This window comes from Capra hircus, chromosome 1, assembly GCF_001704415.2.
Source record: "Capra hircus breed San Clemente chromosome 1, ASM170441v1, whole genome shotgun sequence".
Lineage (NCBI taxonomy): Eukaryota > Metazoa > Chordata > Mammalia > Artiodactyla > Bovidae > Capra > Capra hircus.
This window is the reverse complement of record NC_030808.1, coordinates 117,203,725-117,347,903: the sequence shown is the minus strand read 5'-3', so window position 1 is coordinate 117,347,903 and position 144,179 is coordinate 117,203,725. Positions and strand designations below refer to the sequence as shown.

At 38.7% G+C, this 144,179-nt stretch overlaps 1 protein-coding gene across 5 annotated transcripts; it reads left to right on the top strand.

Moving 5' to 3' along the window:
* TSC22D2 (TSC22 domain family member 2) lies at positions 47,577-98,436 on the top strand. Of its 5 annotated transcripts, none has more exons than XR_001918144.1 (5): positions 47,577-50,534; positions 61,190-61,261; positions 72,882-73,040; positions 90,036-90,087; positions 91,038-98,436. XR_001918144.1 is itself a non-coding variant. In XM_018049048.1 (4 exons), exons 1-4 carry the CDS (start codon positions 48,592-48,594, stop codon positions 91,296-91,298), a joined length of 2,328 nt encoding a protein of 775 aa, XP_017904537.1. In that variant the 5' UTR covers positions 47,584-48,591; the 3' UTR covers positions 91,299-98,436. The 5 variants fall into 5 exon arrangements, 3 of the variants coding, with proteins under 3 accessions (XP_017904543.1, XP_017904537.1, XP_017904540.1); XR_001918143.1 differs by lacking the exon at positions 72,882-73,040 and adding an exon at positions 86,106-86,184 and having other exon boundaries at positions 47,578-50,534; positions 91,038-91,098; XM_018049048.1 differs by lacking the exon at positions 72,882-73,040 and having other exon boundaries at positions 47,584-50,534.

Here is a 144,179-nt window from a genome sequence, read left to right as displayed (position 1 = left end):
CTGTGATTAACTGCCATTTCAAACAGCACCATTGTCTAATGAGGGAAGTCAGGGGCCCATCACTCATAGTTTCAGTGATTACATCCATTTATTCCAGCGACTGAACAATGCAAATGAGGTGGTTATTGAACTCCACAAATTCAGAGGCCACTTAAAAAAGGAACATGTAAAAGGAAAACACTTTCTATCCTCTATTTTTAGGGGAAAATTTGTGCAATATTTCCTCGACTGTATTCTAAAATTAGTCATTTCAATCTCTTGATTTCCCCAATCCAAATAGGATGAGAATAGGATCTCGTTCTTCGATGAAGACAGGAATTATTTACTGTTGTTCTCTGTTCTAACATAAGTTGGCTTCTGTCCTACAATTCAGCTACACTATGAAAGCGGACTTTTTTACCGACCACAAGCCACAAGGTAGGCATCAGTTATTCCACAATATTAGTTGTTAAAATAATTTTAACAACTTTAAATTGTTAAATTTAATTCAATTTTCTCATTCAAAAAGTAGTAGATTGTGTTAGAAAAAGTTTAGGAAATACTGAAAAGTATAAAAAAAAGGAGACCCCACAATCTCACCCTCCCCCTAAAAAACCATAACTAAAAGTCTGTAAATTTCTTCCAGTCTCAATAAAGAATGAATACAACAACCTAATGAACTCCTTGCCTGGCAGTGCGATAGATGCTGAGTGTAGAATGATACGTAAGATTCAATCCTTCTCCTTTAAGGGGCGCACAACTTAATGTAATGAGGTATCTGAACACAAAAGAGGCATTGAGTGCAAGCTGGAGAGAATAGAATGTGGAGTGGAGGAGATGGAAGGGACTATCAGAATAGATTAGAAAAATTCTAGAGCAGAGCTACTCAGAGCGTCATCTACAAGGTAACACCAGATCTTACAAGCTACTTAAAGAAAATGAGAAAGCATGTGAAACTTTTAGAGCAATTTGACAGAGTGATTGCCTGTTTTTTAATCCAATAATAGTTTTTTAAATTGGACCTGTATTTTGTAGGTATTTTTTATTTCACTTTTGTTGTATTTATTTTTGTTATATTTTTAGAAAATCAGTCCCTACAATAGATAAGAAATTTAAAATGTATATCTCCTCTGGCACTATAAATAGTTTGAAAACCACTGTTCCCAGGGACACAATAGCTTAGCTAAGTATAGCGTAACCAACTGTCCTGGTTTGCACTAAACTTGGCAAAGCCCCAGGCATACCAGGATGAGTTCACCACCTTACAACAGTTTAATTCCAAAAGTTAGCTCATGAGAGAATAGATGGAGAGGAAGCAATCATCAGCGAAACAAAAGAAGAAAATTTCTCTGGGTTGAGAGAGATTTTAGTCTTCAGGTTCAGAGGGTTTACTAATAGCCAGGTAAGATTATTGAAAACAGAATCACACTTAGCTACATCCTGTCACACTTTCTAAATTCCAAGGATCACGAGAAAAATCCTACAAGATTACATACACACAGCAAACTGAAATGAACAAAATAAATTAGTAACGTGGCAAAACACAATATTTATATTACATTCCTTTAACAAAAAGATAGTTGCTTTAACTCCCTGGGCTAAAGAGAGAAAAGAAAGAATTGTCCTTTAAATACAAATATAACCCAAGGGTCACAAAATGGAAATAGAAAACAATACAGCAAAAGAGGAAAATGCAAACATGTTGACATTATTAACATAATTTATTTGATTTGGTGTCAAATTTGACTCTAAACTTCCCTGGTGGTGATGAGAAGGTCAGGAATTACAATCATTCAAATTGTTGTTATGATGACAAACGAAGAAGCATATGAGTTTCTCAGCAAGTTTCTTAGTTTCTCAGCTGAAGCCTAAAACAAATTCTCTCAAATAGTTTAATATTGGAAGTATGAAGTAGGGTGGTAGACTGTACTTGACACTCAAGGATATTACTACAGTGAAAATAGGAGTGAATTCCACATACATGCTTCTTATAGGAATTCTCATTAAAGTCAATGGAAGACTTCAAGATATATAAATAGGGAATTTCCCTAGTGGTCCACTGGTTAAGACTCCACACTCTTGATGCAGGAGGCACGTGTTCAATCTGTAGTTGGAGAACTAAGATCCCACAAGCTGCACACTGCGGAAAAAAAAAAAAAGAAGAAGAAGAGATACACAAATACATTATAGCCTAAAGATATTATTTGATCCAAAGATAGAACTTTGAGTACTCTAGAGGAGAAGATGAATAGTATATTACTTAGTGTTCTCTGAATATTATTTTTCTCAGCCAGACTAATAACATAATTTGAGGTCTCATAATGCCTGAAAAGAACCTAACTCTTGTGCTCTTCATTGCTGATTGAAGGTGTATAAAAATTGTAGTTTCAAAGGAAACATAGTTAGCTTTGTACACCCAATCCTTTCAGCACTGGTATTAGCACTGGACATCAAATTTGTGTGAGATTAGGCTATTGTGCTTCACATAATGAATGTTATTTCAGTGGATATAAATAGCATTAACATTTATTCATTTTACTCCTCCTCTGTCAGTCTTAATAAACTGAATTAATATTGTAACACTTTCATTAATGCAAATAGAGTTGTTGATCAAAATATTGTTGTAATAACCAGTCCTGATAATTTTAAGGTAAAGAAACGTCTTTCACATGCCATTTATTGAGAAAGCAAAAATCAGTTTGCAAATCAACTATGTACATTATGATCACTTTTAACAAAAGGTACATTTGTACAAATATAATATTTATAAATGCAGCTGCCCCTAGAACAACACAGGTTTGAATTGTGTGGGCCCACTTATATGCAGATTTTTTCAATAGTAAATACTACAGTACTACACAATCTCAGGTTGTTTGAATCCATAGATGCAGAAGCTTCCATTGGGAGGGTGGACTGTCAAGTTACACATGGATATTCAACTGCTCTGAGGGACAGGCCTCTAACCCCCAAGTTGTTCAAGGGTTAGCTGTACATAAGCACACAGAAAAGCATTAGAGAGATAAAAATATTAATTCTGTTAATCTCTGGGTGGCAGGATTTGGGTAACTTGTCTTTTGGCCACGCCACTTAGCATGTGGGATCCTAGTTCTCCAAACAGGGATGGAACCTGAGCTCCCTGCACTGGAAGCTCAGAGTCTTAACTCCTGCACTGCCAGGAAAGTTCCTGGGTGACTTTTGTTTTCTTCTTTTTACTTTTCCATAGGTGTGAATAACTTGTATTATCTTTGCAAGTAGAACAACAACAACAGCAAAACATTGTTGCTGTACTTAAGGCCATGTAGAGGAGGAGAAAGTGATATCTCTACTCACCCTTAAAGCACAGCAGCCAGGTGACCTTCCTATACCACCATCTACATCTTGCATCATTAAAGTTGCCCTTTAAGGACTTACATGATGATTTTAAGGGTTGGCTAGTTTAAGAAGGGCTTCTCCAGTGGCTCAATGGTAAAGAATCTGCCTGTAATGCACGAGATACAGGTTCAATCCCTGGGTGGGAAAGACACCTGGAGGAGGTAACGGTAACCCACTCCAATATTCTTGCCCAGAAAAACCCATGGACAGAGAAGCCTGGTGGGCTACAGTCCATGGGGTTGCAAAGAGTCGGACGGGGCTGAAGTGACTGAGTGCACACACAGTTTAAGAAAGAGTGCAATTTGTATTGGAAACAATCTCCAACTTTACATCATAAGCAGCTATGTTATTTGGGGCAAATTTTCACACTTTTGATCTCTGGTTCCTCACCTTCAAAAGGGTGACTGGACTGTTGTGAGCACAAAATAAAATCACTGGGACGTAGTAAAGTGCCTGGAACAAAATAGGCGCTCAATAAATATTATATGCTAATTTGCTTGCCTCTGCCCTCAGAGAATTTATCCTGTTTCTACAGACACTATTTCTCTTCTCTGCAGTAATTTCACATGAACCTGGTTTCAGTTCAATAAAAGTGTTGGAAGAGTGAGGACGTCTCTTTTCTCATGTTCACTAGTTGCTCAGATGCTCAGTTGTGTCTGACTCTTTTACAACCCCGCGGATTGTAGTTTGCCAGGCTCCTCTGCCCATTGGGTTTTCCAGGCCAGCATCCTGGAGTGGGTTGCCATTTCCTACTCCAGTTCACTAGTTAGGGGTAGAGAAAATGAGAAAAATGAAGACTTACTGAGGATCTACTGAGAATCAGGCACTATGTTGTCTGTTCCTTTGCTAAAGGAAACCTCCATATTTTCCTAAATACTTGAACATCTGTGAAGTCTCAAGTTTCTCCCTTATTATTAATGCATTTGCCTCTTGAGAACTACTTATGTTATATCATCATTTACCGTAAAACAGCCTTTGTATTTCTATTTTAATCTTTCAGACTTCTAGTTGTGACACAGAACTTTGGTTGGTCACATTGTTATGACAAGTCGTATTTTCAGAACATTTCATAGCATTTAAGATTCTGAAATTGTAAGTGATAATTTTCTATCACTTCACCTATGTGTCAAAATATCTCCAATTTTTATTTTTTACATTCATCAGTTTGTAAGCAGCTTCTCTACCACATGTGTAGCATACCTTACTTAAATGAGCCCTATTCTATATGGCAGAGGTACCCAACCTCCGGGTCATGGATTAGTACTGGTCAGTGGCATTTTAGGAACCAGGCCACCCGGCAGGTAAGTGGCAGGTGAATGAGCAAAGCTTCATCTAATACTTACCACCTCTCCCCACTGCTTGCATTCCCCTCCATGGAAAAACTGTCTTCTGCAAAGCTGGTCCTTGGTGCTAAAAAGGTTGGGGACCACTGCTACATGGAGAAAACAAGACCAAAAGATAACAGAATGCATGTGCAGTTGCTTCAATCATGTCCGACTCTTTGTGACCCTACAGATTGTAGTCCACAATGCTCCTCTGTCCATGGGATTCTCCAGGCAAGAATCCTAGAGCGGATTGCCATTTCCTCCTCCAGGGGATCTTCCCCACCCAGGGGAAGAGTATCTCTAATCATCAGGCCCCAGTACTGAAAGTTTGATTAGCTTTATTCTTTTGAAAAGAACTGAATCTCATCACATTTTCAATGTAGAAGATTCCAAAACAAGAATATTTCTGGGTCTATGACAACTTGTTTTCTTCAACAAGAGAAGTTTTCTTCAATATTTCAGACAGAGGCAGTTAAGCAATTGTAGAGAGGCCTGCAAGACTTGGGAATGGAGCCTCCTTCCTAATGATCTATTGCAGTTGTATTACCCAGGGATTGCACAATAAAGATTTCTATTTTCCTACTTTTTTTCTTTGTCACATGCCAATTAAGCCTTCCCCCACCCCTTCACTCCCTTAAAGCCTCACCCTTTCTCATCTTTTACACTTCTGTTTTTCCTGATGTAAATACTCTGAAAAAGCAAATTGCTAATTGCATTCCTTCAAAAACCCCAAATATGTGTAACGAGCCAGGCAAACATGACCTGCATCTTTTCTCCTGAAAGCTTTTCCAGCCATCGATCTACTAAAAACTCAGGTTTTCTCCAAACACATTTCCTAGGAAATGTCCCCAGATGGCATGTGATCTTTTCATTTTAGACAAGCTGCCTTGATCAGGTGTCACCCAACGGACCGGCTTTTCTCCACCTTTATTCTCAACACAATGTTGTCTCAACAGACGATCCACTACGTCCTGGTTTTTCCCCACTGAATTCCATTCTTACTCCTCTCCCTCCACCACACCTGCCACATGCACTAGTTGCTAACATACCTTTGGTTATTCCCTCATGATTCTCACAGGGCCTCTGAGAAACCTTGACATTTTGTAACCATTTCCCCATTGTTTTCCTCTAGTCTTTTGCCTGTATGGAGCCTGCCTTCACAGCATTCTCATCTCAATTCTTTTTTTAGTTTCCAATTGGTTGGGAGCCAGGCCTCTACTCTCTATCCTATGCTCACCTTGCAAGCTACCTAGCCAGGTCATATTTATTCATATTTTTTCCTTTTTACTTATTTTTTGCCCATGCTTGGTCTTCACTGCAGCATGAGGGCTTCTCTACTTGTGGTCCTTGGCCTTCTCTTGTTGCAAAGCACAGACTCTAGAGCATGCAGGCTCAGTAGTTGAGGTTCGAGGGCTCTCTGGTTGTGGCACTCCGGCTTATATGCTCACAGCATGTGAGATCTTAGTTCCCCAACCAGGCGTTTAACCCACATCCCTACACTGGAAGGTGGATTCTTAAGCACTGGACCACCAGGGAAGCCCTCATATTTCTTTCACTACTCAAAGGAGTAAATCCAACTCAAAGTCGTAAAGCTGAGTAAAAGGGAAGAAATCAGTGGGAGCTCCGGGATCCTTATAGATCACAGATCAGGGACTACAGATGTCATCAAGTCCAATTCTGCCATTTCACAAATGACAGATCTGGGACCTCAGAGTCTAAAGTCACAAATCATTCAAATGAATCACTACCAGAGCTGCCAGGAAGAGCATTTCCAAGTGGCTAAAACTGTCGACTTTGGAATCATATGGATCTGGGTTCAAATCCCAAGCCATGTGGCCTTGTACAATTAATTTAAACATTCTAATCCACAGTATCCTTACTATTAACATGGGGATAATAACACCTATTTTACTGGATTGCTGAGCTGGATATATGGTAACTATTAATTTTTTTAACTATAATCCTGCTCTGTTGACTTTTAGTCTAATGTCCCTTATAAGACAATGCTATTATGTTTCTAGTCCCAATCTTCCAAGATCCCACTTTTAATCTTGACTAATAGTGGTCTCTTTTGCTGACTATGATGGCTACTCCACTTCTTCTAAGGGGATCCTGCCCACAGTAGTAGATATAATGGTCATCTGAGTTAAATTCACCCATTCCAGTCCATTTTAGTTAGTTGATTCTTAGAATGTCAACGTTCACTCTTGCCATCTCCTGTTTGACCACTTCCAATTTGCCTTGATTCATGGACCTAACATTCCAGGTTCCTATGCAATACTGCTCTTTATAGCATTGGACCTTGCTTCTGTCACCAGTCCCATCCACAACTGGGTATTGTTTTTGCTTTGGCTCCATCCCTTCATTCTTCCTGGAGTTATTTCTCCACTGATCTCTAGTCGCATATTGGGCACCTACAGACCTGGGGAGTTTATCTTTCAGTATCCTATCTTTTTGCCTTCTCACACTGTTCATGGGGTTCTCAAGGCAAGAATACTAAAGTGGTTTGCCATTCCCTTTTCCAGTGGACCACATTCTGTCAGACCTCTCCACCATGACCTGCCCATTTTGGATGGCCCCAAGTTAGAACTGGACATGGAACAACAGACTGGTTCCAAATAGAAAAGGAGTACGTCAAGGCTGTATATTGCCACCCTGCTTATTTAACTTATATGCAGAGTACATCCAGAGAAGGCAATGGCACCCCACTCCAGTACTCTTGCCTGAAAAATCCCATGGAGGAGTGATTAGGAGCTGCCTGAACTGGTGACCTTAGCATAAGGTAGGTCTCTATAAATCAACATTTCTGAAGAATGTTCCAGAAACATTGGACTAGACGCTGTAGTTAACCTAAAGTCACGCTAAAGTCTCCAGTTTGGGACACACTTCTCTTACACTGCTTCTCCCCACTCTCTACACCCTTACCACCTGGGCACTCACAATGCATGTTACCACATTAAAGGCCCTGAAAAACTCAGCATTTGGAAAACTTGGTTAACTTTTGTTTCTCAAATTAATTTAACTACTGTATCTATTTTGTGGCATTGTTTTAAGACAATACAAGTTAAATCCTGTGGACGAGTATTTTGTAAAACAAATTCTGGGAAGCTCTGGTCTAAATCAGTCTCCACTACCCACAAGCTTTGCTGTGGTCATTCCTAGCTTCCAGTTTCATCCTGTTCAGTGGAAGCAGTGAATAAATACAGGGATGTGATTTTTAAAAGATACAACGGATAGTACAGTTTGCCAGTGTGAAAGTAAAAAATGCAAAAGTCTCAATTAATCTAATTTTACTACATTTATTTTAGAAAAGGCAGAGGAACCAGAGATCAAATTGCCAACATCTGCTGGATCATGGAAAAAGCAAGAGAGTTCCAGAAAAACATCTATTTCTGCTTTATCGACTATGCCAAAGCCTTTGACTGGGTGGATCACAATAAACTGTGGAAAAATATGAAAGAGATGGGAATACCAGACCACCTGACCTGCCTCTTGAGAAACCTGTATACAGGTCAGGAAGCAACAGTTAGAACTGGACATGGAACAACAGATTGGTTCCAAATAGGAAAAGGAGTCCGTCAAGGCTGTATATTGTCACCCTGCCTATTTAACTTAAATGCAGAGTACATCATGAGAAACTCTGGGCTGGATGAAGCCCAAGCTGCAACCAAGATTGCTTGCAGAAATATCAATAACCTCAGATATGCAGATGACACCACACTTATGGCAGAAAGTGAAGAACTAAAGAGCCTCTTGATGAAAGTGAAAGAGGAGAGTGAAAAAGTTGGCTTAAAGCTCAACATTCAGAAAACTAAGATCATGGCATTCGGTCCCATCACTTCATGGCAAAGAGATGGGGAAACAGTGGAAACAGTAGCTGACTTTATTTTTTTGGGCTCCAAAATCACTGCAGATGGTGATCGCAGCCATGAAATTAAAAGACGCTTGCTCCTTGGAAGGAAAGTTATGACCAACCTAGATAGCATATTCAAAAGCAGAGACATTACTTTGTCAACAAAAGTCTGTCTAGTCAAGGCTATGGTTTTTCTTGTGGTCATGTATGAATGTGAGAGTTGGACTATAAAGAAAGCTGAGCGCCAAAGAATTGATGCTTTTGAACTGTGGTGTTGGAGAAGACTCTCAAGAGTCCCTTGGACTGCAGAGGGATCCAACCAGTCCATCCTAAAGGAGATCAGTCCTGGGTGTTCATTGGAGGGACTGATGTTGAAGCTGAAACTCCAATACTTTGGCCACCTGATGAGAAGAGCTGACTCATTGGAAAAGACCCTGCTGGGAAAGATTGAGGGCAGGAGGAGAAGGGGATGACAGAGGATAAGACGGTTGGATGGCATCACCAACTTAATGGACATGGGTTTGGGTGGACTCTGGGAGTTGGTGATGGACAGGGAGGCCTAGAGTGCTGCAATTCATGGTGTCACAAGGAGTCAGACACACCTGAGCAACTGAACTGAACTGAACTGAACATTTATTTACCTTAAAATAATTTCAACAGAATTACAAATAGCTAATACATATAAATATTAATGTGTGTGCTGCTGCTGCTGCTGCTAAGTCACTTCAGTCGTGTCCGACTCTGTGCGACCCCATAGACAGCAGCTCACCAGGCTCCTCTGTCCCTGGGATTCTCCAGACAAGAATACTGGAGTGGGTTGCCATTTCCTTCTCTAATGCATGAAAGTGAAAAGTAAAAGTGAAGTTGCTCAGTTGTGTCCGGCTCTTAGCAACCCCATGGACTGTAGCCTACTATAAGTTTTATGAAAAATAAGAAGTTTAATTACTAAAGGTTAAAATCCTATTCGAATGCTCATTTATGCTCTGAGGCTTAGTTAGATGTTTTAAATTAAAATTAATTTCTGCTCAGTCAAGTGCAAAAGACATTAGCCTGTTCATCACAAATCCATCTTCCTTATTTTGATTACAACTGTTTTAAATTAAGCATTTTAAGATTAATTTTTAAAAATCAAATACGTCACACTGTATAATAATATAGATACTTAATAGAGAGGGGGAAATTCCATATCAAAGGTTAATTAACAATGCTGACACTCTCTTGGTGGCTAAAAATAAGACTAATAGCAAGTTTCTCTAATATCAGGCTGTATTATATTATATTTAAAGTCCATTTGGGAAACTGAATTTATACTTCCTGATTAGATTTATTCTAGTAAATATAATTGTGTAAAATAATTGTTACAAACATGTGAAAATGTTAAATTTCAATCATACAGTTCACATATATATCATCAGAATATACAGAACCCACTTTGTAAATATTATGGCTCTATTTGTCAAATAGCTTTTCATTAAGTTTCCATTTTGTAATACCTTTAAAATTATGAGCCGTCTCAAATCAGAGACTTCAGAATAAGTCACTGAGGGAATGAATGCTAATAGCATAATAATAATAAATATCAATAGTATAATTCCCTGGTGGCACAGTGGTAAAGAATCTGCCTGTGAATGCAGGAGATGCAAGAGACATGGGTTCAATTGCTGGATTGGGAAGATCCCCTGGAGTAGGAAAAGGCAACCCACTCCAGTATTATTGCCTGGAAATTCAATGGACACAGGAGCCTGGCAAGCTACAGTCCATGGGGTCACAAAGAACTGGACATGACTAAGAAATATCAATAACCTCAGATACGCAGATGACACCACCCTTCTGGCAGAAATGAAGAGGAACTAAAAAGCCTCTTGATGAAAGTGAAAGAGAGTAAAAAAGTTGGCTTAAAGCTCAACATTCAGAAAACAAAGATCATGGCATCCGGTCCCATCACTTCATGGCAAAGAGATGGGGAAACAGTGCAAACAGTGTCAGACTTTATTTTTGGGGGCTCCAAAATCACTGCAGATGGTGACTGCAGCCATGAAATTAAAAGACGCTTACTCCTTGGAAGAAAAGTTATGACCAACCTAGATAGCATATTGAAAAACAGAGGCATTACTTTGCCAACAAAGGTCCATCTAGTTAAGGCTATGGTTCTTCCAGTGGTCATATATGGATGTGAGAGTTGGACTGTGAAGAAAGCTGAGCACCAAAGAAGTGATGCTTTTGAACTGTGGTGCTGGAGAAGACTCTTGAGAGCCCCTTGGACTGCAAGGAGATCCAACCAGTCCATTCTGAAGGAGATCAGTCCTGGGTGTTCTTCGGAGGGAATGATGCTAAAGCTGAAACTCCAGTACTTTGGCCACCTCATGCGAAGAGTTGACTCATTGGAAAAGACTCTGCTGTTGGGAGGGACTGGGGGCAGGAGGAGAAGGGGACAACAGAGGATGAGATGGCTGGATGGTATCACTGACTTGATGGACGTGAGTCTGAGTGAACTCCGGGAATTGGTGATGGACCAGGAGGCCTGGTGTGCTGCGATTCATGGGGTCGCAAAGAGTCGAACACGACTGAGCAACTGAACTAACTAACTAACTAATCACACACATACACACACACACATTCTCAAACTAAGTTTCCTCTGGTAAATATAAAATAATTAGTTACATTCCCCAAACTGGTCTTCAAAATAATAAAAGAGAAGCTTAATTATTCAACATAAGATCAGTACATTTTAAACTAAAATTAACCCAAGCCCCCGAAAATACTGATTTATGCAAGCAAGTCAAAATTCACTTTTTAAAGTAAACCTTTTATTGGCTCGTAATGGTCAATTTAAAATTATAACTAAGAGTTTTTTTAGCCATATTTTAACAAATGCTTGGCTGTTTTCAGCATCTTGATATTCTTTCTTTATAAGTACTCTAGCACTCACACCATTAATTTTTTTTAAGTCACTCAAGCTGAATATCAAGGAAGAATATGCAAGAAAATGCTCAATCAAAATGCTCTCCCAAGTGGTTAAATGGCATATTTAGATATGGCAGGCATGCTAAGCCACTTCAGTCATGTCTGACTCTTTGCGACCCTATGGACTGTAGCCCACCAGGCTCCTCTGTCCATGGGATTCTCCAGGCAAGAATGCTAGAGTGGGTTGCCATTTCCACTTCCAGAGGATCTTCCTGACCCAGAGATTGAATCCGGTTCTCTTATGTTTCCTGCACTAGCAGGCAAGCTCTTTACCACTAGTGCCACCTGGGAAGTTCCTTGGCAGGCATAAACCCACGTAAAACTCACATTGTTTAGGGAAGAAATTGTACCTTCAATAAAGGACACTGGATCAATTAGATACATAGGAACATAATTATTTTTAAAAAGTCTTGATTCTCTACCTCAAACCACATGTAAAAATTACAGATGTAAATGTAAAGGAAGAATAATACAGCTTTTAGAAGAAAACATGAGAATATCTTCATGACCTTAAAATAGGCCAAGATTTCTCAAACAGAACGCAGAAAGTACTAACCATAAAAGAAAAGATTGATAAATTGGATTATACTAAAGCTAAGGACTTCTATTCCATAAAAAAAATCATCATTAAAAATGAAAAAGCAAATCACAGAGAAGATATTTGTAGGACATATCCAGCAAAGGACTCCTCCAAAGGTATAGTTCAGTTCGGTTCAGTTCAGTTCAGTTGCTCAGTCGTGTCCGACTCTTTGTGACCCCATGAATTGCAGCACACCAGTCCTCCCTGTCCATCACCAACTCCCGGAGTTCACTCAGATTCATGTCCATCGAGTCAGTGATGCCATCCAGCCATCTCATCTTGGGTCGTCCCCTTCTCCTCCTGCCCCCAATCCCTCCCAGCATCAGTCTTTTCCAATGAGTCAACTCTTCGCATGAGGTGGCCAAAGGTATAAGGAACTCCTAAAAGCCAACATGAAAAAACAGACAACACAGGAAAAAAGATAGGCAAAAGACTTGAACAATCATTTCACAAAACAGGATATTCAAATGACTGGTAAATATATGAAATGAAAATTAAAACTGCAGTAAGAGACTATTATCTACCCACCCAAGTGACGAAAATTTGCTTGGATTTCTTTAAGTGAACATATTGCCTTTGTAATAATAATAATAATAAAATACTTATTGCTGTTATTGTTGTTCAGTTGCTAAGTTGCGTCTGACTCTGTGACCCCATGGGCTGCAGCACACGGGGCTCCCCTGTCCTTCACTGTCTCTTGCAGTTTGCTCAGATTCATGTCCATTGAGTCAGTGATGCTATCTAACTATCTCATCCTCTGTCGCCCTCTTCTCCTTTTGCTTTCAATCTTTCCCACCACCAGGGTCTTTTCCAATGAGTGGGCTCTTTGCATCAGGTGGCCAAAGTATTAGAACTTCAGCTTCAGCATCAGTTTTTCTAATGAATATTCAGGGTTGATTTCCTTCAGGATTGACTGGTTTGACCTCCTTGCCTTCCAAGAGAGGGACTGTATATGATTCTGGAGAATATACATAAAAAGAACAAATATATAGGCCTTATCTGTCTAGGCAAAAGAAGAGTTTCTAGTAATTACCTTTGATGGCCTGGACTTTTTAAAATACCAAGTATTGGTAAGAATATGAAATAAGTGGACTCAGACATTACTGATGAAAGTGAAAAATTTGAAGTGCCACTTTGGAGAACTATTTGGCATTATCTAATAAAGCTAAACATATGCCTTACCTATAAACCAACAATCTTTTTTTTTTTTTTCAGAGAAAAGAGTGCATATGTCACCTGTAGCTGTATACAAAGATGTTCATAGGAACACTATTTATAATACCTCAGGAGGGGCAAATGCCCATCAAAAATAGAATGGTTCAGTAAATTGTGGAATAAGCATACAAGGCAATACTATACAACAATTCAGATGTGCATGCTACACCCATACACAAAAATGGAATAAATCTCACAAGCATAATGATAAGAAAAGCTAGACAAAAACAAAAAAGGTACACACTGCAGTTCTTATAAATACTTTAAATATACCATATATTTTATAAATATATCATTTGTATAAAGTTCAAAAATGGGAGGGGTGGGGAAGTCTATGTTTTAGCAGTCAAGATAGCAGTAACACTTGAGATGGAGCACAGTACTTGGAAGGGGGCATGAGGGAAGCTTTGGGGTGCTGGTATGTTCTGTTTCTGGGGTGCCTGTTGCGTTCTGTTGATTACATGGGTGTGCTCACTTTGTGAACATTCACCAATCAAGCTGCACACTTAGAATCTGTGAATTTTCTGCATGTTATACTGCAATAAAATTTATACTTTAAAAATCCTATAGTGTACATAGTAAGGGGTCTATGGTGTGTGTATATGTGTGTTTTTGTGTGTGCTTAGTCGTATTCAACTCTTTGAGGCCTCATAAACTGTAGTCCACTAGGCTCCTATGTCCATGGAATTTTCCAGGCAAGAATATGGGAGGAGGGTTGCCACTTTCTTTCCCAGGGGATATTCTTGACCCAAGGATCAAACCCACGTCTCCTGCACTAGCAGGCAGGTTCTTTACCACTGACCCACCTGGGCTGTGATGTAGTATTAAATAAAAAGCAGGGTTCAGAGTAGAATGATCACCATGATCCCTCCTGGGGAAGAAAAGGAAAAGAAATACATCTGTGGATAGCAGCTGATTGGATGGAGAAGCACCAAATACTAAGCAATTCTCTCTGAGGGTAGGTCCTTGTTTTTATTTTTGGTAGTTTTTCTGAGTTTCCTTAAATGAACATATCAATGCAAAAAAAAAAAAAGAAGTGTTACCTGTACACCCCTGCCTGGATTCATACAAAAAGAACATATCAAATTTGTCAACACATAGACCTTGTCTATATAGGAAAAAGCAGGAGTCTTAGGCAATCACTATTAAAAGTCCGGAAAATTGAGTCAAAACATCAACCTGATGGGAAATGTGTATTATATGAAATATATTATTGAGGAGTTTGGAAGTAAATGTGGATAAATGCGGACAACAAATGACTGTCTTTTCAAAGTCAGGAACTTCTCACGTTAGGGAGTATCTGAAAAATTGCCTCATTTTGCCCATAAACTCCTAGTATATCAATAGCTCCCTTACCATTTGGACATTTCAAATATCTCATCAGAGGTCCAGTGAAATGCATTTTTAATGCTGTCAGGCACAAGATAATTCAGCTTCATTCCAAAAGAAGAACTAAATGAAAGAGTAAATGTTTCCCCCTCCTCACCTTCTTTCCCCTCCCCCACTACCTCTTCTCCCAAGGCCTGCTCCTTCTCTTCTCATTTTCCTGGGACTGCCTTGCAGTTTGGTTTCAGTCCTGGGGGTGCAAATGGGACAGACAGGCCCTAAGCTTTGTTATTCTAGTGTCCTTGAAATCCCAGCTGAATGGGAGATTTGCCTCTCCTCACTCTAAAATTGGAAGTGCAAAGAGAGAAGAGAAAGTGAACAATTATCGGTTTCTTCTCCCTCTCCCAGCTCTAGCCCTTCCCCCTCAGTTCCCCAACCCAGGCCCAGCTATAAGGGGAGATGAATGTTGAGATGCTAGCTGTTCACACTGCCCCACACTTTTCACGTGGTAGGTCATGGGACATTAGAAGAAAGAGAAGTGGTGATGCAATATCTAATGGCCATGCTAAGGGTGGGAGACCAGAAAGTTAAGAAGGAAATAAGATGCAGACAGTGGGATGGAGCGTGTACTCCAGTGGCTAAGAGTGGCGCTTCTCAGTATAGCAATAGAAAGTGCAAAGCAGGTGCCCCGCACGCTACAAAAACAAAGAACAGAAAAACAAGCAAAAGACGATAGACACTCATACAAGTGAGATTACATATATCTAAGTTATTCAAAAAACCCTCCAAATATCAGGGATTCATTACAGTTATGAAAATAAAGTATTTAGGGACTTTCAGAGCAACTCATATATTTAAAAAGAATATAAAAGCTCAGGAAAATAAATAGACATCCCAGAAATTCCCCCAACAGAAACTATGAGAGCTGCCTCTAGACTTTCCATTTCACGGAGACAAGGAGTAGGGTGGTTTCCACTGGGCCTCAGAGAAAGGAACAGAAAGGTTGCCTCTGCTCAATCGGTAAATATCTGAAATCCCCACCCCTCTCCCACCCGTGCAGGATTGTGATATGAGGCTGGAAGACACAGAGCCCACAGGGGGAGACTTCAGACCAGAGCCAAGAGATCAAGAATCCACTCACAGAAGACACGGGCAGAGCTACCTGACTGGCTCTGCTGTCACCCCAGCCAGGCAAGAACCGAAAAACAGTAGAGAAAGATTGCGCTGTTGCCAGGCGGCCTGGCAAATCTAGGTGGTGGGGTGAGAAGGCAGAGAACCAAGTGATTTGATAGGAAAATCCTGAAGGCAGATGGAAAGGACAAGGTGGCAGTTAATGTTGTTTACTCACTTAGTCCTGTCTGACTCTTTTGTGACCCCATAGACTGTAGCCCACCAGGCTCCTCTGCCCACAGGATTTCCCAAGAAAGCATACTGGAATGGGTTGTCATTTCCTTCTTCAGGGAATCTTCCTGACCCAGGGATCAAACCCTCATCTTCTGCATTGGCAGGGGGATTCTCTACCGCTGAGCCACCTTATTGTAGTTAAATATACTCTCATATTAGTTTAAAGCACATTACATATACATTACATTGTTGTTCAGTCGCTAAGTCATGTCTGACTCTCTGTGACCCCGTGGACTTCAGCACACCAGGCTTCTCTGTCCTCCACCATTTCCCTGGCGCTTGCTCAAACTCATGTCCATTGAGTCGGTGATGCCACCCAACCATCTCATCCTCTGTTGTCCCCTTCTCCTTTTGCCTTCAGTTTTTCCCAGCATCAGGGAATGATGCTAGCCAATGAGTTGGCTCTTCCTATCAGGTGGCCAAATTACTGGGGCTTCAGTTTCAGCATCACTCCTTCCAATGAATATTCAGGATTGATTTCCTTTAGGATTGACTGGTTTGATCTTCTTGCAGTCCAAGGGACTCTCAAGATTACATATGTATCTCTAAAATACAAAGATTCTTTTTATTCTTTTTAAATACCCGCCATATCAATATTATATCTTAAAAACAATTCCCTAATATCAAGAGATATTTCGAAGGCATTTCTACATTAAAGTCTCTCCTGTTGCTCTATGTAAAGGCACTTGAGCATTTTAGAAGAGTTTAGAAGGACAAGAACAAGTTTTACCACAAGAAGGGACCAGGAAATGAAATTGTAGTGGGAACTCTGGAAAGAGCTAAGATCCAGCAAGAGAAGACTGTGTTTGATAGGTTTTCATATAATATTGGCTTTTCTAGGCTATGAAATAGGGGACAAACATCTTGCAGGACTTCATACATAGCTCTAGAAAACTCTGCAGCAATTGATAGACACATACAAAACCAATATCTGAGCTGTTTCAGTGACCACAAAGAATCAAGAGACATAAGTAATGAGGAAATAGTTCTTTTCTGTTCTGCCTATTTCTAAGGTTGTGTAGATTTTGATGATACATCCCCAGACTTAAAAAAAAAATTCTGTTGTATTAATATGTGCACCATAAAATATTTTTAAAACAGATTTTGTTAGAGGATGAGATTCAAAAATAAAGATAGAAGTTCTCATGTTTTCCCCATAGCCTAAGAAATCATCTTGAACTCCTCTCTTCTAGACCACTGCACTTGACTGTCAGTTTTCCCAGCAGCCATCCTTGAGCTGGTGATAGGGGAGTCAAGTTTAGCAGGTTAAAAATGAGCCGGGGGATACCTGTACAAAGAAACGTAGAAGTCAGTGGTCTCAACTCTGCTTACATTATTAGAGTGAGCCTGAGAGATTTTATGAAATGTAAATAGCCAGGCTCAACCCCATTCAGTAATTGTGGGGTGAAATTTGTGGTTTTGTTTGTTTGTTTAAGTACTCCAGTACTTTGGCCACCTCATGCGAAGAGTTGACTCATTGGAAAAGACTCTGATGCTTGGAGGGATTAGGGGCAGGAGGAAAAGGGGACGACAGAGGATGAGATGGCTGGATGGCATCACCGACTCGGTGGACATGAGTTTGAGTGAACTCCAGGAGATGGTGATGGTCAGGGAGGCCTGGCGTGCTGCGGTTCATGGGGTCGCAAAGAGTCAGACACAACTGAGTGACTGAACTGAACTTAACTGAACTTAACTGAACTAAACTCTGATTTTCCAGCATTCTATTCACTACTTCCCATTTCAAAGTGGGGGAAATATTTTACTCTACATTAAAGAATGGGTGCAAGATAATGAGAAGAAAAGAAATGTAGAGAAATTTTAAAGTAAAAAACCATATCTAATAAAATAGCAGTAAGGTTCTCTCAGAAAAGGTTGGTTTCTGCTTCCATATCCCAGATTCTAATTTATTACATCTTAAACTGCTCCAAGTTTGACAGACCTTATTTTCATTTAGCCCAAAAAACACTCATCCTACTAGATTAATAAAATTATCTGACTATTTCAAATTGCAATCACAGTTTTTCATATGTCAAAATTATTAATTCTGACTACTTAAATCTTTTCTGTTTAATCAAGTTTATCTCTCAGTTGGAAAAGAAGAAAAAAACCTCTGACCTTAAAAAAAAAATAAAAAGACATTTTCTATCTCAGAGGAACTGACTTCATCGAATTATCCTGGAGGGAAAAGCAAGTACAAAAATGTGAACTACAGGCAGCTGGAAAGCAGAATTGTGTACAATGAATGACACACCAAATCCTGCAGGGAAATATGCACCACAATACATATTTCCTGTGGCTTCCTGCCTGAGAAGCACTGAAGAACAGTAAAAATTCTTCCAGAAATTTTTTCCTCAGCTGTCTCATTGATGGATTTAGCATAGGTGTTTGGTCAAAATGTTAAATCATGGTCAAATCCAAATATGTATATTTACCAATGTTCACACATCTAATCACAAGGGCCACTTGGTTCCTTAAAATGAAGGCTAAAAGAAACTTGAATTCCGTTATATCACAAGTCTGGAATGCTGCGACAAGGCCATCAATTCATTCATCTGAGTGAAAAGCCTATAAAATCACAGGCTTTAACTTTCACATCCTTAAATTTCGCCATTTTACCAATTTCACACAAGTTATAGAGACGTGATCATATGTGCTAGAAGTAAAGTTAACTGTCTTCTGCAGGATCCTCAACAATCAAATGAGCAATCTAAGTTTATCTTAGGATGTTTAAAGAGACTAAAACGAGCTGGTTCCACACATAGCTTCCATGATAAACTCTAGGGAGTCACGAGAGGACTCTTGGATGGTAGCACATACTTACTGTAGAAGGTATTGTGTATTAGATTGGTCATAGGAAATCTTCATTTAACTAGGGGTAGCTTGTCACAACACATTCCAAGTTAGGACAGATAATAAATACCAATAATTAATATCTTTTTATAATATGACATAGTGTTTTACATTTTAAAAAATGTATTTATTTATTTGGCTGTATCAGGTATAAGTTGCAGCACGTGGAATCTTTCTACAGCGCACGGATCCTTTAGTCGTGGCATGCAGACTCTGGAGCTTCCCGGCTTCAAGTAATTGCAGCTCAGGGGCTTAGTTGCTCTCACCAGAGATCAAACCCATGTCCCCTGCATTGCAAGGGGATTCTTTATCACTGGTCCACCAGGGAAGTCCTAGTGCTTTACTGATTCCTTACCATCCCCTCCTTGACAGATTTATTATCACACATGCAAGAACTCTGTGTGTATCTCCTACTTGGGCAACCAACTACTCTCTCGCCTCACCTAGCCCATCCTCATTGTCGTCAGTGTTTTCTTGACAATCCATCTTGGAGCCTGTCACTCCTATTACATACTGTGGGATGCCCTACTTCTTATTTCTCCACCTCCCATATTTACCTCCACCACCCTACCATATTCACTCCTTACCCTAACCACAAGGAGCCTCATGCCATTCCCCAAACATACTGTTTGGCTCTTGACTCTATTCGTTTACTATATACCGTTCTTTTGTTATTCTTCACAAATGTCTTCATTGTCCCCTTTGCCTGATTGGCAAACTCTCCCAAAGCTTTCAGGACCAAACCAGAACTTCACCTCATCTGTGGGAGACTTTCTGAAAAGTCCCAGAGTTAGTCTGACTATTAATAGCTTTTGTGCTATCTTAACCTTTGTATACACTTTTACTGTCATCATGGTCTCTTTCCAATTCTAGGTTTCTCTGCCTCCACCATCATTCCTAAGTAGAAAATGAGATCCTCCAGGCCAGCTACCCTGACACAGTCACCTGATGTCCCCAAAGTGTAGCAGGTGCTCAATTCAAGTGTGTTAGTTGCTCAGTCATGTCCAGCTCTTTGCGACCCCATGGACTATAGCCCACCAGGCTCCTCTGTCTATGGGATTTTCCAGGCAAGAATACTGGAGTGGGTTGCCATTTCCTTCTCCAGGGGGTATTTCTGACTCAGGGATCAAACCCAGCTCTCCTGCATTGCAGGCAGATTCTTTACAGTCTGAGCTACCAGGGAAGAATGGCTCCCAATTCAAGGGATTGATGAATCTAATTGATGAATGGTTAAAAGGAATTTTCTTCTGTTTGAGGTAGGGAAAATGAAATAATACAATATAGAAACTCAATAATACAAAGTAGAAACTCTTTCACCTATATTAAAGGTGATAAATCTATTTTGCTGTGAGTCAATTCTGTAAAAGTTAAAATAATTACTGGTTACATTTTAAAATTTTATACCTTTATTGAATGGAAGCATTTCAATTGTGAAAACAGGCACTCCTATCATAGGCAGTGAGCTGTCAATATCTGTTAAGAGCACAGTTGAGAGGCAGCAACAAAGAGATGGCTTTTGTTGTCATTTTTTTAATCTTTCAACTGGAAACCTATTTCAGGTGGAATCACAAAGCTGAGTGAGTGGCAAGTTGCTCTTCAACCAAGATCACTTATTTTGGCATTTAGATTATGGAGGATGATAGGACCATATTCCTTATTCCTCAGGAAGAGTGGTCCTTATTCCTTAGGAAGACTTTTCTTCAAAGGCTGTCTTTTCTTTGCCATCCTCTCTCTGCAGTGGGCTTCTTCAGATTCTCTTTCTAAAGGGATTCTTCTCCACCTTCCCTGCCCTCTGCCCTTGTGAGCCAGGTGCTAGAGTTAATACTTAGCAAGGAAAAAATAGTTGATTTTTAGCTGCCTCACATAAATAATAGCCTAAGGTAAACACCTGTGTCTATGAACAGTTGTTTATAAACTCTGATTCACAGGGTCTCAAAGGGCTATACTGCAATTTGGGAGACTGGTTGGATGGGACATGTTTTGACTATTCCATCACCTACAGGCTTTGAGCATTTCTGAAGTCCTCTCGCAGAACTAGGCCACATGCAACACGTAAACACTCAAGTTGTATCTACAAGACATCAAAATGGGAACTTCCTCGGCAGTCCAGTGGTTAAGATTGTGTGTCCAGCGCTGCAGGTGCGAGTTTCATCCGTGTTCAGGGAACTAAAATCCCACATGTCATGCAGAGTGACCAAAAAAATTTTAAAAAAAATTCAAGACATCAAAATAGCTATTTAATCTGACCAAATCAGTTGTTTTCATAGCATATTCATTCAGAGTGGGAGAACTAGTTGTTTTACATTATGTTAAAATTAAAACAAGCATATAGGCATAAAGGTAAAACAGAACACTGGCTTTTCAGACACACAGACCAGCTCAATCCTATGTTATTTATGTGACCTCAGAAGAAGTTACCTAACCTCTCTGAACGGTAATTTCCTTATCTGTAAAATGGGGCTATGTGATACCCACCTCAGTAGTGCTGAGTGATTAAATGAAATTATGTTTGTGAAGCACTTGGAAGATATTCAAAACATTTTAGTTCCTTCCTTTCAGAGGTATAATCTCCTCAGGTACAGAGCAATAATAATTGGAATATTTGAGTGTGTGCATATATATGCGTATATTTATACATAGTGAACTCCAGGAGTTGGTGATGGACAGGGAGGCCTGGCGTGCTGAGATTCATGGGGTCGCAAAAAGTCGGACACCACTGAGCGACTGAACTGATATATATTTTTAAATTCTATTCTTGATTGTATGAGTTAAATAGATGCTATCAAATATGATTCAAAATATTATTGTTCTGTCCTTCACACCACACCTCTGCCAGAGGCCCACAGAGTTATAAGGAACCTAGAAGATGAGCCAAGGCAATACAACTCGGACCTTACTCCATCACTGCATATAAGCCATGCCAGACAGTTGAGTGTGGATTGTTAGTCCCACACAGATCCAGGAAAGGAAACACCTCATTTGTTTAGAAACTCCTTTAAATCAACCCTTACTAGAACAGAGCATTAGCCAAAATCCTAACTTCACAAATACAGCAAGTAGTTACCACTCTAAGAAAACACAAATCTCCCCATATTTGGTAATATTATTAGGCAACTTCTTAACTATATTTTTATGTTAATGATTTTAATGTTAATTTGATTTCTTTTTTGGTTTGTTTTAATCCCCCAGGCAAGAATATTGGCGTGGGTAGCCATTTCCTTCTCCAGGGGATCTTCCCAACCCAGGGATCTTCCCAACCCAGGGGTCAAACTCTGGTCTCTTGTATTGCAGGCAGATTCTTTACCATCTGAGCCACCAGCAAAGCCAATCAAAATGATTGTTATTGTTCAGTTGTTAAGTCGTGCCCAACTCTTTGTGACCCCATGGATTGTAGCATGCCAAGCTTCCTGTCCTTCACTATCTCCCAGAGTTTGCTCAAATGCATGTCCATTGAGTTGGTGATGCCTTCCAACCACTCATCCTCTGTCATCCTCTTCTCTTGCCTTCAATCTTTCCCAGCATCAGAGTCTTTTCCAGTGAGTTGGCTCTTCTCACAGATGACCAAAGTCTTGGAGCTTCAGATTCAGCATCAGTTTTTCTAATGATCATTTAGGGTTGATCTCCTTTAGGATTGACTGGTTTGATCTCCTTGATGTCTAAGGGACTCTCAAGAGTCTTCTCCAGCACCACAACTTGAAAACATCAGTTCTTTAGCACTCAGCCTTCTTTATGGTCCATCTCTCACATCTATACATGACTACTGGAAAAACCATAGCTTTGACTATGCCAACCTTTGTTCACAAAGTAATGTCTCTGCTTTTTAATATGCTATCTAGGTTTGTCATAGCTTTTCTTCCAAGGAGCAAGCATCTTTTAATTTTGTGGCTGCAGTCACCATCCACGGTGATTTTGGAGCCCAAGGAAATAAAATCTGCCATGGTTTCCACTTTTTATCCATCTAGTTGTCATGAAGTGATGAGACTAGAAGCCATGATCTTAGTTTTTTGAATGTTGAATTTTAAGCCAGCTTTTTTACTCTCCCCTTTCATCCTCACATGCACATAATTTAAAGAATCCAATTTATACATCGTGCTGTGAAAAACAGCAGTCCCTTGTGTCTCCTACCAATACCTTTCTCCTTACACTATATTCAATGTTTTTAGCTATTTTATTTGTTTGAATTCATTGGTTGGTTGATGTTTTTGGTGTTTACTCCTACAATTTTGAGCTTCCCTGGTAGCTCAGTCAATAAAGAATCTGCCTGCAATGCAGGAGACTGGGGTTAAATCCCTGGGTTGGGAAGATCCCCTGGAGAAGGGAATGGCAACCCACTTCAATATTCTTCCCTGAAAAATCCCATGGATAGAAGAGCCTGCAGGGCTACAGACCATGGTGTCACAAGAGTTGGACATGACTTAGCGACTAAAACCACTACCACCACCCACAATTTTAAGTATGCTCTGACTGTCTATATGCAAATTTGATTTTTGAAGTGCACGATTATGCTAAGACTTCTTACTGTGGAATCTAATACAAAGCTTTCTCCACCACCCTCTTCCTGCCCATCACACACATTCTACTCCTCATCTCTTCATCCACTCAGTATCACCAGATCATAATCTTGGTTAGATTGATACTTAGTATCTATGTTAGTGCCAGTATGTAAGTGTTATTTATATGTTAGTTTTGTCATCTATATACTATAATTCTTTCTTTTTGGCTCCAACTTGTTTCCTTGGAGTTGGTTTTTGTGTGTTTTGTCAAATATTCTGTGTACTATCACAAATTGAACCCCAAACTTCCCATCAGCTTGTTGAACTTTTTTTTTAAAGGTGTTCAAACACGTTAGAAATTCTTTCATGTCTACCTTCTTAAAGAAGTCTTTCCTTGAACCTTGTAACCAGCATCAGTGAGAAGGATGGTCCTGGACCAGGTGCATACTGGCCACTCAGGCTGTCCCTTCCCTGTCTCCTGGGAATTCCCTTTGCCGTGTCTTGAATCCACTGTCTTCTCCTACCTTGATTCATCCCTTCATTTTGGTGAAGCACATCTGGAGAAGCTTCTGAGAGTGGGTGTAAGGATGATACACATTTTTGAGAAATTACTTACATGACTAAAATTCAACTTGTTTTCTGTTTTTACATTTCTCAATTTCTAGTCTTTTTTTATTTTCTGTATCCTCTGAGTCTCATCCACCTTGTTATAAAAATAATCTCTTCAATTAGTAGGCCCAAGATTGATGGGAGTATTCCAGTAACGGTCTGGAGAATGTAACGCAAGAATCACTTGCATTACAAGTGATTCCTGAATTTGTACTCTAAATTCCTTTCTGCCACAGTTGTACATTGCAGCTATTGTACATCTGTCTTTCCTACCTACATGTGTTCCTATTTAGGATTAACGACTCTCCATTTTGCCAAGGTCATTTTGAATTCCATTCTTATAATCTGAAGTGTTAATAACCCTGTTTCTTAGCATCAACTATAAACTGAGCTTTGTAAATATCATCCATATTTATAACAAATAAAGTACACATAGTACTTCTAGACCTTCAAACTTGCAGCCATCTCTTCTAATGGCTAATTCCAAAAGATTTCTAAATAACTGGATTTGCCATCAAACAATGGCAAAGTTTGATACATAACTGTTTCTTCATAAAGAATACTTTGAGGGTTGAGTTTTAAATCTGGGGGATTTATCTTGGTATTTTTGCAAGGGTATTCAGCTTCTGCTTTTCAAAGGAAATCTCTTCCCTTATTTAAAATATTAGGTGGTACATAATTCTTTTTCCAGACCTGAAGCATTCATTCTGTTAATACTAAACAGATATAATTAAAGAGGTAGCAAGGCATAGTAAAAGAGTACTTACTTGAGGGAGAGGACTAATGTTACTAATGTTACTCTACAATCCAATATTTGTTGGATATACTAATAATCCAATATCTATTCATTCATCAAATGTGTACTGGGTATCTATTATGTTCAGGTACTATGGTAGGCACTGGAGCTGCAGAGTGAAAAGGACAGACATCGTCCCAGCCTGTGTTAAATAGAATGACAGATACTGAGCAAATAACAAGTTGACTGTGACAATGATTTAATCTCCTTGAGACTCAGTCTCCTCCTGAGTAAAATAAAGAAAATAATAGTATTACTTCATCAGTTCAAATGAGGTAATACAATAGAAAAACTTTATTAGCTCTCCTTTTCTCCAGACAAACTACAAATATCTACTAGTTATGATTTCCTAGGAGCAGGGAGTATATCTTACTCATCTACTCATCTTTGTAATGTTAGTAAGTAAGCAGTGCTCATTAAGTGGGCAGGAAATCAACAAGTGTGTGCAGCAAGCGACAACTCCGAAAGATGAATCTATATTTTCACACAATTTTAAGTCTTCTCATTTTCTTACCAAGGTTATCCACCCATTCATAAAATAACAAACTTTATGTCATTCAAAAGCAGAAGGTAATTTTATAGTAAAATGTTTCCATTTAGTATGTATTCATTAAGGTATATATATTTGAATAACTAAAATAATATAACACTTAAATTTTCATTTTTTCCATTTGATAGAGCAAGCAATATTCCCTAAAATAATTTCTGAAGGTGCAGCACAGTTTTGGGAATGTTTGACAAAATTCTTTGAGATTTTAAAAGCACCTAAATAAGACACTCAAGACAAGTCAATTACATTTCAAAATGAAATGTTAAAAAAAAATTTTTTTTTAATTTGACTCTATTCAGCCTACAGAAAAAAATGTTTAACTTCACTAAAACACATTCAAGTAAGTGTATGGAAATGTCAACTGACCTGCTTCCCAGCAAGTCTTCAGGATTAATGGACTTTAAATCTTTGGACACTAAAATGTATATAGCAGACAGAGAGTTTTACCATGGAAGGTAATTCCTTCCATGTTGCTTTATTCCCCCAAAGGGACTAAGGGACAAACTGTGATTTCTGTTCTTTTCATGGAAACTCATGGAAGAAGCATCGGAAGGGATTCTAGAAATTGTTCAGTTCAGCCTACTTATTTTTCAGAGGAGGGAAAACAGAGGCCCAGAGAGGTAAGATGATTTGCCAGTTGCACAGCTGAGATTGGAACCAAAGTCTTCCCTTCTCTGGGACAGGAAGTAGCAGCAGCCTGCTGAAAACATTGCCTGGTATCCCGGGAATTTGCTTGTCTGCTGTGTGGGGATAGTCTGACCCTGGAGAGTCTAATTCCAAGACAGTTACACATACATTCCAGCTAAAGATCCATCTTCATTTTAATTGAAATAGAATGACAGACCAACACCTCCAGTTGTTTTCTTTAAAAATAGAAAAATAAAATTATTTATCTCATATCAGAAAAGCTCTACTCCTTAATATAACTGAAGAGAAATAAGTCATCTAGGGAGCTTTATTCAACCTCAGCATAGGTTCTCAATACATCAGCCTAATTGACTGGCATACCCCAAAGCCTGTGCTGCTTCTATCATTTGGTAAGGAACTGCCTCCTCCCCACTTCCCTCCCTCAACAGCCACCCTTCTCCTTAAATGCATCCACAACAGATTTAACCACTTTCTCTTGGTCTCTTCTTTCACCATTATGAGATCTCCAAATAAAACAAAAATCCAGAAAGTAGTTCTTCTTCTCAAGTTTGGGAACATCTAATCTGGTGGTTGATAAATTATCAAATGGAACCATGGCAAGAACATGGACCTGGGGGGCACTCAGATCCAGTTCAAATGTGGCTCTGATTCTAAACCCCTGAGGAAATCCTCAATTTCTCTCAGGCTCAACATCTTCATCTCTGAACTAGAGGTGATAATGCTTATCCCGTAGCGTTGTTGTAGAAATTCCATGAAGACACATTTATGCATTTACCACACTGCCTGGCACATGCTTAAGACTTGTCTTTTCCATCTCTCTCTATTCTCACTTTTTCTCCATTTTCAAGGAACCCTGCTAAATATGCAATTGTTGTCACTTGTTATATAATTCTTTCTACTTTTATATATATTGGAATTCTCCATTATAAAAAAGTTTTAAATAAAATCATTTAAAATGATCATTTGAGAATGTTACAATGTTTAGTAAATGCTGACAAGTAAATAATCTTTTAGGCCTGTAGTTTTGGGTAATAATATATTTTAAAGAGAATAATTATTTAGAAACTAGAGAATATCATGTCATTCAAACTGAGAAATAAATATTCAATGTTCTTAAGGAAGTTTTATTCCAATATGTAAACTCTCTGGTAAGGCTATACTCACAGATGAAGTTAACTATTACCTATGAAATATTATTCTGATTATGTATATACAGACTGGTTCCAAATAGGAAAAGGAGTATGTCAAGGCTGTATATTGTAACCCTGCTTATTTAACTTATATGCAGAGTACATCATGAGAAACGCTGGGCTGGAGGAAGCACAAGCTGCAATCAAGGTTGCCAGGAGAAATATCAATAACCTCAGATATGCAGATGACACCACCCTTATGGCAGAAAGCGAAGAGGAGCTAAAAAGCCTCTTGATGAAATTGAAAGAGGAGAGTGAAAAGTTGGCTTAAAGCTCAACATTCAGCAAATGAAGATCATGGCATCCGGTCCCATCACTTCATGGGAAATAGATGGGGAAACCGTGGGAACAGTGGCTAACTTTATTTTTCTGGGCTCCAAAATCACTGCAGATGGTGACTGCAGCCATGAAATTAAAAGACACTTACTCCTTGGAAGGAAAGTTATGACCAACCTAGATAGCATATTCAAAAGCAGAGACATTACTTTGCCAAGAAAGATCCATCTAGTCAAGGCTATGGTTTTTCCAGTGGTCATGTATGGATAAGAGAGTTGGACTATAAAGAAAGCTGAGCACTAAAGAATTGATGCTTTTGAACTGTGGTGTTGGAAAAGACTCTTGAGAATCCCTTGGACTATAAGGAGATCCAACCAGTCCATTCTAAAGGAGATCAGTCCTGAGTGTTCATTGGAAGGACAGATGTTGAAGCTGAAACTCCAATACTTTGGCCACCTGATGCAAAGAGCTGACTCACTTGAAAAGACCCTGATGCTGGCAAAGATTGAGGGCAGGAGGAGAAGGGGACGACAGAGGATGAGATGGTTAGATGGTATCACTGACTCAATGGTCATGGGTTTGGGTGGACTCCAGCAGTTGGTGATGGACAGGGAGGCATGGCATGCTGTAGTTCATGGGGTTGCAAAGAGTCGGACATGACTGAGCAACTGAACTGAACTGATGTATATATGTATTTGGAAAATACTATTTTTATTAAAAATATTACGTATTTCTCCTTTCAGTGTATGTAATTCAGAATAATTACAGGATAATTCTGTAATTACAAATAATTTTGTAGGTGCTCAAATTGGATATCTTTTAAAATAAATGGGTTTTTTTTTCATACTATTTTTTAAATTAATTTATTTGGGTATGCAGGGTCTTATGTGCAGAACACAGGATCTTTGATCTTCATTTCAGCATGTGGGATCTAGTTCCCTGACCAGGGATCAAACCCAGGCCCCCTGCAGTGGGAGTGTGGAGTCTTAGTCACTGGACCACCAGGGAAGTCCCTCAAATAAACTGATTTTGTCATCAGCTGTCATATGTATGTAGCCTGAATGTTGATCAATAACTGATGAAATCATATTCAGTTTGATACATTTCAATAAAATTAGTTCATGGTTCAGAATAAGTATTTGTTTATGTTTTTGGAAAGTACTATTCTCCACTTAAGAGGCAATATTTTGCCCTTTGTAGTAAGAGCTCATGCTAAGCTATAAAATAGAAACATGTTAATACTTGGTTCTATGTGTTTCTTGGGACTAATGTGGTTAAATGCTTAAGGCCAACTCACTTGGTCTCTGTAAATTTTGGTTTCCCAAGTTAGATAAATAATGATACTTTCCACTTATAATAGTACCTTTCTTTTAAAGGGTTCATAATGCATTGGACTACTCTATTATTAATTCTGGAACATTCCTGTAGATTTAGTTAAGGGTATCTATTAAATGCAGCCCATTTGGTAAAAACAGGAAGCATGGCCATGGGCTGAATGACTTGTCCAGAGTCACAGATATATGGTTATAAGGGTGAAATGATATGATACATGGCAAGAGTTTAACAACCATAAAAATGTAAAATGAGTGCAAGGTATGATCAGAGACGTGAACAGTTACATAATTAGTTCTTACAGTTACTGGCTGCTATTCTCAATACTCTTTTTCCTTGATTTTCTAGCCAAAACTAAAATAATACTTGCCACCAAAAAACCTATAAAACAGTAAGGAATAAGGAGAAACGGGAAGTATACAGAACTCTTTGGGAATATGGTGCCATGTTATTTTTATGGATATTAATAGTGACCCTGCTATTGAAATAACCTCCATGATTCATTATCCCCTGGTGGCTCAGATGGTAAAGCATCTGCCTACAATGCAGGAGACCCGGTTCAATCCCTGGCGGGGGAAGATCTTCTGGAGAAGGAAATGGCAACCCACTCCAGTACTCGTGCCTGGAAAATCCCATGGGAGGAGCCTGGTCCACGGGGTCTCAAAGAGTCAGATATGACTGAGCAACTTCACTTCAACTTCATTGAAATAGCCTCCATGATTCATGTACTTATTTACTTTTTAAGACTAAAACAATTCATATACTTCAACTTTTAAAAAAGAATAAAACAATTAAGTTTGGAATTGTGACCAAACTCTAATTTGGGACTTGCCTTTCAGTACTTATTCTGAATGTCTCTTGCTGCATCTACTCCATTTCCTGCTTGACTAGAGAGTTACTGAGAAATCTCATAGTGCATTTTCAGTATTTGCTACCTGATGCCCTCTACACAGCTACAGAGTATCAGCAAAACTTGTGGATTATTCTCTCTTATTCTCTGAACTGTTTCAGAGTATAATGAACTGATTCAAAGAGGTCTGAACGCCTCTAATGAAAGGTGTTTAGGACATGCCAAATATCATGGTTGCTATGAAAATTATCAGCCAACTAGAAACATTAGCTATTTTATGCCCAAAACAGTGTTTTAACAATGATTCATTTTTGGTCATTAGATGATTATTCTGAGTTCTCATTATGTTAAAACTATATTGGTACCGAGAAAAAATGTTTTCAAATTTGGCTTTTTTTATGCGATGGTTCCATCTCTCGTGTACCAACCATAAATTCTTTGCCTCTGGGACTGCAAATGCTTCAGGATGTAATGGAAAGTTGGTATCACGTGGCAAGACATTTGTTCCCACTGCAGAGTGAGGCCAGCTCTGAAATTGAAACCCTAATGAGAACAAGTATGTAAATGAGAGCAGCCAAACCAAACATGAAGAGAACAAAGCCCAAGGAGTCTATAAAAAAGACATTTTTTTTAGTCTAGGTATTCATTAATCTGTAACACTTAGACTTTATGAATTCAAAATAGACTCGTTTTTCCAATGTTTGTTACTATAGCGACATTATCTATAAGACCTATATTTTAAAAACTAAATAAGGACTTTAACCCCTAGAATGATTCTATTTATTACATTTTCCTATGTAAATGAAATGCTATTTAAACTAAACTATTATATCAAATGTCACGAACCTCCATCCATAGTTCATCAGGCACTCTATCTATCAGATCTAGGCCCTTAAATCTATTTCTCTCTTCCACCGTATAATCATAAGGGATTTGATTTAGGTCATACCTGAATGGTCTAGTGGTTTTCCCTACTTTCTTCAATTTCAGTATGAATTTGGCAATAAGGAGTTTATGATCTGAGCAACAGTCAGTTCCTGGTCATGTTTTTGTCGACTGTATAGAGCTTCTTCATCTTTGGCTGCAAAGAATATAATCAATCTGATTTTGGTGTTGACCATCTGGTGATGTCCATGTGTAGAGTCTTCTCTTGTGTTGTTGGAAGAGGGTGTTTGCTATGACCAGTGCATTTTCTTGGCAAAACTCTATCAGTCTTTGCCCTACTTCATTCCATATTCCAAGGCCAAATTTGCCTGTTACTCCAGGTGTTCAAGACAGGAATCAAGACGATCCCCATGGAAAAGAAATGCAAAAAAGCAAAATGGCTGTCTGAGAAAGCATTACAAATAGCTGTGAAAAGAAGTGAAAAGCAAAGGAGAAAAGGAAAGATATAAGCATCTGAATGCAGAGTTCCGAAGAACAGCAAGAAGAGATAAGAAAGCCTTCCTAAGTGATCAATGCAAAGAAATAGAGGAAAACAACAGAATGGGAAAGACTAGAGATCTCTTCAAGAAAATTAAAGATACCAAGGGAACATTTCATGCAAAGATGGGCTCGATAAAGGACAGAAGTGGTATGGACCTAACAGAAGCAGAAGATATTAAGAAGAGGAGGCAAGAATACACAGAAGAACTGTACAAAAAAGATCTTCATGACCAAGATAATCACAATGGTGTGATCACTCACCTAGAGGCAGACATCCTGGAATGTGAAGTCAAGTAGGCCTTAGAAAACATCACTAACAAAGCTAGTAGAGGTGATGGAATTCCAGTTGAGCTATTTCAAACCCTGAAAGATGATGCTGTGAAAGTGCTGCACTCAATATGCCAGCAAATTTGGAAAACTCAGCAGTGGCCACAGGACTGGAAAAGGTCAGTTTTCATCCCAATCCCAAAGAAAGGCAATGCCAAAGAATGCTCAAACTACTGCACAATTGCAATCATCTCACACGCTAGTAATGTAATGCTCAAAATTCACCAGGCCAGGCTTCAGCAATACATGAACTGTGAACTTCCAGATGTTCAAGCTGGTTTTAGAAAAGGCAGAGGAATCAGAGATCAAATTGCCAACATCCACTGGATCATCAAAAAAGCAAGAGAGTTCCAGAAAAACATCTATTTCTGCTTTATTGACTATGCCAAAGCCTTTGACTGTGTGGATCATAATAAACTGTGGAAAATTCTGAAAGAGATGTGAATACCAGAGCACCTGACCTGCCTCTTGAGAAACCTATATGCAGGTCAGGAAGCAGCAGTTACAACTGGACATGGAACAACAGACTGGTTTCAAACAGGAAAAGGAGTACGTCAAGGCTGTATATTGTCAGCCTGCTTATTTAACTTCTATGCAGAGTACATCACGAGAAGCGCTGGACTGAAAGAAGCACAAGCTGGAATCAAGATTGCTGGGAGAAATATCAATAACCTCAGATATGCAGATGACACCAACCTTATGGCAGAAAGTGAAGAGGAACTAAAAAGCCTCTTGATGAAAGTGAAAGAGGAGAGTGAAAAAGTTGGCTTAAAGCTCAACATTCAGAAAATGAAGATCATGGCATCCGGTCCCATCACTTCATGGGAAATAGATGGGGAAACAGTGAAAAGTGTCAGACTTTATTTTGGGGGGCTCTAAAATCACTGCAGATGGTGACTGCAGCCATGAAATTAAAAGACGCTTACTCCTTGGAAGAAAAGTTATGACCAACCTAGATAGCATATTCAAAAGCAGAGACATTACTTTGCCAACAAAGGTCCGTCTAGTCAAGGCTATGGTTTTTCCAGTGGTCATGTATGGATGTGAGAGTTGGACTGTGAAGAAAGCTGAGCACCAAAGAATTGATGCTTTTGAAGTGTGGTGTTGGAGAAGACTCTTGAGAGTCCCTTGGACTGCAAAGAGATCCAACCAGTCCATTCTGAAGGAGATCAGTCCTGGGATTTCTTTGGAAGGAATGATGCCAAAGCTGAAACTCCAATACTTTGGCCACCTCATGCGAAGAGTTGATTCATTGGAAAAGATTCTGATGCTGGGAGGGATTGGGGGCAGGAGGAGAAGGGGACGACAGAGAATGAAATGGCTGGATGGCATCACTGACTTGATGCACATGAGTCTGAGTGAACTCTGGGAGTTGGTGACGGACAGAGAGGCCTAGCGTGCTAGGGGTTGCAAAGAGTCGGACACGACTGAGTGACTGAAATGAACTGAACTGATTATACCAAAATTTAAAATATTTCAGTATGTCCTGAGTTAAACACGATTAAGAATGGCTAGCGTCAAAGGAATGTGTATTCTTGATCAAAATTTCAACCTTCTGTTTTCTACAGAATACTAAAGATGCTGTATTCTCAAGGACTTCTACATATGATCAAATATATATAGCTCGCATATCTTCTGATATTTCTGCAAAAATTAAAATCACTTCAATAAAAATCTTTATCTAATTTAAATATTTTTTCTTTTAAAAATACATGTTACTGCTGTGAATTTCCCACTGTTCCATGATTTTAGGCATATTATTTTATTTTCATAATACTGAATGAAAATGTAGGATGTTATAAAACTGGAAAATTCATTTTTTTACACTATCTATTGAGAATCTAATATGTGCCAGGCTCTGTTATAGATCTTAGAACTATAAGAATGAACAAGACAGGTTAAAAAGACTTTGCCCTCTCCTTTTTTCATTTTAGTGTGGGAAGATAGACAATAAATAAAAGAAGTAAATAACATAATCTATTAAAAGGTAATAAGTACAATAGAGAAAAACAAAGCAGGAAATAGGGATGGATGTGGGAGGAGCTTATGGTTTTAAATAGTCAGGTTAGTCACACTGAGAAGGTGACATCTGAGCAAAGATTTAAAGAAGGTGAAGGAATTAGTCATGCAAATATCTCAGAGAAGGAGCAGAAGGTACAGTAAGTGTAAAAGTCCTGATTCAGGAGGGTACCTTGAGGGAATTAGCTAATAACTAGCATATTCGAGTGTTCCCAAAGCTAAAGCACCCTTTCATGGATCATAGCCTTGTCTCAGCAAAATGGCTCATGGAATTCAATGAAGTTATGAGCCATGCCATGCAGGGCCACCCAGGACAGACAGGTCATAGTGAAGAGTTCTGACAAAATGTGGTCCACTGGAGGAGGGAATGGCAATCCACTCCAGTATTCTTGCCTGGAGAACACCATGAACAATATGAAGAGGCAAAACATATGACATTGGAAGATAAGCCCCCCAGGTCAGAAGGTGTCCAATATGCTACTGGGGAACAGCAGAGGGTAGTTACTGATAGCTCCAGAAAGAATGAATCAGATGGGCCAAAGTAGAAATGATGCTCGGTTGTGGATGTATCTGGTGGTAAAAAAAAAAAAAGGCAGAGAGATAGTGGAGGACAAAGGAACCTGCTGTGCTGCAGTCAGTGGGATTGCAATGAGTCAGATACGACTTAGCAACTGAACAACAACACAAAAGCTAAAGCAAAAATGTTTTGTGGATCCATGTATACGTTGGCTGTTGCACACAAAACCAGGCTCCAATCTTGTTTTTTGGAAGTCTAGATTTATAAAATGTTAAAACCAAAAAGTCATCAAAACCAAAAATATTTCTCTCATTCAACTTGATTATTTTACAGATAAAGAATATGAGACCCAAAGAGGTTATGTCCTGTGCAAGGACACATAGCTAGACAGAAAGATAGCTGCAGTGCATACAGTAACAAAGGTGTCCTGACACAACCGTTGTATTCAGCTTTACTTCTCGTATTTTAAATATTTTTCCATTCATGTCCTTTCAATTCCTTTTTTATCTCGTAAGTTTGTTCTTTAAAATGTTTCTGCATTAATTTAATTCATCTGAAAAAGCACTAATCATTCCAACTATTATCTTCTGATGGCATTCAAATATATAGTGCTTATGAGGGGCAATTTGTCTTTGGACAGCAGTTATGAACTGCCATCTAACACAAAAGTAAAATTGTAGTCTCATATCTTGTTATACCTTTATGAAGTCTCTTTTGGTTTAGGTAGTGTGTGCGAATACATTTTTAAAATACAATAGTAATACATTCAGATGAAAATTTTATGTGATCATTGCAGAAAATTTGGAAACTATTTTAAAAAACTAAATAAAAAAGCCTATAATCTCATCACCCAGAGACAGTCACCAAGTGCAGATATATTCTCCCCAAAATTTTTATCCTATGTGTACATGTAATTTTATCCCAAAGATGAGATACAATTTTGTTTAATGTTTTTTAACTTGATTATTTTACCATCATTTTTAAAATATCAAATAATGACAAATGTTCATCTTTAAATGTCCTTACATCTCCTGCATTGGTAGGCAGGTTATTTATTACCAGCTCCAGAAAACAACAAAATTCTGTAAAGCAATTATCCATCAATAAAAAAAATAAATAAAATTTTTAAAAATGGTTTTGATTTTTGGAAATACAAGTAAACCAAACATAAAATTCATTACTAGGGTAGGCTAAAGAGTCTGGGTGACTTTTTGCCACTAATAACAAAGTGTTATTGTAGAGTAATTTGATCAATATGCAAGCTGGTTTTCGAAAAGGCAGAGGAACCAGAGATCAAATTGCAAACATCCACTGGATCAGTGAAAAAGCAAAAGGGTTCCAGAAAAAACATCTATTTCTGCTTTATTGACTATGCCAAAGCCTTTGACTGTGTGGATCACAATAAACTATGGAAAATTCTGAAAGAGATGGGAATACCAGACCACCTGACCTGCCTCTTGAGAAACCTGTATGCAGGTCAGGAAGCAACAGTTAGAACTGGACATGGAACAACAGACTGGTTCCAAATAGGAAAAAGAGTACATCAAGGCTGTATATTGTCACCCTGCTTATTTAACTTATATGCAGAGTACGTCATGAGAAACATTGGGCAGGAAGAAGCACAAGCTGGAATCAAGATTGCCGGAAGAAATATCAATAACCTCAGATATGCAGATAACACCACCCTTATGGCAGAAAGTGAAGAGGAACTAAAGAGCCTTCTGACGAAAGAGAGGAGAGTGAAAAAGTTGTTTTAAAGTTCAACTTTCAAAAAACAAAGATCATGGCATCTGGTCCCATCACTTCACAGCAAATACATGGGGAAACAGTGGAAACAGTAGCTGACTTTATTTTTCTGGGCTCCAAAATCACTGCAGATGGTGATTGCAGCCATAAAATTAAAAGACGCTTACTCCTTGGAAGGAAAGTTATGACCTTTTAATATTAAATATTAAAACTTTAAAGTTTTAATATGCTAGAGAGCATATTAAAAAGCAGAGACATTACTTTGTCAACAAAGGTCTGTCTAGTCAAGGCTATGGTTTTTCCAGTGGTCATGTATGGATGTGAGAGTTGGACTATAAGGAAAGCTGAGCACCAAAGAATTGATGCTTTTGAACTGTGGTGTTGGAGAAGACTCTTGAGAGTCCCTTGGACTGCAGAGAGATCCAACCAATCCATCCTAAAGCAGATCAGTCCTGCGTGTTCATTGGTAGGACTGATGTTGAAGCTGAAACTCCAATACTTTGGCCACTTGATGTGAAGAGCTGACTCGTTGGCAAAGACCCTGATGCTGGGGAAGATTGAAGGCAGGAGAAGGGGACGACAGAGGATGAGATGATTGGATGGCATCACCGACTCAATGGACATGGGTTTAGGTAGACTCTGGGAGTTGGTGATGGACAGGGAGGCCTGGCTGGCATGCTGTGGTTCATGGGGTTGCAAAGAGTTGGGCAAGACTGAACGACTAACTAAACTTGATCAGTATTCATAAGCTTCATAAATAAATTGTGAAAACATTTAAGAGTTTCAGAATATTTAACAAAAATGCAACACTGAAACATATGAAATCCTTTTAGAGAATTTGCATGATAACCTTGGCATACTACCCTTTTTCTCTTTTTAGTCTTGCTTTTTCTGCTCTTAAACATTTTTTTTTTTCAGATTCTTTTCCCTTACAGGTTATTACAGAATTTTGACTATAGCTCCCTCTTTTTAGTCTTAATTCCTTATAATCATACTTTCTAAAACACCAAATTCTATGAGAGATGATGGAGGATCACAAAACTTACTGTGGTAATCATTTCATGATGCAAGTCAAATCATTATGATCTACATCTTAAATTCAATAAACAAAAAGTGTTAGTTGCTCAGTCGTGTCGAACCCTTTGTGACTCCATGAACTATAGCCCACCTGGCTCTTCCATGTGTGGGATTTTCCAGGCAAGAACATTGGAGTGGATTGCCATTTTTTTCTTCAATAAACAAAAAAACTGCCTTCAAATAACAAATAGTATGTTTCAAAAGTATTGGATAAGGTAAGCAAACTTTCCTTTTCCTTTTTGTTTGCAATTTATACCAGTGTGTTCACGTTTTACACAGGGGCCTATTAGTGCAAAACATCAAGGTGTTTCTTCTCCCATGTTCAGTTAGGAAGACAGATGAACTTTGTGTGTTTCATAGGCCTATGCATCTATCCCTGTGGAAGCACTCTGATATGATGGCCCTGTTTTAGAGACTAAGCTGTCATCAAGATTGCCAGGAGAAATATCAATAACCTCAGATATGCAGATGACACCACCCTTATGGCAGAAAGTGAAGAACTAAAGAGCCTCTTGATGAAAGTGAAAGAGGAGAGTAAAAAAGTTGGCTCAACATTCAGAAAACTAAGATCATGCCATCTGGTCCCATCACTTCATGGGAAATAGATGGGGAAACAGTGGAAATAGTGACTGACTTTATTTTTGGGGCTCCAAAATCACAGCAGATGGTGATTGCAGCCATGAAATTAAAAGACGCTTACTCCTTGGAAGGAAAGTTATGACCAGCCTAGATAGCATATTAAAAAGCAGACATTACTTTGCCAACAAAGATCCATCTAGTCAAGGCTATGGTTTTCCCAGTGGTCATGTATGGATGTGAGAGTTGGACTGTGAAGAAAGCTGAGCACCAAAGAATTGATGCCTTTGAACTGTGGTGCTAGAGAAGACTCTTGAGAGTCCCTTGGACTGCAAGGAGATCCAACCAGTCCATTCTAAAGGAGATCAGTCCTGGGTGTTCATTGGAAGGACTGATGTTAAAGTTGAAACTCCAATACTTTGGCCACCTCACGTGAAGAGTTGACTCATTGGAAAAGACTCTGATGCTGGTAGGGATTGGGGGCAGGAGGAGAAGGGGATGACAGAGGATGAGATGGCTGGATGGCATCACCAACTCGATGGACATGAGTTTGAGTGAACTCTGGGAGTTGGTGATGGACAGGGAGGCCTGGCGTGCAGTGATTCATGGGGTCGCAAAGAGTCAGACACAGCTGAGCGACTGAACTGAACTGATGGTAAGAACTAGAGCGTCACAGGTGGCGCTAGTGGTAGAGAACCCCCCTGCCAACAACACAGGAGATATAAGAGATGGGGCTGGGGGTGGGGGTGGGGGCAGGTTGGATCCCTGGACGGGAAGATCCCCTGGAAGAGGACATGGCAACCCACTCCAGTATTCTTGCCTGGAGAATCCCATGGACAGAGAAGAGCCTGGAGGGCTACAGTTCATAGGGTCGCAAAGAGTCAGAGAAAACTGAAGCGATTTAGCACGCGTGCATGCATAGTAAGGGGCTTCCCTTTGTGGGTCAGCTGGTAAAGAATCAGCCTACAATGAGGGAGACCTGGGTTGGGAAGATCCCCTGGAGAAGGGAAAGTCTACCCACTCCAGTATTCTGGCCTGGAGAATTCCATGAACTGTATAGTCCATGAGGTCGCAAAGGGTCGACACGACTGTGTGACTTTCACATGCATGGTAAGAATTAATTTAACCTTCTTACACAAAGGACTGGAATTGGGAGAAGACAAAGGAAGAGGTGAAGAAAGTGGCCAGGCCAGTTGGGGCCACTAACACACCAGAGTGAAACTTCTTTAAAGAATGCTATCTTAGTGTTTTCTTGCTAACAAAGAAATAGCCCATGAAACCAAGTAAAACTCCCGAAAAGGAAATTAGGTAGTAATCTCGTAAAGAAAGTAAACCCAGCAATACCAAAATGTATATGGCCTTGCCTCCTACCTCTTCCAGAACGATTCCTCCTCTGTGGCTCTTTTACGACTCACTGAATGCTTCAAAGTGTCCCTAGATTTATCTATGGATATTTTTATCTCATTGGAAAAATGAGGCTCAGTTCTGAGCCTCCCTAAAATTAGCTCTATTTGTTAGAAGTTCTTCTTGTCAGGGGGTTCTGTCAGTTATCTAATGTTGCATTTAAGCAAAATGCAATTTTTTTCACCATTGTTTAGGGGTTTCTTTTTCTTTATATGGGGCATTTCACATTCTTCTTGAGTAATCAAAATCACTGCAATTAAGTTAGTTAGGGTCTCACTGAGAAAAAGATTTCTTATGAGTATTAACCTTTCATTTTGAAATAAAGTTATTAAATTTGTATATAAGAACTGTCACATAGATTGTTAGATATTTCTACCACTTTGGTATGATACAATATGATAGCCCTATAAACTTGTCTTTGACTATACAATGAAAAGCTAGCTTAGCTTTGTCTAAACATAATACACAACATATTCTAAACTATGAGAGATTAAGAAAACAAAAAGGTTTCTTTTTAAATGTAAATCAGGTTACGTTAATCCTCTGCTTATAACCCTCCCATGGCTTTCCATTATATTTAAAATAAAATACAAGTTTTTTTGCTTGGCCCCTGCTCCCTGCAGATGGTTCCAGCTCCCTCTCCACCACACACTGGTTTCCACCTCAGGGTCATTGTCTGCACCTGTCTCTCCTCCTTAAATGCTGGCTATTGACAATGAGCTTGCCCTTGACTCAAAAAAGTCTTTCCATAGGCCCACCCGCCACACACCTAAGGTGCCCTGGCTTCCATCTTCCATGATTGTTTTCTGTCTTCTTAACTCTTGTAAATATTTGAAATTACAACTTTTTTTTTTTTTTGCTTTTCAGTGTCTGTTTCTCTATTAAAACATAAACCTTTAGAACAAGGGACTTTCCTTTTCTAGTCTAATTCATAAGTGTTTTCCCAAGTCTAGAGAAGAGGCCAGCATATAGTGGGCTTCTAAATATTTTTTGAATGAAGAAACAAATAGATATTTAGAGCTGTTTATTCAGGGACTTCCCTGGTGGTCCAAGGGTTAAGACTTTCCCTTCCAGTGCAGGGGGTGCAAGTTTCATCCCTGCTCAGGGAACTAAGATCCTACATGCCTAACAGCCATAAAAACCAAAACATAAGACAGAAGCAATGTAACAAATTCACTGAAGGCTTTAAAAATTGGTCCACGTTAAAAAAAAAAAAAATCTTTAAAGCTGTTTGTTCAAAATATAAGGCTAATGTTACCAGGAGATTTTTTTTCTTTCATCAAAATATAACATTTCAGATGAAATATTAAAAAACACAACTATTTAAGCATAGTAATTAAGCTGAAAGAAATTCAGTGGAGAATACTTGGATAATGCGAATGAATCATTACCACACAATTTCTCTTTGTTAGGAACACGCATTTTTGTGGAAAAGGTTGATTATCTTTTCCTTCAAGGGTAAAACCGCTGTATTGACAGAGTACCTATACAGCAAGTAAGAATGAAATTTTTATAAACAAAAAAATCTAGAATTAGATCAGTCAGTGAATGAACATATGCAATATGCAAAAAAAGAAAAATTAGTATCAAAATCCAAAAAAGACAAGGTGAAGATGGAGAAAATATCCTAAATATTTGAAGATGAAAACATATTTGTATCTGGTCAATTTAGTTTAAAAATAGGTAAGTACCACAAAGCAGATGCCACAATAATCACAATATGATTATTCATTAGGGATTTGATGGCCATAACTGGAATGATCTTTCGGTTAGCATTTCACCTTGATTTTGCACTTTTCCCCTATTTCTCTTCTTTTCCAAAGATCCTAGGCAACAGATGGAAAGAGAAGTATTAATTTGCAGAGAAGCAGCTTGTTACATGGACATTTTAAGTAACACACAAATCCTTGTACAAACATGGATCATGAGTTGAGCTTTTAATGAGAATGAATGCTGTCAAATTTGGATTTCAAGTATTCTAAAGTTAAATGCTAAAAGTGATTTGTTCCCAGTGACTAAAGAACTAGTTAGTTTTGAATTAAAACATAACTTCAAATACAAAGTAGTCAAGATTCCAGCTGTGCCTTTCAACCTTTTGTTCCTTTAAATTAAAAGTAGTCCCATCAGCCAGGTTAGAGTGACCATCAGATTATTAGCCAACAACACTTCAGGTCAGTTTGGTCGCTCAGTCGTGTCCGACTCTTTGTGACCGCATGAACTGCAGCACGCCAGTCCTTCCTGTCCATCACCAACTGCCGGAGTCTACCCAAAACCATGTCCATTGAGTCGGTGATGCCATCTAACCATCTCATCCTCTGTTGTCCCCTTCTCCTCCTGCCCTCAATCTTTGCCAGCATCAGGGTCTTTTCAAGTGAGTCAGCTCTTCACATCAGGTGGCCAAAGTATTGGAGTTTCAGCTTCATCATCAGTCCTACCAAAGAACACCCAGGACTGATCTGCTTTAGGATGGACTAGCTGGATCTCCTTGCAGTCCAAGGGGCTCTCAAGGGTCTTCTCCAACACCACAGTTCAAAAGCATCAATTCTTTGGAGCTCAGCTTTCTTTATAGTCCAACTCTCACATCCATACATGACTACTGGAAACACTTAGACCATCCTTTACGTCCAAATAACATGTATATAAGTCTCTATTCAAACACATTTTTAAAAAAACTTTGTAAGATGATAATATTAACATACAGAGGGAACTATAATCCAGAAGTCTAGAAACTGGCAATGTCTTTGAATGTTCTTTTGTGAGTGTTAAAGTCATAACTTAAAATTATAGGTATATCATCACTTGAAATGATACATAATCACAACTGTGCAATACCAACTTCATATACACAAGGACAGAATAGACAGTGATGATTCACATACCAAAGGATATGCTATTAAATGTTTGTAAATAAATAGCTCATCTATGACAGAATACGTCTTCTTCCTAAAATCATGTACACCTTATAACTTTGTTTTTAATTAACAAATTGTATTGAAAATATTATTACCAACAGCATCACATTCCCAAAGATGCCAAAGATACTATCTTCCCAAAGATGCCAAAACAATGCTACATGTATTATCTTTTTCCATCCATTCTTTCTCTGGGGTTGGAAGTTTAACACCCCTTTACCACAGTGTTGCTTCTTTTTAGTAACAGAAACTGAGGGGTTAATAAAGACTTCTTAGTGATCACAAAACAAAGTGATAGCAAAATTGGAGATTACTCTTGATCTCAAGTTCTCTCCAATTAGGCAATGTAGATTAATTTTATTCCAAGTGGTAACATAATGTTTAAAAAAAAATGGTTGGGGGGGGGGGACATAGTCATTAATAGATTTTCTTATTTAAGCTAGATTTCAAAACCACAGAATTAATGTTTTGGCTTCTAAATTAAGTTCCATAATAAAAGAAAGTAGGCTTTAATAGGATGTTATATTTATTATTTAGTTCAAGATGCACCCTTTTCTTTCATCAAATTGCTATATTTTGCCTGAACGTCAAAGATCTTTGGGACTCAAGGAAATCTTCAACATTAAAAAAGGACATCATTGTTTGCTAGTATATCAAACTTTAGAAGAGTATGTAATAGAACTTTCCTTCAATGTGAAAATTTTACATACTTTGTTCTCAAAGTTTGTACATCTCAATCAGATTATCAGATTATATTTTTCTTTATAAAAGTATTCATGGAATTTCACTAGCCTTAGGCCTCTTCTGTTACATTTGTTTTTTTCCTTTTTGGAAAATAGTATAAAATAGCTTCACTGTAAGGGGTTATTAATAAGATATTATTCCAGAAATGAGACCCAAGGTAAATCATAGTAATAAATGAAATACTTATTATTTAGACAACCAATATTTATTTCTAACAAATGCTCTTGGAACCTGAAAATTAGTCCTCCACTTTGCGTTTTTCTAACAATTTAGTGATTAAAATTATAGAAAATAGCGACTTCCCTGGCAGTGCAGAAGTTAAGACTCTGTGCTTCCACTGTAGAGGTGCAGGTTTGATCCCTGGTCAGGGAACTAAGGTATCACATGCTGCATGGTGCAGTCAAGAAAAAAAAAAAAACTTTTTTAGTATAGAAAATAAATACAAGTTATTTCTAAATTCCAGAAAAATTTCTTAGCTGGAATAAAAACCATCCAATTCCTAATTCACACAAGATAATGCTCAATAAATGTCACTGTCTGATTGGTAGTATTAACTCTAAAGAGTTACTTCTCTTTACCTAGGCAATTGCTTCATTTTTACTGAAAGTATAGCTTTCTTTTCTCTATCCCAGAGTGTTTAGATTACATACTATTACTATTTTAAATATAATATTCATTCATTGAGAAAAAAAAAAAGTCAAGTTTTCTTGAGTATCTCTGGTTTACATCCCAGGATCTTGTGACTATAAAATAGTTTTCCATCTGGGAATCAATGCTTTCAAACTGTAGTGCTGGAGAAGACCCTTGAGAGTCCCTTGGACTGTAAGGGGATCAAATCAGTCAATCCTAAAGGAAATCAACTCTGAATATTCATTGGAACCATTCATGCTGAAGCTGAAACTCTAATACTTTGGCCACCTGATGTGAGGAGCCAACTCATTGGAAAAGACTCTGATGCTAGGAAAGACTGAAGGCAGGAGAAGAAGGGTATGACAGAAGATGAGATGGTTGGATGGCATCACTGATTCAATGGACATGAGTTTGAGCAAACTCGGGGAAATAGTGAAGGACAGGGAAGCTTGGAATGCTGCAGTCCATGGGATCCCAAGGAGTCAGACATGACTTAGTGACTGAACAATAAATTGATAAGGGTAGATGATAACCTAGTAAAATTTGGGGGTATGATGCTCTCACATGATGAAAAGATCTTTCTGCCATAATTGTTTCGTGTTTTGTTTTTTTCCCAATCAGTGGAAATACTCCTTAGTTTCTAAGTCATTTTCCTCCCTGCATTGTTCTTCCTAAATGTGCTTCTCATACATTGCTTCAAATTAAGTCTTTGAGTGAAGAATCAAGCACAGAACAGTCAAGTTAGAAGTGCTAGAGCAGTAACCAAGGAATCCCACAGTTTCCACCTGCAGTTTCTGGGTCAGGCAAGAAACAAAGATAGTTGCCTTAATACAGCTAGCCTTGAGTTTTGGTACTCCAGGGAGCTTCCCAGTTCCAGTGAGTTATACTACCAAGCTACTTATTATGAACTTTACAAACACACACACACACACACACACACACACACACACACACATTTGTTGTTGTTTAATCACTAAGTCGTGTCTGACTCTTTTGCAACCCGATGGACTGTAGCCCACCAGGCTCCTCTGTCCATGGGATTTCCCAAGCAAGAATACCAGATTGGTTTGCCATTTTCTTCTCCAGGGGATCTTCCCAAGCCAGGGATTGAACCCATGTGTCCTGCATTGGCAGGAAGATTCTTTACCACTGAGCCACTCAGGAAGTGCCCCTCCCCCAGCACACACATACATACTTGCATGTATATCCTGCTTTTAGTTACATGTTGGCTTTTAATTTTTTGTGGGCCAACCAGAAATTACATAGCTTTTTGCAGTTTCATCAGAGTTATATGATTTTTTGTTCTATATAAAATTTCAAACTTATTTACATAAAGCAAAATTCTTTTCATTTCTTAATAGAAATTTTAAGCAGTGAATTCCTTACATTTTAAAATAGAAAATATATAAAAGAAGCTAGGGCCTTAAAAGCTTTTGAAAACTTACTTTCAGGAGAACTATATTATTAGTTTAAACCCACAAAAATCCTTCAACAGATAAATAAAAATTTTAACTTTATAGATATTATTTTTTGCTAAGATGCCTTTAACATCTTTAACTCTATCCTTACTAGAAATATAGCCCATTACTGATGTCTTCTAAGTTACCTTTGTCATCACTTTCATTTCATAATATATCCTTTAAGGAGAAATAGTCTTATGGATTACTTAACATCTTAAATGTTTCCTTTAAATGTAAGAGTAGCATAACAAGCAATCGAAAAATTGATGTGGGGATTCCCCTGATGTGGTTAAGAAGCCACCTTCCAATGCAGGGGACATGGGTTCAATCCCTGGTCCAGGAACTAAGAGTCTACATACCATGGGGCAATCAAGTCCAAGCACCATAACTAAGGCCTGACACAGCCAAATAAATAAATTGTGGATCACAATAAACTGTGGAAAATTCTGAGAGAGACGGGAATACCAGACCACCTGACCTGCCTCCTGAGAAATCTGTATGCAGGTCAGGAAGCAACAGTTAGAACTGGACATGGAGCAACAGACTAGGTCCAAATAGGAAAAGGAGTACGTCAAGGCTGTTAATTGTCAGCCTGCTTATTTAACTTCTATGCAGAGTATATCATGAGAAACGCTGGGCTGGAGGAAGCACAAGCTGGAATCAAGATTGCCAGGAGAAATATCAATAACCTCAGATGGTATGCAGATGACACCAACCTTATGGCAGAAAGTAAAGAAGAACTAAAGAGCCTCTTGATGAAAGTGAAAGAGGAGAGTTAAAAAGTTGGCTTAAAGCTCAACATTCAGAAAATGAAGATCATGGCATTCGGTCCCATCACTTCATGGCAAATAGATGGAGAAACAGTGGAAACAGTGGCACACCTTATTTCTTAGGGCTCTAAAATCACTGTAGATGGTGACTGAAGCCATGAAATTAAAAGACGCTTACTCCTTGGCAGGAAAGTTAAGACCAACCTAGATAGCATATTCAAAAGCAGAGACATTACTTTGCCAACAAAGGTCCGTCTAGTCAAGGCTATGGTTTTTCCAGTGGTCATGTATGGATGTGAGAGTTGGACTATAAAGAAAGCTGAGTGCCGAAGAACTGATGCTTTTGAACTGTGGTGTTAGAGAAGATTCTTGAGAGTCCCTTGGACTATAAGGAGATCCAACCAGTCCATCCTAAAGCAGATCAGTTCTGAGTGTTCATTGAAAGGACTGATGTTGAAGCTGGAAATCCAATACTTTGGCCACCTGATGTGAAGAGCTGACTCACTGGAAAAAACCCTGACGCTGGGAAAGATTGAAGGCGACAGAGGATGAGATGGTGGGATGGCATCACCAACTCAATGGCCATGAGTCTGAGTAAGCTCTGGGAGTTGGTGATGGACAGGGAGGCCTGGCGTGCTGCAGTCCATGGGGTCGCAAAGGGTCGGACACGAATGAGCAACTGAACTGAAGTGATAGACATATGTATATATGAAGTTGCTGTAATAATATAACGTAATTGGACAAGCAGGCATACAATACTTACTTTTCCAAAAGCTGCACACATAATATCACCCATTGATCTTCACTTTTAACAATCTAGAAAATCAATCCAAAATGAAGTTTTTATAAACTCATATTTGATGTAACCAGTTGATCTAACTTATTGATGGAAAACTGTCTAACAATTACTGAAATTACAGATTTAGTAATGAAACATTCCATTAGCTATTTTTGCCACAATAGCAACATTATGTTACCCCTTGGTTCCTTTACTCTCTCCCACCCCCTTAAGAAGCAGGAATTTTATTACGTTGTCTTATTTCACATCCTGACCTCAGTCATTTGGTTTGAAATACACAATGTCTCCTAAAGTTTAATGACATAGACATATCCTTGTATATTATTTTCAACTAATGACCTAAACAGTTCTCTGAAATTTTAAATTATCAAAAGATCCTTTGGAATAAAAAATATTTCTATTCTTCAAAGATTAGAGAACTGAATACAATAATTACCTTGATTTATGTCAGTCATGATATGATTGCTAAAGCTGTAATAGATATTAAACTTTGAATTCCATCAAGACACTTTAGATTTTACCTAAACGATGTGTCAAAGAGCCACCTTCCTCTTTTTTTTTTCCAACTATTTAAAAGAATGACGTTACCATTTTCTTTTGCCAGAGAGTAACTAAATGATGGTAAATTCTCCAGTACTTGCATAGCTGCTTTCTGGACAGGAAAGAGTGCTTCCTAACTTGCTCAGATTGTTCACGGCCCAATCCAAACCATCTAACACTCTGGCTCTAACTAAGAGTTTCAGAATAAACAAAAGAAAGAACTACAACTATTTAACGCAGTAGGTTCTACATTTATGGAGCCCATAAGCTGATTTCATGCTGAAAGTAAAAACAGTCTCAAGATGTTTAAACGAACTCTTCGATGCTGGAATCACAACAAACTCAAGAAAATTAGGAATATGTTGGTAACCTCTAATCTTTTTTTAAACTGACCTCATCCTGGGCAAGTAACCATCTCCTGATGCCATTGTTGGACACTAAAATTTCTGGCTGAAAGATCCTTTTTCTGACTCAATCTGGCTTGCTATTCTTGGTTAATCCTCCCCGTTTCTCTCAACATTTCACTCTTCTGACTATAGAGGATAACATTCATTTGCAGGAAAGGCTTTTTATAAGTGATTCGGTTCCTCCAGCCGTCTCCCTCTTTATGCTAGCTAAATCCCCCAACCTCCATTCCTATCGCCTTCTTTCACTAAGATTTTGCTAAACATTAGACACAGCAAGCACATGACCTCCAGTTTCCAATGTCTCCGAATAAACCGATATAAAAACCTTCAATTGGCGCGGCTGTAAGTTTTCCTAGAGTTGGAATTTAAGAGTCTTTAGTTCTTCAACTCTTAAAGACCTACAGGGCAAATTTAAATTAAAAAAATTTTTTTAAATTAAAAAAAAAAACCGCTCCCCGTTTTTAACCTTTAGCCCCGCCCACTACCCCCCAGCCTCCACGCGAAACTGCAGGAAACCGGAGGGGGCGGGGTGGTGACGTCACGACGCCGGTGCGTCACGGAACGGCGGCGGCTGCGGCGCTGGCGGTGGCTGCGGCAGCGGCGGCATTTTAGTCGGCAGCGGCGGCGGCAGCGGGGCTGCTGCTCCTCCCAGCATCCCTGGCGCGGCCATTTCAGCCCCATCTTGGCCGAGGGGAGGGAGCTGCAGCCGCCGCTTCAGCAGTTTGAATTTCAGTTTCTACAGGGCCTGCGAACCGGGCGCATCGAGGAAGAGTCGAAGAAGCTACCGCAGCTACCTCACACAGCCGGCGCGCCGTCGCTTGCCGGCCTGCCGGCCGCCGCCCCTCACTCTCTCAGGAGCCGCGAGGGGAAGGCCGAGACCGCCGCCACCGCCCGCTCGCGGGGGTGGCTCCCCCTGTATAGGGGAGGACCGAGCCGGCTTTCCCCTCCCCCGGAGCAGGTTTCCGCCTGAGACAGTCGACATGTCCCTGGGACTGAGCTCCGGCTAGAGCCGGGGAGGGAGGGCCGCCCGCCCGCGCCGAAGCTCCGCCACCCGCCCGCGGCTCCTGGCTGAATCAGGAATCCCTGGCCCCGGACTCGCCACTCCTACTCTTGCTTCCCTCGGCGTCCGAGAGCCCGGAGCTGACGCCGGCACTGGTTCGAAGAGCCGGAGCGGGGCAGCACCGCCCCTCACGCCGCCGCCGCCTCCCCTTCGCCCTCCCACTCCCACCCCCAGCCTAGGCCTGTTGACCGCGCGGAGCTGGATTGACCACGGCGGCCCGAAGACGCGAGGAGGAAGCAGCCGACCCGCCCCTGGGATAGTGGTCTCGCCGCCACTGGGGGGATTGAATTGAGGCGCCGCGACTGCGGGAGGCGAGAAGGAAGGAGGAGCCGCCGCACGAGTGAGACGGGGGCAGAGCGGTAGAGACCGACTCGGATAAGGAAACGGGAGGAGGATGTCTCACGGAGCGACCGGCGCCCGGATCAGCCCGTGACTCTTACAGCGGCGGGCCTCAGACCCCAGCACGGACACGGACTTTGTCTTTGGGGGCCAGTGTTCTGCCCTTCCTGGTTTCCGGCAAGATCGCGGAGGAGCCGGGTGCTTCTGCCCTTCCAGCCTTCCTCACCATGTCCAAGATGCCGGCCAAGAAGAAGAGCTGCTTCCAGATCACCAGTGTCACCACGGCCCAGGTGGCTACTAGCATCACCGAGGACACCGAGAGCCTGGACGACCCGGATGAGTCACGCACGGAGGACGTTTCTTCCGAGATATTCGACGTTTCTCGGGCCACGGATTACGGCCCCGAGGAGGTCTGCGAGCGCAGCTCCTCCGAAGAGACACTCAACAATGTTGGGGATGCGGAGACTCCCGGAACCGTCTCCCCCAACCTTCTCCTGGACGGACAGCTGGCGGCCGCGACAGCCGCTCCGGCCAACGGAGGAGGAGCCGTTTCGGCCCGGAGCGTGGCCGGGGTGCTGGCCAGCACCCTGTCGCCGGCCGCCCCCTCAGCCCCCTCCTCGGGGGCCCCCGGCGCCCCCCCGGTCACAGGCCCGTCGGCCACGCCGGGAACTGCCGCCTCATCACAGCCCCCCACCGCTTGTAGTTCGCGTTTTCGCGTGATCAAGCTGGACCACGGCAGCGGGGAGCCTTATAGACGCGGCCGATGGACGTGTATGGAATACTATGAGCGGGATTCCGATAGCAGCGTCCTGACCCGGTCCGGGGATTGCATTAGGCACAGCAATACTTTTGACCAGACTGCGGAGCGGGACAGCGGCCTGGGCGCCACCGGAGGGTCGGTGGTGGTGGTGGTGGCCTCCATGCCAGGCGCGCACGGGCCCGACTCGGGAACTGACAGCTCCTTGACTGCTGTGTCACAGCTACCCCAGTCGGAGAAAATGAGCCAACCCGCCCCGGCCCCGCCGCAGAGTTTTGGCGTTGGGCAGCCGCAGCCGCCGCCTCCGCCCGTAGGTGGGGCTGTGGCTCCAAGCTCGGCTTCGTTGCCGCTGTTCCCGGGAGCCGCGGCCGCGCCGCCGCAGAGGTTGGCAGCCCCGCCGCCCAGCCAGGCCCAGGGCGCCGGGCCCCCGGGGCCCAACGGACAGGGCCTGCCACTGACGAATGTAACCCTGGCGCAGCCCGGCCTGGCCGTGGGCGCTGCCACCGCGCCCCCGCCCCAGCAGTTCGCGTATTCTCAGCCTCAGATGCCGCCGGGCCATCTGCTGCCCGTCCCGCCCGCCGGCCAGAGTGAGTACCTGCAGCCGCACGTGGCCGGCCTGCAGCCGCCCAGCCCGGCGCAGCCCTCTTCCGCGGGCGCGGCAGCTGGTCTCGCCGCGGCCGCCGGTCTCCCCGCGGGCACTGGCCAGAACGCCGCCTCCACTGGCGCGCAGATGATGGGTGCGCCCTCCTTGCCCGGAGAAGCGGTGGCCCCTGGGCCGGGCCCCGCGCCCGGAGGACCGGCCGCGCAGGGTCAGCCGGCCGGAGTGCCCCCGGCTACTGTGGGAGGCACGGCGCCATCGGGCCTGATTCCCGCCGGGGTCGGGCAGCCGCAGGCCGCGCCTCTGCCGCAGATGGGTGGCAGTGGCGCGCCGTCGGTCGTGCCCGGCGGCCCTCTCGCCGTGGTGCCCGGAGTTGCCAACGTGCCTGCAGCCGCGCCCGCTCCCAGCGTGCCTAGTGTGTCGACGACTTCTGTTACTATGCCAAATGTTCCCGCGCCCCTGGGCCAGGCGCCGCAGCTTTGCAGCCAGCCTCCGGTCAGCAGGAGCGGCAGCAGCATCCAGCACGTGGGGCTGCCCTTAGCGCCTGGCACAGCCAGTGCCCCGACGAGTCTACCGCAGTCTGACCTGAGCCAGTTTCAGACTCAGACCCAGCCTTTAGTCGGGCAAGTTGACGATACTAGAAGAAAATCAGAACCCCTACCTCAACCATCACTTTCTCTCATTGCTGAAAATAAGCCTGTTGTGAAGCCTCCTGTTGCAGATGCCCTGGCAAATCCCCTTCAATTAACACCTATGAACAGTCTCGCCACCTCTGTATTCAGCATAGCTATTCCTGTTGATGGTGATGAAGACAGGTATGGAAATCTTATTTGAAATATTTGATGGGAATGCTTGACCAAACGTTGTAGTTTAGGATGCAACTGTGGGAGATTCTTTTGTTTCTTTTTTCCAATTTGAGGACCTTAACATTTCTAAATATAAAAGGTAGTTTGTATTTAATAAAATTGATTTATCGGTTCTTGAAAAGACATTCGTTTTAGATTACTGATGTAAAAATGATAGAATTGATGTCATAGCTGTTTATAAGCACCAAAGTGGATAGGAATGCAACATTGTTGATTCGAAAGGGTGGATATTAGTTTAATCTTCTCGATTTGTAAGTGATAGCTAGTAGGTTATGCCCCGTACGATTGTCCCTTTATTAGATGTCGATCACACTTGAACACTTAATGGGAGAGTGTTTTGTCAGTGTGAGTTCTGAGACTGAGACATAAAATGAGTTAAGACTTGCCCATTCTGTAAAACCAGGAGGCCCTGTAATAGAGAAAGAACCATGTAAGGTATCTCTAGTGTATCTGGAAAGGGTGGAGAGATAATGATGAAATGTCAAATTTGGCTTTGGAGATCCTGTCTTCAGCCCTTTAATAAAAGAGGACAGGTCAGGAGGCTTCCTAATGACTTCTTTTAAGATGCTTTTTTTTTTTTTTTAAGGCAGAAAGTGTATTGGAAAGATGTTCTTATTTTCCATCAATCTTTTTACTGTAGAAAGGGGAGATGTGAGACTCTGACAGAAGGGAAAGCTGTAGTTCTTAAAAATTAGAGTGATTTTATAGTAAAAATATGAATGTTAACAACTGGTTCCCTCTGTTTAGGGGGGATGCTTTTTAAACAGTTCAAGGACAGATTGGTGTATTGCCATACCAAGTCCACTACAGTTGATGTTTGGTTATGATTTAATAAGGATTTTAAGTGGTTTTGAGGAAATGTCACATGAAATTTTGACTTAGTATATATAATGCAAATTTTAAAAAACTAGCTTATTACCAAAAATTACTTTTCAAAATCACAAAGTTTCAGGTACTTCACAGTTAGAAATTTATTTTCTCGGGTTTCTGTTTTGAGAAAGGTTTAATTTTACGTGTGGTAAAGGATCAGAAGTACCTTTATAGATTTCTGATTAACTAGAATACGTGAGACCTGTTAAAACTTTTTCTTCTAATTTTCTTCTGAGTTTCTTCACATTCTTTTCATTTTTAATTACCCTTGTATTTTTGTTACATACTTCTGTGGGTTTGAAATGCTCACTGAAATTCATCCTCTCTTCAAAGTTCATCTTTTTTTATAGGAGATTTGCTTGTGGGGTGTCTGTCTTTTGAGAACCCTTAGAGAATACCACATGTCCATAAGTGAGCTCAACTAGTCACTGAGAAATTTTATGTGGATGGGACTACCAAATAAAGACTGATTCCACAAGCCACTCAGAAAAATCCTTCTCTACATTTTCTGCCATATTTCACTTTTCACACATTGGTGCACACCTGAAATGCCACTTGAGTTTATTTGTTCACCTTTGGTAATAATCAGCAGGCATCTTCCCTTTTCTAGCTGCCAGAAGCCAATTTTTTGATGGGTTGGTAAATAATCATTGCTTACCTCTCTGTTCGTGTTGTACATCCCTCCACCTCATATCTCTTCAAGAAATAATGACTGGTTTCTCAGCCCCTCAGCACCCCAAAAACACATGCACACCTGTGAATTGAATGTATTTTTCTCTCCTTCATACCTCTCAGTTTTTTTTCAGTTACATTTGCCAGAACTTTAATGTGATGATATGGTATGAAGCAGAGAGATCTGTTGATAAATGGGAACTCTGGGTTGTGACCTCAAAGATGCATTTATTTCTTCTCTTTATTAAAAGAGTTGGTAATTTCAAGAATCTTATTTCCAAACATATGACTATCTGAATTACAGATACTACTCTATCAGTATTCTTATCAATTTTAACAGTTAACCAGTTCTGGGGTTTTCCTGTGTGTATCCTCCTATTTTAAATGTGGCACTTCCCTCCCCCACCCAGTCTTTAAAGTCTTCATTGCTTATCAAATGTGCATTTCTAATTTTTGCTATAGTCTTCCATTGGTTTCTAATTTAACATGCCAGTTTCCAAGATGTAATCTTACACATTTGACTGTTTTGTCACTGGACCAACACACCTGGTGAAGGAATAAATCCATTAAGTAGAAATAGTTTTGGGGTCTTTTTAAATTTGTTTTTTAATGGAAAGCCTTTGTAAAAGAGAGCACATTTTAAAGGTGTATGCGTGAAATTAAATAACAGTTTTTCCAGTGGTATGTTTAAATTACTGAGATGAGTACTGTTGAGGAGATAGTACTAAAAAACTCACATTAAATATCTTTAATATGATTTTAAGTTGCCTTTAATTAAAATCTTCATACAGTTTTATTTGCAGTCATTCAGATGTAAACAAAATACTGGTGTGAGAGGTCTTGAGTAATTATTAATAGGTTGACAAATTTCAGATCCTTAAATATTTTTTTAAAAGATGTTTGCCTTTTAAAAAGCCGTTAAGATGTCAGTAAACACTCTATTTCTTTGAGAAAAGGAAGGAAAATGGAAGATAAAAAGATTCAGGTGGTTTAAGTTAATATATTAAACACTCTAGTAGATATTGGTTCTGTTACTTAATACAAGGATCTATATTGTCTCATTTTGAGACCATTTAATTTAAAGAATCAGACCTTATATACTATTCATATCTTTAAAGGGGCTGATGGTTTTGTATGCCAAGTAAGAAAAGTCTTGAAGTTCTCAGTTGACATTGCCTGTTGAGCTTATATTGTTAATTAGCATAACATTTTATATCATTCTAGCTTAATGGTCAGTTGTTGAGATTATTTAAGTTGATTTTGCGTAAACTGGAGGATATAATAATGGTTGAAAACATGATTCATAAAAAATGCGTAGACATATCTACAGTAAATGTTACAAAAAAATTTTAACCTACCTATAGATTTAACAGATTCCTATGGTAAAAAATATTACTGGCTCTTTTGGAAAAGGAATACATCACAGATCGTTTTCCATAGATAACTGCCCAACGTGAACTCTGTAGGCCACATTCCAGGAACTCATGAATGGCTGCAATTGTGAACTGTCAACTGCAACCAAAAGACTGTTGAAAACCTGATTGTAAGGATCCTCTAGTGGCAGATATCTTTATATCTTGTTAATAGTTTTATTTGTGTAGTTTGCTAATGACTGCTGATAAAAGAGTATAAATTATAAGTGTTAAGTGGTGTGTCCTGGTATGTGCTATAAACACAGATTTTGTTTGTATAGTTGTATATATAGATATGTATATGAGATATACATATAATTTTTTTAATGAAGTTTTTTTTTTTTTTGACATTTAAGAGAATTAGTAAATGTGTATCGGGAGGCAAAACTGTCACTCTTATCTGTTTTAAAAACCTGTAAGTAACTTCCCAGAGCTCTGAAAAAACTTAACTGCATTTAGTCTTTAAAAGTGAAAGCTCCTTACTTGAATCTGTATTTCTTTGGGAGCTTATGGTTCCTTATCAATATTGAATTTTGCCTTGTGGCTTTATAGTTGATGTTTAAATCACATACTAGATACCATCTTAGCCTAAGTACTCTTACTAAGGATTTTGTAATCAAAGTTTGATTGACATCATATGAGTGACATTGTTATTTAGTATAAAAACTGATACTGATGCATTCATCAGAGTGCCTCACTGGTATGCTTTAGTCATAAAACCTGGCTCTAAGTCAAGGAAATTATGATACACTTCCCGAAAGGCCAGTGATCAAAAAGTGCCTGAAATTCTTAAAACCAGGAACTGTATCAGCAGGCATATAGCCTTTTTTATTCACGGTGACACAGTTGTTTAAAAGTTTCTGTGAACTAAATTGTATGGACTGAACGTTGGTTAACTTTTTTAGAAAATATAAGGGCTTTTATGTGTGTGGATAAGATACATTGCCAAGTAACATTTAGTAACAGTCTTTTTCTTGGAAGTGATGGAGGGTATTTTGAATTATAGTGAGAAGTTTTTCTTTTTTTTTTTTTTCAGTACTGGTAGTGGAGTATATGTTTTCTCCCTTATGAGAATAAATGTAAGACCAGTCTGTTCTTTGGGAATTTTGATAGCACTAATTTGGAAATAATAAAACATGATACTAGATTTATGACCTGGTACTTGGTAATTCAGTCGGTAAAGAATCTGCCTGCAGTGCAGGAGACCCAGGTTCGATCCCTGGGTTGGGAAGATCCCCTGGAGAAGGAAATGGCAACCCACTCCAGTATCCTTGCCTGGAAAATCTCAAGACAGAGGAGCCTGGGGGGCTGCAGTCGATGGGGTCGCAAAGAGTCGGGCACGACTGAATGACTAACACACTTAGTCTTTCTCAGCACCAGAAGAAGTTGGAGGGTGCTCTAGAGTCCTCTCTAGAGTCCTCTAGTAACAAAGAGCTGCCCCACCAATCAGATGGTAAAGAAACCAAAATGAATCTCTTCCCTGAGGAATGGTTTGATAGGGGAGTATAAAAGAATCTTGACTTTTTTTTCCCTAAAATGGTAGAAGCTGAGGGATTTAGGGAGTAGGAAGTAATAGCAGATAACCAAGACAGAAGTAAATATAGTGAAATAATATGAAATATGGTCTCAAAAGGAATAGGAACCATACCATGTTACTAGTAAGGAACAGTGGTCTAATTTCTTCTTTTAATAATTGTTTTAGATCAGTATGTATTTCCTTTTCCAGAAAGATACTGTTTATTTCTTAATTGAATTACTCCTTAAATAGAAGAGAGGCTTTACAAAAACAGGTATATCTTGTTAAATGTAGCCTGAATAATAATGTTTTAAGGAATCTTTTTATTAATGGGAAGAGCAGATTTTTAATAAGAAGTCTTAATTGTTGACAATGTTGAAGGGATATGTGTAGCAAAATTTCTGAATTGTAATAAATCCCTTAAGTTTTTTCTTTATACTAAATCAGTAGTCTTATGATTTGAAGCTGTTCTTTTAAATCATGTAATACAAATTTCTGCCTCCACAAAGAATATGCATTCTGAATCATTTGTATAATTAATTAGGTCTTTACCAGAATAATTCTTGAACACACCAGATTATTCAATATTTGTTATATTCTTAATCTGGTTTTGCTTAGGGTAAAAATTGGGACTCCGGTGTAAAGATTTAGGAACAGTAATTTGTATCATTCTTATACATCATTTCATGATTTTTCATAATATTTTAATGTATACTCTTCAGATTTGACTGGTAACATTAAGGTATATTGATTATCTGCTCTACCTCTAAAAAGTATGTGATTGGTTCTATTTTTAAATCAGGTGAATTAAATTTCATCTATGCTACTTTGGACTGCTTACCACTCAAATTTAAAGCCTCAAGTCAGGTTAAAGTTTTTAGTTTTAGTTTTATGTCTTTGTACTCAAACTACCTTTTGTTAAAAAAGAATGAACTCATATTCTTTAAGTTGTACATTTATATATGATGGTTATGTAAAAATTTTGTAGATCATTGAGTTAATAATGTTCACCATGGACATAGACAATTAGTAAACATCCTGATAATTTATACTCATCATAGTAGGCAAGACAAATAAGTGAAGTCTAAATGTTAAGTTACTTAAAGCCTCCTTTCCCATAAACTCTTACTAAAATCTGATTAAAGAATATAGATATCTAGAAGAGAAACTGATTAATTTGTCAATATTATAAATAATGCTAGTGTGTTTTAAATGTTATCGGTAAAGATTTAGGCTATCCATCTTCATTGTTACACAAGTAAATTGTTTAATCTGTGTATGAAGGATACTCTAAGGCTGACTGGTTTCTAAAATAGAATTAGAATTCAGTTTCAATAATTGGTATTATAAGTAAACCAAAACAAATCCGTGTTATATGGTCTACCTAGTTTTTGAAAACAAAGGAGAGGGGGCTCTTGATCAAATAATCTATAGTGTGTTTAGTTATGTACCATATGGCATATCATGAGTGACCATTAAAGATGATGGAATCAAGAGTCTTCGGTTTTGATCCAAAAATGTAATTGCATGGCATGGATATAATTAGAGAAAAGGAGACATTGGTTCAGGCCAGAAAAAGTCATGATATAATAAGTGGTTCAGAAACTTGTGTTCTAATCCTGGCTTTTCCACCATTTAGCTGATTTATTTGATCAAGTCATTTAATTTTCTTGGTTTTCCTCATTTTCCTGAGCCTTTGGTCAGACTTTAAGATTACCTAAGTCCATTTATGAGAGAGCTGCCAACTTAAACCTTCCTCTTGGTAAAACCCTTTTCCTGCCCTTAGACTAATGTGTGACCCAAAAAATGAAGTTTACAAATACTTTGTAAGCAAGTTGAATGCCCAGGAAAAACATTTGCAATATGTCAGTCATTCAGCTTTCTCTGGGTTCTCTGAGTAGTACAAACTGAGATACAGAAATAAGACTTATCTTCTCCTGTAAGATCTCGGGATTTATGGAAACAATTAGCAATTGTATACTTCATTGTAGGCTGTGATGGAATATTTAAGTTATTAATGCGAACAATTTAGGACAATTAAAAGTCAGATTTGTGTAGGGAGGGAATAGTTAGACTGATTTCTGTTTAAATTATTCTCTGCATAGGTAATATATTTATACAGTTTAAAATTCAAAATATGCAAGTATAAATTGAAAGCCTTTCTGCCACCTCTGTTCTTCTACCCAATTTCTGTCCTCAGAAGCAACCCATTATTAGTTTTGCATTCTATGGAAGCTAACTCTTTGAACTGAATCTTAAGAGTCACTCAGATTGGGTCACTGATGAAAGAAGCAGATGATTTTCCAAGTAGGAGGGCAGTTTTGTGTAACAATGTGGAAGAGTAAGACTGTCCGATGTGGAACATGATGTGATTAATTTGACAGTAACCAGAATGTTTAAGGGCTTAAATGTCACAGAAAGAAATTGAGATTTTTACCATTTAAGTTTGTGATTGCTGTTCTTGAAGTTTCTTGAAGCTTTTATTGTTTAAGTAGTATGTATCTTGGAACCATTTCAATACCCTTTTATAGTAATTATTGTATTTTTAATTAAAATCTTGTGATAAAGTTGTATATAAGGAAATCCTGGGGGAGATCTGAATCCCAGAGGTAGAATTCTCCAATAGAATGGACTAAATAACTTGCTATCTACCTGGCTCCAGGTTCATGCATTCTGCTTGCCTTAAGTATTCTGTTTGCCCCAGTAGTACCTTAATAATGGTAAACTATTTGGTATATGTTAATATACTCTACCAAAAGTTGATTTTTATATAACATATTTAGAAATCATAACCCTGTATTAAACACAGACCAGGCTTAATTGTTTTAGAGCCTATGTATACATAATCTCATTTCATCTTTTCAGCGATTGTAGTGACTGTTTTTCTCCCTCTTTTTATAGATTAAGGAAACTGAGGATTTGAGTCACATAGCTGTTAAGTCAAACAAGGCATAGGGTCAGATTCAGGCTTTCAGACTCCATAGCCAGCTCTTGGATATTCCCAGGGTTAATTTTATTACTTTCCTGGCTATGAGATAGGATAAAGGAAAAGCATCTGTAGACACTGATCTGTTGTGTTGTAACCTTTTACCTAAAGAATGTTTTTAAAATCATTTAAAGTTTGTAGATTATAATGTTGGAGAGATGGCCCTTGTTCCTTTGCTTATTGTGTTTCCCTGGTTTCTATTTAGAGATTTCTAAAGTTGAGGTACATATGTTTTGTACTTCTGGTACATCTGATAATTATCATGACAGACTACTCAGTATATAAACTCAGAGAGAATGTTTATTGTCTGTTGGTTTTGAAATTTTTTTACAAATAGGAAAACAATGTTTTCCTGTAGCAGGCTGAAATAAATTGAGAGTAAGCCACACCTCAGTCTTTGAAGAAGTGCTTCTTTAGCTTTATATTTAAATTAGTATCTTATATTTATATATACTTTATATTTAGTTTACATTGACATCAAATATGTTAGAAAAGTGGTTTCAAATTTTATTTCTTAAGCAGAAGAGCATTTGTGTCCAAATCTCCAAAAAATTTAGTATTTCTAACAAATTTTTAATATCAGTTGCTTCTTGATGCCTTCAAATATCATAGACTATAAACTTGAAATGCTCCCCATTAACAGTGTTTTCCTTGAACTCTTGATTTCCTCAATTTTATGCCATTCCAAAACAAAAGTCTTTGATCTGACCCTTCAGTATTACAAATGGCCCTTTTGAAATTCGCCATCAACTAGGTTTCATAGACTTGACTCCTTTAATCTGTGCCTGCTAATCAGTGTTTTGAGATTAATTGTTGCTGTTTGCTAAAAAGCTCTCCGTGTATGGATAACATCCCAGCTTAAGTATTCCAGAAACCAAAAATTTCATATTTTTAAGACTATCTAAATGTTTATCCCTGGAATCTCAACTACTTAAAAATTTTTATACTGCATAGATTATATAAATCCATATGGCTTATTTATTTTGAATATATATGTAAAAAGGAATTGTTAACTGCCAGCTCTTGCAACCTAAATGTTTTTGTTGACATGTTCTAAAGACTAAGTACATTTATAGTATTGTATTTCACAGATTTTTTTTCTTTCTTGCCCCCAGGATACACATCTAACTGCAGATATATTCTTTTACACTTCTGCCTTTGGCTTATGAGAAACATTTCATTATTACTATCGGTGCTAAAATGCTGGAATTTCATAACTAAAGTCTTGTGGCTTCATTTAAAACTAATTTATTTGCATTTGGATTTAATTTAAATTAAATATATATGTTTATATTTTTCCAAAATTGGGATCTAATGGTCTTTTAAAGTATATCACCCTTAAAAATATATTGTAAATGTTCTTTAATGAATTTTTAATTCCAGACTTACACGGTAACTTTTAAGTTTACTCTTTGTTATTTTCTTGTATTTACTACCTTCCTCTTTGTGTCACTTTGTTTATTTTAAACCCAAGGTCTCCAAACAGACCTGTGTGAATAGCAAATTTGTTCCCATATGATCTTGGGTGAGACTGCTAAAGAAAGCCAAATTGAGTTTTCAGTTGGTTTAGTTGGCTTTCATTTAATTTGGCAGACAGATTTTCTAAGTACAGTGGGAAAAAAAAGAGCCATGGTAAATACATCTAGAGAGGGTACAAGTTATTAAACAATAGCAACTTCTTAATTCTTTCTTGATATTAGTCAGTTTAGTCAGTGCCTTCAGTTGCCTTGGATTTAGTCAAGAGAAAAGTGCAGAAATAGTAAAAAGAATAGAAAGGAGTTAAAGTAGGGAAAGCGAAAAGAACACATACTGAAGACTCCTAAGTAATCAAACAGTTGAACTGGTGACATGCTGGCATCTAGTGTCTGTCTGCCTTTCTTAGTTTGGGATCATCTGAAAGGTGCCTTCTGGTTAAAATTTAAAATGGTCTTTTTTTTTTTTAATTCAGCAGATAATGTATCTTAACTTGAATTTTGTAATCATGGAATACTATTGAATGTTTTATTTGATGATCAGTGATACTTGTTGATACTTGGTTGTTATTCCAGTAGAACTTGGAAATAGTTTTTCTTATTGTACTAATAATACTTCAGACTCTCCTAAGGCAGTAGTTAGGATCTCAGAATTTCCCTGTTGTATCTGAAGTTCATTTTGATGATAAAGATAATAGCTGTCACTTACTGAGCATTGACAGAATGCTAGGAACTTTATATATAGTCTCAGTTCTTGAACCACCCTGCAAGGCTAACTGGTAATATCACCATTTAACTGATAAAGAGACAGACCTAGAAAGGTTAAAATTTAACTCTGCTGTATGCTTAGCATAGTAGTTTGAGTATAAATTCTGGGACCAGATTGCCACTTAACTAGCTTTGTGACGTTCATCAGGTTCTTCTCTCTGATCCAGTTCCCATGTCCATGAAATGGGAATAAAAATAGCACCTACCTCTTAAGACTGTTGTAGTATTGAGTTAGTAAATATAAAGCACTTAGAACAGAGTCTGGTATGTAATCAGCACTTAGCTTGCTTAGTCTTAGCTTGCTGCTGTGTCTCTGCTACAGCATGCATCAGGAATTATGGAAGTGGCATGGCAGGTGTGCAGATTGGGAGCTGGGGGTACTGGAAATATGCTGGGGTGGCAGAGAAACTGGCAGTCACCTGAGAAACAACTTCTGAGATGTGAAGTAAAACAAGCATGCTGGGAGCTTGTCCCGTCAAGATTCTTTTATAGTATGAAGGTTTAATTTATTTTATGTGAACACTATACCTGAGAACAGCTTTGTTAAACTATTGACATGTGTAGGGATTTATAAAGGCATCTGATAAAAAATAGTTGCTGATTAAGCTATGAGTTGATCATGCTCATAGGCATATAAACACACACACACACAACTGGATGCTAGTTAGTATTTAATTTTATCTGTATTGCCCCATTCTTTTCCTGCATTGTTGTTGGGGTCTGCTGGATTTTGTCCAGCTTTTAAATTCTTTTGAAATGTTTTTAATCAAGCTAATGTGGGTTTTTTTTTTTTTTATTAAAGTGGTTGCACTGTGTTAGAAATTTAAAATATTCCTTCTTTTTTTGAAAAGTAGTGATTTTACTGTACTTTCTCAACTTCATTTCCATTTGATTCTTGGGTCTCACAGGAATCCTTCAACTGCTTTCTACCAAGCGTTCCATTTGAACACGGTTCAGGAATCAAAGAACCTCTGGGATAGGTATGAATACTTGCATATGAAATGCATACATGCAACAGTGTATGCATGAATTGCTTTGTACAGTTTCTCATCGTTAAAACTGATCTTTATTATGTTGGGGGGGGGAAATCACGTGGTATCTAGCATGAGATAAAGCAGCAAAATAAACCAAAAGGACAATATGTATTTTAAATAGAATATGAACATACTTTCTTTGCACTTTAAATTTTTGAAGGGCTTACTCTATTGGATTTTATTACATGAAATATCCCCTTACCCATGTGTGTTTAATATAAAAATATGTTCTATTAAAAAAAACCTACAGTTAACTTTATGCTGTTTTATATCATTTCTCTCTAAAAAGCCTCAGTGACTCAAAGCAGAATGTTATTTCGTGCTAAGAAATTGGGGAAGGGAAAAGACTATGGTATTAAAGTAGCAATCGTTTAATTCTTGGCAAGAAAGTTTAACCTTAAGCTTATTTACTAGAATTCGCTATATCTGATTACAGTTTTAGAAACCCCTAAAATAGTTTTTCTCACAGAAATGTTTATAAATTTTTTTTGTAACTTTTTAAAGTATAGACCGAAGTCTTGGATTTCACATATGGCAAAAGATACTTTGGTTTATCTTTCTGCTTAATACACATTTTAGATAGTATATGCTCTGTTCACTTATTTTGCTGAATATTTATTAGCACTCCATCAATCAGTGTCTAATTAACAGAAGTTGAGTGCAAACAATGTTTTTAAAATTCACACAAAGCTTTGTTAGATTCTTTTAACTCTGCCTGGCAGCACATTTGTGTCCTTTGGCATAGTTTGGATAACACTCATGGACTGAACTCCATCTCTCATTAGAATAAAGTATTGCTGCGTGCATGTACATGTCATGCTAAGACACGGTCTGGACAGTCTTTTAATTCTTAGGCTTGATTTACTGTATCACTCAGGATATCTTCTAACAAACTATCTTTTTGATAATGTGTTCCTTACTTAACTGAAAATGTTTTAAAATGGTTGCTTATAGAACAAGAAGTTTATAATGTATAGTGCTGTATTTATAGATTCAATTTTTAAATTGTACAGCTATAGCAATATCAAGACATAAATGTAAATTGTGGCATGAAACAGCATGAAGTTTTAATCATTCAGATGGCTTACCAATGTAGCCAGGGTGAGTACTTTAGAAAGGAAAAATCACACTCTTCTTAGAAATGTTATAAAATGTTTTATTTGAAATAGCTAACTTTCATGAGCTACCATGATAGCAATATGAATAATACCTATTATTTTCATCAAAATGATGTAGAAAGGTTTAAACTTCACTTTTTATAATTTGGATCTAATTAAAAGATTTCTTTTCATTATAAAGCAGCCATACAAGTTGCCTCCTCATCATCTGTTACCGCTAAATACATCTGTTTTCTTTTTTAGATCCTAGAAATATTTAAGGTATCAGAAGTGAGGCAAGTTGCTATATCTATAGTTTCTCATGGGTTGAAAATATTTTCTCTTCTCCTTGGAGCCTCTTTTGTCCAGAGCCAAAGAAGTGTAATGGATACTTGGATAGTTGTCTATAGTGTATTAGTGCCAAAATATAATCAGAACTTTTATTCTAGATCAGCCATTCTTCACTGTAAATTGACATGTTGTTACTAAGATGATAAACTCAACCCCGTGGAAACTGACTAGTTGTTTCCTTTTAGCTTTTCATCTAGTTTAATTTTCAGTTGAGAAGAGGAGTAGTGGCTGGCTTTGTTAGTTCTAAGCATCTACAGCTTCAATTGGCAGATATCTATAAACTTTTTAGTAGTTTAATACCTGGTAAAGTATTGTGGGACTGTTTATTCTTTTTCATTGCAGACAGAGGTTGAAGATTAATGTGTGTTAAGCTTTGAAAAATATCTCACCTTATTGCCTTGTTCATTTTTGACTATTATAAACTTAAGCTTTTTTAAGTATTACTAATTTGGCAAGTCAGTATTTTTTAAGGATGATATTATTAAATAGAATCCATTAAAGGATTTAAGGGGCTGTACAGTCCTTACATCATTTACTCACTAAGAGGTATAAATTTGTCTATCAGTGTGGATATATATGGTATTTCAGGCTCCCGTTTATGAAATCTTGGAAATCATTTTTGGTAGGGGCAGCTTTTAAGCCCTGTACCAATTTTTATTAAACCTGCCCTAGATATCTGAAGATCCTTGGGTTTGTCTTACTCAGAAGACTGGGATCTTTTTTCCTAGAATTCTTTTAGCAGACTATCTTTAATCAAAATATAGGTACTGATATATCTTTCTCACATTGACTTAGAGCTATCTAATGGCCTTTTTATTTTCTCTACTATTTAAATTAGAATTAGCAAGCTGAGAGACTTTGTGTCAGTCTGCCTCTGCCTATATTTAGATAGTTCCTCTTTCTGTTGATATCCAATGCTTTATTCAGTTATTATACTAAAGTCAAAGCTCCTGTCAAGCCTTCCTTTTCCTTTTCCTGTAGGTGCCATCATTTTCTGTCTTTCCCATTTGTCATTTGCAGAGTCTTCAGGGAATCAGTCAGCTGAAACCATCACCAAATAAAGAGCAGTAGATTCTAGTAGCTAAAATAATACAACTTTTTCTTAGGAAACCCAAATTAATTGCATTGACTGTTTTATTAAAATGAATAATGTAGCTTCCAGGTTTCACTTTTTAAGCCCTGTGCCAGTGTTTAGTGATAGCCTAGCCCGTTGGCATTTCAGAAGAGTAACTTGAGAATTTGACTTCCTATTTTTCTTCTTTAAAAAACCAACTTTCCAAACTTAATTATTGGCATTGCTTTGTTGCATCACAGGATTAGTTTAGAAAGTTGCCCTGATAATCACTAGGGGATAGGCTCTCATTGGGAGTCCTTTGTGTGCATAAGCTAAGGGTAAGAATTTATAGCAGACAACTTTTACCCTGTTGTAAATATCGAGTCAGGAAGATAAAGGAGTACTAAAGGGATGAGATTTTACCTCAGGTAGACTAAAGAAAAAAATCAGGTAGCTTGTAAGGATTTATCCTTATTGATAAACACTTAGAAATGTTTCTGCCTTAATGAAGAAAATACTTAAAATGTAGTTAAACAATTAAAGTAACAGTGGCTAGGTACACCATCTGCTTGAGTCTTTTTGTCCTTCCTTATGACAGCACCAAAATTTAAAAGAGAAATGAATAAGGAAAGTAGTACACATGAATTATTAGGTTAAAGTGAATAAGTCTGGGTCTTTTACTTGGTTACTTGATGATTTCAGTTAAGTCTTTATAGTGATTATTTACTTTTCTCTATTTATATCTGGTTTCTAAATTGTTGAATTAAAATGTTCTTATTAAGTAACATCAAGTATTTTGTGTTAGGAGTATCCCAAGTGGCTCAGTGGTAAAGAATCTGCCTGCCAAATTAGGAGATACAGGTTTGATCACTGGGTTGGAAGAGTCCCTGGAGAAGGAAATGGCAACCACTCCAGTATTCTTGCCTGGGAAATCCCATGGACAGAAGAGCCTGGCGGGCTACAGTTCATGGGTTGGCAAAAGAGTCTAATATAACTTAGCAACAAAACAACAACAAAAAATTTTGTGTTAGAAAAGGTGTCCAACATTTCCTATGGTTATGAGATTCCGCTTTTGAAGTTAGGAGTAAATCAGAACTAAACCATGAGACAATTTGTTCTGTCCTCCAGGAAGCTTGGCTTCATCATTAACACCCACTTATTAACCCAAATGGAAAAAAATCAAGTTTCAAAGAATTAACCATGGTGGGCTACTTGTTAGAGATTGTAACTGGTTAGTGTGCTCTCTTGATAATTACACTGTAAGTACTTTGAGGATATGAGCCCAAACTGTGTCTAACCATATGCGATACATTTCTTAATAATTTGTACCTTAAGTACTTATATAATTTATTATCTGATTGTATTTTGACCAATTCCAATTAAGGGTATCTAGTAGAGAATAATCAGAGATACTAAAAATTAGAGGAAGTTTTTAATAGCCTGTCATCTTTTTCCCAGGTGGCACTAGTGGTAAAGAACCCACCTGCCAGTGCAGGAGACGTAAGAGTTCAGTCCTTGGGTCGAGAAGATCGTGGAGGAGGGAATGGCAACCCATTCCAGTATTGCCTGGAGTATCCCATGGATAGAGGAACGTGGCAGGCTGTAGTCCATGGGGTCACAAAGAGTTGGACATGACCTAAAGTGACTTAGCACGTCACCTTTTTTAGGACTGGATCTCAGAGTTAGATGAAAACCTAAGAACATGCTTATAAAATGTTCAAATGACATTAAAGCAGGAAGTCATAGCTATTATTGGATGATAGCATTTGTGAATTTAACCGTCTAAAGTGTGTGCAGAAATTCAGAAAGTGAAAGAACGTGTATGTAAACTCAGGAAGGTTGAAACTTAGCTGAATAGGTAGAGTAAAAAAGTATCTAGATACACTAGTTGGCTGCGTTTTATAGTTACTGCTTAGCAGATGACAGGCCTGCCACAAAAGCTAATGTAATGTGAAGCAATATTTATATAACTAGAATAAATAGGAAAAGATGGTGACAGACCGACTGTACTTCATTTCTGTAGGCTGGTTCCTCTAAATACAAAGCTAACTAGAAAATCTAATTTATATTCCACCTGGACAGCCAGGTGGGAATTTCAGTAGGAAGACTTGAGCTTATTTTCTGAAAGAAAATGGGTCCTCTGGGAAATAGCCCTGCCATCACTAGAAATAATAAAGCGGTCTTCCTGGCTGTTAGGAATGTTTGAGGTTAAGAGCCAGTTACTTTTAAAATCCCTACTGTGCAGAGTATTATTGTGCCGCTTAGTTCTAAAAAAGAAAAGAGATAAGAAAAGTTTTGAAGTTGATCTGCTTCATTTTGTTTTGTCTTTGTTGCCCATTAGTTTTAGAAAACCTCAAAGAGCTGTGTATTTATTTAAGGAATGGAGGCTTAACAGACCATTGGAAGGTTAATGGGAGGTTAATAAAATTCTTTCCCTATTAGGACAGATTTCCCATGTCAGAGGCAATTAAGTTGTGGCCACAAATTGGGAAACCAGTGATTGGGTAGAATTCAGTTGTGCGGACATGCTCAGTTGCTTCCTTCAGTTGTGTCTGACTCTTGTGACCCTATGGACTATACAGCCTGCCAGGCTCCTCCAGGCAAGAATACTGGGGCAAGTTGCCATTTCCTTCTCAAGGGGATCTTCCTGACCTAGGGATCAAACCCTGGGTAGATCTGCATTGAAGGGAAATCCTTTACCATTGAGTTACCTGGGAAGCCCCAGAATTTGGTCATGCAGAGTTAAAGGACTGAGAAGGCACATTGCGGTTAGAGGAAATACTGTGAACCACTGTGGAAGTATATGGTAAGGATGGTTAAATTTGATTGCTGCGTAAAACATTTGAAGATGACAGAGAAAAGATGGTAGATTCGTTAGAGATCAAAGATATTAGGAAGGTGATGAAGGTCTGAATTAGGCAATAGAGATGAACAAAGGGGTTTCCTAGGTGGCGCTAGCAATAAAGAGCCTGCCTGCCAATGCCAGAGATATTAGAGACATAGGTTTGATCCCTGGGTTGGGAAGATTCCCTGGAGAAGGTAATGGCAATCCGCTCCAGTATTCTTGCCTGGAGAATCCCATGGACAGAGGAGCCTGGTGGGCTACAGTCTATAGAGCTGCAAAGAGACAAGGCTGAAGTGACTTGGTGCGCTCGCACTTATGAAAGGAAAGGTTGATGAAAGAATGGATATCAGAAGGTTAGAATTAAAGAATTCTGCTACTGATTAGGTATGACAGGGAAACAGTCAAATTTGACTTTGCCAGACCTAACTGAAGGAATAGTGGTATCATTACTAGTATTAGTGAAATTATTGGTTTGGGAAGAAGAAAATAGTAATGAGATTTTGCTTTGAGCTCAAGAGCCAGTGGAAGGTCAAGGTGGAAATATTCAGGGTGCAGCTCTAGCTGCAAACCTGCAGATTGGTGGAGAAGTTAAGGCTAGAAGAGATTGAAGGATCTTTTATTTATTTGTTTCTTAGTTTATATTATTGTTTTATTCTAGAATTCAGGCTTTAGGAAAGGCTCATGTTTTCTAGGAGCAGAGTAGTGGAAAGGGGGCAGGCCAGGAGGACAGGCCTTGGGCAACACTATCTACATTTAGAGAATGAGGGAAACTTTGAAGAAGATAAGTGGTCTTAGAGACTAAAAGATTCCAAGAATATTAATTTTTACCCAAAAAGAAGGGAAAATGTTTGAATCTCTATTTTGAAAAAATTTCAAGTTTACAGGAAAATTACAAGAATAATACTATTGACCCTTAATGCAGGGATAAGGGGGTAACCAACCTTCTATGCCTGAAAATCCTATGTAACTTAATAGTCAGCTCTCCATAGCCGCAGAGTTCCTCCATATCTGTGGTTTTGTATACATGGATTCAGCCAACCTTAGACTGTGTAGTGCTGTAGTATGACTATTGGAAAAATCCACATATTAAGTGAACCCACACAGTTCAAATGCATATTGTTCAAGAGTCAGCTGTACAAAAGCATTTCAGTAATCTTAACAGATTTGACATTTGTTAGCATTTAGTCACACTTGCTTTATCACCCTAACATACCATTTAAGAGGAACTTGCAGATATCATCATGTTCATTCATCCCCAAATACTTTAGCATATATTTCCTACTATGTAAAAATAGTATAGCTACCAAATTCAGATTTGTTAGACTTACCTAATATGTAACATACAGTTCATGTACACATTCTGTTGGTTGTCCCAGTAATGTCCTTCATGACCATCTTTTACCTGATCAAAGGGCCTAAAAGATCGCAGATTACATTTAATTATGAAACATTTGTCTTTTTTCTCCTGTCTTATATAAATAAATATTGTATCCGTCTTCTTTAAGATCATTTAAATAGTCACTAAAAAAGGAAGTGCCCGTGTTCTGCTTGAATAACGGGGAAAAATGCATCTGCCTTTTTACAGATGCATGTCTTTTTACAGTCTACGTTACAGGGCTTGGAAAGGAGAGAGATGAAAGGGTGTGCTGACTAGAATCCAGCTAAAACAACTACTGGGATTGGAGAAGTTTTTAAGAAGAGTCATATTTTTTAAAGTTTAGTAAGGAGCAGCAAAGGAAGGAAAACATGCAGATATTAATGAGGGTATATCCCTTACAAGAGAAATTGAGGTGTATTCATATACCAGTTTTTTCTGTACTATGGTTTTTATACATTAAGCTGGGATTTTAATAATATGAAGACATTCTTACTCACCACTTAGGTTTACAAAATACGTGATCGCTGTCCTTTATAATCTGTTTTATCCTCCTAGTTTTATTGTGATAGTTGCTTAAGGTGGATTGTTTGCTGCTAGATTTTTAACCATAGATCTATATCTCATTGTCTGAAGTCGTGTTTCAGTGGATCCTAAGCATTGGTTCTCCTGTCAGCTTTTCTGTGACTAACAGAAATGGGACACCTGACATGCTGATACTATTTTCAGCACGTGACTGGACTTCAGAATTGGTGATGAGGAATTATTAACTGCTCATCTACTATGATATGCTTCTTTGTGCATGTGCTTACTGCCTTTCTCTTTAGTTAATAAATTTTCTCCATATAAGTCACCACAACCTACCTACTCTGATGATAGTTATTTTTAGGATGAAACTTGAAAAGCAGTTTTAAAACATGGAAATAGTTGGTAAGGTCTCTTTATTATTGTTGATATTAATTGTTTAACTTTTCACTGAATAGATTTTAAGTAAATCAAACCCTTGAACAGAACAATGTGTGTGTAATTTGCTAAACCCATCTCTTTTTTTTTCCTACAGAATCTAGAACTCTGTAGCAAAGCTTTTTAAGAAAAGACTCTGAGTTTGTTCAGATGACAAGGAAATTCAAATATAGCCTGAAATTGTTGAACCAGATCAAACATACAACATCTGTTTGGAGGTTTTTTTCCATTCTGGTTCCTAACAGTTTAAAAATATGAATTCATACCTTTTCTCTGTACTGAAACCTGCAGATAGTTTTGGCAACCTATTGAGAAGAAAGAAATATTAAGTGGAATTACTTTAATATTTTTATTTTCAGCAAGATTTGGGCTGGTAGGTAGTAAGACAAAAGAAATGACTGATTCCATTCCAACTGACATTCTTTGTGTGTGTGCATGTAATTGACTAATATTCTAAATCATGCAGATCAGGAAATGTGTTAGATTTTTGTGATTGCCATAGATCATTTACATGCATTTGCTTACTAGAAATTAGCTTCTATGTTTAGGTTTCACTTGACGACTTCTAAAATATTTTCCGCATTTGACAAATTTAGATAGACGGTAATAATTTAGAAAATGTATTCATTGATAAATATCCTCAAATAGCATTTTTATGCTGTTTCCTGGTTATTGTCAAAGTGTAAAGATTTTGGTTATAAATAGGAAAAGATACGGAGGGTCCGCATGGTATTTTTTTCAGTTTTTATTTTAATGGTGATATTTGGCATGGAAATAGTGGTGGTGTAACCTATATCCTGGAAGCCAAAAACATCTTTCTACATGTCTACTTGGTGGTAATATCAAGGTAAAGAAGTATTCTCCTTCTAGCCCTGTGCACTGTTAGAAGGAGAACAAGAAGGGAAAAAGAGTTGTTGTGTCTGACTAATCCCACTCCTGTTCACAGTGTCTATTAACCATTAATCTTCAGAAAATTTCAGTATTTACAGCAATTGTTTCTTAGATATTACTTAGTCCAGAAAATGTTGCTAAATACATATCTGGAATGGTCATAACATAGTTTGTTTCACAACATTAGCTGTTAACTCTTAAACATAACATGATGATATTTAAAATTTTAAGAACAGTTCTGTTTGCTTTATGTTAACTGTTCTTGGGCTTCCCTGATGGCTCAGAGGTAAAGAGAAGTATAAATCATTGTGAGTAAACATGATCGATCTATCTATAACTATCTTGTTAAAGCTCTTTTTCCAAAGCTATATTATTTTTTTATGTTAATTTCTTGAAACACTGTCTTTCCAGTATTCTTATTCTACTAGGTACATTTGTACTGATTTTTTTCCCATAAGTTTATCTTTGATATTTCTAGCCTGGTTTCTCTTATACATATGGAAAGTCCTTATGTAATTATCAGGGGCATGAGGGGTTGGTCCATATACCCCCTTTCTGCATTAAAAAATAAGCATTTCTGACCTTTTATAGAGAAGCAAGCATTGATTTTTATAATGTGTAGGAAATCACAGAACAGTGTAGTGAACTTTTTAAAGAATTGTTTATACTTTGAAAGTGAAATTGTGTACCAAAAGAAGCTAAGGACATGCGTTCAAATAGCAAGTTCCTTTAGGAACTCATATATAGGTTTGTCTGATTTCACTTACAGGTTTTCAGATAATGACTTGGAAATTGTAAATGGTCTACCTCTTTGCCCCTATGCTCACTCTTTTATTTTGTTAATATAAGTTTTCCATAAAGTTAGCTAAATGATGGTAAACTTTAGCCTGGTTCTTGCTGGGCTAAGAGAACATTTAATAGCTCATTCTCAGTTCAATAGAAATTTTTTCCTCAAAAATTAAAGAATGAAATGATAACTATAGGAAATATTCAAGATTTGTTTTTTATAGCAATCTTGCCAGAGATTCAAGATTATGAATAACTTCTAAACATTCATTTTTAGGAGAATTCTAAGTTAAATTTTAAAGGATATCTAAATTAATCTTAACTCTTTTAATGTATAAGCATTTTATTTACTCAATTTTATTTAAAATTTTTAATAAGAATTTCCTACATGTTAGAATTTAGTGATTGAAACTCTTCAGTTGTGAGCCTTGTTCTTGGTAGGAACTAATTTTGAGAATGCATGCTTGGGGAAAAATTGACACAGAAGTTTTGTATATTTTTAATGTGTACAACTCTTACATCCTAAATTTCCCATACATTTGTATGGTGCATGCAACCTTAAAGTACCATTTTTATAAGTGTCACAGTACAAATAATTAAATCTGCTTTATATGGCTGGTTTAATTCTATCTTTCAGAGATTTTTTTCCAGGCATTTATCATGACAGTGCTTTTTGTTGGTAGGTCCTTTACTAAAAGACCGAGTAGTCTGCCATTTAAATGACCAGTTCATCAAAGTCTTACAGACAAGCAGCTTACCAGCATTACTGATTATATAGTTCAAGAAGCATTTACTTATGGCTGTGTATTGTATCTTCTCATGGGACTTGTCCCTCAAAAAAGTAAATCATTAAAGTAACTTCTTTTGTTTTTTAAATTATGGTAGTATTTTGGTTGATAGGAGATGAGAGTTGCGTAAAAACATTCTAAAAGCATTTTGATAGTGATGTTGATGAAATGACCACAACCTTCAACTATTGTTTATCCTAATAAATAAGGATTTTTGCCTTCACCAGGTGATTACATTGTAAGGCTGTCCTTTGAAAATAAAATCTTTGATTTTGTTGAAGTCAAATGTGTTATCAGGTTACATTTGGAAAGATTATATTTGTAAATTGAAAAAATTCAAGTAGACCTTCAGATTACATAGAAGACTTTTAAATGACCATGTGTGTTTATAACAGCATAACTCCAGCCCCCTATATTTGAGTCAGAATCTCTGGAGATGGCTCCAGAGTTTCCTTTACAATGCTGTCTTTGAGTTTTTTATAAATTTGCACATCTGATCTTCCTCAATAAGGGCTTTCCTCTTTCCCCCTCCCCTTTACCCCATTATGCCATTTTATTTAGGGTTTTAATGTAGGCAGAAATGTCCCCATAAATGTGTGGGTTGCCTTTCTATGGTTTACTGCCGACTAAAAATATATATCAGCATTCTTATCAAACAGAAAATTCAAGCAGAAAATGATAATATTACCTTCCAATGATTAAAACAGGTACCCAATTGAAAGCTTTTTTATAAAAAATTTAATAAATTTAAGATTATATTCTCAATGAAGTAATTTTTGCAATTATTTAATCTTCCTATCCCCGTATTTTCTTCCATGCCTATAGCAACTTAGCAGCAGCAGCAGCATACACAGATGAGCAGTAGGATTACTTTTGAGTAGGATACATTTGTTATATCTATTACATAAAACACGTACCAAAATTTTATTCTTTCCATCATGTTGTCTAATTTTAAAACTGGGGATGATAAAGATAGACTTGGATTTAGGTATTAAGTTAAATGCTGCCTTGAGCATTTAATGATTGATATAGATTATTACTGATCCAGCCACCTGTGCTGTGTAAGTCTAGAAACTGGTATGGTTGTGGACCAAACAGTATAACTCAAGTGCCATTCTGCAGGACTACAAAGCTATCTATACCAGGTTATGGTGTTAAATCATAATTTCTGGATCATGATCTTAAACCTTTGATGGGTTACATTTCTACTTGACTCTTAACTGACAAGTATTCCTGATGGCCTGAAAGTCCATGTTATTTAAAGTTTGAAGTATCCAGATCAAATATGAAATTATTTTACATTTTAAAAAGTACAAAATATCAGTTGTGTAATCATGGTAGAACATAAACCTTTGCTATAAAAGATTTTTAAAGGCTATTTGATTAAAACACGTATTTACTTAAACTCTTTGCTAGAATTTTTTTTAGAATTCAGCATCGGAGGAGGAATGTGACATAATAATGATCGAAAGCCGAAAGTTTAAAAGTTGTGATGCCCTCACATGGTTGAAGGGTTATTCTAGCTTCTAAGGACTGAATGTTGTCCACAAGAGTGTCTCATCAGGTCATAAATTGGTAAGACTTAATGGATTAGATTTTATGTATTATACCTGATGTTATTGTATTGAGATGAATATTTATGAACAAACTGAGCACATTGTATAACGTAAGAGTATAGTATTAAATATATACGTTAAAACTTGGAATTTTAAATACTTGGAGTATGTAATCCTTTCAGGCTGTATCTTCGCAATGGTGTTTAATAAACAGTTTAAAAAATAAAGTGACATCCTATATCATAGTATGATTATTTAAATATTGCTATCGCATCTGCTGTAGATGCTTACAGTATAATTAGGGACCCCATATACCTTCTAGTTAATATCCCAAGAAATATTTGAGAAATACATTTTACATCCATTTTTTTCATAAAATATAATTTAAATTAATTACTTATAGGATTTTATTTTTCATAAAAAAGGCATTTTTCATGCTGTCTCTAAAAATGAAAGCTGAAGAAACTCTCTCAGTTCTTAATTGAGAATACCTAAGATGATAATATCAGATGAAAATAATATATCAGAAGTCATTATACATTATTTGTATACCCTGAAAAAACATTTCCTTTCAGAATTGTGTTCTGCTTAGAAAGCAGAAATTTGTAAACTTGTGTTATAATATGTCTTCTAATTTTGCTTTGTTTTACATAGCTGTATTTTGTAGGGGAACTCTTAAAATAATATGGTTTAGATTAGGATAATACAGTTTAGATTTAGGATATCTTAATGCTCAATCAGATCATCATATTTGCATATGAAGAAAAAGAATCTGTGTTAAGATATATTTCCAAGGTTATACAGAAAATATTAGAACTAATATTTTTCATTAAAATGTGGTACACACATTCTGCAGGTCTGTCAGGTATTTGAAAAAGCATCATCTAAATAGACTATGGTATCTATTTCTAACCTTAATCTTAATCAGAAGTATGTTATTCTTTTGTACACATTCATACTAATTCTTTTTAATTATATTCTAAATTGCTTCAGATAATAGTATTCCATGACTTCATTTTGATCATATTTTGTATATAAACTTAAAAGTTTTTTAAACCAGTAATAGCAATCAGTGGTAATCTGGAAGGAAATACAACAAACTAATAGCAGTTGTCCCTTATTCTATATATGTTTTTCATTTTTATTTTTTAATAAGTTCTAATTTCTTTAGTAAGATATCTATATTTAGTAGTCAGTGGGTAGGCTTCAGAGGGTCATGAAGCCTGTGGAATTTTGGATAGAACGTTATGTATGTTTTCAGTGAAAGGTTCAGAGCATTTGCCAGGTTTTCAAAAACAGTTGGGTAACATTGCTAGTGAATGTTTGTGTCTAAGGAACAGGCCTTGTTAGACACGCAAATACGTGACTTATGAAAGAAATTTTTAATGAGTACACTAATCTGTAACTCTTACTGATATTTATCCAAGGCTAGTTTATTATGAGTGATCATAAGACTGATGGAACGAATCATAGCCTAATTGCTTTTAGTTTAGAATAAACCTTTCAGTCTCTGTGATCAAGTGCTGATTGAATTTCTCCACAGAGTAGTTGTCTTTTTTTTTTGCTACTTAGGGATTACTATATGTCAAGGACTGCTAAGTAAAAATACGCAACATGATAACATGCCAGGTATTTTTGACCTGTTATTTCATTTAATTTTCACAGCAGATGTATAGATACTATCAATAGCCTCAGTTTATAGAGGAGGAAAGTGAAAACTTAGATTAAGGAACTTTCTCAGGTCACATAGCCATTAAGTGGTGAAACTAGGGTTCGGATCTAGCTTTCTAAGTGGAACCTGGGCTCTCAGTTGTATGCAGATCTAGAGAGTAACCCTGGAAAACTTGAAGGATAAGATAAGGAAGAATATCATATTGTATGAAGATATGAATACATAAATTCCTATGAATTTTAGTAGCAGGGGGTCATCCTCATTATAAAACCATTTTTTAAAGCACTTGCCAAAAAATAAATTTGATAGGTTGCTTACTATCTAAAATTGTTTATTGCATTGTAAAATAACCTCCATTTAAATTTAATGCTTATAATTATAAACAAGTATATATGTATTAGAAAGTTTTAGTACTTACTGGAATAGTAGTATACTAAGTGTAACCATTAAGGAGTTCACCCTTTAGTATTTAGGATCTATAAATAGGAAACGCCATCAGCAGTTTAAAAAGCTACTTCAGACTGCAAATTTTGGGATAGGAAGATGAGTCAAATGTAGAAATCCCTGCTAAGCTACATCACATTTGCCCTTAGTTGTGAATAACCATTAAGAAACTTATTTTATATTTACTTCTTAAATATTTATGTAACATTCATTTTGAGGGGGTCTGAAAAACAGGATTTTTTTTGTTGAGCAACTACTTGGTGCAAGTCCTTTTCATTGGTTTAATTTTATCTTCAGATGAACTCCAAACTTTATAACCTTTAGCCTGTTTTTAAGTGTTTGTAACAGAGACACATATTTGTGTCTAAATATGGCTTAGTAAGTCTATGATAATATTACTCCTTAAAGCAAAAACAAATGAAACTGTACCTTACTAATACAAATTGTGTAATTAACGTGTTACGTATTTAGCATGTGCCAGACACAAATGCATTATTTCACTGAATCCTAGCATCTGGTCCTATTTATTATCCTTTGAGTTAGAAGGGAATGTAGTGGTCACTTAGTCAAACCACTTGTCTTATACTTAAATTATGTCTACCACATACCTTCCAAGTTGTCATCTAGTCTTTGAACACCTCCGGTGATGTTTATCTTAGCTTCCTGGTCTTCTTTCTTTTTCCATCTCATGTTTCAACCTTTTATAAACCCTTCTTGTATAGCAGAGACTCTAAAATGTGAAGCAAAAAAATACCTTGCCATCATTTAAAGATTTAGTAGAGAGGTTAGGTTCATGTAAAAATGTAAGCTATACTACAAATTGTATGGAAACATTGAACTGAGAATATTCTGTAGTTAGTTGTGTTAGTTTTCATAGCAGTTGTAGTCAAGAATATGGGTTCCAGTTCATGGCCATAAGTCATGGTTTTTAGTTCTGAAGTTCTTTTTCAGTGGATAAGGAGACATTGCTTAACATCTTAGAGATAGCAAGATGTTTCCTCTCTTCCTAATTGTTGATTCTAGAGGTGATACAAGGGTTTCATGGGACTGCTTTATATGTGCATTGATCATCAGTATAAAAAGAGTGAAGTATATCTGAATGTCTTCAGAATCCTGAATCTACTTCACTTAGAACTTCTACTTGTTCATGATACACACTTAAAGATACAACAGTTTGAGTTGTCAGCTTTCTCTGACCTGACCAAACCAGCAAGCCTTTGAACTCCTCTTTCCACTTTCAGGATAGCCTTTGGTTTCATTTTCTTCTTCCCTATGACTGAATTTTAAAGTCCAGCTTTATTTTCCACAAAGTCTGCTATGACTTTGTCATCCCCATAGAACTGCTAAGTTTCACTGGCACAATTTTGTCAGAAGTAACCTGAAAATCCATAGCGCACTGACTTTTCTTTTCCTCATACTTAGAGTTTCTCTACTTCGGTTGCCTATGTTATATAGAAACTGTTATACTTTCTTCCTTTTCAGTGAATAACAACCAGATGAAAAGAATATCAGAAAAAAGTTTATTGGCTTTTTATTTAAGCTGACTTGGTCCAGTGGTTAGGACATGACAGTTTCACTGCCAAGGGCCCAGATTAAAAAGAAGAAATGAGAAAAAGTAATTAGCTGTTAAAACTTTTTGCCACTGAAGATGTGCATTTTTTAGCCTATTTCTCCATGAGTGAGAAAACCTTGTAACCCTTTAAATTTTATAATACTGCTACTTTATACTTTTCTTTATTGTCCAAGAATCTCTTTTTTGAGTTAAGTAATTCTAAAGCAGTGATTCTCAACTAAGGGAAATGTAGTTTAGAAGCAAAACAACACTTTATCCCACTCTTTTGAGTTGTTAGTAATATTTATTGTTGAAATGTCACATAACACTAGAAGAAGGGCGTGAAATATTTTTGGTTAAACTGGTTTTTGGAAATTTTTATGTTGGATTAAACTGATTAAGTTATATTTTAGTGGCTTTGGAAAAGTTTTTTTACAGTAGGTTAAGATTATTTATATCTAAACAATGAAATTTTAAGATCCTATCAAAGAATTTTATGAATGTTCAATTCACAGGAATGCTGTGCTTCATAAACATTGATGTAAGTTTAAATCTCAAGTCACAATTTTTATTAGCATATATTTTGTGACTGCATTGAATCTTTAACAAAGAGTACAAAGTAATCAAAGAAGTACAAAGAAATCAAGTAGATTTAAAGCATAACTAGCATTATTTTTCTTTGGGAAAGACCATAAAGGCTGTTTCTTAATCATAATTTTTGTTTATACCTTACTGCTTCATTTTTAATCCAAGATACAGTGGGATAGTAAACCTTAAACACTGCCAAAATCCAAATTGATCCAAACAATAGAAGGAGCAAAAAATTTTTAAGTACTACTATTGTAAAAAGTCTCATATAATCCTTACAGCAATCCTTTATGGTAGGTACAAACCATGACCCATTTTACAGATGAGAAAACTGGTTTCAGTATGTTAACTTACTAAGAGCACCTCATTAGTGAGTAGGGGAGTTGGGATTTTAAAACGAGCTTGTCTAGTTGTAAAGCCTATGTTCTTAAACCGCTTTATTACTCTTGGAGAATTCAGCCTTTTGCTTAGGCAGCTGCTAAGAAGTCAACTGTCTTACCCCCAGAGTGAAGCAGAGAGCAAAAGACAGTTAAGCCAAACGGTAGTGAAGTGACAACCTAAACAGTTATAAATCTTCAGGGCGTGCCTTCACAGTACTCTTCTTAGATTTGTTGAAGATGAGCAACTTAATTCTTTGCTCAAACCCAGGCCAACCTATATTTTTAAAACATCCCAAATGCAAAAATTAATTGATTGATTAAAAGTAAAATAGACCAGATATTTTTTTCCCTGATACAGTATTCTCTTCACTTTATTGAAGGGTAATGACCATGCTTGGAGCTGTCCCTTTAGTCTTAATTCATAATGAAGCAACTATATTTTTAAAAACCACATGATACTTTTATTCTTCTGGGTTTATCCCTATTTTGAAACAGTTCCTTGATAACCTCCATTCTTATTTATTATTATTGGACTTTGGGGACAGATTAGGAAGGGATATAATATGGTAAAGAAAGGTTAATTATTAACCTGGGAACAAAAGCTGAGTTTTAGTCAGATAACCCTAATGGTTAACCTGATACAGTTTTACTTTGTCAAATATATTGTCCATAGAATTATGCTTTTTCTATAAAAGCTTTTTTAAATAACATCTCTGCAGACATAAATGAAGAGATTAGCTGTAAGACAAGCAAGAATTATGATCTCTTCACTGATATTTGGCATTTGATATTCAAGGGGATAGTCTCATTTTGACTCATTTGGTTAGGCCTCATTGCAGAAATGGGATAGAGAGGATTTGTTCAAGAATAGCTGCTTAGTTTAAAAAATTAATATGTGGAATGCTTGAGAAAGAAGAGACAATTATGAGGATATTCAGTGAAAGAAATAGTTAGCTTTCTCAAGAAAGGGTAGTGTCTGCCCAGCCCTTCTTCTGTAGCTTTTTACCTGCTGATCTCCAGTGTCCTGGCCCTATTTGTCTTCACTCTTTAACTAGGCTCATCTCTCACAGTTCGAGCTACCTATCACATTCTGACAACTCTCAAATCTAGACTCCTTGCCAAAGATTACTCTATAGAGTTCTACATACCTATTTCTAGTAACCTTGTTTCTCAACTTGTGTTTCTCCATCGTGATCTATATCTCAGATTCAGCAGTCCCAAATGTAGCTTAAAATGTCTCATTTCCATCTGCAAGTTTCTTTGCCACTCACTCCCCACCCCTCAAAAAATCTTAACAATCTTTCTTATGACACATTAATGATCTCCCCACTCCTGAGTTGTTCCATACTAAAAACTGCAGTCATTCTTGGTGTTTTCTATGTTATAGGTGACTCTCATTTTTATCATCCCTCTGATTTCTCAAAGATTCTCTGTGCTTGAGTTATAAAACTTTCATTTTCCCTTGCTTAATCCCTGTGACCGAGCATTTTGCAGTGTCTAGCTATTCCCTTTACTCCTTTACTTGCTTGGGTAACTTTTCTAAGACTTGTCTTAAATGTTACTATCCTTTCTTCTCACTGAATCTGCACCCCTCTTCCCTTCCCTCCCCTTCCCTACCCACCCAAAGACACACACCACCACATTGAAGTAGTTAGGGTGTTTCAAAAGTCTCTAAAACTAAATAATGAAGGAAAAAAGCCCAATAAGAGTAACTTGCCTCTGGACATAGTAAACCTGAGGTGAGGCTAAGTTGCAATGTGTATTTGCTAATTCCACATGTAGTGGTCTTCTCTGTGATGAACACTAACTTCTAACATCATGTTCTTTCACCCAGTATTTGTTGAGCATTGTGTGTGTGCAGAGGAGACAGATTCGATTTTTATTTTATTTTTTTACAAAAGTGTTATCTAGAAAGGTAAATGTTACTGAGATTTGGCTATTAGGAAATAAGAGGCAGAAGTTTGTTCAGGATTTATCACCTCTTACCACCAAAGGTATTTGAATTACCTAGGTATACGGATTATTTCATTAATAATAGCAAGAACATATAGCAAGTTTAGTTTCAAATTGAAAATGAGAAATGAGAGTAAGGAATGTTTCCTCAATTATTTGTTTTGTGTTTGGTTAAAATAGTACCATTACCCAAGTTTATTAAATACCAAGAAATGTTGGAAAAGTTTTGCTGTTAAGTGTAGGAGATGATTTAGAGGTGATCCAGTACAGCTATTTCGTGTTACAACTTTACAGGAAAAAAGGCCCCACAGTCAGCATAGCAGGCAATGTATTCAGGACTCAAATTCCAAGTATACAGTTTTTGAGTCTTAAGTTCTGTAGCATTGTTTATTAAATGTCTGCCAGCCTCATGGTAGATTGTTAGCACTTTTGTGTGGTAGGAGATTGATGAAACTGTTAGAACACACCCTATATGCGGAGTGCTGCAAGTGTAGTGTGAAGTATGACTTACTGTATTACTTCTGGAAGAGTTACAGAACGCTTTCCAGAAGAGAAAATATTTGAGCTGAAAGCTCTAAAAGAATGGTAGAGTGTTTAGAGAGTGAGAAGCAGTATCAACAAAGAGAATAAAAGTAAACCACGGAGCATCTTAAGGAGTTTAGACTTTTCACTTCAAAAGTTGCAGGCATTTGGAGTTGGGGAGAGGTGAGGTGGTATAATGTAAAGGTTAGCATTAGAGATACATATAGTAAGCTAGTTCTTGATTCTTCCCCCACTTTCCCTGCCATACGCACTTTGGCCCATTTGTATGTGATTGCTGAAGAACTCAAAGTTACTTTAAAAATTGTAGATGAATTTAGCTACATAAAAAGTTGTTTTATAATAGGCCCACTGCTAGGTAAAAATTTATTCAATGCTTCTTGGCCTCTGAAATGAAATGCAAATCTTAAGAGCTTTACATTTTTGTTTTTATTGCCCTTGATATTCTTTTTTATTATGTTCTTTCTCCAGTTTTGTTCATTTTCATATACTTACACCATGAAAATTTCCTTAGTTGGTAACAGTGTTATTTCCTCATAGTCAAAGGGAAGGAATGCCATATTGTTAACCATTTAAAGGAGACTTGATCTTATCTACAAAATGGCTGTTAATCGTAGTCCTTTCCCTGAAAGTATTTTTCTTAATCTTTATCCTTTTCCTAACACAGCTGGAAAAATTTGAGCTTTTATGTGTTTGTAATGTCTTCATTAATATTAAGAATTTTTATTGAATTTTTCTCTTCTACTGAAGTATTGTTTTTTGTCGGAAAGATAGGTCTTAAAGTATCAGAAACCATAGAACTTTTACTAGGTTAACCTATATGGTACTTTAATCACCAAATTTTATATTTTTAGATGTTGATTAACTATCAGCTTCTGTCCCGGCAGACTAAAGGGAATGGATTTAGAATATCTAAACTGAATATGTGGAACTATATCCACTATGTTATTTTTCAGTATAACTATGTTAAATAGGTTTTTGTTAGTTATTCTGAACATGAGTTGGGAAAAATACCTTCCTAATCTCTCTCCTCCTTTTTTTACTCTCAGATACCAGTGTACATCTCAGTCTAGATAATTGTCAGTCGTATACTGTTTTCCCAGTCTCCAGGAAGTAAAGTTAGCCAGGGCTATAGTGTCAAATTTTAAATTTAGGCTTAAACACCTCCGTTATGTGTCCTTCACTCCCCTGTAATTTCGCTATCACCAAATTACCAGTTGCTGCTTTGTAAACAGTAAACTGAAATCTCTTTCAAGAGTGTCTCCTTTAAATGTAAGCACTCCAACATTGGGGAAAATGCTACCCTCCTACCCCTTTCTCACACCCTTTCTTTTTTCAGTCTGACTCAGGAAGGAAATAACTTTTTCATTGTGTCAAACCTTGCCTAATGCTAGTCTAATAAGAAATAACAGTGCATAAGCTCATTTATCTTATGTAATTTATCTTATGTAGATATGATTTTTCATGTACTTGTTACATTTAAGTATTTAACCTGAAGTAATAGAATGTTAGGGCTTCCGTGATGGCTCCCACGTAAAGCGTCTGCCTGCAATGCAGGAGACCCGGGTTCAAATAGAATGGTAAACTTTCTTAGTTTATTAGAATGTTTGCACTGTAATGGTAAAATTGCTATGCTGTTTTCCTTTTATATAAGTCTCCTGACTAAAGTCTTATATCTTCCATCTTGACTGTTTTAACAGAAAAATATTTTTAGTTTGGCTAGTTTTTAAGTTGTTTCCTTAGAGTAGCTCAAGAAAAATATGTATATAATTATATCAGAATTTTACTATCAAATAATAATTCCTCCAAAATATCATAACGTTGAAGTGTAAAGAAATCTGGAAAAAAGTAAAAAAGATCTTACTAATACTTTATTTGGAATTCATTTTTTAATGCAACACTGTGTAAGCTTATGTAGCCTGTTGTATCTTAGATACTTATCTGAGAGACTTTTACTATTTAGTTACCAGCATCACTTTAAACAGAAATAACTATACTGTGAGTTATGTTTTTAAGTGATTTTAATTCACCCTAAGCCAAGGAAATAAATTTTACAAATCACAAGTATCATGTATATTAATAGTTTCCTGTGTTAAACATAGTACCTAATCTTTCAGAAAGAAGAAGTTCCAAAAGCAAGTGGAGTTGTTGGTCCTCTTCCCTCCTTTCTTCCTTTCTTGTTTCCTGTCTGCCATTTGGTCATGTCTTAGGTTCACACTGTAATAACTCCTTTATGAATCATTTTCATTTTGGAAAATGTTTTTCAGTATTCTTCAAAGTGCATGAAAGTAGTCTTCAATCCCTGTTCCCCTTGTGCCTTGCCTTCGCAAACAGATAACTTTCTTTGTGTGTGTTTCCAGTCTGTCTGCATATACAAGCAAATACATAATCTCCCTCTTCACATAAATGATAATATATACACATCATACGGTTTCCATCTCAGTACACAGAACAGCATCTTTGTGGGTTTTTCCCCTTACTAAATGGCTAGTATTAAATGAATGGCTATACCATGATTTATTTAAACCCCTTCCCTATTGCTAGTCAGAAGCCTTGCTGTTACGAACAACGTTGTAATGAGTAATTTTGTCAGTACATTTTTCCTATGTATGTAAAAATACCTGTTGGATAAATACCTACTTGTAGTATTGCTGACTTGAAGAGTGAGGGTGTGTATGTACGTGCAAAATTTATTAGATGTAACCAAATTGCTCTCTATAAGGATTATACCATTATACCATTTTTCATCAGCACAGTAAGAGAAGGCCCATTTTCCCACAGCCTCACTAATTTTGCATTAAATTTTAATATGTTTGCCAGCGTGTTTAGGGAAATAATATCACATATTATAGTTTTAGTCTGTATTTTTATTATGAGATAGAGTATTTTTTAATGTCTTGTGAATGTTCATGTGTATTCTACCCATTTTTCTACTGGGGTTTCTTGTCTTACAGATTTATAAAAGTACTTCATATATTTTGAGGCATATAGTTAGAAAGGCCTCTCCCACTCCCAAACAGGAAAGAATTCCTTCCTAAATGGACATTTTTAAGGTCACTGATACAGATATGTGGTTGACTTGGACGAAGGGAATCTGAGGTAGGAGAGGGACTTTGTATTGATGGTATACCTTTTTGTGTGTACCCGCTGAATTTATTTGACTTCCCTGGTGGCTCAGATGGTAAAGCATCTTCCTACAATGTGGGAGACCCAGGTTCAATCCTTGGGTTGGGAAGATCCCCTGGAAAGGAAATGGCAACCCATTCCAGTACTGTTGCCTGTAGAATCCCATGGATGGAGGAGCCTGGTGGGCTATAGGCCATGGTGTTGCAAAGAGTTGGACATGACTGAGTGACTTCACTTTCACTTTCCTTTCACTGAATTTATTCTTTACTGTGTACTTGTATCTCGTTTAAAAGTTTTATTTGGAATACTTATAGATAAGTTGCCCCCCCAAAAAAGAAGTACAGGGAGGTCTTAGTATCCTTTCACCCAGTTCTTCCCCCAATGGTAAAATTTTGCATGACTATAATATAACACCTGAAGTCCAGAAACTGACATTGGTATAATCCACAGTGTGTATCCTTTTTTCCTCTTATTAAATATTCTTTTCTGAAACAAAATTTCAGGATTTTGACCTGAAATTAATTAGATGAATGTAAAATATGCTAACGGTATTGGTGAGCAAGGTTTTTATAGATGTTAAAAACAAATATCAATCTTTGTATATTTAGCTGGGTTTTTAATATTTCCTTGGTAAAAAGCTTTTTTCACAGTAAGATTGAGTACTTGATAACGTTTAGTTTTGTGAATAGCCATTTTATCTGCTTGCTTAGCATGATAACAGCTTTTATGGTCCACAGAAATCACTTATTTTGTGCTACTGAGAATAAAATCTCCATGGGGACTTTGCCTATGTTTTTTAAACCATGAAATTAAACAGATTGTTTTTACATTGTTAGAACTTATGGTTAATAATTAGGGTACATACAATTTGAGTTCTTGGCTTAATTTTCTGTTAATTTTGTCTTACAGTTTTATTCTTAACCGCAGAGGTTTGCATTTAGCCAGAGACTGTCTGTATGAATTTTTATCTACATAGGCTCTTTTTTGGAAGGAGGATTGTCACTTGCTCTTAACTGTGAGAAAATGTAAATAGTTTTTAAAATTCCTTTTGATGGCTCCCACGGTAAGGCGTCTGCCTGCAGTGCGGGAGACCCGGGTTCGATTCCTGAGTTGGGAAGGTCCCCTGGAGAAGGAAATGGCAATCCACTCCAGCACTCTTGCCTGGAAAATCCCATGAAGGGAGGAGCCTGATAAGCTACAGTCCATGGGGTTGAAAAGAGTCGGACACGACTGAGCGACTTCACTTTACAGAAAGGGTAATAGTTTTTTGTTGTTGGTTTTTTTTTAACCTTGATAAGCTTGCTGAGCTGTAGATTCATTGGATTTCTTCTTTTGCAATCAGCTACTTAACAATTACTTTCTAAAAATAAAAACACACATTTCTTTGAGAGGAGGCAAAGTGTAATCCAGATTAGAATTAAACCATTTATAGCACTAATGATATAGAGCTGCTTATGGGCGGTGGGCAAGGGGTTGAAGATTGTCAATGATGTGTTGGAAACAGTATGTGATTTTTGAGGACTGGCCTCCAAGAAAGACTACAGCTTCTACTTTTAAGTTTAAAAAGAATTGATTTTACCTGGTTTGGGTAAAGGTGCTTGAACCTTAGTGTATGAGATTGCCAATTCAGTCAAATAAGTTCTTATCACACAACATTTTATTTTGTGATTTGTGGAATTCCTGTTTTAATTGTATTGTGCTTCAACAGAGAAGATTAGGAGGGTCTTTGTGTAAAGCAAGGTAATTTTTAAAATAATATTCTGCATATGGATCTGTATAGTCTTAAGGTACCTTCAACTTTCTAACAAAAGAACATTTTAGTCCTTAGCAGAGAATCAAACTATGCTGGTTGTCTAAAGATCACTGAGCAAGTGCCTTTTCCTAGAAGCTACTTACCTTGTTTTCAGACCTGAACCTCTTCTAGGAATATGCTAGATAAGATAAATGGCATGTTATGAACATAGTAGGATCCATGCTTGTGGTTTCACAACTAAGTTTAAGCACTTTTCACAATGCACACAACTCTGTATTTCTTTTAGGTCATTATAGATAGTTGCTTTCTTCCTTTCACAGTCTTAATGTTGTGATAGGAAAAGCATGTGTTTTGACATTAATTAGGTTAGGTGGGCTTCCCTGGTGGTGCAGAGGTTAAAGCATCTGCCTGCAATGTGGGAGACCTGGGTTTGATCCCTGGGTTGGGAAGATCCCCTGAAGAAGGAAATGGCAACCCGCTGCAGTATTCTTGCCTGGAGAATCCCATGGACGGAGGAGCTTGGTGGGTTACAGTCCGCGGGTTGCAAAGAGTCAGACACGACTGAGCGACTTCACTTTCACTTTCTCGGGTTGTGTCTGAGTAAGTTACTAGGCTTCAGTTTCCTCAACTGTAAAGTGAGAGTATTACTCAGGCTTGGAGTAAGAACTCACTAAAGTGTGTGTGCTGCCATGAAGTGAGAAGTCATTTGTGTTCCTTTCCTCTACCTTGTTGCTTTGTTAATAAGCATTTTTGGGACTTCCCTGGCAGACCAGTGTTTTAGACTATGCTCTTCCACTACAGGGTCGCAGGTTCAGTTCCTAGTTGGGGAGCTAAGATCCCGCGTGCTGCACAGTGTGGCCAAAAAATAATTTTTAAAATGGCATTTCTATTGAGAAGAAAGACAGCAGTAGTCAAAGTGTAATAGTGAAGAAATGTGCACTATTTTTATCTTAAACAGTAGTCATGATGTCTCTCTCCACATTAATAAAGAAAAATTTTGATTTCTCATAAGGAATTTTTCTTCAGTATGAGATCAAGTTAAGCCTAACTTTGCCTTCACTGGTTTTAATTTTTAGAGAGGAAAGACGGGATGATTTGCAGTCACTGAGCTGAGAGCATGGATGAAAGAGTTAGCCTATTAAGAAGGATGCAAATGTAAGACACTTGTGAAGACGGAGCGAAGTCTCCTATCTGGCCCCTTGTCTTCTCAGTGAGGTTGCAAGTAATCTAATGTGATAAGAGTAAGCAGGCCTGGGGAGAAAAACTGTGGTGGGGAACCAATTGTGGTAAATTAAAAGATGAACAGCGTGAAAGTCCATCCAACACTGATACTTAAGTTTTCACTTTCTCTTAAGTTTTACTTTCCTTACGAATGTGATTGTAATTTATTTAGAGCACTATCAAGCTCCTTTTGGTTCCTTTGGGAGCCACAATTCCAAGAAACGAACATTCATTATATAAAAAAGTAATAGTCATTCTTGTGTTTCTTCTCACAGTTCTATATTTCTGTCCATTCCCTCAGTACCCACAATTGTTTATTCATCTAATAAATGCTAATCCACCTATGACTTTATTCTAAAAGAGTGACCCATAGTAAACAGAAAGTTTCTTTATGAAAATTACCCCCTTTTGTAGCACTGTATAGTTTATCAGAATAGTTACAAAGTGTTACGAAGCCTTCTCTTAAGGAACTCAAGTTCAGAAACTGGTTATTAATCGCCCAGTTAGTGTAGTGAATGCAATAAGAAAGAAAACAAGGCCTAATACTGTAATGTTAGGTCAAGGAAGCAAATAAAAGAAAAGTATTCATTCTGTTGCAGCTAATCATTCTCATTTTAAAAGATTGTGAACCCCAAACCACTATGTTGACTTTGAACACAATAGAAAACACCTTATTACCCTCATTGATCCCATGTTCTGGGATCATCAAATAGAATACCCTCCTATTTGTTTTTATTTAAAACTACCATGTTGGTGCTTGCTTGCTTAGTCGCTATGTCCAACTCTTTTGAGCCACCAGGCTCCTCTGTCCACAAGATTTCCCAGGCAAGAATACTGGAGTGAGTTGCCATTTTCATGTCCAGGGGATTGAACCCAAGTCTCCTGTATTGCAGGCAGATTCTTTACCACTGAGCCTCTTGGGAAGCCCATTTTGTATCTTTATTTTTAAAGCAGTAGTTCTCAAACTTTAGTTTCTTGCATATCAGCTGGAGGAGTTATTAAAATAGATTTTTTTAATCCCACCTCAAAAGCAGGTCTGAGTGGACTGGAATATTTGCATTTCTAACAAGTTCCCAGATTATGCTGATGATGCTCCTGGTTCAGGGACCACACGGAGAACTACTGATTTATTTAAACTCAAAAAAATAGAATGGCTTCCTAATATGAACCAGTGATTGTTTCTAATATATTCAGTAACTGTTGTCATATTGACTCTTTCTGTACACACCTGAGCTCCTATGTGCCAAGCACTGTTCTCTTCACAGAGGTGAAGATGATAATGAACCTCACTCAAAGAGCTCAGTCTGATAGAGTTAACAGTGGTAGTATTATTTAAAGTCACTTAATCCTCACAGGAGTTTTGTGAATTGGGGTTTATAATCCTTGCTCCTTGCTCAGTCACCTCCGACTCTGCAACCCTGTGCACAGTAGCCCGCCAGGCTCCTCTGTCCATGGGATTTCCCAGGCAAGAATCCTGAAGATACCATCCTTATTTTAGATTAAAAAAAAAAAAGCTGAGATCTAGGAAGGTTAAATAATTTCCTAGAATTCACAGTGAGTATATAGAGGGGCCAGAATTTCATGGTTATGCACTGTAAAAAGTTTGTGATTATTTTATTGAAACCACAAAAGGGATGGAATATTGGTTCACCTTAGGAAACTAGAAGGCATTCCAGAAGAGATGGCAGTGAACATCTTAAGAAACAAGTAGAAGAAAGCCAGGTGAATTGGAACTGTGCGAAGATATATATGTCAGGACTGGGGTTAAAATAACTTGAGGTTATTTTATCAACAAAGAGTAGGATGCTAATTATTGTTCCTTAGCTGAGGAAATGGTTTGAAAACTGATTAGGTTTTATTTTAATTGTCAGAAAAGAAATCTTTTAAGAGTTTGAGATTTATTTAGATTTTTTGTTTGTTTGCTCATTAGTATGTAAAACTGTATTAAAGTTAGCATTTATAATAGTCTATTTTAAACTGACATATTAAAAGAATTGATTGTGTTTAAGTCATGAAATGATTTCAGTTATCCCTTGATACAGAATAAAAAAGTATAATCTGGGATTCTCAGGCAAATTCTAATCTAAATGCCTGCTGCTGCTGCTGCTGCTAAGTCGCTTCAGTCGTGTAGGACTCTGTGCGACCCCATAGACGGCAGCCCACCAGGCTCCCCCGTCCCTGGGATTCTCCAGGCAAGAGCACTGGAGTGGGTTGCCATTTCCTTCTCCAATGCATGAAAGTGAAAAGTGAAAGTGAAGTCACTGAGTCGTGTCCAACTATTACCATCTTTTTTGCCAAATTATGGCCAGTATTGGGGACTTTATCCATATGGTGTCTGAACTGAACTTTACATTAAAGTTTATATAGTTTTGTAGTTTATAGTTACATGAAGCCATATTTAGTCTCTACAAGCATTTAAAGTCTAACATATATAAGTATTAATGATCTATATATCCTTTCCAGTTATTAGGTATACAGAAGCTCCTTTTCATCTTAGCAATAGCAGGAAGTGAAGTAGTATCCTATTATTAATATTGTAAATGCTCAGATAAACAAGCTTAGTGTTTTCCATGCATTGACTCAGAGTTTAGAGGATTAAAAAGTTCAAAGGCCACTGAGGCATAGATACCAACCCCTTCATTTTACAGATGAGGAAACTGAGGCCCAAGGAAGCTAAATAGATGATTTACTGATGTAGGGTAGTGAGTAACAAAACCAGGATTGTAACCATGTCTACTTAGATTACAATATAAAATGTACCACTACATCAGATAGGATATTTCTGAGCCTCAATCTGATATAACATTGAGGGTCCCCATCATCTAAAGTAAAATAGTCTTCAGATATATTAGCACCTAAATTTATCACTAAATATTAAATGAAGAATGTGTAGTAAAGTTTTATATAAAAATAAAGACCTTTTCCTGTATTGAAACAGTAGATTAATATATCAGATTTAGAAATATCTAATAACTGTTCTTTAAAATTTACAAAAACACCAAGAAAAGGATATAGGTCCTTGCTATATACATAGGAAAATATAAACTGCCAAAGAGGATAATTATTCAGCCTTCTGTGTCATTATCATATACATCTAAAATGATACTTGAACTTGAGATATACTTACCAGCTAAACTGTTTCCAATTGTTTCTAGGAAAATTTGGTCTAAACCACATACCTTAGTTGGTGATTTTTGCCAGGTAGCAAGCTACAGTCAAAGCATGCAGGTCTGCCAGACAGTTGAGTTCCTTGTTAACCAACCCTCCAAGTACTGTTTGCCCAAAAGCCCTCTGAATCATTTTTACAAGCCAGTTTTTAAAATTTAAAAACGAGATATTAAAAATATAAAAATATATAGGAGTAATCATCTGAATTTACTGCAATAAGTAACCACTAAAATTTTTGCATGAAAGTTAATTAGAACATACAGTTAGTAAATGAAGAGATGTGGAGCAGATACTGCTCATTTGAAATATATCTAAAGGTCACTGAATTGAGAACTCCTGGATAGAACTGGGAGTTAATTTTTAAAGTAGCATATATATTTCATAGGCAAGTTAGAAATGTTGAAACTACAAAGGATTTTTAGAAATCACCTATTTGCTGAGATCCTCATTTGCAAAGTGAGAGCTTTGAGTATGAAATTCTGAAAATAGACTAATAGTCTATTTTAAATTACTATTTTGGTTTTAAGTAAAACACAAATGTTTTTATTTACTTTAAGAGTTGGAAGGGAGCTTACGTTTTTTAGAATAATTTAATGAAATATTCTAATTTTTTCCAGTGCATCTGGGGGAGGTGGTGTAGCCATTGACAACAAAATAGAACAAGCAATGGTAAGTAAAAATTTATAGTCTTCTCATTTCATACATTCTTGGGTTTTATCAGTCCTAAAAAACAAGTATCTAATTTCTTTAAACCAGGATGACCAAAGTATATTTTTCAATAATAAGATTTAGTTGAAAATGCTAAAACATTGAGAATTTTTAGTTTAGAAATACCACTAGAGTAAATACTTTTACTACTTGAACATCTTACATTTCATGTTACGCTACTGATAAGGACCATTTGGGGGGATATATATAATCAACATGCATTTGATCCCCTAAATATCTCAGCATCAAGAATAACTTAGAGACCTGGACTTTTCTGGTGGTCCAGTGGACAGAGAGTGTATTACTCAGCTTTAATAAAGAGGCTTGTTTCTGTTGACTCTGGTTCTGATTTCTGCTGTTACTTTCAGTTTTTCTTAAAGATTTATACTCAACATTATAAAAAGTATTTTGATTCAAGTTATTAAAACTATAAATAGGTTGTCAATAAAGGCCATTAGTCTGCCTTTTTTTTAATCCTAAGATTTTGAAGTTGGAAATTGCAGGTCACTTTATTTTTTAAAGCATTACTATAACTAGTTTAATAGCAGTTTAGTTTCCTTTGTTCTCTTCATCTGACATCTAAGTATTTGATTTTAAACTTTTTTTTTAATTTTAAGCTTTATTAATTGAAAATTTAAGGAGCTGGTTTTTTTTTTTTTAATCACTCCAGACTTTGAAAAGAAAATTTTGGACTTGCTGCCCCAGTTGGGAACTAGATTTTTTTCCACCCCATCTTCCTCAGGGTTGGTCAGGAAACAGTAGAAACATAAAAAGCAAGAGCAGGAAAATTAGCATAAAATCATCTTGTGTTTATAAGGCACACCACAATCGTCTTGTGTTTATAAGGAGAACCAGATAGCAGCTCCTTCCCCTTTCACCCTTTTTGACATTGCTAATTTTGTTTTTCACAGGATCTGGTGAAAAGCCATTTGATGTATGCAGTAAGAGAAGAAGTGGAAGTTCTAAAGGAACAAATAAAAGAATTAGTTGAAAGAAACTCTTTACTTGAACGAGAAAATGCACTGTTAAAATCTCTTTCAAACAATGATCAATTATCCCAACTCCCAGCCCAACAAGCCAATCCTGGTAGCACTTCTCAACAGCAAGCAGTGATAGCACAGCCTCCGCAGCCAACGCAACCTCCACAGCAGCCGAATGTCTCCTCAGCATAAAGCTTTCTTGCCTCATTAAGAAAAAAACTGAAAGCAATCTATCCTTGTGTGCCACTGGTGTTCTTTCCACTTTATACGAAAGCAAGTAGCCATGCTTCAGTTGTGTGTTTGGCCCTTTCAGTATTAGACAATCATTCTACAAGAGCTTTTCCTCTCTGAGATGTCATGCAGCGCTGTTGGTGTCCAGTTTCTGTCATCAGTACACAAGGAGAGTAATAGATGAGGTGTATTAAAGTGAGCAGAGTTTGCATTTTACCTGGTGCACACGAGTAGGGTCTTTTAAGAGCTTTGGTGGCTCTCCCATGTTTCCTATTACCCATGGATTTACCCTGAGCCTTTCTATCATATTATAAATAACAGTTCATCTAAAGAGCCACTTTTCTTTCAATATCAGTAACATTTGCCTACATAAGTTTTCATTTATTTGTGTTTTATTTATTACAGGGCTGCTATTTTCATAATGTACATGAACAATGTCACAGAACTTTTTTAATTTTTTGGAATAATTATAAGTATCAGTAAAGGAATTGAAAGACAGGATTGCATTTAATAGATAAAACGTTTAGGCAATAATTGAACAAAAGAATCCTGGCATATTTCTAACACTAATGGCAATTTACCTTCGGTATTTATTTTCAGTAGTAAAGACCCAGCTTGAATGTAAATTTTGTATAGTGTAAGTATGAAGAACATAGTGCAACTGTACAGGTAGTCACCAGTTATTGTGATATAATAAATAATTGGGCTATTTTGATGAAGAAAACTGTTCATTTGTTTCTACTTTCTAATAGAAATTGCCACGATTCCTCTGCTTTTTGACATTTCGTATGACTTTTTTCGGGTGGGAATAAAAAGCTGTGAAATTGTTCAACCTACTTTGTAACCAAAGAAGCAAAGCTGTGTAATGGAGTTTTGTTTGTTTTCTTTTTTTTTTTATAATGCACATTCTTTATGTATTTTTATTTAGTGTTTTCTCGGTCACAATTTTCTTTGCTGTCTAGCATGATCTGCATGACCTATAATCTTTGAACCACTTTCGTACCTCATGTTTTTATCCAGCACTCTTATTGTAATATGTACTAGTCTGTGAACAATGTCAAATAAAAAAGAACGAACAGGTAGTGTGGTGGAGCTAGCTAGTGTATTATACACTAGTTGTAAAAATAAAAATGAAGTGAGCCATCTTTTGTTCATTTAAAATGGTGTTTTGAATTTCGTATGCAGAAAACGTTTTGTTACATTGCAGATTTTAATGTATTTAATAAATGCAACATGCAGATTAAGTGCAGTGTATACTGAGTATTTAAATTAAAATGTACATTTCATAAATACAGTTTCAAGAGAAAGCATCATTTTGTGTATACTAACACATTAAGTGTGTGTCAGAAATTGATGTATAAATATATATTTTAACACATTTTCTGAAATTAAACTGCAGTTTTGTTGAAATATTTGGCTCTATATGTGTTCAAAATTTAATTTGATTAGATTTGTATTTTCACAGTTCCAGATATTCCTTCAATGAAAACCTGTTACTAATGACTTAAGGATGGTTCTTAAATCTTCAAGGTAAAATAACTTAAAGAATGCAAGAACAGTGAGCAATATTTGTACTTGATACTCATATTATGTCAATGACATTTAAGTAGGAAATCCTTGTCTACCAAAACTTTTACTTGAATTCAGAAAGGTGCCTGTAGAAATTAAGATGCTCTATATCTATAGCCAACTAGCTAATCAGGAGTTACTGAGAATCAATAATTAGCTCTCTGCATTAAAAGAAGACAAATGTTCTTTATTTAAAATAAAAAGCCACAAACTAAATGCATAAAATCAGAGTGTACATGGAACTTCCAGTTATTTTATATTCTACTTATGCTGCAGGATATATTCACTAAAAACAGAACTTTAATGTTAATAGAAATAACTAAAGGAACTTAAGTCCTTAGGCTTGAAGAAGCAACCCGAAGATATGGAGTAAGATTGCTAAGTAGAGCTGTATCAGATGAGCTAGGAAGTGAAACTTCCGTGTTGGAATGTTTACCAAAAGGCTCTCCGGGTGTGCCCCTGAAGTGCGAACAGTATATTTAATACAGGTGGAGAAAAACTAGTATTAGGAAAAGTTGGAATTTTTGTGAAAATATCAATTTTGGTGTTGGGAGTAGAAAAACACTATAATTCCTAAGTAATAGTCATAAAGGAAATGATTCATATGTTTAAAATGGTAATTTAAAGCAATTATGATTACATTTTTTTAAAATCACAGTAGAATACATGAATAGTTCACAGAAGAAATAAATGGCAGTTTCTAAGGGTTTAACCTCTAGTAATCTAAAAAATACAAGTTAGTATTTAACAAAATTATTTGTCTTTAAATAGCAGGACCTAATGTAGAAAGGCAAGCTTTCTGTAAATGTCTAAAAAGTAAGTTGGCAAAAATGTACTGAGCCTTAAATATTAACAAACTTCAATTTAATGACATGAGAAGATAACTAATGGTGCCATGTTCAAAAAATGCTAAACTATAGTAGTGCCTGTTGTTTGCTTCCCAACTCCCCTGCCTTCCCTTTGGACCTGTGGAAGGAAACCTGTATATCCATACCTACTCTCATGAGTCCCCCACTTCAAAGTCAGGGACAACTTAGCGTGGAAAATCTATATGCTTGTCTGCATCAGATAGACTGTATTTTAAAGCAACATCAAGCATTCCTCCAATTGATTAAATCTTTAAATTTCAGTTTTACCTCTGATACTTAGGGTCTCCAATTAACACATAGCTGGAATATCAATTTACTAAGATGCTAGTTTAGGAGCACAGTCTTTGTATGAATGCCATCTGTAATTTTCTCAGTGAAATGCTCACAGGCCAGGGTACCACAGAGGTTTTCTGTTTATTTACTTTAGCCAACTGCAGAATCATAGGACATTTTGTTTCTGATATGGCAATATGTACAAACTTTATTGCCCCCCCCAAAAAATTAGGTAGCTACAATGTTATTTTATAGCTTACTATACCACCCCCCAAAAAAGGGGTTGCGAGATATACATGGTTATTTTAACTCATAATTTTTTGTCCAAAAATAGCTGGATATTGCCAATTCTATTTCCAATGTTCTGAACTAAGCATAACAAGTATAAAGACAGGAATGCTTTACTATCAAGCCCTCAGTGATGGCCAATTAAAACTCATTATTCTGTCATGGGTCAGAGATGAGGGTATTTCTCCAAGTTCCAAACACTAGTCATTTCTGGACCTTTAAAAAAAAATGGAAGGGGGAAAAGGGGTGCAGTGTACTTAAGATTATAGTAACCAAAATATCTGTTCATGAAAATTCTTTGTAGAACCAGAATTAAAATATCACTGGATTTTCTGGAAGCAAATTTTTAAGATGAAGTTGGTTTTTTTTTAAGGAAGTTATAGCTCAGTGGCAGGCAGTTTGTGATGTGACTCAATTCTCTTTACTAATTGAATTCAATTGAAAAGGACAAAGCCCACCCTTCAACATTCAGAGTTTAAGGATATAGACAAACCAAGAGATACAATGGCAATAATAAAGGTCTCTTATGCACCATCAAGGATGGCTTTGTTAGGGAAGATTTCTCAAAGAGGTGACACCTGAGTCTTGAAGGTCACAAAAGTAAAACAGTGCTCAAAGAGTATAAGCAAGGCTTGTTTCCTAGGAGGCAGGCAGTCAACGACTGCCTCACTCACCTGGCATCGATTAGGAAAGCAGGAATGATTTCGTGAATTTAAGCAATTGGATTGTAATTAGAATTTCATTTCAGAAAAATGAATCATTCCAGCAGTGCATAAGAGGTCGTTGAGGGGTAAAACTAAAAGCTGACATAATTTAGGAAGGACAGTAGTATTAACGTAAAAGAAATGATGGATAGGCAAAATTGCATAGGCCATCTTCTGACATTCATGAAGGAAGCTGGTCGTGAGTCTTTCTGTATCATCTTTGCCTCCATGATGAACATTACATTCCTAGCATCAGGTGCCTCTTGCGCCAAGGAAAGATCAGAGAGAACTCTTAAGTCTTAGTTTGAGTAAGACTTTTGCTTCCATATATCTCTATGAAATGAAAGTCTTTGTTTCCTGTTTAAGGAATTTCAAGAATTTAAATAAAGGGTAGGGGGGACTAGACCAGCCTTGGCTGTCTTTTAATGCCTTTGTGTAAATCCAGTCCTAAAGGTAAACCAAATTTAGCTCTTTTATAGTGACTAGGGATTAGAGTGGCCCAGAAGGATGAATTCAAGGTGTGTCCCTCAGAGCTCTCTCTTCCTCCCCAGAAAGGATAATATGGGTTCTACCTCCATTGCAGACATTTGACAACCCAAATCAGAATGGGTTCTGCTAGGCTGTAGCCTTTCATTCTTTGACACAGTTCAGTTCAGGTTTCTTTCTGCCCTATGAGCCCCTGCCTAAGCAAAACTGGACATTTTCTTCCACCTCCTCCTGGCTAGTAATCCATGTTTCTATATTCTAGCAATACTAATAGTTTCTTATTTAGAGATGTATATTTGCATCCTGTTTTTTTCCCTTTTTTGACTTTCCAGAATGCATTCCAGTTTCATTTATTTCTCTAGCAGGTTTCAGAATTTTTATGGTAAGATCAGCTCTTTATAAGCATGTATTCCTTTCGTCAGTAGAGAGATTCTTGTAAAAGTGCTTCTTAATGATTTCCTTCAGTTCACTGCAATTGGATTGACGTGTTCACAAATAAAAATGGTAAGCGGGGCACTATACAAAGAAAGTTTAAGGTCTTAGATGGCCTTTTTGTTTTTAGCAGAATCGTCAAAAATAAAAGTAAGACAGCCTTTCAGGATTGATAATGGTAAAGTAAGAAGCTGCTATTCTGCACTGGCACAGTCTACTTGGCTCATAGAACTTGTTCAACATTCTTGGACCATGTAAGTTAGATTTATTTTTCCTTCTCCTCATCAGGGAAACTGATAGATTAAATAGTTCAGGGAGTTTCCCCAAGGTCTAATGACTTAGGTTGAGCTATTAAACAGAGCATTGAAGTTTATGAACTAAGGCATTACCCATGAGAGCCAAAGTCACTCCTCTGAAAGAAGGAAAAGGAGTGCTAACTTTGATCCTAAAAATAACTGAATTTTAAAATATAGCATATGTAACACTTTTACTTCCCCATAAAAAGTTGAATTTACCTTTTTAATTCATTGTTTTGCATGCCTGATATTTTTCTGTATAACAACCATAAAGTATGCTTGCCCACTTAAATTCAGAATGTTTCCCAGATCTCAGTTCTCGCTGTCATTTAGCAAGCAAGCAGTGTATCTATAGATAGATCATACCTGAGGCAGTCCATGAACAGCAAGGGAACATTTTTCTCACATTTGGGTGTGAACTGTCAGGTCAGTGTCTAGTTCTAGTGTTCCTACTTTAAGAAAACAATAAAAATTCACAAAATATATATAATTTAATCAGGCGGCAGATGGACAGAAAAAAATATGCATAACTTTGTTATGCCCCTAAATTTTTTTTTTAGAAACTTGAGTTTTGTTTTTTTATTTTATAGGAACACTATTGAAATGCAATTCAATTCTAGTTCAAGTCAGGCACTGCCTGCAGCCTGAATGGAATGTTTGGGGGTAGAAAAATGAGGCATGATTTAAACACTTCAGGAGTTCATGGTCCAATGTAAAAGTAAAAGAGCATCACATTGTTTTTCAAAGTAAATCTCATGATTTGTGGACCTCATTTCATTTGTGGAATGAAACATTCTTATAAATGAACAGTAATATTGCCATGCCATGTGAAACCCTTTGACATTACCAGGAAACAACTTGAAATCACCAAAAAGCTTTAACATCAAATACTTCTAGAAAGAGGGGACCTGGCGAAAAGACCTTCCATCTCTATATTTAGCCTGCAAGGTATCCCCTAAGAAAGGAACTAGTCTGAAAGAGAAGTTTACACATTTCTTAATACTCTAAGTTTGTAGATAACAAAATTGATTTAAATAAAAAGAATTCTTGTATCATGAATTATATCCTCTATTGTCTCATAAACAACACATTCATTATCTTAGCTGACAAAATCAGTTACCATTCAGTGAACCAAGTTAATAATAACTCAGGTACCTAATACCAAAATGAAATGTGATAAAGCTGAGAATCCAGAAAGAAACACACACGTGTTGAGTAAATCATAAAAGTGACATTTCAAATCAATAAGGGAAGAATGGATTATTCAGCAAATAGTACTAAGATAACATAACCTTTTGGTAAAAAATAATTTTAGATCTCTTAACTCACAAAAATTAATTCCAGTAGGACTCACGCTTTTTGGTCACATACACATATTTAGAAATATCCCTATGAAAGTACGTAAGCAAGAAGTTTTGCAAGTAGATTGTGAAGAGATGCCCAACTTTAGACTAATAAGGGGAATGCACATTAAAACACAAGAGACTATCTCAGATCCAATTGGCAAAATATTTAAAATATAAATCAAGAGTCTGAGGAAACAGGATTCCTACCTTACCAGGGAGCATATAAATTAGCACAGCCACTTCTAAAGACAACCAAATGGTATCCATTACAATTTTAAATTCACATGCCCTATGACCCAATATTTTTCCATTTTTAACGAAACACACTTTACACACTTTTATTCATAATGTAGCTTCTACGGTGATGTCTGTTGTTCCTTTGGTTGTAACTATAAAACTGGAAAAACCAAAATATGCATCTAGGGAATGGAGCATGGTACGTGTTATACATGGTACATGTTATAGATAGACATCAGTGAAAAAGAATTGAGAGTCCTACATGCACTGACATGGAAAGATCTCTTAAGATACAATGTTAAGTTTTTTTAAGAGTTTAGGGGAAAATAGAAGGATAATACATGAAATACACATGGTACCACTGATGTTAAAACACATACCACACCCATTCACACAAATACTGTATAGTGTACATCCTAAGCACCTAATTGTGTATTATAAAAATGTATAGAGAAGGTCTGGAAGGGTACTAACCAAACTGTTCACAGTAGTTTGGTGGAGTGCGTTAGCTTTACCTGTAATGTTTGATGTTTTTGAGTATGCATTCATGTATTGTTTGTGTAATGGACCAATTAATAAATTAGAAATAAAATAAAATAGAAGATGTTTTCTTCTTGTCTGTTGCTAAAGTCTCTCCTGGTGCTTTGGATCTCAGCCTGGCTCCCCACAATTGCTTTCCCCTCAGTTCTCTCCCATTTCTTTTCCTTGGCTCTCTCCTCTGGCTTCATGGCATCAATATTTACACAGGCTCAAACTGGTAAACAAACGATAAGTAACCCCTCTTCCTCAACTAGGAATGTGCCTCCTCCGCTTGCCCTCACTGTTCCTTCTGCCTTTCTACTTCTTTGCCATTCACTGCATGTCACACACAATCTGATTGAGTCCCCACTGTGACCCCAAACCATTTTTGTCACGATCACCAATGGTCACTTTTCTACTAATTCCTTTCAATGCATTTCATTCTTACCTTATTGAACTGTTTTACCTAATTTCAGCTTCTTATCATTTGTTTAGCCTAGTAGATAGTTTTCTATCTCTTCATTTTCCTCCTTTTCATTTTTTAAGGGTTTCTCTTGTAATATATGTGTGTGTGTGTGTGTGTGTGTGTGTATATACATATATATGTGTATATATATACAAAGTTGAATTTTTTTAACCCAATCTGTCTTTTCGGTGTGGGGGAAGGCAGCCCGCTTAGCTTACAGGATCTTAGTTCCCAACCAGGGATTGAATCCAGGCTCTCTGCAGTGGAAATGAGGAGTCCTAACCACTGAACCCCCAGGGAATTCCCCAATCTATATTTTAATAGATTAATTAGCTGTTTCCATCTATTATCATCACTGGCACTTTTAGATATGTTTCTGCCATCTTGTTTTGTGTTTTCTCCTTGAAATGTTTTTTAGATTCCCGCCCCTCGCCTGCTTTTCCCCTTTTCTTGCCTTTTGTTTTCTTATTCATTTTTATCTCTTCTAAGGGTTGGGAAGTTATACATTCCATGTCCATTCTTCCAGGGGTTTATCTTACAGGTTTTATCATTTTGTTGTGGAAATTTTCAATTATGTACAAAAGTAAACAGCATAATGAATTTCTATGTACCTATCATTCAGCTTAAACCATTACCTAATCTTCTGTTATTTACACGTGTGCCCCATTTCCCCCATGGACCTCTGGATTATACCGAAAGAAATTCAAGATACCATAACACTTAATATATTTTTAAAATAAAACATCTTTAAAATATAAGGTTTCTTTTAAAAAATAACTGTACTATTATTCTACTACAAAAGTAACAATAATTCTTTAATATCATTAAAAATAGTCAATGTCTATGTTCCTCTGCTTATCTTAAATTTTTTTCATAGTGCATTCATTTGTTTGAATTTGAATCAAAATAATGTCCATACTTTGCAATTGGTTGGCATGCTTGTTAAGTCTCTTTTAATCTACAGATTCTTCACTCCCCTCTTTTCCTCTTGAAATTAAAAATCAGAGTTGTTTGTCCAACAACTTTCCCAAGTTTTCCTGATTACATTCTTGTAGAGTCACTGATCCCTGCATTTCCTGTAAATGAGTTAGATCTAGAGGCTTAATCAGATTTGGGTTCATATCTTATCAAGATTAATTCCTAAGTAGTGGTGTATACTTCCATCACATAAGGTCTGGCTATCCCTATTTTGTGATTATGGCAGCACTGATAAGCATTACCTAGACCCATTAACCTATTAACTCTCGTTCCTTCTCACTCATTAGCAAAACAGTTTCTCTAGAGAAAAAATGACCCTTTTTAATTATTCAATGACCTTGAAAAAGTGAAAGTGAAGTCGCTCAGTCGTATCCGATTATTTGCAACCCCATGGACTGTAGCCTACCAGGTTCCTCCATCCATGGGACTTCCCAGGCAAGAATACTGGAGTGGGTTGCCATTTCCTTCTCTAGGAGATTTCCCCGACCCAGGGATTGAACCCGTGTCTCCCGCATTGTAGGCAGATGCTTTACCGTCTGAGCCACCGGGGAAGTCACAGTGACCTTGAGGCACAGTTCATATAAAGAGGTCAGGGACTTAATTCTTTCCTTTAACTTCTCAGTTTTCAAAATAATAAGTTGAGTATCTAGAAAGGAATAAAAAGTAAATGAGTGATTGAGGAAGACTTCCTTAATATTTTATTCTGAGAAGAAGAGAGAATAAAGGGAGTTGATCTGGGATGGTCTATTTCAGAGGCTGGTAGGGAGACACCAGGAAATAACTACTCCCAAAAAGCTGAGGTTGGGAAATGGCAACCTGAAAACTTGTCTTTACTGCTGAGTCTGGGAGTAACTTGTGAGTCAAGAGTACCCTGAGGGAATAGAGACAGGAAGCCCCTATCTGGGCAGCTTGGGGGCTGGGTCAGAGCAGCATACACCGCCAGAAAAAGCAGGTCAGGGTGCCCTGAGGACCCAGGGAGTGAAGAAGAGTTACACAAATGGAGTCCTGGATTATTGTGTGCTTAGTCTATGCCAAATGGAGACTGGAAATACTCTCCTTACAAGCTGACGACAAGCCAGGAAGTTTCCTAAGAAACACAGCATGGGATGGGTAACATTTAGCTTATGCCGCATTTTCTTCTAGCAAGGCAATAAAATCAACGACACTGGTGCCCATGTGTTCTGTTTATTGCCTTTGTTAACCATGTCTTGACTCTTTACAAGGATCAATTTATTATTCTGTGGTCTTCCCCTGGACACAAGAAGAGACTTCAGTATTGAGGCATGAGCTTAAGTACCTCCTAGTAATCACTCCTCTCATCCTCCTGTCTTTCGCCATCCTCCGGCCCTTTCCTCTCCCCTCTCCCCACCCCACTGTCCTCGGTAAACAAATGCTCTTTGGGAAAGATTGAGAAGGAACCTCTTCCCAGAAATACCAGCATCTTTTTAAAGGGGACTCTTGAAGGCTACCCCATCCTGCTCTCCAGAGAGAATGAGCAAATAAATATGGCACCAGCTGCAGAAACACGGCCAACCCCTGGCTTCCAGTGACCTTGAGTTCCAAACCTGTGAGTTTTGGCTTTTTCCCTGCCTTCAGCTTTCTGAACCCGTCCAGCTCAGCATTAGGTAATCTCTGTGATGATGGCTGACTCATCTGGGAATGCAGTTTTCCTGGAGGTTTGCTTTGCTCAGATAATCACACCTTGGGGGGGCGGGGAACAACAAAAACTGGTTAACAGAGGCTTCTACCCCTGGATATTCAAGAATGTTGCTGGCACAGGGTGGGGAATCTCAGGGGGAGAAAGAGAAAAGACATCTGTGTTCTGGAACCAACGTGTGGGATATAAAGTTGTTATTTAGTCGATAAGCCATGTCCAACTCTTTTGCAACCCCATGGACTGTACAGCCCGCCAGGCTCCTCTGCCCAGCGAGAATCCTGGATTGGGTTGTCATTTCCTTCTCCAGGGGATACTCCCAACCCAGGGATGGAACCAGAGTCTTCTACATTGGCGGGCAGAGTCACCTGGGAAGCCCTGGACATAAGGTGAAGAATCCAGAAACCATGGGGCAGGAAGGTTACAATACTTCAAGCCAGAAGCTGAGTGGTATGGCACTGAAGGAGAGGACTTCCGTGCTGGTACAGTGGATGACAGGCCACCTGCCAACGCAGAGGACGCAGGTTCAGCCCCTGGGCCAGGAAGTTTTCACCTGCTAGAGGGGCAACTACTGAGTCCATGCTGCAGAGCCTTCCAGCTTCAGCTGCTGAGCCCATGTGCTGCAACTACTGAAGCCCGTGTGCTTAGAGCCCGTGCTCAGTAACAAGAGAAGACACCACAATGAGAAGCCCACACAGCTAGGGAACAGCGCCCGCTTGCCGCAACCAGAGAAAGTCTGCACACAGCAAAGAAGATCCAGTGCAACCAAAAATAAAAATAGTAATAAATAATACTTAAAAAACAAACAAACAAACAAAGAGAATCCCTCCTTTGCCATTCACAGCCGAGGACCTTCAAGCCAGATTGCCCTCAAAGGTAAGATCTGTGCGTGCAGGGACTTCGCCTTAGTTGTACGTTTGGTACCTAATACTGTTACTAAATGGATAAATGAACAAGGGCTTGCACATAGGTTACACATTTCTTTATTTTGAGTGTTCTGATCTGTAAACATAGCCTGAGATAACAAGTCCTAGGCTTGTTGTGAGGATGAAACAAGGTGAAATACATGCATTGCTTAACTGGGACCCGGCCCATAGTGAGCACTTCTCGACCAAAAGCCCTAGGAAAAGATTGGGTGATTTTTAGGATCTGAGAATAGCACCCATGATAATAGAGGTCACCTAGATAAGTTAAACCACCTTCTACAAAGTCTTTTTCCCCCTTTATCTCATTAAATCCTCACAACTTATCCTAGTAAGTCTTGGGAAAGCAAATATTTTGCTCATTTGACAGATAGGGAAACAAGTGTAGAGAATCCGGAGAGAGATCTTGTAATCTGTGTAAGAGCTCAGATCTGGTTAGCGGTAGAACTGGATTCCAGGCTATGGAAAAAAACCACATCCCATGTTTTTGTTCCCATTGTACTTAAGTGAGTTAGAGACCATAGGAAGAAAAAGCTCCTTTTCTAGAACAAATTACATTGAAGCTATACACAAATTATTCCTATTCATTGATTCAGCTATTTGATTTCATCGAGGCAGGTCTATGATTCAAAAGATGGCCATGTGGCAGCCTGAATGGAAGGGGAGTTTAAGGGAGAATGGATACATGTAAATGTATGGCTGGAACTATCGCAACATTGTTAACTGGCTATACTCGAATATAAAATCTAAGTCTGACTCATCCTCAACCCTAGTCTGCAGAGTTAATCTCTGCTAACAGTTTTTTCTGCATATAATTAAGAAATACATGCATATACACATTTTGTGGGGTTTTTTTTTAACCGAAATGGGATCATACTAAACATACTCTTCTTCACCTTGCTTTCTACAAATCTACAGTAATCATGGACATCTTTCCATAACAGTATAATCTAGACAATAAAATGCAACATAAACTATTTTAAATAAATAATTTGATGAGTTTTGACAAGTGTACATAGTCATATAACCACAACCACAGTCAAAACGAAGAGTAACTCTATCACCTTAAAAAAAAATTCCCTCCTGCCCTTTTGAAATTGAGTCCTACCCATCTCCTGCCCTAGGCTGTTTTTTCTGTTGTTGTTGTTCGGGTTTGCAGGAGGATTTTTTTTTTCGGTCTTTTTGTTTGAAATTTTAGATTTCGTTTATCTTAAATTTCATATAAATGAAATCATGCAGAATTTCTTTTGAACCTGGCTTCTTTTGCTCGTTGAAGTATTTTTGGAAATTCATATTTGTTGCTCTATCAGTAATTCATTTCTTTGTATCCCTGATTAGCATCATAGAGTTGCACCACAGTGCATCCATTCAGTGTCAGTGAATAACTGGGCTGCTTCCTGTTTAGAACTGTTATGAATAAAGCTGTAGGAACATTTGTGTACAGATCTTTGTATGGATACATTGTTCTCTTTTCTCTTGGATAAATACCAAGGAATGATTCATATGGTAAATATATAGTTCAGTTGATTTTTTAAATGGCCAAAATGTTTTCCAAAGTGTTTACATGTCTTACTTTCTCACTGAGAGTTCCAGTTGCTCCACATTCTTGCCAAGACTTGGTATTGTCACTCTTTAATTTAAGACTTCAAAGAAGCATGTAGTGGTATTTCATTGTGACTTTTTTTTTCTTTTTTTTTTTGGCCACATGGTGGCATGTGTGATCTTAGTTCCCCAACCAGGTATCAAACCCATGTCCCCTGCAGTGGAAGCACGAAGTCCTGACCACTGAACCACCAGGGATGTCCCTCACTGTGATTTTTTTAATTTGCATTTCCCTTGTAACTGATGATGCTGAGCATCTTTTCATGTGCTTATTGGCCATGACGATATCTTCTTTTGTGAAGTGTCTGCAACTCTTTTATCCATTTTTATTAGTTTATTTGGTTTCTTATTATTTAAGTTGTAAGATATCTTTATGTATTCTGTATACAATCTTTCATTAGAGATAGGTATTGCAAATATTTTCTCTCAGCCTGTTTTCATTCTGAGTAGAACATTTTAATTTGATGAAATATAGTTTATCAAAATTTTCTTTTATAGTTTATGTTCTTTCAGTCTAATCTAAGAAATCTTTGCCTACTCCAAAGTCAAGATGATTTTCTCCTTTGTTCTCTCCCAGAGTTTTTATGTAGTTAGCTTTTATGTTTAAGTCTGTGATCCATTTTGAGTTAACTTAATGGCAACCCACTCCAGTATTCTTGCCTGGAGAATCCCATGGACAGAGAAGCCTGGTGGGCTACAGTCCATGGGGTTGCAAAGAGTCGGACACGACTGAGCGACTTCTCTTGTGTATGTAGTATGGAGTAAGAGGGCTCCCCAGGTGGCGCTAGTCGTCAAGGATCCGCCTGCAATGCGGGAGATGTAAGAGACATAGGTCCAATCCCTGGGTTTGATCCCTGGGTTGGGAAGATCCCCTAGAGGAAGGGATGGCAACCTACTCCAGTATTCTTGCCTGGAGAATTCCATGGACTGAGGAGCCTGGAGGGCTATAGTCCACTGGGTCCCAAAGAGTCGGACACAACTGAAGCAAGTTAGCATGCAAACGAGATAAGAGCTTAAATTTACCCTTTTGCATATTGATTCCAATTGAAAACATTACCCTTTCCCTATTGAATCTTAGAATCTTAGTAAAAAAAAAAATGGTTGATTATAAATGTAAAACCCACACAATGTAAATATAACCCCTAATGTCAATTCTGTTCCATTGATCTACATGTGTATCTTTGTGTAAATACTATATGCTCAATTTCTGTAGCTTTATAGCACATTTTATTATTTTTTTGAAAAGTCTTCCTTGTTTTTTTATTGAAGTATAGTTGATTTACAATGTTGTGTTAATTATTGCTATACAGCAAAGTAATTCAGTTATGCATATATATATATTTAAATATATATATGAATATATAAACCCTTTCCATTATGGCTTATCATAGGATATGAATATAGTTCTCTGTGCTATTCAATAGGACCTTGTTGTTTGCAAGTTTTAAAATAGGATAGTTTAAGTCTTCAAATTTCTTCTTTTTTTTTTTAATTGTTTTGGCTATTCTCCCATCCAAGTACTAACCAAGCCAGATGCTACTTAGCTTCCAAGATCAGATGAAATAAGGTGCGTTAAGGGTGGTATGGATGTAGACTGTTTTGGTAAGTCTAAGTTCTCTACATTTCCATTTAAAATTCAGGATCAGTTCATCAATATCTACCTCCAAAAAAGGCTGATGATATTTTGATAGGGATTTATTGAAACTGTAGATCAATTTGGGGAGAAATACCATCTCAATATTGAGTCTTCTAATCCATGAACATAGAATTCCTCTCCATTTCTTTAAGTCTTTATCTTACCAATATTTTGTAATTCTCAGTGTATAGTTCTTTTTTTTTTTTTAATAAAATTGCCATTAGACCCATTTATTTTTTGATTGATTTTTAGCTGCACTAGGTCTTCCTTGCTGCATGTGGGCTTTTTCTAGTTGTGGCGAGCAGGGGCTACTCTTCATTGCAGTATGCATGCTTCTCATTAGGGTGGTTTCTATGTTTTCGACCATGTGTTCCAGACCACGTGCTCTAGATGCCCCAGCTTCTGTAGTTGCAGAACACAGACACAGGCTCAGTAGCGGCAGCTTGTGGCCCCTAGAGCACTAGCTCAGTAGTTTTGGCACATGGGCATAGTTGCCCCATGGCATGTGGAATTTTCCCGGACCAGGGATCAGACCCATGTCCTGTTTACCACTGAGCCACTAGGGAAGCCCACCTTAGCTTGATCACCTCTTTCTCCATGTAAGATGATATTACATCTTTGCTACTGGCTTACAATAACATCCATCTCTGTTATTGTAAGCCACGAAGTTTGCGGCAATTTGTATGGCAGCCATAGGAAACTAACGCACAGTTCTTTCACTTTTTTCTCCCCCTTACTGAAGTATTTTACAGCAAGCGTTAGTTGCTTAGTCCTGTCTGACTCTTTGCAACCCTACAGACAGTAGCCCTCCAGATTCCACTGTCCATGGGATTCTCCAGCCAAGAATACTGGAGTGGGTTGCCATGTGTTTCTCCAGCGGATCTTCCCGACCCAGGGATGGAACCCAGGTCTCCTGCATTGCAGGCAGAGTCTTTACAATCTAAGCCACCAGGGAAGCCCATTTTTATAGCAAATCTCAGCTCAAATGGTATCATTTAACCTTTTCGTCTTTCTCCCCCACTCCCCATCTCCTATAAACAGGAGTGCACCTCTAGGGGCCTCCTTAGATTCAAGTGCACATTGTTGGCTAGAAGCTTCCTACCTGGTGCTCTGTGCCTCAAACTGCTTCCCACTGGCAGACACAGTATCTGATTGTTCCTTAATGCATTTGTAATGAGGCCCCGAATCTAAAATAACTTACGCAATCCCCTCTTAAAGACAATTTCCAAACTAATTTTAAACCTACATTTAAAATGCGTCTTCCAAGCCAGGAATAAAAACAGTGTTTCAAATAATATTTGATCTGAAAATATTTCACTATTCCCACTCACCCTTAATAAAATCATCCCCAACTCTCTGGCTTCTAATTCTAGACTAACTCCTGCTAAGCTTCTGTCTCCAGCTAGCACTGAATCACCCGTGCTGCAGTTCCCCTGAATGATCAAACAAAACAGGAAGAAAATAGACAATGGTCAAATAACTGTAGTTCTCCAAGGGGCATACAATATGCAGTTTTCCAATAGGGATCTTAAGTTTTCCTCCTCAGTTGCTCTGAGAATGTATTTATTTTTTCTGGCCCCTGTCTCTCTCTCTCCAGCCGCTCTCTGTCTCTGGAAGTTTCTCCCTGGAAACTCAATCATCCAAGAGTTTCTTCTTTCTCTGTCCTTCACCTTAGAATACTTCCCTACCAAAACCACCTATCTAACAGATGGCACCAGGTTCAGAGTTTATCCCCTGGTCCAGTAACTAAGAACCAGGTGTTATTATCAAAATAAACATCCTTTGTGTTACAAGGGAAGTGTGCTGGACTGAGTCAAAGGACAGAGTTCAAGTTCTGGCTCTGGTTCTGTATGCCTTAAATCTGTTTTAGGGAAGTTCACATGATGTAGGGTTGAGTTTTCCACCCTGTGAGATGACCCTGTGTCGACACTTGGCAAGGGGATCAAACCAGTCCATCCTAAAGGAAGACATTCCTGAATATTCACTGGAAGGACTGATGCTGAAGCTGAAGCTCCAATATTTTGGCCACCTGATGTGAAGAACTGACTCATTGGAAAAGACCCTGATGCTAAGAAAGATTGAAGGCAGGAGAAGGGGACGACAGAGGATTAGATGGTTGGATGGCATTACCGACTTGATAAACATGAGTTTGAGAAAGCTCCAGGAGTTGATGATGGACAGGGAGGCCTGGTGTGCTACAGTCCATGGGGTGGTAAATAGTTGGACAGGACTGAGCAACTGAACTGAACTGAGATACTTATCCAGCAAAAAATTATATTCACTCGCATAGAAAGTTATGCAAACTAATGTCCAGTTTGTGTGATTCAGCTCAGTTCAGTTCAGTCACTCAGTCGTGTCTGACTATTTGCGACCCCATGAATCGCAGCACACCAGCCCTCCCTGTCCATCACCAACTCGTGGAGTTCACTCAGACTCACGTCCATCGAGTCGGTGATGCCATCCAGCCATCTCATCCTCTGTCGTCCCCTTCTCTTCCTGCCCCCAATCCCTCCCAGCATCAGAGTCTTTTCCAGTGAGTCAACTCTTTGCATGAGGTGGCCAAAGTACTGGAGTTTCAGCTTTAGCATCATTCCTTCCAAAGAACACCCAGGGCTGACCTCCTTTAGAATGGACTGGTGGTTTGTGTGATTAGGTCACCTCTATTTTGTGTGACCTAATCACCTCTATTGTGCCTTTAACACCTCTCTTTAACATTGGCTCTTCATTTTTTTCCTTCTAATTGTAGTAAAATACACATTATAAAGTTTTCCATTTTGTTTTTTAAATATTTATCTACTTAACTGCATTGGGTCTTAGTTGTGGCACTTTGTTTGTGGATCTTCGTTACGGCACAAGGACTCTAGCTATGGTTCAAAGGCTTAGTTGCCCCATGGCACGTGGGATCTCAGTTCCCAGACCAGAGAAGGAACCCACATCCCCTGCATTGCAAGGCAGACTCTCAACCACTGGGCCACCAGGGAAGACCCTTAACTGTTGAAGTGTACGGTTCAGCGGCATTAAGCTCATTCCCACTGTTGTGCAACTATCACCACCCTTCATCCACAGAAGGATCTTCATATTGAAAAACTGAAACTTCACATTCTCCCTGACCCCAGACCCCTCTGGCAACCGCTATTCTACTGTCTGTCTCTATGAATTTGACTACTCTAAGTACATCATATAATTGAAATCATTCACAGTATTTGTCTTTCTGGCTTGCTTCACTTAGCATAATATCCTCAAGATTCACCAGTGTTGTAGTTTAAAGTATGAATAATATTCCATTGTGTTTATACACCACATTCTGTTTTTTCACTCATTCATTGAGGAACACTCGGGTTTCTCCCTTTTGTCTATTGCCAAAACCGCTGCTATGAACATGGGTATCACATTGCCTATTCTTCCTTTTCATAAAGAAATGGTGAGGCTCAAGCATCGTTTTTCTTGTGTGTAGAGGGGTAGTTCTAGAAGGTCTTGTAGGTCTTTATAGAATCGTTCAACTTCAGCTTCTTCAGTATTACTGGTTGGGGCATGGACTTGTATTACTGTGATATTGAATGGTTTGCCTTGGAAACGAACAGAGTTCATTCTTTCGTTCTTGAGATTGCATCCAAGTACTGCATTTCGGACTCTTTTGTTGACTATGATGGCTACTCATTTTTTTCTAACGGATTCTTGCCCGCGGTAGTAGATATAATGGTCATCTGAGTTAAATTCATCCATTCCGATCCATTTTAGTTCTCTGATTCCTAAAATGTCCATATTCACTCTTGCCATCTCCTGTTTGACCACTTCCAACTTACCTTGATTCATGGAGGTAGGTTCCTATGCAATATCATTCTTTACAGCTTCGGACTTTACTTCCATCACCAGTCAACATCCACAACTGGGTGTTGTTTTTGCTTTGGCTCCATCTCTTCATTTTTTCTGGAGTTATATGGGGCTGGGGGTCAGAGAGAATGTAAAGTTTCCAGTGGCATATTGGGCACCTACTGACCTGGGGAGTTCATTTTCCAGTGTCCTATCTTTTTGCCTTTTCATACTGTTCATGGGGTTCTCAAGGCGAGAATACTGATGTGGTCTGCCATTGCCTTCTCCAGAGGACCACGTTCTGTCAGTGCTCCCCACCACGACCTGTCCACCTTGGGTGGCCCCACACAGCATGGCTCATAGCATCATTGAGTTAGACAAGGCCTGGTCCGTGTGATCAGTTTGATTAGTTTTCTGTGATTGTGGTTTTCATTCTGTCTGCCCTCTGATGGATAAGGAAAAGAGGCTTATAGAAGCTTCTTGATGGGAGAGACAGGCACAGGAGGGCCTAGAGGAGCTATCCCATGTTGAAGGTCAGGAACGGTGGCGGTAAGGAGATACCCCTCGTCCAAGGTAAGGAGCAGTGGCTGTGCTTTGCTGGAGCAGCCGTGAAGAGATACCCCACACCTGGATTGTGGAAAAAGCAAGAGAGTTCCAGAAAACCATCTATTTCTGCTTTATTGACTATGCCAAGCCTTTGACTGTGTGGATCACAATAAACTGTGGAAAATTCTGAGAGAGATGGGAATACCAGACCACCTAACCTGCCTCTTGAGAAATCTGTATGCAAGTAAGGAAGCAACAGTTAGAACTGGACATGGAACAACAGACTGGTTCCAAATAGGAAAAGGAGTACGTCAAGGCTGTATATTGTCGCCCTGTTTATTTAACTTATATGCAGAGTACATCATGAGAAATGCTGGACTGGAAGAAGCACAAGCTGGAATCAAGACTGCCAGGAGAAATATCAATAACCTCAGATATGCAGATAACACCACCCTTATGGCAGAAAGTGAAGAGGAACAAAAAAGCCTCTTGATGAAAGTGAAAGAGGAGAGTGAAAAAGTTGGCTTAAAGCTCAACATTCAGAAAACAAAGATAATGGCATCCGGTCCCATCACTTCATGGGAAATAGATGGGGAAACAGTGGAAACAGTGTCAGACTTTATTTTGGGGGGCTCCAAAATCACTGCAGATGGTGACTGCAGCCATGAAATTAAAAGACGCTTACTCCTTGGAAGAAAAGTTATGACCAACCCAGATAGCATATTCAAAAGCAGAGACATTACTTTGCCAACTAAGGTCCATCTAGTCAAGGCTATGGTTTTTCCAGTGGTCATGTATGGATGGATGTGAGAGTTGGACTCTGAAGAAAGCTAAGCGCGGAAGAATTGATGCTTTTGAAGTGTGGTGTTGGAGAAGACTCTTGAGAGTCCCTTGGACTGCAAGGAGATCCAACCAGTCCATTCTGAAGGAGATCAGCTCTGGGATTTCTTTGGAAGGAATGATGCTACAGCTGAGGCTCCAGTACTTTGGCCACCTCATGCAAAGAGTTGACTCATTGGAAAAGACTCTGATGCTGGGAGGGATTGGGGGCAGGAGGAGAAGGGGACGACAGAGGATGAGATGGCTGGATGGCATCACTGACTCGATGGACGTGAGTCTGAGTGAACTCTGGGAGATGGTGATGGACAGGGAGGCCTAGCGTCCTGTGATTCATGGGGTCGCAAAGAGTCGGACATGACTGAGCAACTGAACTGAATTGAACTGAACTGAACTGTTGTTCCATGTCCAGTTCTAACTGTTGCTTCCTGACCTGCATATAGGTTTCTCAAGAGGCAGGTCAGGTGGTCTGGTATTCCCAACTCTTGAAGAATTTTCCACACTTTTTTGTGATCCACACAGTCAATAAAGCAGAAGTAGATATTTTTCTGGAACTCTCTTCTTTTTTCAATGATCCAATTCCTCTGCCTTTTCTAAATCAGCTTGAACATGGTTCACATACCAGTGAAGCCTGGCTTGCAGAATTTTGAGCATTACTTTGCTAGTGTGTGAGATGAGTGCAATTGTGCGGTAGTTTGAGCATTCTTTGGCATTGCCTTTCTTTGGGATTGGAATGAAAACAGACCTTTTGCAGTCCTGTGGCCACTACTGAGTTTTCCAAATTTGCTGGCATATTGAGTGCAGCACTTTCACAGCATCACCTTTTAGGATTTGAAAATAACTCAACTGGAATTTTATCACCTCCACTAGCTTTGTTCATACTGATGCTTCCTAAGGCCCACTTGACTCCACATTCCAGGATGTCTGGCTCTAGGTGAGTGATCACACCATCGTGATTACCTGGGTCATGAAGATCTTTTTTGTACAGTTCTTGTCTGTATTCTTGCCACCTCTTCTTAATATCTTCTGCTTTTAGGTCCATACCGTTTCTGTCCTTTATTGTGCCCATCTTTGCATGAAATGCTCCCTTGGTACCTCTAATTTTCTTGAAGAGGTCTCTAGTCTTTCCCATTCTATTGTTTTCCTCTATTTCTTTGCATTGATCACTGAGGAAGGCTTTCTTATCTCTCTTTGCTATTCTTTGGAACTCGCATTCAAATGGGTATATCTTTCCTTTTCTCCTTTGCCTTTTGCTTCTCTTCTTTTCTTAGCTATTTGCAAGCCCTCCTCAGACAACCATTTTGCCTTTTGGCATTTCTTTTTCTTGGGGATGGTCTCGATCACTCCCTCCTTTACAATGTCATGAACCTCCATCCATAGTTCTTCAGGCACTCTGTTTATCAGATCTAATCCCTTGATTTCTCTCTTCCACTGTATAATCATAAGGGATTTGATTTAGATCATACCTAAGTTGTCTAGTCGGTTTCCCTACTTTCTTCAATTTAAGTCTGAATTTGGTCAGGGGTTCATGACCTGAGCCACAGTCAGCTCCCAGTCTTGTTTATGCTGACTGTATAGAGCTTCTCCATCTTTGGCTGCAAAGAATAGAATCAATCTGATTTCAGTATTGACCATCTGGTGATGTCCTAGTGTAGAGTCTTCTATTGTGTTGTTGGAAGAGGGTGTTTGCTATGACCAGCATGTTCTCTTGGCAAAACTCTGTTAGCCTTCGCCCTGCTTCATTTTGTACTCCAAGGCCAAATATGCTTGTTACTCCAGGTGTCTCTTGACTTAGGTCCTACTTTTGCATTCCAGAAATGCAGATGATACCAACCTTATGGCAAAAAGCAAAGAGGAACTAAGGAACCTCTTGATGAAAGTGAAAGAGGAGAGTGAAAAAGTTGGCTTAAAACTTAACATTCAGAAAAGTAAGATCATGGCATCTGGTCCCATCACTTTTTGGCAGACAGATGAGGAAACCAGGGAAACAGTGACAGACTATTTTTGAGGCTTCCAAAATCACTGCAGATGGTGACTGAAGCCATGAAATGAAAAGACACTTGCTCTTTGGAAGAAAAGCTATGACCAACTCACCATTAAAAAGGAGACATTGTTTTGCCAACAAAGGTCCATCTAGTTAAAGCTATGATTTTTCCAGTAGTCATGTATGGATGTGAGAGTTGGACCATAAAGAAGGCTGAGCACTGAAGAACTGATGCTTTGGAACTGTGGTGTTGGAGAAGACTCTTGAGAGTCCCTTGGCCTTCAAGGAGATCCAACCAGTCAATCCTAAAAGAAATCAGTCCTGAATATTCATTGGAAGGACTGATGCTGAAGCTGAAACTCCAATATTTTGGCCACCTGATGCGAAGAGCTGACTCATTGGAAAAGACCCTGGTGCTGGGAAATATTGAAGGTGGGAGGCGAAGGGGATGACAGAGGATGAGATGGTTGGATGGCATCACCGATTCAATGCCCATGAGTTTGAGCAAGCTCCAGGAGTTGGTGATGGACAGGGAAGCCTGGCGTGCTGCTGTCCATGGGGTTGCAAAGAGTCGGACATGACTGAATGACTGAACTGAACTGAACTGAACTGCAGCCCAAGCCTGTTTTTAGTGGATTTCTAAGCATCTAGCTGAAATTTAATAATATTTAAGAGCATGTCTTGTTTTATTGTATTTGTTTTTAATAGTTTTACTTTTATGACAAATATACTAGTTTACAAGGGCTACCATAACAAAGGGCCACAAGCTGGATAACTTAAAAAAAAAAAAATTACCGTCTAGTTCTAGAGGCTTGAAGTCCAAAGCCAAGGTACTGGGAAAGCCATGCCCCCTCTAGGACTCAGGATGGAATCCTTCCTCGCTTCTTCCTAGCTTCCTGTGCTGACTAGCAGTCCTTAACAATCCCTGATTTGTAGCTGCATCAGTCCAATCTCTGCCCTCAGCTTGAAGTGGCCATCTCCACATTGTCTCCCTTTTGTGCATATCTCTGTTTCAGTCTAAATTCCCCTTTTTATAAGGAAGCCAGTCAGACTGGGTTAGGACCCACCCTACAACCTCACTTTACCTTTATTATCTCTGTAATGACTCCATTTCCAAATAATGTCATATTTGGGTGTCATGGGAACTAGAATCTCAATATATTTTGTGGGGGAAGGGTGCAATTCAACCCAGAATATTAAAGAAAACTGGCTTTCCCTTTATATGGTGATACAGAGTAGTAGAATTGAAATCACATGTTATCAACTAAGAATGAACAGGCTCTTCTGTAATAAGCAGAAATTGCATGATTTCTTTTCTCCCTGAATTTCCATTTTCTTTTTAACTCCTCACACAGATTATAGCCTAATGCAGTGGTTCTCAACTTCAGGTGATTTTTCCCTACATGGGACTTTTGGAAATATCTAGATCACTTTTGGTTATCATAACTTGCCAGGGGCCAAGTGGGGCAAAGCAGGGGAGTGTGCTACTGGTATCTAGTTGGCAGAAGCCAGGAATGCTGCTAATTATTAAGAACACAAGCTATTTACAATAGCCAGGACATGGAAGCATCCTAAATGTCCATCAACAAATGAATGAATAAAGAAGATGCTGTACATATATATGATAGAATATTACTCATCCATAAAAAGAAACAAAATTGGGTCATTTGTAATGATGTGGATGAACCTAGAGTCTGTCATACAGAGTGAAGTGAGTCAGAAAGAGAAAAACAAATACTGTATATTAATGCACACATTTGGAATCTAGAAAAATGGTACCAGTGAACCTATTTGTAGGGCAGGAATAGAGACACAAATGTGGAGAATACCCTTGTGAACAAGTCACTTTACCACTCTGAGCCTCAGTTTCTTCATCTGTAAAGTGGCAATAATACCTGTTTCACAGTGTGTTTCTAAGGGCTAAATGAAATAGTCTATAGACAATACTTCTGTAGACTATAAAATAAAGTTATAAAGCCTTGATGAAAATGATGGAAAGATGTTTCCTTTCCTCCTCACCTGCTATAATTGAATTAATAAATTAATAATAAATTAAATAAATAATAAATTCTGTAAAGGAATATCCTCCCATAGGCCTGAGTCCTGGGCTGAAGAATCCAGATTCAAGAGTTTTATTCTGATATTAGAAAAATTGACCCCCAAATTAAATCTATAGCATCTTACTAGCATTTATTTACTCCCTTACTATATATTACAATTGGATCATAAACCATAAACTTTCATCAAACACTAAAGTTGCTTCCTGCCCCAGAATGGTAGGAAGTTGCAGGAGAAAGATGCCTAGTATCTAAGTCTCTGAATGCCTCATCGCACATCCTCTTTGGATGATAATGGCCCTGCTCCATGCTACGCGTCTTATCTCATACTGATACACACATTTGAAATTATTGTTTGATGCTTATGGTATTATTATCACATAATACACAAACTTTCTCCTCACAGACTAAAGGCTGAAAGAAAAAAGAGTTCCAACGAAACACAACCTTGTAGTTCAAAAGCTTTGTGCAGATTAAAAGAACAGAATTGTTGAGCAAGTCAACATGAAAATGAACGATCGTACTCATCATTCTAGTAAAGTCATTTCTAGAAAAGTCAGCAGAGAGCTATTCAACAGGACATAATTAAAGGTTTTTAGAAGATTTAAATCAAGAATACTTGGAGACCATAAAATGTTTGTATGACTTGTGTACTTTCTTTTGTTACAGTGTTCTCATATTAATAATGAGATTTCTTTAACATCGTGCTATAAAATAACATATAGCAACTGACCTGATATCTTACCACATATATGAATTTTACCCCCATAACAGTGTTGCAGCTACTAATTTGGGATGAAATAACCCCAAAATGCTGTCTTTACTTTTAGTTTGTTTTTATGTCACATTTTATAACAAAAGAAAAACATTTTACTCAATCTCAGCACAATCTGTTCTTTGTAAAATATGATAATTTAATTTTTCACTCATTATTCTTCCTGTCGTAAAGATTTTAAAATGTGATAAATTAAATTTATATCATTTCTTGCAGTATACACTGTTTAGGAGACATTGTTTTGCTATCCCCTTTCATCCAAGCATATATTGTCTGCCTTGAGCACTTGGGGATATTCGATCAAAATGCATTCTAATTTTAAGTATTCTGAGATCAAATAAGTTTCCCCAAAATTAAACATTTAAGTTATATGCCAGCCTGGATAGGAGGGGACTTTGGGGGAGAATGGATACACGTGTATGTGTGGCTGAGTCCCTTCACTGTTCACCTGAAACTATCACAGCATTGTTAATCAGCTATATCCCAATACAAAATAAAAAGTTTAAGCCTTGAAAAAACAAATTAGACATTTAAAATCTGCTGGTGTTCAAAAGAATTGGGCTAGATATAGAATGACACAGAAAAATATCCATGGTCTATTGTCTGCTAAAAAATTACATTAACAATGCTTTTGATGTTTAATGGTTATGTGTATGTATGTCAAAAAACATTCATGTTTATCAACAAGTCAGAAAATATCCTCCAAATTGTTAGCAATGATGATCTGGGGGTTTGGTGCTGACAATAGGAGGGGGATGTCAGAGGATTTTTACGTTTTAATACACATTTTTATTGAATATATTTATAATATGCAGACATTATGTTTCTACCTTATAAAGATTTTATTTTTAATTACAATCAACTGGGAATTGAGTTTTAGCAGTAACAAAACTAAGTCGAATTTGATAGTTACTTTTTGAAAGTGGGGTACCTATCACATCAAGGCACTTGAAACTTGTCTGGTTCAATCACAAAGGAATTTGAGGACACCCCTGCCACAACATTTGCCCCAAACTCCCTGAATCCAGAGCTGCCCTCCTCCCCCACCCCAGGACTGAATGTTGTAGGCCTGAAAGGTTTATACAATTAGCACCTCTTTTTAAAATGTTTATGGGTGGGTTTTTTTTTGAGGCGGGGGGCTGTGCTGGGAGTTAGTTGCAGCATGCACAGTCTTTAGTTACAGCATGTGGGATCTAGTTTCCTGGTCAGGGCTCGAACCTGGGCCCCCTGCATTGGGAGCTCAGAGTCTTAGCCACTGGACCATGAGGCAAGTTCCTCAGTTAGCTCTTCCTGAACAGCTAGTGTGTGCTAGAGTTGAAATGCTGTGCAGAACTCCAGAGCAAGCTTTTCAGAGGAGAATCACGGTCTCAGCTGACTCGAAATGAAAGGTGGGTCATTTCATTCAGTTTAGGAATGTTGAAATAATTTTAGCTTTTTGGTTTCGGTTTGAATGGTTTATTTTCCCACCTTGGACTTTGTTTCTCTAGAACATGTTTCTGTTCACTAAAGTGTTACATTCTCCAGACTCTTTCTAATCTCCCTATCTCTTGGTAAAGTCGCTCCGAAACTTGTCTGATCACAAGGATCACCAGAGATGTTTGCTAAAAATCAGATTCCAAGGCTCCAACCCAGAACTGCTTACTGAGTTTCTCTGAGATACTTAAAATTACCAGGTGAATCTTATGACCGGGAAGTTCAAAAAGCGCTGCCTTAGATGAATATCTAACAGAGTCTTTAGGTTTTCTCACCAGATGAGGCCTAGAAATGGTCTAAGCCAGTGGCTCTAAACTCTAGCATTCTGCAGAATCACCTAGAACACAAGATTGCCTGGCTCCACCCCCACTTTCTGATACAGTAGGTCTGGAGTGAGATTGAAGAATCTGCCTTTCTAACACGTTCTCCTATGATGCAGCTGCTGGTTCAAGGGTGACATTAGCGCTGTAGTCTAGTTGCTTTCAATTTTCTTTCAGTACAAGCCACACAGTAGGAGACATATTTTACACCAGAACCTAGCATTCATATATGTGTTCATCTGAGGAGTTCCACAAAACAATACTTAATTCTTACTACAAGCAATGCACTCTGACATTTCATACTTAATTTTACTTCTTTGTGTGTGTGCTAAGTCGCTTCCGGCATGTCTGACTCTCTGCAACTATGGACCGAAGCCTGCCAGACTACTCTGGCAGGAGGAATCCATGGGATTCTCCAGGCAAGAATATGGGAGTGGGTTGCCATGCTCTCCTCCAGGGGATCTTTCCAACCTAAGGATCGAATCCACGTCTCTTACGTCTCCTACATTGGCAGGCAGGTTCTTTTACCACTAGCACCACTGGGAAGCCCTTTTCTTTAAAAGTTCCCTAAATGGCCCACACAATCCAACAACAGGTCACAACCAGCAATTGGAAAAAACCCTGAATGTAGCCTAATCTTGAAAATGTGTAGATCGGTCATCTCCACACTTTTTTTGATCATATGCCATTCACAGAAACACTTTTGAGCATACAGTCCCAGTTTCGTATATTTATGAATTATATACTCTCTTGGTCCATGCATCACTTATTAGTAAAGCTTCATATTTTTTCTTACATTTAAGATAGAAAAAAATGTAAATAAAACGTGTAACATTTCTTCCAGATCCCTAGTGGATCATCTTCACCCAGGCTCCAGGAGGGCATGCTCCACCTTCAAGACTCAGACGCCCAGAGAGATTCAATGAGGAGCCCAAGGTCACACAGCTGGCTTCCAGTAAGGCAATTTTGGGAAGTTTGTTTTAAAGTTCTTAGAAAGTAGGTAGATGCTCATTAAATAACAGGACCGCATTAACTTTCTTTTTGCCCAACTTTTTTTTTTTTTTTTTTTGCCATACCGCACAGCTTACACGCTGTTACTTACCAGAGCAGGAGTTGAACCTGGACCCTTGTTAGTGAACAGAGTCCTAACCACTGGACTGCCAGAGGATTCCCTTTACCACTATTTCATGGGAGATTCTATATCCATGTCTACTAGATATTATAAAATGTTGGGCTGCCAGAGAAATCCCCTGCCCCACATTTTAAATCACCAAGCGGTACAGGACGAAATATGAGCACTGTCACATTTTCATCAAAAGGCTGCCAACTTTCCTATGATGTAATGTTACAGAAGCCTCAAAATGTGGTCATTTCCAGTATCTATGAGATGGGCTTTTTTTGAACAATGCAACTGGTTTCAATACCCCCACTACCTTCTAGTCGCGGTGACAACTCTGCCAGACCATCTGCACAAACAGGACCCTCAGGGAGAAGTTCTGCTGCTAATTCCACTGCATCTAGTTCCTGGTAAATAAGGAGAAGTGAGCTGCAGACACAGGGCTATTTCCCCCTCTTTGTGGTAAGCTGTAGTGACTGAAATGGTTGGATCCCTGAAGAGGCAGGAAACAGGGTCTGTTGGTCCCCAGAGGGCAATTTTGTCTCTGTTCCTACCACAGAACATCCTCTCCAGGCATAATCAGGCAGTGTGCCTGTGACTCGCTATGGCTCTCACACACACATGCACAAGAGGTTGGACTGGCTACAAGCTTCAGAACAGTGATATGGCCACTAGAATGATTATAACTTCCAAATATTATGGCATGAGAAGCCCCAACCTAAAAAATGAGGAAGGAAAGCCAGACATAAGGCTACTTGACTGCTTCTGAATAGCAAATATCTCACCCTCAAAGACAGCACTTATAAAATTACAAAGAGGGAACTTTAAAAACACAAGTGATAGCTTCACATGGGTTGGGGAAATTTTGTCAAGTTGGATAGAAAAAGAAATCTTCATTTTTTTTTAATGACCCATACTTTTTATCGGTTCAGTTCAGTCACTCAGTCGTGTCCAACTCTTTGCAACCCCATGAACCGCGCATATGTTTTATAATTTTTGTGTATTTAGTTAGGTAGTTGCTTATTTTGGGCTGGGCTGGGTCTTCGTTGCTGCGTGCCCTTTTCTCTAGTGGCAGCGAGCAGGGGCCAGGGGGCGGGAGGAGGCTCCTCCCTAGCTGCAGTGCACAGGCTTCTCATTGTGGCGGCTTCTCTTGTGGCCAAGTGTGGGCTCTAGAGTGTCCTGGCTTCGGAAGTTGCAGCTCCCAGGCTCTAGAGCACAGGCTCAGTAGCTGCGGTGTATGAGCTCAGCTGCTCCACTGCATGCAGGATCTACCCAGATCAGGGATCAAGCCCACATCCCCTGCATTGGGAGGTGAATGCCTTACCACTGAGCCACCAGGGAAGCCCAGAAATCTTCATTTTAACATTCAGCTTGGAAGTTTGCAAAGAAAAACAGAGAATCACTTGTTCAGAAAGGGGGATGCTTGGAGGTTAATCAGGAAAGAGATTGCTGGCCCAGATGGCCGTGGTGCATAGGGACAAGAAGGAGGATCAAAACAATGCTGGCCCCAAGACAACCAGGCTTGGCTCCCTGTTCTTGCTCACCCTCTAGCCCAACTTTCAACCACTGGTGTTTCACTCTGTATAGGCCTGTCTGTGCCTGCTTTTTCTTTCTTCCTCTTTTTTGGTGAGTGAGGGGCTGCTATTTTTCTCTAGTTCATCTCACTCACCCTCTAACTGGACATAAGGTAACATGAAAATACATTTACTTTTGTTAAACTTATTTAAAATATATAGGTTTCAGGACTTCCCTGGTGGTCCAGCAGTTAGGACTCCAACCTTGCATTACAGGAGGAGCAGTTTTGATCTCTGGTCAGGGCTCTAAGATCTCTCATGCCCCACAGCGTGGCCAAAAATAAAATATACAGGTTTCCCAATTTTTATTTTAAAAATCATTGGTTTGATGGACTTCTCTGGTGGTGTAGTTGATGGGAATTCTCCTGTCAATGTAGGGGACACAGGTTCGATCCCTGGTCCAGGAAGATTGCACATGCCAGGGAGTAACTAAGCCTGCGCACCACAGCTTCAGAGCCCAATAGCTGCAGCTGCTGAGCCCACGTGCTGAAACTACCGAAGCCCGCGAGCCTCGAGCCGTGCTCTGCAACAGGAGAAGCCGCTGCAGTGAGAAGCCTGTGCACCATGCCGAAAAGCAGCCCAAGACTGCCACAACGAGAGAAAGCCCTCACGCAGCAACGAAGACCCAGTGCAACCAAAAATAAACACATAAAAATCATTGATTTGAATCCGGTAGGTTCTCTTGGAAAAAATCGTGTTTGTTTTGAATTTGCATTATTTTATAGTTTTATTCTCTAGGAGGTCAGTGGTCACTCTCAAGATGAAACAATTCTCTGTGCCCTTGATTGAGGTTAAGAAATTGAGCAAATTCAGTATAAAGCAGACTTAGCTGCTGCTGCTGCTCTGGCTTCAGTTGTGTCTGACTCCGTGCGACTCCATAAATGCCAGCCCACTAGGCTCCGCCGTCCCTGGGATTCTCCAGGCAAGAACACTGGAGTGGGTTGCCATTTCCTTCTCCAATGCATGAAAGTGAAAAGTGAAAGTGAAGTCGCTCAGTCGTGTCCGACTCTTCGCGACCCCATGGACTGCAGCCCACCAGGCTCCTCTGTCCATGGGATTTTCCAGGCAAGAGTACTGGAGTGGGGTGCCATTGCCTTCTCCGAGGAGACTTAGGGATTGCCTTAATTAGTTTTGTGTGGTCTCCACCTGGTGGTTGGAAAGTAGAACACAAGCCCTTCATAGAACTGAAAGAAAAAAAAAGGACTCCTTTTAACTCCTCCCTGCAAACACAGAATCCACAAACAATGGCCTCTGCCTGTGTTTCTTTAGCGTCAGCCTCCCTGCTGAATTGTAAGCTTCATGAAGGCAGAAACTGTGGCTCTGCTTGTTCACTGCTGTTTCCTCCGGGTACAGTCCTGCAGCTATAGAAAATAAAAGAATAGATCAGGACCAAACCAATAAGTGAAAAGCACTTCATACAGTTTAATTTCCAGTGTCTTTACTTGCCTACCTGTGGCTCTTGGTTTTCTATCGTTTTTCAGTCACTCAGTCATGTCTTTCAGTCACTCACTCTTTTGGACTGTAGCCCACCAGGCTCCTCCGTCCATGGGATTTTCCAGGCAAGAATACTTGAGTATTGGCCATTTCTTCCTCCAGGGATCTTCCTGACCCAGGGATTGAACCCACATCTCCTGCATTGGAAGGCAGATTCTTTAGCATTGAGCCACCAAGGAAGCCCTGTTTTGTTTGTTTTGAATATACCATAATTATACTTTCCATATATTCTTTCTTCATATTTTGATATTGCAGAGAAATCCAAATAAGTCAGGCACCCTAATGGTGTCCCATGTTCACTGTCACCCAGGAGGCAGCTGTGGCTTGGCTGTCATCCCCTGGGCATTCGTGTTCTTGGTCATGGCTATGCATGTGACCCTCTCCTCTGTCGAGTTGTGTGCAGTGTCCTATCGGATATGTCCAGCTTTATTGCCCTTTACAATGTCTTCAAAATGTTTACTCTGTGATTCAGTACTGAAAGTCATTGCACACGAAGAAAGCCCTCAGAGCACTGGTGTGGTACTTAGGTTTGATATTTGTAAAGTAAATATATGTTGTTCAAGGAACTCTATGGGTTTTTGTTTCTTTCTGCAAAGCAGCAAACAAGTGCTTTATGAGACCTAAGAAGCAAGATAGCCAAGAGTAGATGAGGAGGAATTACGTTTTGTTAAGGAGATATATGTAAAAGATTGCCTACCACGTTGCTACTCAAGAAGTGGTGTGCAACCAGTAGCGTCAGCAGTATCTGGAATTTTATTAGAAATGTAGACTGTTAACGCAGAGAACAAACTTGTGGACACAGTTGGGGAAGGAGAGGGTAGGAGGAATTGAGAGAGCAGCATTAAAAAAATATGTATTATCATATGTAAAACAGATCACAAAGTTGCCATATAACACAGGAAGCCCAGCCTGGTGCTCTGCGACAACATAGAGGGGCGAGAAGGGGTGGGGAGTAGGAGGAAGGTTCAAAAGGGAGGGGCTATATGTATACTTATGGCTGATTCACTTTCTTGTATGGCAGAAACCATCATAACATTTTAAACAATTAATCCTCCAATTAAAAATAAATTGGATATATATACTGTTTTAAAAAGAAAGAAATGCAGACTGTTAGCCCATCCCAGACCCACTGAATCAGAATCTACATTTTAACAAGACTCCCAGGTGATTCATATGACAGGTCAAGTTTGAAAAGCTCTGCCTGATATATCCGGAGAAGGCAATGGCACCCCACTCCAGTGCTCTTGCCTGGTAAATCCCATGGATGGAGGGACCTGGTAGGCTGCAGTCCATGGGGTCACCAAGAGTCGGACACGACTGAGCGACTTCACTTTACTTTTCACTTTCACGCATTGGAGAAGGAAATGGCAACCCACTCCAGTGTTCTTGCCTGGAGAATCCCAGGGACAGGGGAGCGTGGTGGGCTGCTGTCTATAGGGTCGCACAGAGTCGGACACTACTGAAGCGACATAGCAGCATAGCAGGACTTGAAATAACAGTCATATTGGTTCAAGACCTTTCTTTTGCTCTAAATTACTGTGGTCAAGGATGTGGAGACCCAAGAGGAGTGAATTTGTCACAATTTATAGTCATTCAAGCAGTAAGCTCTCAAATCAATAATGTTTTTCAGTTTCAGCTCTTGGGAAAGCCCAGATTAAAGCCTCAGTGGAGCAGAGACAAAGTGCCCTTCTCTGGGAAGAAGGAAAGTAATAACCCATGTCTCCACAGGTGATTGAAGTGCATGAAAAAAAATACTACAATGGCTGAAAATTGGTTCAAAAGGAGGCGAGCTAAAAGAGAAATAATATGCAAGAGAACTCTTCATTTTGAGAGATAAATCTTTTTTACATTTTTTCAGTTAAACATTTTTTATATCCCTCATTCTTCATCATTCTGGTCCACAGTGGGGACAGTAAGTAAAAATGAATAGAACTGGGGAGAAATGCAACAACTGGCTCAATATTAACACCACCAATTGTTTTTCTTAAGCATCTCTGTTTTTAGAGGTTCACCCATAAGTAAATGCAAAATGTATGCCAATATACTCATCGCAAACTGTTAAATATGTTGCTTGATATCATAGAGGTTAATTTAAACCCTTGGGCTCTGGAACTATCAAGGTTCATAGCCCAGCAACAGCACTCACAGTGTGACTTCAGGAAAAGTAGTTAATTTCTCAGTGACTCTTCATTTGAAAACAAGAAAAACAAAACTTGCTTTAAACACAAAATACATAAAGCGCTGAGAATAGCGTCTTGTTGGGTATCAGTTCAGTCGCTCAGTCGTGTCCGACTCTTTGCGACCCCATGAATCGCTGCACGCCAGGCCTCCCTGTCCATCACCAACTCCCAGAATTCACTCAGACTCATGTCCATCGAGTCTGTGATGCCATCCAGCCATCTCATCCTCTGTCGTCCCCTTCTCCTCCTGCCCACAATCCCTCCCAGCATCAGAGTTTTTTCCAATGAGTCAATTCTTCGCATGAAGTGGCCAAAGTACTGGAGCTTCAGCTTTAGCATCATTCCTTCAAATGAAATCCCAGGGCTGATCTCCTTCAGAATGGACTGGTTGGATCTCCTTGCAGTCCAAGGGACTCTCAAGAGTCTTCTCCAACACCACACTTCAAAAGCATCAATTCTTCAGTGCTCAGCCTTCTTTACAGTCCAACTCTCACATCCATACATGACCACTGGAAAAACCATAGCCTTGACTAGACGGACCTCAATCGGCAAAGTAATGTCTCTGCTTTTGAATATGCTATCTAGGTTGGTCATAACTTTTCTTCCAAGGAGTAAGCATCTTTTAATTTCATGGCTGCAGTCACCATCTGCAGTGATTTTGGAGCCCAAAAAAATAAAGTCTGACACTGTTTCTACTGTTTCTCCATCTATTTCCCATGAAGTGATGGGACCGGATGCCATGATCTTCGTTTTCTGAATGTTGAGGTTTAAGCCAACTTTTTCACTCTCCTCTTTCACTTTCATCAAGAGGCTTTTTAGTTCCTCTTCACTTTCTACCATAAGGGTGGTGTCATCTGCATATCTGAGGTTATTGATATTTCTCCCAGCAATCTTGATTTCAGCTTGTGCTTCATCCAGCCCAGCATTTCTCTTGATTTACTCTGCATATAAGTTAAATAAGCAGGGTGACAATATGCAGCCTTGACATACTCCTTTCCCGATTTGGAACCAGTCTGTTGTCCCATGTCCACTTCTAACTGTTGCTTCCTGACCCACATACAGATTTCTCAAGAGGCAGGTCAGGTGGTCTGGTATTCCCATCTCTTTCAGAATTTTCCAGTTTATTGTGACACACACTGTCAAAGGCTTTGGCATAGTCAGTAAAGCAGCAATAGATGTTTTTCTGGAACTCTCTTGCTTTTTCGATGATCTAGCGGATGTCGGCAATTTGATCTCTGGTTTCTCTGCCTTTTTTAAATCCAGCTTGAACATCCAGAAGTTACAGTTCATGTACTGTTGAAGCCTGGCTTGGAGAATTTTGAGCATTACTTTGCTAGCGTATGAGATGAGTGCAATTGTGCAGTAGTTTGAACATTCATTGGCATTGTCTTTATTTTGGATTGGAATGAAAATCGACCTTTTGTAGACCTGTGGCCACTGCTGAGTTTTCCAAATTTGCTGGCATATTGAGTGCAGCACTTTCACAGCATCACCTTTTAGGATTTGAAATAGCTCAATTGAAATTTCATCACCTCCACTAGGTTTGTTCATAGTGATGCTTCCTAAGGTCCACTTGACTTCACATTCTAGAAGTCCAGATGTCTGGCTCTAGGTGAGTGATCACACCATCGTAATTATGTGGGTCATGAAGATGTTTTTTGTGCAGTTCTTCAGTGTATTCTTGCCACCTCTTCTTAATATGTTCTGCTTCTGTTAGGTCCATACCATTTCTGTCCTTTATTGAGCCCATCTTTGCATGAATGTTTCCTTGGTATCTCTAATTTTCCTGAAGCGATCTCGTCTTTCCCATTCTATTGTTTTCCTCTATTTCTTTGCACTGATCACCGAGGAAGACTTTCTTATCTCTCCTTGCTATTCTGGAGAACAGCATTCAAACTCTGCATTCAAATGGGTATATCTTTCCTTTTCTCCTTTGCTTTTTGCTTCTCTTCTTTTCACAGCTATTTGTAAGGGCTTCCTCAGACAGCCATTTTGCTTTTTTGCATTTCTTTTTCTTGGGGATGGTCTTGATCCCTGCCTGCTGTACATAGTCATGACCCTCTGTCCATAGTTCACCAAGCACTCTATCAGATCTAGTCCCTTAAATGTATTTGTCACTTCCACTGTATAATCATAAGGGATTTGATTTTAGGTCATACCTGAATGGCTTAGTGGTTTCCCCATTTTCTTCAATTTATGGCTTAATTTGGCAATAAGGAGTTCATGATCTGAGCCACAGTCAGCTCCTGGTCTTGTTTTGCTGACTGTATAGAGCTTCTCCATCTTTGGCTGCAAAGAATATAATCAGTCTGATTTCAGTGTTGGCTCTCTGGTGATGTCTATGTGTCGAGTCTTCTCTTGTGTTGTTTGAAGATGGTGTTTGCTATGACCAGTGCATTCTCTTGGCAAAACTCTATTAGCCTTTGCCCTGATTCATTCTGTACTCCTAGGCCAAATTTGCCTGTTACTCCAGGTGTTTCTTGACTTCCTACTTTTGCATTCCAGTCCCCTAAAATGAAATGGACATCTTTGGGTGCTAGTTCTAAAAGGCCTTGTAAGTCTTCATAGAACCATTCAACTTTAGCTTCTTCAGTGTTACTGGTCAGGGCGTAGACTTGGATTACCATGATATTGAATGGTTTGTCTTGGAAACGAACAGAGATCATTCTGTCGTTTTTGAGGCTGCATCCAAGTACTGCATTTCGGACTCTTTTGTTGACTATGATGGCTATTCCATTTCTTCTAAGGGATTCCTGCCCACAGTAGGAGATAAAATGGTCATCTGAGTTAAATTCACCCATTCCAGTCCATTTTAGTTCACTGATTCCTAAAATGTCAACGTTCACTCTTGCCATCTCCTGTTTGACCACTTCCAATTTGCCTTGATTCATGGACCTAATATTCCAGGTTCCTATGCAATACTGCTCTTTACAGCATCGGACCTTGCTTCTATCATCAGTCATCACATCCACAACTGGGTGTTGTTTTCGCTTTGGCTCCATCTCTTCATTCTTTCTGGAGTTATTTCTCCACTGATCTCCAGTAGTATATTGGGCAACTACAGACCTAGGGAGTTCATCTTTCAGTGTCCTATCATTTTGCCTTTTCATACTGTTCATGGGGTTCTCAAGGTACGAATTTGAAGTGGTTTGCCATTCCCTAGTCCAGTGAACCACATTTTGTCATAACTCTCCACCATGACCTGCCCGTATTGGGTGACCCTACATGGCATGGCTTAGTTTCATTGAGTTTGACATGGCTGTGGTCCATGTGATCAGATTGGCTAGTTTTCTGTGATATCCAAGTATTCATAGGTGATTAGCATTTCAAACACCTGGCTTTAGCTCTCAAGCACTGGGCAGCAGGCTCCGGTTCTTAACTCTCCTTTCTCATTCTTTCTGGGGTTATCTGCTTTGCAGTATGAATCTCAAGCCACAGACTGGGGCTTATATTATTTTCTATCACCTTAATTTGAACACCCCATCCTCAAGTAGTGGAAGGAGACTCATCTCCATCCTGATGGGCTCTTTTCCCCTCATAAGCTATGCAGCCTTGCTGCTGCTGCTAAGTCGCTTCAGTCGTGTCCGACTGTGCGACCCCATAGACGGCAGCCCATCAGACTCCCCCATCCCTGGGATTCTCCAGGCAAGAACACTGGAGTGGGTTGCCATTTCCTTCTCCAGATGCAGCCTTAGAAGTAGGTATAGGTCAGGAATTAGAAGTAGGTATAGATCAGGAAAATGGGTCTCACTTCCAGTCCCCCAAGACCCCACTGACTCCCTTGGAGTCCTCACTGGCAGTGAGCCTGGTGGGCTTCCAGCTTCCACACCCTACGAGGGATTAGGCAATCTCCTCCAAAGTTCTCCTCCAGTGCCCACGGGAGTCACTTCCAGCCCCAAGGGACCCACTGTGCTTCTCTCCTTTCTCACCCTCCATGACCCCAGCTTTATCACTTCTCTGGGCTTTTACAAAAGGTGGAGAATGTTTGACTTCTGGTTGCCACTGTGTTTAATCCTGCAAGAATCCCTGAAGGCTCAAAGGCCTAAGGACCTAAAATACAGGGAGAGCAAACACACATTTTAAATTCCATAAGTTATCTTGCCATTGGTATTTTCCAATATCACCTTAGTAATCACCTTAGTGTATAATTTGTTCCTCTTTAAGGTTATGGTGGCTCAGAGGTTAAAGCGTCTGCCCGCAATGCGGGAGACCTGGGTTCAATCCCTGGGTCGAGCAGATCTCCTGGAGATGGAAATGGCAACCCACTCCAGTATTCTTGCCTGGAGAATCCCATGGACAGAGGAGCCTGGTGGGCTACAGTCCACAGGGTTGCAAAGAGTCAGACACGACTGAGCGACCTCACTCCCTCACTCAAGGTTATGTATGAGGGTAAAATGAAACGTTTGCAACTAAGTGGTAATAACAATAAGCAAATGCTTATTCCTTCTCTTGCGTTACTGTGCTTTTTAAAATTGCCTAATAGGGACACAATGACAAAAATAAATTTTTTTTAAAAACACACATGACCCTTTAATGGTTAAAGAATCCACCAAGTTAATATTACCCATATTCCTTTCCCATTTTAGCATCATTATATCAGTACACCTGTTATTTCATATGCTGCACTTCTTGCTCAGGGCTTCCGGGTGTTACTAGTGTTAAAATTAAAAAAAAAAAAATCTGCCTGCCAGTGCAGGAGACACAAGAGACAAGAATTTTGATCGCTGGGAAGATGCCTTGGAGTAGGACATGGCAACCTGTTCCGCTATTCTTACCTGAAAAATTCCATGGACAGAAGAGCCTGGTGGACTATGGTCCATGGGGATGCAAAGAGTTGGACACAACCAAGCAACTGAGTACACTTCTTGCTTATTATTAAGGATTTCCATGTTACTACACAAGGGTTATTAAATTAATATTTAGGAACCACATAAAGCTGATTAAAATATGCCTAAATTCTTCAGCCTAATAATTCCACTCCTCAAAATTTTACTTAACACAAATGACCAGAGCAAACCTATGACAGGTATTTTCCTTGTCAGTTTTTTTCATTCCTCACCACAGTTAAAACCATAGAATGCTTACACATTTTCCTCCATCCCTTTAATCTCTCCTACATGAAACAGCAACTGGCTCATTCAAGTGCCTGAAGGACACTGTTGTTGCCTCACAAAGACATAAAATCAGTGACAACAGAGCCAGCTGTTCCCCCATTGCTGGAGGAAGAGATTACCTTGCCTGCATTTATCCCAACATAAGCAGGCTTTTGTCTCTATAACTCCCTTAGGGTTCCCAGGCATGGGCATGCAGGGCTGTCCCCAAAATGCCTTCAGTCCTCTGATAATACCTGGGCAAAATCTGCTAATCTTCCCTCCCAAAAACAAAAGTAATAAGGTACAACCCTGAAATGTGAAGGAAAATCTTGAATGATCTTCACCTTTCAAACTCCTGTAGTGGTTTTAAAATTATGCTTCAAAAGAAGTGGTTTGGAGTGGTAGATGGATGGAGAATGGATTTTCTGTCCCAGGAATTGAAAGCATTTATGCCCTGTGCATCTTTCAGAAATCAGTGCCCTCTCCCCCACTAACCAATGACCTACTTTTCCATCAGATCAAACAAAGAATCTGATAGACTAAGATCCTGTGTAGGACTTGGACCAAATATGCATTTATGGTCCCTTATATTTTCTCAAAATTTAAGGAGGAAATGGGAGAAATGAGACTAAAGATTCCTTTTCTTTCTTTAACCCCTGCTCACACCCTCAAATTAGGCTTCATTAACTGAACAAAAGATAGAAGAGAAAACAATAGGTTTTTTCCATTATGAAGATAAAGAAATTAGTAGGTCAAATTGCCAACATCCACTGGATCATCAAAAAAGCAAGAGAGTTCCAGAAAAACATTTATTTCTGCTTTATTGACTACGCCAAAGCCTTTGACTGTGTGAATCACAACAAACTGTGGAAAATTCTTCAAGAGAAGGGAATACCAGACCACCTGACCTGCCTCTTGAGAAATCTCTATGCAGGTCAAGAAGCAACAGTTAAAACTGGACATGGAAAAACAGACTGGCTCCAAATCAGGAAAGGAGTACATCAAGGAGTACATCAAGGCTGTATATTGTCACCGTGCTTATTTAACTTATATGCAGAATACATCATGTGAAATGCCAGGCTGGATGAAGCACAAGCTGAAATCAATATTGCCAGGAGAAACATCAATAACCTCAGATATGCAGATGACACCACCCTTATGGCAGAAAGTGAAGAACTAAAGAGCCTCTTGATGAAAATGAAAGAGGAGAGTGAAAAAGTTGACTTAAAACTCAACATTCAGAGAACAAGATCATGGCATCCAGTCCCATCACTCTATGGCAAGTAGATGGGGAAACGGTGGAAACAGTGACAGACTTTATTTTTTGGGCTCCAAAATCACTGCAGATGGTGACTGCAACCATGAAATTAAAAGACACTTGCTTCTTGGAAGAAAAGTTATGACCAAACCTAGACAGCATATTAAAAAGAAGAGACATTACTTTGCCAACAAAGGTCCATCTTGTCAAAGCTACGGTTTTTCCAGCAGTCATGTGTGGATGTGAGAGTTGGACTGTAAAGAAAGCTAAGCACTGAAGGATTGATGCTTTTGAACTGTGGTGTTGGAGAAGACTCTTGAGAGTCCCTTGGACTGCAAGGAGATCCAACCAGTCCATTCTAAAGGAGATCAGTCTTGGGTGTTCATTGGAAGAACTGATGCTGAAGCTGAAACTCCAGTACTTTGGCCACCTCATGTGAAGAGTTGACTCATTGGAAAAGACCCTGATGCTGGGAAAGATTGAAGGTGGAAGGAGAAGGGGAGGACGGAGGATGAGATAGATGGTGGATGGCATCACTGACTTGATGGCCATGAGTTTGAGTAAGCTCCAGGAGTTGGTGATACACAGGAAAGGCTGGCACGCTGCAGTCCATGGGGTCGCAAAGCGTCAGACATGACTGAGCAGCTGAACTGAACTGACTGATGAGAGTAGTCTTCTCTGAAAAAATACCAAGAAATCCAAGGTTGTGTTTTTAAAAAATTGTATTCATGACGCTAGTGAAAGAATGGTAAGGCAGACTTCAAAGCTATGTCTACATATGTATGGAACTCTGCAATGGGGTTTTGCAGCAGGAGAGAGAGAGGGTTCAACTTCAAATGCAATAAGGAAAAGTGGGAATTTGAAGCCAAGGAACAGGGTGGGGATCAGTGAATAGAAAATAACTAAGAGGGAACATCAGCAGTAAGGGGGACTCTGGCTAAACTGCACTGGCAGGATTCTTGCGGAAGGCAAGTCAAGGTGATCAGCTATCATCTGGACGGTGGAGGAAAAGGAACCTGATCAGCTATTGAGGATGAAGGAGTATGGCTAAAGCAACTTGGCAGGATTCCTGCTGAAATCCAACAATGAAAAGGCAAACACTGAAGCCCAAAAGTCAGGGCAGTTGATAAGTTTGAGCTGCTACAACAATATAGACTAGGTACTTAAACAAGACCTTTCTTTCCCAAGGTTCTAAAACCTAACAAATCTAAGATCAAGGTGCTGACAGATTTGACATCTGGTGAGGGCCACCTGTGAGAAGCTCCAGCAAGATGGTAGGTGCTGGAGCGGCGGCTGCACAGCGCTGGAGCAGCAGCTGTGTGGCGATGGAGTGACTTTGAGAAGATACCCGTGTCCAGGGGCAAAGAAGAAGCCCCAGCAAGATGGTAGGAGGGGTGAAATCACATTTAGAATCCAACCCCATAGCTGCCAGAGACGTTCAGAGGGCTCAAACAAACCTTGTGTGCACGAGGATACAGAGACCCCACAGAGACTGAGACAAAACTGCGCTTGAGTGTCTCCTGTGGAGGCACAGGTCAGCAAGGGACTGCTGCAGGGACAGGGGCTCTGGGTGCAGTAGATCTGGTTGTGGCATAAGTCCTCTTGCAGGAGGTCACCATTAACCTCACCATAGAGCTACCAAAACTTACACAAGACTGGGGAAACAGACTTTTGGAAGGCACAAACAAAACCATGTGTGCACCAGGACCCGGGAGAAAGGAGCAGTGACCTCACAAAAGACTGACCGTGACTCACCCGTAAATGTCCAGCAGAGGCATGGGTTGGCGGTAGCCTGCTGCAGGGTGGGGGGCAGAGTGGAGAGTGCATGCATGGGACCTTTTGAAGGAGGTCGCCATTATCTTCATTGCCCTCACCATAGTTTGGCCTCAGGTCAAATAACTGGGAGGGAACACAGTCTCACCCATTAACAGAAAATTGGATTAAAGATTTACTCAGCATAGCCCCAGCAAGCAGAACAAGACCCAGTTTCCCCCTCAGTCAGTCTCTCCCACCAGGAAGTTTCCATAAGCCTCTTATCCTTCTCCATCAGAGGGCAGACAGATTGAAAACCACAATCACAGAAAACTAACCAATCTGATCACATGGACCACAGCCTTGTCAAACTCAATGAAACTATGAGCCATGCCGTGTAGGGCCACCCAAGACAGACGGGTCATGGTGGAGAGTTATGACAAAATGTGGTCCACTGGAAAAGGGAATGGCAAACCACTTCAGTATTCTTGCCTTGAGAACCCCATGAATAGTATGAAAAGGCAAAAAGATAGGACACTGAAAGATGAACTCCCTAGGTCTGTAGGTGCCCAATATGCTATTGGAGATCAGTGGAGAAATAACTCCAGAAAGAATGAAGACACAGAGCCAAAGCAAAAACAACACCCAGTTGTGGATGTGACTGGTGATTTGATGCTTTAAAGAGCAGTATTGCATAGGAACCTGGAATGTTAGGTCCATGAATCAAGGCAAATTGGAAGTGGTCAAACAGGAGATGGCAAGAATGAACATCGACATTTTAGAAATCAGTGAACTAAAATGGACTGGAATGGGTGAATTTAACTCAGATGACCATTTTATCTACTACTGCGGGTAGGAATCCCTTAGAAGAAATGGAGTAGACATCATAGTTAACAAAAGAGTCCGAAATGCAGTACTTGGATGCAGTCTCAAAAATGACAGAATGATCTCTGGTTGTTTTCAAGGCAAACCATTCAGTATCATGGTAATCCAAGTCTATGCCCCAACCAGTAATGCTGAAGAAGCTGAAGTTGAACAGTTCTACAAAGACCTACAAGACCTTCTAGAACTAACACCCAAAGAAGAAGTCTTTTTCATTTTAGGGGACTGGAATGCAAAAGTAGGAAGTCAAGAAACACCTGGAGTAACAGGCAAATTTGGCCTTGGAGTATAGAATGAATCAGGGCAAAGGCTAATAGAGTTTTGCCAAGAGAATGCACTGGTCATAGCAAACATCCTTTTCTAATAACACAAGAGAAGACTCTATACATGGACATCACCAGATGGTCAATACCAAAATCAGATTGATTATATTCTTTGCAGCCAGATTTGGAAAAGTTCTGTACAGTCAGCAAAAACAAGACTGGGAGCTGACTGTGGCTCAGATCATGAACTCCTTATTGCCAAATTCTGACTTAAAGAAAGTAGGGAAAACCACTAGGCCATTTAGCTATGACCTAAATCAAATCCCTTACGATTATACAGTGGAAGTGACAAATAGATTCAAGGGATTAGATCTGATAGACAGAGTGCCTGAAGAACTATGGACAGAGGTTTGTGACATTGTACAGGAGGCAGTGATCAAGACCATCCCCAAGAAAATGAAATGCAAAAAGGCAAAATGGTTGTCTGAGGAGGCCTCACAAATAGCTGTGAAAAGAAGAGAAGTGAAAGGCAAAGGAGAAAAGGAAAGATATATCCACTTGAATGCAGAGTTCCAAAGAACAGCAAGGAGATATAAGAAAGCTATTCTCAGTAATCAGTGCAAAGAAATAGAGGAAAACAATAGAAAGGAAAAGACTAGAGATCTCTTCAAGAAAATTAGAGATACCAAGGGAACATTTCATACAAAGATGGGCACAATAAAGGAAAGAAATAATGTGGACCTAACAGAAGCAGAAGATATTAAAAAGAGGTGGCAAGGATACACAGAACTATACAAAAAAGATCTTCATGGCCCAGATAACCACAATGGTGTTATTGGTCACCTAAAGCCAGACATCCTGGAATGTGAAGTCAAACGGGCCTTAGGAAGCATCAGTATAAACAAAGCTAGTGGAGGTAATGAAATTCCAGTTGAGCTATTTCAAATCCTAAAAGATGATGCTGTGAAAGTGCTACACTCAATATGCCAGCAAATTTGGAAAACTCAGCAGTGGTTACAGGACTCCAAAAGGTCAGTTTTCACTCCAATCCCAAAGAAAGGCAATGCCAAAAAATGCTCAAACTACCACACAGTTGCACTCATCTCACACACTAACAAAGTAATGCTCAAAATTCTCCAAGCCAGGCTTCAATAGTACACAAACCGTGAACTTCCAGATGTTTAAGCTGGATTTAGAAAAGGCAGAGGAACCAGAGATCAACATCTGCTGGATCATCAAAAAAGCGAGTGAGTTCCAGGAAAACATCTACTTCTGCTTTATTGACTATGCCAAAGCTTTTGACTGTGTGGATCACAACAAACTGCAGAAATTCTTCAAGATATGGGAAGACCAGACCACCTTACCTGCCTCCTGAGAAGTCTATATGTAGGTCAAGAAGCAACAGTTAGAAGTGGACATGGAACAACAAGCTGGCTCCAAATTGGAAAAGGAGTACGTCAAGGATGTATATTGTCACCCTGCTTATTTAACTTATATGCAAAATACATCATGAGACACACTGGACTGGTTGAAGAACAAGCTGGAATCAAGATTGCCAGGAGAAATATCAATAACCTCAGATATGCATATAACACCACACTTAAGGCTGAAAGCAAAGAAGAGCTAAAGAGCCTCTTGATGAAAGCGCATGAGAGTGAAAAATTTGGCTTAAAAGTCAACATTCAGAAAATAAAGATCATGGCATGGTCGCATCACTTCATGGCAAATAGATGGGGAAACAATGAAACAGTGACAGACTTTATTTTTTAGCACTCCAAAATCACTGCAAATGGTGACTGCAACCATGAAATTAAAAGACACTTGCTCCTTGGAAGAAAAGTTATGACCAACCTATATAGCATATTAAAAAGCAGAGACATTACTTTGCCAACAAAAGTCCATCTAGTCAAAGCTATGGTTTTTCCAGTAGTCATGTATGGATGTGAGAGTTGGAGTGTTGGAGAAGACTCTTGAGAGTCCCTTGGCCTTCAAGGAGATCCAACCTAAAGGAAAAGAAAAAGATCATCCTGAAGGAGATCAGTCCTGAATATTCATTGGAAGGACTGATGCTGAAGCTGAAGCTCCAGTACTTTGGCCACCTGACACAAAGAGCTGACTCACTGGAAAAGACCCTGATGCTGGGAAAGATTGAAGGTGGAGGGAGAAGGGGAGGACAGAGGATGAGATGGTGGATGGCATCACCAACTTGATGGCCATGAGTTTGAGTAAACTCTGAGAATTGGTGATGGACAGGGAAGGCTGGCATGCTGCAGTCCATGGGCTTGCAAAGCATCAGACATGACTGAGCAACTGAACTGAACCAAACTGAGGGCCCTCTTCTTCATTCATAGAAGACTATCTTCTCACTGTGTCCTCACGGTGGTAAAAGGTGAGGGAGCTCTCTGGGGCCTCTTTTAACAGGCACTAATCCCGTTTCCAAGAGTTCCACTCTCATGTCCTAATGACCTTCCAAAGACCCACACCTCCTAATACCGTCATGTTGGGGATAAGAATCTCAACACAGGAACTGGAGGAGACACAAACATCTAGTCCACAAAAGAGTTCAGAGATGCCTCATTAAAGTTTGGTTAAAGAGAGACTCTTAGTCAATTGAAGTATATTTGGAAATAGCAAGAAAGATTATTGGGGGAGTTCCATTATGGTCCAGTGGTTAAGAATCCACCTGCCAGTGCAGAGGACATGAGTTCAGTCTGTGGTCTTGAAGATTCCACATGCTATGGGGCAGCTAAACTCACTGCAGCTAATGAGCCCACGCTCCCTAGAGCCTGCAAGAGAAGCTCCTGCAGTGAAAAGCTGGCACACCACAGCTTGAGAGTAGCCTCCACTTGCTGCAACTAGAGAAAGCCTGTGTACACCAATAAAGACCCAGTGCAGCCAAAAATAAAATGAAGACGATTACTAGGAGTCTCCAATGAAAAACTGGCATATTTAGAGCCTACCTTTTTAGGTTACCTGATTCTAGCCATTCATTGCTTTTTTACCTAATTTACAAGTCTGAAAATTATGGGTAAATGATAGAAACGCAAGGAAAGTCTTGTCTAGAGACATAAATATATTATGTCTGATGGATGTTTAACTGACTTTTCTCCTCCCCATGGAAAAAGTCAGTTGCCCTATTCATTTGTAAATTCATTTCAACATTCCTTTATTCCATTTAAGTTTGTGTTTCTTGACTTCCTATTTGAAATGGTTAGCATCTTACCTGCCTCTTCATTAATAACAGATTAAATAAATCTTAAACACATATTTATATTCTATCTAAATAAGAGTTATGATTTTAAGCTTTTTTGAAAATCGTACTTTAACAATGTCAAACTTCCCAATTCCAATAAGAGTACTAGAAAAATCTAGCCTTCCATCAAAGATCTGCTAAATAAAATATAACAATACTCTCCCTAAGCAAGTGGCTAAACTCGCAGATTATAATGGAGAATTCCTAAGTGCCCATATAAAGAAGGAATGGAAAACCAAGGTAGTAAACACAGGAGATAATTCTGTGGCTATTCTAGAAGTGACAAAGGGACTAGAGACAAACCTTTATTTCTCGAGGATTGAGGGAGGAATGTAGTAAATAAATGGAGCTTTTTTAAGGTCTATGCCCTCAGTGACAGTGTGGATCAGAATGAAATGTGTCCACCAAGTCAGCAAGATGTCTGTCCCTACTCTAGACTCTGGTTAAAATCACATGTGGGAAATTCCCTGGTGGTCCAGTGGTTAAGACTCAGAGCTTCCACTGCAAGTGGCGTGGGTTTGATAGGTTAAAGCATCTGCCTGCATATGCGGAAGACCTGGGTTCAATCCCTGCGTTGGGAAGATCCCCTGGAGAAGGAAATGGCAACCCACTCCAGTATTCTTGCCTGGAGAATCCCATGAACTGAGGAGCTTGGTGGACTACAGTCCACAGGGTCGCAAAGAGTTGGACACGACTGAGTGACTTCACTTTCACTTTCACTTTCATGGAAATAAGATCCTGCATACTATGCAGCACAATCATAAAAAGAGAAAAGATTTTTTTTTTAAGTTTGGATTTTTACTTATTTTTGTTTGTTTGTTTGTATAGAATTGTAAAGCCCTGGGCTTAATACCTCATTCAGTTTTGATGTAAGAATTTCATGACTCAAGAACTCAATGCCTATTGCTACCGCAGCTGAAAAATTAATATAAAATACTGTGAAATTAATGATATCTCCCAGCTCTGTAAAACATCCAATGCTCTTCTCTGGAATAATGTTTTTATACCACAGGCCACTATTTTCACAGAAAACACAACCCCCACTAAAGATGTGAAAGTGAAAATCACTCAGTCATATCTGACTCTTTGTGACCCCATGGACTCCATGGAATTCTCTAGGCCAGAACACTGGAGTGGGTAGCTGTTTCCTTCTCCAGGGGATCTTCCCAAACCAGGATCAAACCCAGGTCTCCCAAATTGCAGGCGGATTCTTTACCAGCTGAGCCACAAGGGAAGCCCAAGAATACTGCAGTGGGTAGCCTATAGCCTATCAATTCTCCAGGGGATCTTCCTGACCCAGGAATTGAACTGGAGTCTCCTGCATTGCAGGTAGATTTTTCACCAGCTAAGCTATCTGACTAAGTTGGTAAAGAATCCGCCTGCAATTTAGGAGACCTGGGTTAGATCCTTGGGTTGGGAAGATCCCCTGGAGAAGGAAATAGTTACCCACTCCAGTATTCTGGCCTAGAGAATTCTATGGAGTCCATGCAGTCACAGAGAGTCATACACGACTGAGTGAATTTCCCTTTCAAGCTATCAGGCAAGCCCCCACTAAAGACTAATTAAATCTAAAAACTTTGTTAAAGCATAAGGAAATATTCCAGCATAAGTGAGTCCGTGAATACAAGTACCAGAACTGGCTGTAATTAAAAAGATAACCTAGGGACTTCCCTGGTGGTCCAGTGGTTAAGAATCTGTCTTCTAATGCAGGGGACATGGATCTGATCCCTAGTCAAGGAACTAAGATACCACAGGCCGCGGGGCAACTGAGCCTGTGCGCCACAATGACTAAGCCTGTCTGAAAGTCCGAAACTACTGAGCCTTCGAGCTGCCACTACCGAAGCAGCCCTTGCACCCGAGAACCCTGTGCCCCCAACAAGAGAAGGCGCTGCAAGGAGAGCCCTCACACTGCAACTAGAGAAAGCCCACGCACAGCAACAAAGACCCAGCACAGCCATAAGTAAATAAACATTTAAAATTAAATTATTTTAAAATAAATTTTAGTGCCTGTGATTATCACAGATTATATGTAAATCTCTAGTTTTGATTAGTCTGGGCACTGATCACTAGCTTTTTGTATGCACCAGCTACTTTGATTCCCTCTCAAGATTTTGATAAAATTCCAGAGAGGCAGAAACCTGCATTTTATCTCACAAAACATGGCAATTTTTTTCATATTTAATAGATTTGTTTTACTAATTTTGATCAGGTACATTATTTTTATAGTCTTATGGCACCAGCATAAAGAAATCAACAAAAAGCCATTTCCAAATACAGTTATGAACAGTTGGGTTTAAATTTGTAAGATTAGCAGTTGCAGAAATTGAACACTGGATGGCACCCAATCATCATCAAAAATATAACTATAGTCACTTTTCTTTAATGTGTGGAAATTTTCACACACAAAGAAATTTTCTGTTCAATATTTTGCTGAACATAAAGTTTCATCATTTTTTCCTTTGGAAATAATTTCAAAGTTAAAAAATTTTGCAAATATAAAAATAGTACCAAAACAGTCATATAGTCTTTACACTAATTTCCCTAGTGTGAACATTTTACATCATTCACTTGTATCATTCTCTCTCGTTCTAATAATTTTTTCCTGTTGTTGTTCCTATTGTTTAGTCGCTAAGTCTTGTGATACCATGGCTGTAGCCCACCAGGCTCCTCTGTCCATGGAATTCTCCAGCCACGAATACTGGAGTGAGTTGTCATTTCCTTCTCCAGGGATCGAACCCATGTATGTGCATTGCAGGAGGATTCTTTACCACTAAGCCTCCTGGGAAGCCCTAATAATTTTTTCTACCTAACTATAATTATATTCCTAAACTATTTGCAGAAAAGTTACATACATAGAAGTCTTTACCCTTGAATATTTTAGTGTGTATTTCCTGATAATAGGGATATTCAAAAGAGTCTCTCTTTTGATGGTATTTAGAAAAAATTTTATAGTGCAAAAGATTAAGATAAAAAAATTTCCCAAAAGCTTCACACATTGTAGGTTTTGTGTGCTTTATGTGTACTTAAATTACGGTTTAGAAATTTAAAAACTTTTATACTAACTTCTACAAAATGCCCTTCTCAAGTATATCCCTAAGCTGGGAGGAAATGAAGAAACTAAACTCAATGGGAAAATGGTCTCCAATTCCTGAAGAAAAAAATGATATAGGTAAAAATTTTAGCAAAGAAAATGTCGTGCTGCTGAGATTAATTTTATTCATTAAAAGAGCCCAGAAATTCCAAATCCAAACAACCCATTAGAAGGCAGGAATAGAAGTTAAATATAAGCAAAATAAAGTGATCTTTAAGTGATTAAAGTTAAAATACATGGTAAAGAGAAAACAATAAATATGACAGTAGAAATAAATCTTAAAATGTCACTAATAATAATAAGTGTAAATAAAACAGGTCTTTTAAAGAACTACATAAAAACATATTCAAATTTCAGGTATATGCTATTTAAAATAGATACTTTAAACAGAATAACATAAAAAGATTGAAAAAGAGAAATAGACAACACATAAACAGCACCCAAAAGGAAAGTGAATATATATATGAATATATGTATTAAATATATATGTGTGTACATGCATACCAAGTCACTACACTCATGTCTGACTCTGTGTGACACTTTGGGCTGCAGCCTGCCAGGCTCCTCTGTTGATGGGATTCCCCAGGCAAGAGTACTGGAGTGGGTTGCTCTGCTGTTCCTTCAGGGCATCTTCCCTACCCACCAATCCAACCCAGTGCCTACCTGGATTAGCAGATGTGTTCTTTAGCATGAGTGCCACCTGGGAAGTACCATTAAATCCATATATATATGTTCAGTTCAGTCACTCAGTCATGTCCGACTCTTTGCGACACCGTGAATCACAGCATGCCAGGCCTCCCTGTCCATCACCAACTCCCGGAGTTTATCCGAACTCATGTCCATTGAGTTGGTGATGCCATCTAGCCATCTCATCCTCTGTCATCCCCTTCTCCTCCTGCCCCCAATCCCTCCCAGCATCAGAGTCTTTTCCAATGAGTCAATTCTTCGCATGAGGTGACCAAAGTATTGGAGTTTCAGCTTTAGCATCAGTCCTTCCAATGAACACCCAGGACTGATCTCCTTTAGAGTGGACTGGTTGGATCTCCTTGCAGACCAAGGGACCTGCGAGAGTCTTCTCCAACACCTCAGTTCAAAAGCATCAATTCTTCGGCGCTCAGCTTTCTTCACAGTCCATCTCTCACATCCATACATGACCACAGGAAAAACCATAGCCTTGACTAAATGGACCTTTGTTGGCAAAGTAATGTCTCTGCTTTTGAATATGCTGTCTAGGTTGGTCATAACTTTCCTTCCAAGGAGTAAGTATCTTTTAATTTCATGCAATCACCATCTTCAGTGATTTTGGAGCCCCCAAAAATAAAGTCTGACACTGTTTCCACTGTTTCCCCATCTATTTCCCATGAAGTGATGGGGCCAGATGCCATGATCTCAGTTATCTGAAAGTTGAGCTTTAAGCCAACTTTTTCACTCTCCTCTTTCACTTTCATCAAGAGGCTCTTTAGTTCCTCTTCACTTTCTGCCATAAGGGTGGTATCATCTGCATATCTGAGGTTATTGATATTTTTCCTGGCAATCTTGATTCCAGCTTGTGCCTCTTCCAGCCCAGTGTTTCTCATGATGTACTCTGCATAAAAGTTAAATAAGCAGGGTGACAATATACAGCCTCGATGTACTCCTTTTCCTATTTGGAACCAGTCTGTTGTTCCATGTCCAGTTCTAACTGTTGCTTCCTGACCTGTTTACAGGTTTCTCAAGAGGCAGGTCAAGTGGTCTGATATTCCCATCGCTTTCAGAATTTCCCAGAGTTTATTGTGATCCACACAATCAAAGGCTTTGGCATAGTCAATAAAGCAGCAATAGATGTTTTTCTGGAACTCTCTTGCTTTTTCCCTGATCCAGCAGATGTTGGCAACTTGATCTCTGGTTCCTCTGCCTTTTCTAAAACCAGCTTGAACATCTGGAAGTTCACGGTTCACGTATTGCTGAAGCCTGGCTTGGAGAATTTTGAGCATTACTTTACTAGCGTGTGAGATATGCATATATATAAATATACACATATCTATATATTCCACATGAAGTATAGTAAATTAAGTCAGCAACTATGATTAGAGATTACAAAAGATATTACATAGTGAAAAAATTGTTATCAAAAAGGTGTAATTTGGGCACGTCTCTCCTGGTCCAGCTGTTAAGACTGGGTCTCCACAGCAGGAGCAGCGGGTTTGATCCCTGGTTGGGGAAGTAAGATCCTATGTGCCACACAGTGTGGCCAAAACGTTTTTTTTTTTTTTAAGTATAATTTGAATACACATAACATAGTCTCACGTGCTACGATTCATGGGGTCGCAAAGAGGCGGACACGACTGAGCAACTGAACTGAACTGAAAATAGTCTCAAAATATTTAAAGCAAAAACATGGAGAAATATTAGAAGAAACTTACCAACCTATAAATTTCTATCAAGAAGTTTACAAATTAATAAGAATCTAGATTTAAACAACATAATTAACAATTTGGTCAAGGTTACAAATGCGAACTGGCACCACAAACTAGATAATACACATTATGTAAAAATAACCACATAGGGATGCTGGCTGGGAATATAAAGTAGAGAAACCTCAAGGGAAAGGAATTTGAGAAGACTGCCTTTATCCTTTGACCCAGAAATCTCAGTTCTGGGAGTTTAATCTCAAAAATACATGTGTGAAAGTATGAAAAGATAAGGAATTCCCTGGCAGCGGGAAGTAAGATCCTGCAAGCCCCATGGTGCAGTGAAAAAAGTTTTTCTAAATGTGAAAAGATACATACACAAGGCAATTTATTCCAGTTCAATTTGTAACAGTGAGAGACTGAAAAACAACCCACACACCTATGAATAGGTTACTGGTAGAATAAACATGTGACTCAGATCATGAACTCCTTATTGCAAAATTCAGACTTAAATTGAAGAAAGTAGGGAAAACCACTAGACAACTCAGGTATGATATAAATCAAATCCCTTGACCCAGGGGTAGCTCAGAGGTTACAGTGTCTGTCTGGAATGCAGGAGACCAGGGTTCGATCCGTGGCTTGGGAAGATCCCCTGGAGAAGGAAATGGCAACCCACTCCAGTACTCTTGCCTGGAGAATCCCATGGAGGGAGGAGCCTGGTAGACTACAGTCCATGGGGTCGCAAACAGTCGGACACGACTGAGCGACTTCACTCACTTCACTTTATGATCATACAGTGGAAGTGACAAATCAAGGGATTAGATCTGATAGACAGAGTGCCTGAAGAACTATGGTCAGAGGTTTGGAACTTTTGCACAGAAGGCAGTGATCAAAACCATCCCCAAGAAGAAAAGCAAAAAGGAAAAGTGGTTTTCTGAGGAGGCCTTACAAGTAGAAGAAAAGAAGAGAAGCTAAAGGCAAAAAAAGGAAAGATATATCCATCTGAATGCAGAGTTCCAAAGAGCAGCATGGAGAGATAAGAAGGCCTTCCTCAGTGATCACTGTAAAGAAATAGAGGAAAACAATAGAATGGGAAAGACTAGAGATCTCTTCAAGAAAATTAGAGATACCAAGGGAAAATTTCATGCAAAGATGGGCACAATTAAGAACAGAAACTGTATGGACCTAACAGAAGCAGAACATATTAAGAAGAGGTGGCAAGGATACACAGAATAACTATAGAAAAAAGATCTTCCTGACCCAGATAACCATGATGGTGTGATCACTCACCTAAAGCCAGACATTTTGGAGTGCAAAGTCAAGGGGGTCTTAGGAAGCATCACTACAAATAAAGCTAGTGGAGGTGATGGAATTCCAGTTGAGTTATTTCAAATCCTAAAAAGTGATGCTATGAAAGTGCTGCACTCAACATGGTAGCAAATTTGGAAAACTCAGCAGTGGCCACAGGACTGCAAATGGTCAGTTTTCATTCCAATCCCAAAGAAAGGCAATGGCAAAGAATGCTCAAACTACTGCACAATTGCACTCATCTCACACACTAGCAAAGTAATGCTCAAAATTCTCCAAGCCAGACTTCAACAGTACAGGAACTGAGAACTTCCAGTTGTTCAAGCTGTATTTAGAAAAGGCAGAGGAACCAGAGATCAAACTGCCAGCATCCACTGGATCATAGAAGAAGCAAGAGAATTCCAGAAAAACGTCTACTTCTGCTTCATTGACTTTGCTAAAGCTTTTGACTGTGTGGATCACAACAAACTGTGGAAAATTCTTCAAGAGAAGGGAATACCAGACTACCTTACCTCCCTCCTGAGAAATGTGTATGCAGCTCAAGAAGGAATGATTAGAACCCAACATGGAACAATGGACTGGTTCCAAATTTGTAAAGGGGTACATCAAGGCTGTATATTGTAACCTTGCTTATTTAACTTCTATGCAGAGTACATTATGCAAAATGCCAGACTGGATGAAGTACAAGCTGGAATCAAGATTTCCAGGAGAAATATTAATAACTTCAGATATGCAGATGACACCACCCTTATGACAGAAAGTGAAGAGGAACTAAAGAGCCTCTTGATGAAAGTGAAAGAAGAGCATGAAAAAGCTAGCTTAAAACTCAACATTCAAAAAATGAAGATCATGGCATCTGGTCCCATGACCTTATGGCAAATAGATGGGGAAACAACGGAAACCATGACAGTCTTTATTTTCTTGGGCTCCAAAATCAGTGCAGTTGGTGACTGCACCCATGAAATTAAAAGACGCTTGCTCCTTGGAAGAAAAACTATGATCATCCTAGGCAGCCTATTAAAAAGCAGAGACATTATTTTGCTGACAAAAGTCTGTCTAGTCAAAGCTATGGTTTTTCCAGTGGTCATGTGTGGATGTGAGAGTTGG

Excerpts from the sequence above, each read along its gene's own strand:
- TSC22D2 (XM_018049048.1), top strand. The coding sequence starts at position 48,592 with ATGTCCAAGATGCCGGCCAAGAAGAAGAGCTGCTTCCAGATCACCAGT. Across the intron at positions 61,262-90,035 it reads TCAAAGAACCTCTGGGATAG|TGCATCTGGGGGAGGTGGTG; the intron begins GTATGAATACTT and ends AATTTTTTCCAG. Across the intron at positions 90,088-91,037 it reads ACAAAATAGAACAAGCAATG|GATCTGGTGAAAAGCCATTT; the intron begins GTAAGTAAAAAT and ends TGTTTTTCACAG.